General features: G+C 32.9%; 1 protein-coding gene across 1 annotated transcript; it reads left to right on the top strand.

Annotated features, from left to right (window-relative positions):
- The first annotated feature begins 31,309 nt into the window (after positions 1–31,309).
- Positions 31,310–132,447, top strand: LOC140450225 (luciferin 4-monooxygenase-like). The gene is made up of 6 exons (XM_072543730.1): positions 31,310–31,443; positions 77,086–77,308; positions 95,376–96,104; positions 123,317–123,610; positions 128,640–128,928; positions 131,866–132,447. Exons 2-6 carry the CDS (start codon positions 77,180–77,182, stop codon positions 132,132–132,134), a joined length of 1,710 nt encoding a protein of 569 aa, XP_072399831.1. The 5' UTR covers positions 31,310–31,443; positions 77,086–77,179; the 3' UTR covers positions 132,135–132,447.
- Positions 132,448–144,179: the final 11,732 nt, after the last annotated feature.

Below are 144,179 nucleotides of genomic sequence, written 5' to 3'. Positions count from 1 at the left end.
TGAGACGGTATGTCTACGAGGACTTTGTCAAAGCAACTCCAAAGAGCCAAGCAAAGAGTTGCTTTGACAAAGTCCTCGTAGACATACCGTCTCAGGACTCGCAACTAATGTAGAGTCATATGTCGCCATGTTACCAATCCAACGGTAACTTTAACATCTTAACTGTAAATTAGACATAATGTAAATCAAATCTTATTTAATAATTTTTAAAGGGTTTTTACCCACATATTTAGTGGCTACATCCATGTATTAACTAGACACTGATGATGGAATATTTATTCCGAAAACGTTTTGTTAATGCAACATAGCCCAACTGGGTTTTTTATATACCTTTTTATAAAGGATTTTATTCAAAATTTTTTAATATATGGTATACAGCCAAATACAGGAACTTTGTTTCCTTGTGGATTTTATTCGTTGTGTGCCCTTCATAAAGAAAAATTTAAAAAATACGAAATTAATGAAATTGCCAAAACTCGTGGAATGACAGTACTTAGATCCCCACCATATCATTGTGAATTAAACCCGATTGAACTGGTATGGGCACAGATAAAGAGTGAAGTTTCAAGAAAAAATACCACTTTTAAAATTCATCATGTTAAACAGTTGTTTTTGGAGGCCGTAAATAATGTAAAACCTGAAAACTGGGAAAAGGCAGTAAATCACACTATTAAAGAAGAGGAAAAAATGTGGAAGCTAGACAATATTACTGATAAAATGATCGAGCCAGTTATTATAAATCTTGGTTCTGAAAGTTCATCTTCTGAATCTGATTTGGATTTGTAACAAGTAGCTGTAAGTTTTATATTAATATTTTTATTCATCTATTTAACATACCTTAGACGGTTTTAAAAACTCTTTTTCTCTTTTGTAATTTTTAAAAATTAAAAAAAATGTGAATTTTTTAAAACCCTTTTTAATATAGGCCAGTCAGTTCTAATATAGTGTGTGATAAAAGAGGTCACTTTTGTTTACATACACATAACAGTTTATAACACTGAAATAATTAATTTATTTTTTACAATTATTCAAAGTAATTTTTCAATTAATCTTGAGCACGCCCATGGAGTGGTCGGAGCTACCAGTTAAAATTATGCTAATTACTCTCTCGTTCATGAAAATAAACTATAGTAAGATACTTGTTCATAATGTTTATTTATTTTCTTTTATTACAATCCAAATTAAAGTGGTTGGTAAATTTGATTTGACAATTACGTTGACACTTAATTTAATCAGGAGCCTTATTTAAAATATGTATTGTGATGTCTTGTAATAATCATTTTGGCTTCAAATTAACATTTGCTGTTAAAATAGTATAAAGCAACAACAAAATATCCAAGGATCTACCTTAATTGTGAGTAGTGTTACTTTTACACTATGTCTAAAATGTATTTTGTACTGTACTTTTCTAATATACAGTGATGAGTGCCTTAAGAACCGGCAAAATAACGCAAAAGATAGAAAACATAATACGTTGTGAAATAAAAAGAGATGAAAGTAGTAGAGGTGGGAAATTATCGATAGAAACCTCTAATTTACATTAAATTACATTAGGACTATCGATAGTTTCCCACCTTTAGACGTTAGCTTATGGGCTAGTTGACTTCAGTCATAATATTACAAGTATGACGTCGAACATTTACATTTTTTAAATTTCGCATAAATTAAAAACTGATTGAAGGCAATAAAGCAAATGTAAGTAAACAGTTAAATTAGTAGTAATTTGATAATTAATTCTGTGTTGACGAATATAGAATAACAAGCTATGATAATTCTGTATTAAGAAGAGTGTATGCGACGTCTCAAATCATAGTTTATTATTGATTAATATTTTAATTTTGGATAAAAAAATACTCCTACTTAAACTGTTTTACTTACATTACGTGATACGTATTACTATGACTGATCACTGAAGTCAACCAGTTCATAAGCTAACATCTAAAAGTGGGAAATTTTCTATAATTCTAATGTAATGTAAAGTAAATTATAGGTTAATATCGATTAATTTCTCACCTCTACTACTTTCATCTCTTTTTATTTCACAACGTATTATGTTTTCTATCTTTTGCGTTATTTTGCCGGTTCTTAAGGCACTCATCACTGTATAACAATTCTACAAGTCCTAACTAACAAGTATAAGTAACATATAACAAGTCCTAAATAACAAGAAAAATAATATATGTTTACCAAAAATATTTACAAAAAGCTTACCACTTTCTTGTTTTGTCACCTACTATAGCATTATCTTTAATTCATTTTATCCGTATCTGGGGACGGGGAGAGTGCCATCCTTCGCATTCCAGTTTCACAGTTTTTCTTGTTGTGGGTCGGATACGCTGTCAGATGTTAAAAACTAAAACTAGGCAAAAATCATATTTATTTTTTTTTACATAGGTTTCGTTTCTTATTTTTTGAGTATATCTTGCGTTTTAAGTGAAACAAAAATATATTTTTAAGGTTTTATTTTGATAAAACCGAATTTATTAGAAAGGAAATTGTTAAATTAGGATTTTTAGTCTAGAAATAACAATACAAATAGATGAACAACCAAGAAAATACAAACGGAGGAAAAAGACCGGAATACAACAGCTCGATTGAAGAGTGGAAAAGAAGAAGAACAAAAAAGTAAGAAAGGCCCATATAAGTGTATAAAAAAAGTAGGTACAATATTAACGAACATGGAAGAGATTAAAAAATTGCTGAGCCAGATTAGGATAAAAATTAAAAAAGATATCCTGGAAACCAAAACAGAAAATAAAGATGAAATCAAGGATATGAAAAACGAACTGAAAGATATAAATCAGAAACTTAAACAAAACAAAGTAGAAACAGAAAATTTAAAAATAGAAGTAGAAAAAAAAAGAAAAAAATGGAAGAAAGAACACGAAAAACTCAAAAAAACATTAACACGCATAGACTATATAATAGATATAATAGATTAGAAAAGAGCGATAAAGAAAAAATACGTAATAAAATAATGTTATCAGTAATTGAGGTAGACGTAGAAGATGCTTTTCATCTTCTACGAGATACAGATACGAGACTGAGAGAAGACATACAAAAAATTATAAAATCAGCTTAAACTAAAAATAGAAATTAAAAGTGCGTTTAAGATAGGATACAGAAAATATATAATAGAAACAAAGAGCTAGGAAGACAAACCGAAAATACTGCAAGAAAAAGGTAAACTCAGATACACAAGAGACGATAGAGAAATATATACATAAATAAATAAATATATATATATATATATATATATATATATATATATATATATATATATATATATATACATATATATATACATATATATATATACATACATATATATATATATATATATATATATATATATATATATATATGTATATATATATATACATATATATATATATATATATATATATATATGTATATATATATATATACATATATATATATATATATATATATATATATATATATATATATATATATATATATATATATATAAATGCATCGCTAACGTCCACGGAAGCAAAGATACAAAAAGAAACCAGAGACATAACAAAACAAAAAAGAAGAAAAGGAACAAAAGTAAAAATTTATTACCAGAAATTAGAAATAGATGACAAAATGGAATGCAAAAAAATGAACTCACAGAAATTTAAAATGCTCCAAAAACTAAAAAAGAACAATGAATGGATGAAAAAGAGACAATGCAAACAAAGAGAAAAATGAGTCAAGATATATTTGGAATAATAAGCAAAATACAAAAAAAGAGAAAGATAATTAAGAGAATGACAAAAACTATTAGATACATGGAACGTAAGGACCCTGCTGGAAACAGGAAAAATGGAAGAACTAGCGACACAGTTAAAACAATACAAGATAGACATTGCAGGAATTCAGGAAACCAGATAGAGGAGACATGCAAAAATCGAAAAGGAAAATTATACAGTATGGTATGCAGGCGAAGAAAAACAGGGGTATGGAGGAACGGCTTTTACGGTGATAAAAGAAAAAATAAGACATAAAGTTATGGAATTTAAACCCATAAGTAAAAAAATATCATACCTAAGAGTAAACAGGAAATTGAACAAGTTGTCCATAATAAATGTCTATGCGCCCACAGAAAACAGTGATGACTTAACAAAACAGCTGTGCAATGAAACACTAGAAAAAAAATGCCGAGAAAATCCTGGGAGAAGATATATTACTCCGTAAAGGAGATTTCAACGTCCAAATAGGCAAAAATAATTGCTTCAGAGAGGTTGCAGGTGAAAACTCAATACTTGACAACAAACAGGAATCAAAAAAGACTATGTAATTTAGCACCGGCATTAAACATTGATATTATAATTAGCACGAGATATATACAAAATAACCCGGCTGAGACTAGAAAGTCTGGAGCGAAATCAAATAGACTAGGTACCGACTAAAAAGACACGGTAAATGACGTTAGATCTCTCAGAGGGGCCAATATCGATTCGGACCAGATGTTAGTGATTACAAAATGTAAAATAAAAACAACAAAGAATGAACGAAGAGAAAGAAGTAAGAAGAAGATTTGTACAAGAAATAAATACAGAAATGCAGTTTAAAGAACAACAAATGGAGGAACAGTGGAAAAAAATAAAAAAACCAGGAATAAACAATGCAGCAGAGAGAGTGGTTGGCAAAATGCAAAATAAAAGAAGAAATAATTGGTATGACGATGAGTGTAAATACGCAGTAAAAGAAAAGAATAAAACAAGATTAAAATGGTTAAGCACAAGCAAAGAAGAAGAGCGGGAAAATACACAGATCAAAGTCAAAAGACTAACAAAATGTTTAAATCGAAAAAAAAATAGAAGAAATTATGAACGAGATAGAAACAGAAAATAAAAGACACAACTCAAAACCATTGTACTAATACTCAAAACTAGGTAACCGAAAACGGACAGCTAATGTATAGCTAGCTATAGCAGCAAAAAAATGGCAGAAATATTTCGAAGAAATATATCAAGAAACGAATAGAGAAGAAGAAAGAGAAGAATAGACCTATATAGAAGTTATAGAGAAAATATGCAAACTTAAAAACGGGAAAACAGAAGAAAACAGAAAAGGGAATATGTGCAGAACTTATAAAATACGATGGGGAGGCAGTATACAGAAAGATTTATGAACTAATACATAATACATAGAGCAAAGAAATATTGCCCGAAAAATTAAAGAAGGGAATTATAGTGACAATCCCAAAACAAGGAGACCATAGACTAAGCAAAAACTACCGAGCAATTAATTTACTAAATGTAACATATTATAATGTAATGACTGGTATAATTAGAAACAGACTAACAATGTATACAAAACAAAGCATAGGAGATTACCAGTACGGTTTTAGAAAAATAAGATCCACGATAGAAGCTATACATACGCTAAAAAGTATAGAAAAAACATACGAGTACGACGGAGAAACACATATACTTTTCCTATACTTTAAACAGACGTTTGACAAACTAAATAGAAGAAGAAATGATCCGGGAGAGTAATATACCAAATATAATTATGAGAATAATAGAAATGACAACGCAAGATTCCCAAGCAACAATAGGCACCGAAAGAGAAAGAACAGAATTAATAAAAATATGCGCTCTCAACGGTACTATTTATTTTATCACTAGACAAAATAATAAAAAAGCTGTCAAATGCACAAACGGAACTATAAACAAGAATTCAGTACAAATAATAGGATATGCAGACGATATAACCAAAAGAGCAAAAGAAAATCGGCATTAAAGAAAACCTTCCACGAAATATAAAACGAACCCAAACTTAAGGACTGGAAATAAATGAAAATAAAACAAAATACAGGAACGTAAGCAAGAAAAAAAAGACACAAATAACAGAACTGACAATAGATGCACACAGTTTCGAAGAAGTTAAAACGTTCAAATATTTGGAAGTACTAGTCAACAGTAGAAATAAAAGTGGACATATTAAAAGAAGAATTTAAGCGGGAAATACAGCGTTTTAACTTCAATGCACTAAAGGAATTTTCTTCTTCTAGTACCGACTCCACTAATAAAGGTTAGTTATAACCATTGCAAATTCGTCTCTATCTGCTGCTTTTCTGAAAAGCTTCTATGTGTTCAACCCGGTCAGGTCAGATTAGGACCCCTTTTACTTCGATTTTACCCTCCATAATCAGCTGCAACAACTCGTCCTTCTCATTTCTAAGTATGTGCCACAAAGTTTCTAAGTGCCACAAATATGCTGTCTTTCTCCTTTTTATGGTGGTCAAAAGTTATCTGTGTCTTCTCATTCTGTGCAAAACCATTTCGTTCGTAATATAATCGGTCCATGGTATTCTCAAAATTCTTCTAAAAATCCAAATATCAAAAGCTTTCAGCTTTATCATTAAGCAAACATTAATAGTCCAAGCTTCGGCACCATAAAGAAGAATAGATATGGTATAACATTTTAGCATTCGACACTGAATTTGCAGATTAAGTCTTTGGTTACTCAGAGATTTCCTCATCTTCAAAAAGGCTGCTCTTGATTGCTCTATTCTTGATAGAATTTCTGACTTTGGATTTAGTTTATAAGTGCTTGTGTAAATAACTCTTCGGAGTATATATTAAATAGTAATGGTGAAAGTACACACCCTTATCTCACACTTTTACTTATTTGTTGCGCATACGTGCTATTTTCATTTAATGTTACCACAGCATGTTAGTTCCAATAGAGATTTCTCACTATATTAATATCATTTTTGTTGGGTCCTTTTCGCTTAAGACATTCCATGAGAATGTTATGTTTAACTTTGTCAAAAGCGTTCTCTTAGTCTATAAATGTAAAGAAAAGATCTTTTTGTTGGTCTCGACATTCTTGAGCAAGAGTTATGAACCTCTACAGAGATTCTACTGTTCCGAAGCCATTACGAAAGCCAAACTGTCTATTACTTATATCTGTTTTGCACTTTCTGAATATTCTTACATGTATAACCTTCAAAAATATTTTCAATTATTGTGACATTAACCTGATCAATCTATAGTCATTATAGTGTTTAAGATTCTTGGTTTGTGGTAGTGGAGCAAATGTCGATAGTAGCCATTATGTAGGTATCTCACTAGATTTGTAGTTATTGTTAAAGAAGGTAGTTACTGAGCTAAAATTGTCTTCATCTATAAGCTTAATCAGCTTGATATGAACTTTGTCTGGCCCAGGAGCTATGCCAGGTTTTGAGATGTTTGTAACGTGTTAGACTTCAGATTTTAATATTATTGGAGCTTCCTCGCTACCAATTTGTGTTGGTTCCATTCTTGTATCCATAAAAGGATCTTCAGTATATTTAGTCCATACTTGTTTTATTTCAATTGGGTTATTAATAGGTTTATTGTTTTTGTCAATTAATCGGTTAGGTGTGTTTGTTCACGATTTTCCAGATAATTATCTGACTTTTTTATGTAGATTATAATTTTCATATTTTTTCTGCTATTCCTCTTCTCAAGGCATGTTGCCATCATTCACTTTTTCTTAGCCTCTTTTATTTTGTTTCTTACTAATTTATGTTTTTCTCTGTATTTATCTTAGTCTTTGTTTTTATTTCTTTTGTTCTATTATTTCTATTGTTTCCTGTGTTATCCAAGGTTTTCGGCTTTCTTCTTTCTTTTGTAGAGTTTTGTTTTGTGTCTTTATAAAAGAATCTTTGATTTTGCTTCACATAACGTCCTATAATGTATTCACATTCTCAGTGTTTTTCGTTTCTAATGTCAATCTTTTTATTACTTGATTTACAAAATTTGAAGCCTCAGCACGTATTTCGTTTATCTTGAGCAACTAAGTATTCACCCAAGAACTTTTGGATTTTATTATCTTTTTTAGCCTGTTACATTTTTGAGACAAGGAGGTTATACTTTGATAGGACATCTACTTCAGTAAGTCTAAACGCTTATAATTAAATTTATTTATTGAAATTGAAAGAGAATTGAAAATCGAAAATTGGGAAAAAAAGAGAATTGAAAATTGAGAATTAGAAATCTTAGATTGGTTAGTATACAGTCGATTTAATCTCTAATGCAATTTTGTTTATTATCCTGTGGTGACCTCCAGGTATACAGTCTACAGGGTGGAAATCGAAACCATGTATTCATAATAGCCAAATTTTCTTCTCGACAAAATCGAGCCAATCTATCCCCTCTAGCATTTCTTGTTCCTAAACCAGAATCACCTATTATATTGTCCACTCGGTCTTTTTCTATATTCGCATTTAAATTACCCATTATTATTGTAATTTCTTTCTTTCTGGTGTATTGTAAAAGTTGTTTGAGTTGGTTATGAAAATGTTCTATTTCAGTTTCTGATTTATCTGCAGTTGGAGCATTCACTTGCACTATATTATTGTTCATTGGCTTACCCTGTATTATATTAAAAGCATTCTATACGAAAAGGGAACAAAATTTACAACGGCTATTTGGATTCTCCTGAAGATAGTTATCCCAACTAAAGGAATAACAAAAAATAATTAAAATTCTCACATCTAAGTTTAACTTTTAACACTAAACTAAAGATGAGCTAATACACGAAGTTAAAGCCTTTATGTGTTCTCATATTCTAGATGCAAGGTTTATTTTCGAAACACACATGACTAATAAAAGCTATTTTTGTACTTTTGAAATATTTAAACTATGTAACCATTAGAAAAATAACAGAGAGGTACAGCAATTATTAAGAAAGTTACTAAGTTTCGTAATAACTTAAAAAACAGTAGGTATATGTATAAGTAATAATATTTATATTATAAGTATAAAAAAAATAGACTAAGTGACAGAAATCCGAACATATATTATAAATTATTTTATTTTGAAAATATTTTGTACATTTATAAAGGGTAGCAATGTCTAACGATAAGATTACCAAAGAGAATTGAAGTACTATTATAAAAGAATATCTCAATCAACCATTGGAGCTTACCGTCAATGCCTGTCCTAGCTCAGTATCTCCAGTGTGAGTTCGTCTTGTCTTAAACTAGGGATTGAACCTGAGCTCTTAGCTGATAGCAAATAAGACAAATTTTAACCAAACATATTTATTAAAAAAAATAAGAAACAATAATCAACCCTGCCAAAGCTTAACAATTAATTCGTGAGGATGATACTTATCCCATAGATAGGCTGCTTATGTTTCCTCCCAATTAGATGTTATGTTGTAGCATATGGATATGGCCTCCTGATTAAGTTCAGTTAAGTCCTTAAATGGTCAATACAATTTGATATGGATAATAAAATCTTCAAAATGGTCTTGAATGTGGTTAATAAATTTTCATACGGTCAATAAAATTTGAATCTTGTCAATAAATGATGAATAAAATTGTCCATCTGTTCCATGACGAATAAAATTTCAATATGATTGAAATAACTTACGGGGGTGAATCAATTAATAATGTGTTGATGTGCCTAATTAGGTGTCACAAGACAATTTTTGGATGCGCTTGGGCTTGCATCTGATTAAGTAGTTAATATCTGCCTAGAGTAACCATTCCATACTCTAATTAACTGCTCTCGAAGTTCTCCCAAAATTTGAGGGTAACGCTCTTAATTACAAAGTATCTGACTCAACATGTCCCACACATGTTCAATTGGCGATAAATCTTAGGATCTCACAAAAGATCGACTCCAGCCTATTTAACACTTTGACTGCCATGTGTATACCTGAATATACATAGTAGCTGAGTTCAAACCGCCACCTGTATATTTACATATACACAGTCAGTAAAGATCGTTTGGCCATGTGTATTCCACAGGAGCACACTTTACGTGTATTTCTAATAGGATTTAACTTAGCGTGGCCTGGGGCAAATTAAAAATGATCTTAGCCTGGGAAACACATTATAAAATAAAATAATAACACATATTTTAAATTATAATCAAATGACTATTTTGGCAAAATTTTGTGCTTATCAAAAAAATATTCCAAGCCGAGAAATTTTTGGTCACAGACTTGGCATTTAGTGGTAATTTGCTTAGTTTTATTTATTGCCGTCCATGGTCATCTTTATTTCGTTGGTAATAAATTACGCACCGACTTTTTTTACCTGCTTGAATAAATTTATGTTCTGACGGTGTGTTGTGGGGAGTATAACTTTGTTTACCTTTTGAAAGTAAGTTTTTTTTTTTGAAATCTGTTATACTTATTCTTTCTCGTACAGTTTTGTTCTTATTATATAAATAATGAGCATTTACTATGCTTGTTCCAGTACGTAGTTCAACTGCAACCTTCCTGTACCATTTAATGTTCCGTCTAATAGAGGTAGAATAAGATCGAATAATTAATCGGATATATCAGTGAAACTTTTTGCATTATTTTAAGCAACAATAGCTTCCGGCATCTTTTTGACCTCTATTCTACCTGGAACATCAATAAAATTCAGTTTATGTTTGGTGGTAAGCATCAGGACATCGCGCTTATCTTTCCATTTAAAAATGACAATGCCGTTTCCCTCTCTCTCTCTACAATTTCACCCTTCTACAGTTTGCTTACCAGTACTTCTTTCGGAATATCTTTCCCATTTTTTCGTAGTGTTCCTACTAGGTGCTTCTGTCTGCTTTGTAACTTTTCAGCTAGCTCTACGCTGGGGTACCAGTTGTCAGTGTCATTCCTTTATCGAGACATTCGTCCATAAGTTCAAATACTACTTTAGTTGCCACAGACATGCCATCAATTTTGTCTGCACCACAATAAATTTTGCAGTGATATGTATACTAGGGTGGAGCTCAAATTTATTTTTTCGAATTTCATTTTTGCGGGGTGCGGAATTGATGCGTCTTACATTTTCGAATGAAAAACTTAAATGACATTTTTTCGTATTTTCAGTCTGAAAAGTGCCCCAAGGTGATTGAAATTTTGGAATTTTGTAAAAAAATTTTTAATTTGACAGAGTCAACGATAAGTTTTTTTTTTTCATTTATTTGAGATATTAGGATTATAAATAATACGAAGAAAAAAATACAAAATAAAAAAAATATGCTTACAAATTCAAGAATAACATAAAAAATCATTATGAATGATAGTCTTTCTTACTGTCAAATTTAGGCATCAAAAGGCATGATTTCAGCTTATTCTTAATAAATCCATCTCTTCTCTGTGGTCCACAGACGGCAGCACTTGCTCCTGTAACTAATTTAACACACCTTTCAATGGAATGTGTGTGACACGGAATTTTTCTAATATTCTTCAGGATTTTATTTTCGACAAGCTGTGGCTCTATGATATCCTGAGATATTATTTCGGTACTGATACTCTTCGTTAGTGGAGGTTCTATCTTGGTTTTCCAATCTATCATATCGATATAATCATGAGCATCCATATTTAAAGTAGGTACTTGGAAAATACGCAAGGCTCCGATGTTTGATGTCTGTCTGATCTTCAATATTCTGCGGAGTGCAAGTTCTCTGACGTACTGTCTGTTGTCGGCTAACATTCCTAGTAGTAAATTCTCTGAAAGAGAGAATCTGAATCTGAATATGAATCTGAATGTCCAAAGAATGCATTTCTCTGTATGACTGGGTCAATAATATTCTTTAAATGGTTTGGCAAATAGCGCGACAGTTTTATCCTATCATATAAATGTTTGGCACCAAAAATACACATTGGCTCAGTCTTAATCCTGAACAACATAGGAGCATGGACCGTTAAAATAAATGTGCTTAGTATAATTAGGTTTTCTGACGGAGTTTCACTTGAGACATATAATCTCAATATCCGGTTCGCCATTGTCAACCATCTAGAGTGAACTAGTTTACCAGGATTTCTTTTCGCGAAGTTTTCATCACAATGTCCACTATTGATATACTGACATATTTGTAGTAGATACAGTTGATCGGTGCTTAACTCTTGTGTCGATTTGGTAATATCTGGTAACGCATATTTAATTGCATCAAACGGAACAACTGGTAACACTTCACAGTTAGTAACTGCCTTGCCAATGGGACCTGTGAAACCTTTTGGTCCACTTGTAGTGCCATCTAAATTTTGAAAAAGGTGACGCAATGGCAGTTCATTAGCGTGTAGTTGGCATGCGAGCCATTGGAGGGGACGTTGAAACTTGATTTCCAATAAACGAATAACGCCACCTTTGCTTCCTGTGTTCACGGCAGTCCCATCACAATTAATAGCCATTATTTGATTTGCGTCGATGGACTTGGAGGAAAGGAATGTCAGAATAGAGTTGCAAATCGTTTTAGCGTCACCAGTTTTCAAAGAAATATGGCCTAGGTATTCAGAGTCCGGTTCTTTCAATATGGTAATATGCTCCTCCTGAATCACTCTTCTACGACCATCTTCGTGTAGGTTCACCTGTCAATGTAGATCTAGCTTTAGAACGAGCTCGTCGAACTCTACTTCTGTCTATAACCCGTGATGAATCGTTTTCAGTAATGAGACCAATGTCTTGGAAAGCTGCAGAAATGATTGCAGCTCCAGCACGATCTGAAACTCCATAACGATCTAATGTTCTGGTAACAACTGGAAATGTGACATCAGTCATAGTGAGTGAAGAAGTGAAAATAATTGATTGCGATTGGAAGTCCTCAATGTCACCGTTTTTCTTTAATGTATCTGACTGTTGAACATTCAGTCGTATCTTTGAAGTTGTAGGAGATTTGGAAGTACTAGGAATGGATTCCACATCTATTTGTAATGCTCCTTGTTCTTCACGTTGCTTTTGTTGGTGTAATCTATGTAAATTCACCTCATTTTTTTTGTCGCTTCACGATCTAAACTACCAATAATCGTTTTACGGTCAGTTCGTTGGTCGATTAAGAAATTTCGTTCTGGTATTGGAATTTTTCAGTTTCTAGGACAGCTGCAATCTGTGAACTCTAAACATTTGCAAGTAGCAATATCAAACAATTTCTTGCTATCCTCACCAAACTTAAACAGCTTCTCTTTGTAACCAACTTCGTCCTTCCTGCCTTTATATGGTTTCAATAATGTTCTATACTTATCGTGGTAAGCTATAACTCTGGCTAATATTGTTTTGTGTTCTACGATGGGTATTGAAGATCTGCGCCACATCTCCTCTACTCTTTCCGTCACAATTTCACTGGTTTTCCGCACACAGTTGTTATACTGTTTTTTATAGATTTAAGATACGAATATAAACAGCTTCATCATATCTTTATACGTAGGTAACACATTTTTAGGGAGCTCACTACCAGAACCAAATATTGGACAAGTTACTTCACTCCGGAGTAATGCCATAGTTGTAATCTAATTATAGTAACTGAATTTACACAAAATTTGTCGCAACACTAAACTTTGACGATTGAGCTTGATGCTATAGAAAATGATACTAAACCAACCGATTATCGAAACAGTTCCGAATAGTGAATACAAAAGATGTACCTACTACCTACTTAGAATTAAAATAGAGTGGGAGAGTAAAGGTCGACTTCTGTGAGAGGTAATAACTGGTTGGTATCTCCGTTAGGTAGGGGCTGGCCCAAAATTCAAAATAGATCGATTTCAGTAGCACCGGGGCAGTTATTCTGATGGAGATAGCAAGAAGTGTTAATGAAGTTTTCGTTTCATATCCTAGGACCGGATTGATACCGCACCCCGCGCATGAAAAAATATTTTTTTTATAACTTTCAAAATTTTATATCACGTTGGGGCAGATGTCAGAGTGGAAATATATAAAAATGACAATGAACTTTTCGAATACTGTCCCACAGTAGCATCGATTCCGCACCCAGCGTTTGTGAAAATCGTTATTTTATTTTTCTCCATATAATAGCGCTTCACCATAATGTATACTCCCCATTGACGCATAGCTTAAAGAGTTTGATTCCAAATTTGTTTCTTTCCCTTCACATTTTGTCGAAATTTTAATCGCCAGCGAAAGGGTACCATCGTTTTATCTATGCAGATATTTTCGTCTGGTACTATAACCTTTTTAAATTTGGAATTTAGCAAAGTTACCAGGGACTGAACTTTGTACAGTCTGTCTTCTGCTTGACATAAATCATTATTTGCGAAGTGCGACATACGCAACAAAGTTTCAAATCTATTTCAAGACATATATCTTGCAGCTTTTGACCAGTATAAATCCAAATTTCTCCAATAATCAGCCAGTTTAGGTTTATGGTCCGGACCCATTTAAATCAGTACCTCCAAAAAGCAATACATTTCAGTCACGTCTGTGTCTCTCCATGTATGCAGTCTTAAAGATGGACCGATGGTTTCTTCAACGATGTTATTTACAATCACCTGATTTGCGTATATGTTGGTTTGTTTGACAATAATGCTGATAATTTCTTCGTCTACAAAAAGTCTGAAGTAGGCGAATTCTTCTTCACTTTTCATGTTTAGGTCTTCTTCTGTTAATTCTATATTTTCTTCAAAATTAAAATTTCTCATATCGCCAAATACTAATCCCCAATCAGCCCCTGTATTTTCTTCTTTCCCTGAAGAATTTTGATTATCTGACTCATCGCTATCTGAAACAAAAAAAAAACAAATGTAACAGCATGTCAATAGAATATATAAATTTGTATTCAAATGTAGTCGTACATATAACATCTTGTGTCATTCGCACATAAATATGACCTTATTGCCCTTGTAATTTTCTACCCTCGCTCGCAAGCTCATTGGGGTGTAATAAAATAATTACGATAATAAAATAACATGATATATTTACTTATAACATAAATAACTATTACTTCATTGGCAAATATGTATAAGTATATAATTTTATTTATTTACTTATTTATTTAAGTTTGTGACAAATTTTATTTCCATTAACGAACGTATGATGCTACTTCAGCTGAAAGCCTAACCTCTAAACATAAATCTAATCCAAGTGTATGCTCCAACATCTGATAGCAATGATGCTGAGGTCGAAAAATTCTACGCGGACTTAGAGCTGTTAACAAAAAACATAAAGAAGCACAAGGTAAAAATAATTATGGGCGACTTTAATGCTAAAGTCGGTTGAAGAAAAACTGGAAGTTTAGTACGAAATTTTGGGTTAGGTAAAAGAAACAAAAGAGGTGATAGACTATTTTAGTCCAGTATCGCCATGAGAAAGAATTAGTCATAACAAATACATACTACGACCTACCCTCACGAAGACTATACACGTGGACTTCTCCAAAAGATAACACCAACAATATAATCAGAAACCAAATAGATTTTATAACGATTAACAAAAGGTTTCGTAATAAAGTACAAAGTGCAAAAACCTATCCAAGCGCAGATACAGATACGGACCATAATCTATTACTAGCAAACGTCAAAGTTAAACTCAGAAAACCGAAGAAAAAAGTTAATACCACCAAAATAAACATCAAAAAGCTAAAAGACGACAACTGCCAACAGCAACCAAATTTAGAGATAAATAAATTAACTGAAGGAATCGTGGAAAAGAGGTCCTAGGCGAAGAAGAGAAAACCACTAAAAAAGACTGGAAACAACTGACACCAGAAATAGTTGAACTAATAACTAAAAAAGAAAATACAAAAATAAAGATGAAAATAAATATAAAACCATCAAGAATAAAATCAAATATGGAATCAGAAATGCTAAGAAGGAATGGATAAACAAGAAATGCCAGGAACTGAAAGAACTCAGCAACAAACATGACACCTTAAACTTACATAAAAAAATGAAAGAACTTACAGGCAACACCAGACAAAAACACTCATAACATGAGAAAATAATGAAGGAATACTTATTGAAAAGAGCAAAATAAAGGAAGTATGGAAACAATATATAATCCATCTGTTCCATGACGAGAAGGAAAATGAACAAAATATAGGTGAAGAAAAACAATACCTACAAGTAGTAGTAGTACCTCAGCAGTAAAGAATGCCCTACAGACTGCAAAACAAGGAAAAGCACCAGGTCCTGATTAAATTCCAGTTGAACTGTTAAAAGCCTTATAGACTAGGCGGGATCTGTGGAAATTAAGACCATAATGGATATTTTCCATAGGAAGCTATTTTTTTGCTGGAATCCCTTCAAGATGTTCCCAATATCGATAATCACAATATGCGCCAGTCACAAACCCTGTGCTAAATTTTTTTATTTAACAAAATCTGAAAAGAATTGAAAATTTCTCATTTTTTTGCTCCTATTTTCGTTTATAATTCGGAAAATATTGATCCTAGAGAAAAAATTATACGAAGTTAAAAGTTTCTTTATTCAATTTTACACAATATTTCGTTAGCTAGAAATTGAAAATTTATTGTTTATTGTTGAAAAATAGCAATAATTGGAAAAAAAAAAGTACAAAAAAATGAAGTTAATCCTTTAAATGTTTTCGACTTTTTAAACTTGACTTACAAGCTCCATATTCCGCCTAGAAAAACCTTTAAATATGTTTAAAACGTGTACTAAATTTTGTTAAGATCGGTCGGATAGGTTTTGCATAATAATTTTGCAATCCAGCCTACTGGAAAAAAATCGCAAATTTTCAAATTTATAGTAGGCCCTAAATAAGGCTCTCAGATAGTTGCAATTTTTTTTACACATAAAGGAAGGCTCAAACTATTAAACGCTTTTTGTAAAATTCAAATCGGTTCACTAGGAGAGCCTAGAATTTTTTTTAAAGTTTTAAATATTTTTTAGGCTTTTAAAGAAATTGAATAACTTTTCGACCTTTAAACATATCCTTCAAAAAAAGAAAAAGACTTTAAAAATAATTATTGAAGATTGAGTAAAAATAAAGTTTATTTATGAAAAAAAAAATTTTTTTCGTTCGCCTTTGTTTTAACAATTTAAATTATTTATTAACAATTTATAAATACATATTTGTTTACTAAAAGTAACAATTTACTTCAATGTATAAATTGCAAGCTCAAAAAAAATGCATGAAGAAAAAATGCAATTACTTGTTTAACATACAATTGTTTATTGCAAATTTACCAATTTGCAATTAAAAATGGTATTTGAAAATATGATATTTGAAATCCTTGTCGTCCGAGACAGCGATTCAAAAAAAAAGGAAAATTGGTTAACAAGAAGCAGAGATAATGCAATTTTTAGCGCACGCTATGATTTTAAACTCGCCGATTCACATTTCGAGTGAATGTCCCCCACCACCACCTCTCATGCATTCCGAGCGACATTTTACGCGAAAACGGTTTTTTATTTGTCATTTTTATGAATGTTGCCATGAAGCGCATTACGTAAAACTTTTGATATAAAAAGTACTTGACAAGACGAGGGTATTTGTTTAAAAACGAGCCCTATATCACTTATGGTTACAAGGCAAATATATGCCAACTTTGACCTTCAATATCTCGGCAACCAGTAAGCCAAATGTATCTTTTTTTTTTTAAAGAAGCGTCTATTAATGTTCTTTAAGTGTATATATTTTGAAATTGAAATGTTTAAAGCTCGTAAAGTTATTTAATTTGTTTATAGGCCTAATATATATAAAAAATGTTTAAAACTTTAAAAAAATTTCTAGGCTCTCCTAGTAAACCGATTTAAATTTTAGAAAAAGCGTTTGAAAGTTTGAGCCTTCCTTTAAGTGTAAAAAAATTTGCATCTATCTGAGGGCCTTATTTAGGGCCTACTATAAATTTGAAAATTTGCGATTTTTTTCCAGTAGGCTGGATTGCAAAATTATTATGCAAAACCTATCAGACCGATCTTAACAAAATTTAGCACACGCTTTAAACATATCAAAAGGTTTTTCTAGGCGGAATATGGGGCTTGTAAGTCAAGTTTAGAAAGTCGAAAACATTTAAAGGATTAACTTCATTTTTTTGTACTTTTTTTCCAATTATTGGTATTTTTTCAACAATAAACATTAAATTTTTAATTTCTAGCTAACGAAATATTATGTAAAATTGAATAACCAAACTTTTAACTTCTTATAATTTTTTCTCTAGGATCAACATTTTCCGAATTATAAACGAAAATAGGAGCAAAAAAATGAGAAATTTTCAATTGTTTTCAGATTTTGTTAAATAAAAAATTTAGCACAGGGTTTGCGACTGGCGCATATTGTGATTATCGATATTGGGCACATCCTGAAGGGATTCCAGCAAAAAAATAGCTTCCTATGGAAAATGTCCAATCCAAAACAGATCCCGCCTAGACTAAGATGACGGTAATATAAAGAGACTCACCCCAATTCTCAACCACATATTATATGTAGAGGGCAACATGCCGGAGAAATGGCTTAAATCGATATTTTTACCTCTACCAAAAAACAACAATCCCAAATCATGTAATGACTATAGATTGATAGGCCCAATATGTGCCACCCTTTAAAAATTCTCTTGAAAATTGTTCAAAACCGAATTTATAAGAAATGTGAGAAGCAGATAGATCAAACGCAGTTTGGATTCAGATGAGGCATGGGTACAAGAGAGGCATTATTTGCGTTGACGGTACTCTTGCAGAAATGTCGGGAATATAAAAAGAGAGCATATGTATGCTTCATAGACTTTAGGAAGGCCTTTGACCGAGTGCAGCATATGAAGTTAATATATGAATTAAAAAACATCAATTTAGACAAAAAAGACATTGAGTTTATTAAGGCTATATACTGGAACCAGAAAGCAGTAGTAAAGATGAACGATATAGAAGTAAATAATATACCGATTGCGAGAGGGGTCAGCCAAGGATGCGTCTTGTCTCTGACGCTTTTCAACGTGTACTCATAGGTCATATTCAGAAAAGCCTTATGGGAAAGAAAAGAGGGAATAAGAATTGGTGGATAAATCGTAAACACCATGAGATTTGCAGATGACACGGTAATTATGGCTGAGAGTATAGAAGAACTACAAACTTTACTAGAAGTAATAAATAGTAAATGCATTTAAATGGGACTTGACATCAACACAGATGAGACCAAATTTATGATAATATCAAGTAGTCCAATAAATGTTAGATGTTATGTCTCTACTCTTTTGTATGGTGTCGAAGGTTGGACTTTGACGGATACACTTCTCAAGAAACTGAAAACCTTTGAAATCTGGGTGTATCGGAGAATCCTACGAATAAGTTGGGTGGATAGAGTTCGTAACGAAGTTGTTTTGCATCGGATGGGAAAAGTTACGGAAGTCGTCAAAACAGTTAAAAATCGCAAACTTGAATATTTTGGCCATGTTATGCGCCACCCAGAGAGATATAATATACTCCATTTAATAATACAAGGCAAGGTAGATGGAAGAAGAGGGCCAGGTCGAAGAAGAACGTCATGGCTTAGAAACCTGAGAGATTGGTTTAACAGATCCTCTGCATCTCTTTTCCGAGCTGCCATCAACAAAATTACTATAGCCAATTTGATAGCCAACGCTCGATAATCGAGCTCGGCACATGAAGAAGAAAAGAGAATCCAATAAATAATGAACAACTAACCCTTGGTGGACAGCAAATAGAGAGAGTGACAAAATATAAACATCTGGGAGCTTACATCAACACAGAATCAGATCCAGACCAAGAGATCAGGGTACGAATAGAAATGGCAAAGGCAGCGTTCTTAAAATTCAAGCAATTGTTCTGTGACAAAAATCTGAATACTGCGCTGAGACTGAGGTTTTTTGAATGTTACGTCTGGTCTCAACTATTGTACAGTGTAGAAACATGGACGTTAAAAGCGCCAATAGTTAAGAAACTAGAAGCCTTTAAACTTAGGATATAGCGGAGCATGTTGAGAATTCCATGAACTGCTAGGGTCACCAATGAGAAAGTGCTGAGAAGGATGGGTCGAGACAAAAAATTGTTGAGACGCAAGACTGCACACCTTGGACACATACTGAGGAATGATAAATATAGTCTTCTGCAGGTCATCATGCAGGGTATAGTCGATGGTAAAAAGGGAATATGTAGAAAGAGTAAGTCATGGCTGCGAAATATTCGAGACTGGACAAACATGACTGTAGACCAATTATTCCACGTTGCAAAAGACAGAGATACTTTTAGAAATGTGGTCGCCAACCTCCGTTAATGGGGACGGCATAGGAAGAAGAAGATTCAAACTTACCTTTAGTCGTTATCCAAGGTCTTTTAGTTGGTATATCACTGCTGTTCCATGAACTCTCTGTTTCGTTGTCAGGATTTTCTTCAGACTCATTCTCAAATGGATCATCATTATCATTACTCATATCTGCTATTTCATCCCATAATGCATGAAGCCGGGCCTGTTCTCTCTCATATGATGACATTTTATACACTTATACAAGAAAAACTACCTTTAGGAATAAATGAACTGCACGATGCAACGTTTAGAGTTGAACTAACAAATACAAGCCAACGTCACGCTACCGTTTTAGATAAGATACAACCAGTCTAGACCATGTATCCGTACTTATACACGCGGCGTAGAATAAAAAATGCTTTTTCTGGCCACGTGTATATTTTTCGTACACTAGTCAAACTACAAAAAATATAATTAAATTATTTAAGCAATGTATCTAAGGTATGTTGATAAACAATTTTAAATATATTATCATAAAAAAAATTAGTGTGTCGCACAGGACCCTTATGGTGAATTTGGTGTGGCAGTCAAAGTGTTAAAAAAGTTGATGGTGTCTATAACAATGTGTGGCCTTGCATTATCCTGCTGAAAAATTAAATGTTGTCCCTCTGACAAGGTAAGATTTAAACCATAAGTTGATAAAGACGTCTTTATCAAAGACGTCTGTTATACCTTGCAATTTTTAGAAGGTTCAGATTAAAGCAGAAATCTGAATTTGTTTCGAAACTATTTTACGGATTTTTCTATCAGATGTCGCTATTGCGTCCATAACGGAGCCATTTTATTGTTGCTTCTTAAAAGACAGAAAAGATTTATTTTTCACGTTGAGAACGCCTATGAATAACTGTTCTGATGAGACTTATTAAGTCGAAATACGTATCAACAGATACATAGACGCTTTGTGCGTGAAATCAAATCTTTGCTGTCTTTTTCATTTTATTCGGATCTACTCTGTATGAGTACAAGAAACAAATTCGTTAAGGATTTCTGCTTAGTTGATAGACATGTCGTGAAATGCAAATTTTAGATTCCCCATGTCTCTATTAACATCTTTATCAACGTCTGTTATACCTTGCAATTTTTAGAAGGTTCAGATTAAAGCAGAAATCTGAATTTGTTTCGAAACTATTTTACGGATTAGAAGATTTTATTCGTTCTATAAGGGGAGTACTATTTTTAGTTGGTTTTGTAGAACCAATACTGGAATGGCAAATTTGGGAGAATACTGGATGTTGTTTCTTTGCTGATATTTTCCCTATATAGTTTAGGGATAGTTGTTGGCGTCTAATATATAGAGGTGGTTCTCTCGCTAAAACTTGTATGCTACTAATAGGACTTGTTCTGAAGGCACCCAGTGATAAGCTCAAAGCTGTAGATTGTATGCTATTTAGTTTTTTTAAAGCAGTTTTGCTTGCAGCACCGTAAGATATGCAACCGTAATCTAATTTACTTCTAATAAGTGATTTGTAAAGGTTAATTAATGTTTTACAGTCTGCACCCCAAAATTTATTAGATAATATTTTAAGTATGTTTAACCGATTTTAGCATGCTTGTTGTAATTTATTAATATGCACAGTCTAATTTAATTTTTTATCGAAAGTTAGGCCTACAAAACTTACTTCTGTTGACTGTTTTATAGGTAAATCATTGAATGTTAAATTAATTGTATGGTGAGTATTACTTTTACTAAAAATTACGTATTGAGTTTTTACTGCAGAAATAAAATATGTAAATATGTAATAACAACGTAATAACAACTTTAGAAACTATGCCGTCAATTTTTATCGGTACAGGTGAGTACACTGGTAAGGTAAACTTATCACTAAAGGAGGTGCATTTTAGTAAAAAAATTTTGTACGACATTTATAACATAGGTAGGTTATACAAAAATAATTACCTACGACCCAATGCCGTACAAAATATTGGTACCAGTAGCAGGGACAATCTTTGATTTTCGAAAAATTTCAACCCCATTTTCGGCAATTCAATACAGTACGGCATTCATACAGATAGTTTCGGATCGTTATTTAGATTATTTTTTTTGCAGTGTCGTACATATCGGCTGACACAGGGGTGAGAAATATACGGCGCATCCCCTAATTTTTAAGTAGTACAAATGAATTCATTTAACCAATACGAAATTGACGGATTTAAATTAAGTTGCATAAAATAATAAAATTTTTGGGCATGCTGGACTTTTTTCACGGTACATGTGCTTGTGAGAGGAAAATTATTTTCCTTTTGATAAGTGGGATTTTACGGTCAAAAATTTATGTACGGCATTTATATATTTTGTTAATATTGACAATTATAATTGACAGTTAACAAAACAAAATGGGTAGCGGGTAGGAACTCCTTTAGATGGTCCTATCAGGTAAAATGAATCAATTCCTGCACTCCGCAGATTCCAGGCGTTTCCTGAACCGGGAAGCTAGTACCTGCTGAGAGTCCCTTGTCCAGGGTAACGGATGAAGTCAACAACGGCAGCCACGGCGGAGAAGAATGCCTTCGGTACGGTGTGGATGGCGGAAGTGGTAATTCCTTGATTTTAGGGAATGTATAAAATCACTCACCAAACCGTCTAACCAGCGTGGTGTTTTAAGGCTAAAAACCTTCTAACAGGAATATGGCGATATCTAAAACAAAAGGAACGGGTCTTCAGTTGGGTAGACCATACAGTAATGGTAAATCCCAGTCCTTTAGAAAAAAAGGACAGCTTCATGGAATCTGGGAAAAGCAATAAATCGCTAAAAACTACACGATTGAACATCGCAACTTTAAATATAAGATCCTTAAACAAAGATGAAAAAATCTACAACGCGAAAAAGACATCAAGGACTTAAAATGGGACATAATTGGTCTAGCAGAGGTAAAAAAAAGGGGAAGAGTGCATAACACTTAGTATAGTATAGTACTTCGGTAACGTACTATACTATAAAGGGCGAGAAGAACAAAGCCTAGATGGTGTAGGATTTATAATTTCCAAGAAAAATGCACATAAAGTAGAGCAATTCATGAGAATATCTGAAATAATTGCAATGTTTAGGCTAAATGTAAACGAGAACATCTCCCTGAAAATTATTCAAGTATACGCTCCAACCGCAGCACATCCCGATGAAGAGATAGACGAATTTTATGAGAAAATTGCAGAAACTTGCACGAATTATCACAGTACGTATACAATGATAATAGGAGACTTCAACGCTAAGATCGGACAACGACTTGAAAAACCTGAAAACTATATAGGACAATTCGGCTCTGGAGTTAGAAATGAGAGAGGAGAAACCTTGGTTAACTTCCTACAAGTCCACAAATACTATGCAATGAACACATTCTATAATAAAAAATCTCAAAGAAAGTGGACGTGGCTATCCGCAGACGGAAGAATTTGGAAATAGATTACATACTGTGTAACAAAACAGATATCATACAGGACGTAACAGTAATAAATACGGCATCAGTAAGTACCGATCATCGAATGGTTATAGCCAAATTAGAAATAAAGCATATTGAAAATAGAAATAAATTTAAAAAAACTTGGAAAATAGACACAGATAAACTAAAATCTAATACAGAATAATATAAAAGCAAGTTAAAACTAGGAAACTAGGAAAGAAAAACATAATAGCCATTAAAAATGAACAATTAAATAAAAACAACTAGAAAAAAGTAAATTTGATATAGCAACTCAATTAAAAAGTTCTACGCCGATCTGTATCATTCCAGAAATGATCCCCCTAGCTCCTCAAGGCAGAACTTGAAAAGGCAGTTAACAAATCTCAACTCAGAAGTGATGCCCGAATTAAGCCACGAAGAAAAAGTAAGAGCAGTAAAAGAAATAAAAAGGAATAAAGCTCCTGGAAGCGATGGAATCCTAGCAGAAATGCTGAAGGAAGGAAGAGAAGAAGCCATCACATATCTAAAAATACTATATAATAAAAATGTCTATTTGAAGCCAACACTCTCGAAAAATGGAATACTGCTAAAACAATACTAATACACAAAAAGGGAGATACCACAGACCTGAAAAATTATCGACCAATTTCAATTCTTTCACAACTTTACAAAACCTTTACAAAGATTAAATTTGACAAATATCAACCAGTAGAACAAGTAGGATTTAGAAAAGGGTACAGCACCTGTGACCATACAGAATTTTATACATAATATTTACGAACAAGCTGAAATGATAGTGACATTGGGTAATGGAATCGAAACAAGACCAGTAAAAATCAACCGAGGCGTAAGACAAGGAGACACAATATCTCCAAAATTATTTACAGCTGATGTGTAATGCAGTGAATACGATGATACGATGATAAAACAAAGATCACAAACCTATGTTAAACGTTCAAGGGACAGACATAGAACACGTAGATTAATATACATATCTGGGTCAAAATGTCAAGGTAAGCAAAGAAAATCAGACTACTGAAATAAGCAGACGTGTAAAAATGGGATGGACAGTATTCGCAAGACTTTCATACGTACTTAAAAATAAAAATCTACCTCAAAGACTGTGAATCAAAGTGTTTAATTCCTGTATTCTACCTGTACTTACATATGGAGCTCAAACCTGGACATTCAAATGGAGCATATAAAATAAACATGGAGAAAATCATAAAAACTCAGAGAGCTATGAAATGACAGATGCTGGGTATCTCACTCAAAGACCATAAAACCAATGAAGACATTCATAATAGAACAAAAGTACAAGATGCTGTCGAACAGGCGGCTAAACTGAAATGAAAATGGGCTGGACATAACAAACATCTTAATGATGACCGATAGAATAGAGAAATCGGGAATTGGCGGCCATATGAAGCCAAAAGGCCACGAGGAAGACCGCAAATGCGCTGGAGCGACGATATTAAAAGAACTGGAGGACCAATGTAGAAACGTCTTACAAGCAACAGAGATAGATGTTAGAGACAACAACAAGAATTAACAAACAACAGAGAATTAGGAGAGGCCTATATTCGACATTCCGAATAGAGAGAAGGACTTAAAAAAACACACAAACAAATGCAGTTCTAAGTGGCTTTAAAAGTATTATAGTCCAGGTTGTTAGGCCTTCCCCGTAGGAACAATGTTTCTGATTCGGTTCATTTACGGATTCTTGTTCAAACTTGTCCTCTTTAAACAAGTCAGAAGGGTGCACGACAAAATTTTTGGGTAGAAATTGTTTAAATAATTTTTTCAAACAAATTCCAAAAATAAGTGGCTTTTTGCTTCGATATATATTTTTTTAGACTTCTTAAGTTATGTTAAATAAAAAAAGTATCTTGTCACTGTTCTCTTAAGTTGATAGTTTTCAACTTTTTATAGGGTTGCTAGTTTATAAGCTACAGTATTCGGTAAATCGGTCAATTTCGGAGAACTGTGACATCTTTTTCTTCATGTGCCATCTCCTCTAAGAAGGTTGGCAACCATCATGGCATGCACTTTCGATACCGCTGCTCTAAAGAGGTCAGCAGAAGTGCAGTTAAACCAAGCTCTCAAATTGTTTAACTAGGAGATGCATCTTCTTCCGCGACTCCTTCTACTCTGTATTCTTCCTTGCATTATTAATAGCAATAAGTTCACTCGACCCTCATGACATGTCCCAGATACTGCAGTTTTCTGAATTTAATTGATACTGTGACATATAGAGAAATTAATAAAATTAAACCAATTTTTAGTGAAAATTGTTATTTAAGAAACCCTCTATAATATTGCTTTAATCTCGTTTTTTTGTAACATTACCACAAAAAAAGTTAGAAGATCCAAAAAAAAATTTGTTGCAAAATTTTTAGTTATTTTTGTTTTATAACTTATTTATTTTTTATTTTATGATAAAAAGTAATGAAACTAAAGTTATAGACAATTTAATTTGCTATAAATAATATAATTTTCTTGGGTTACTAGTTTACGAGATACGGTTCGAAAACCCTTTGCACCCCTTTTTCCAATATGACAGCTGCAGGACAAGGGGCGATCCCACAAATTTCAATTTAGGCTTATACTTACTTCCCCAATACCTTAAAAGAATAAAATTGCGTCCTTAGAAATGCATGTCGAGCCTCAACATTTCAATAGACTCTATCAGGTGAGCAAAATCCATCAGTTAAACATATACTGTATTGTTTTTTGAAGTATTTGAAATATTGAATGTCAAGATTAAATTGTTTTAACCACGTTCGTTACAGCTATACGATAAAAAATTAAAATTATTTCAAATGTAAAAATAAAAATAACAATAAAAGAAACGTCAGAAGAATGATATTTCTTTGATGAAATATTAAGGTTAGTTGTTATTAAGATAAATCTTGGCTATTTTGAATATTTATAAATTTTGTTCAATATGTTACAATATATGTTACTTAACTGTCCAGTGTCCGTTTTATAATTTAAAGTGTTTTTATTTATAAAACGGACACTGGACAGTTAAGTAACATATAATTTTTGTTTACTATATTTAGTTTCCTTGTTTATTATACTGGATCAAGCAAGCAACTAAGAAATACTATGGTTTGTTTTTTAACCAGGAGGAGTGATTCAAATTTACCGCGCCGTAATAGCGCAATAACAATATGGATTCAATGCCAAGTACTAGTGGTAATTATCCTTCTCCACCTAAAAAAAGCCGGGTAGATTTGGGTCATTTATCATCAAATGAAAAACAATGCATTATAAACCTGTACAAACAAATAAAAATTGATAATCCTAGAATGAAAATAACAGCCATGGTAGCAAAAATAAAACAGGTTAGTTTTGCAGAATAGTTATTGTTAAAATCAAGACTTAGGTACTAAAGTAATGTGCTTATTTTAGGTGTTGCGAATAGTTGACTATTTACAGAACAACTAAGGAATATAAGCAGACTGGAACAGTAAGATGTCCTAAAAATATTGGCGGTCGACCTTCTTGCAACATATGATGAGAGTTAAAACATCTGTACGACAGATTGTACACAGCTTCTTTTTCAAAAATGAAATGCCCACTTTAAGTGAAATTAACAACCGCCCAGATTTTCCAAAATATGTGTCGTTCATTATAATATAAATTATTGAAATTAATTTGAAAGTAAGTAAATATGGGTTAGCCACAATATTATATAGTAAAATTATCTAAAACGTTTTAGAGGTTTCATTTTTATAATCGGGTATATTATTGTTACTACTAAATAGTTTTTGTAATTAAAATTTATGAGCTACATGAGAAATGATTGTAATTGCACCCTAAGTACAACAGTCTTTGTGTGACATGTATTTGTAACTAAATTTTAAGTTTTTTATTGTATACTCTACTGGAATGTTGTCAACTATTTTCTTTTAACAGATATAACAACATGGAAAAGGGAAGAAAAGGAATATTTTTTACTTTACATATAAGCAAATTCATTGCAGCAAATATTGCATAGCATAACTATAGATTGTTTATCTTACTGTTTATGGGATGATTGATTTATTGTCTATATTGTCTTATCATAGTTATTTTTAAGTCTTAAGTCTTTTAAATTTAATTTTTTAAGTCTTATGTCTTACCATAGTTATTTTTTAGGTTAAATTATTCAAAGAATGGTTTATACATTGGACTGCTAACCAAAAACAAAACTTTCTTGCTCAAATACCTGAAATATATTCAGTTTTTGCCGAAAAACTAAATGAAGAAATTCAAAATGGTGTAGTTGTTCTAGTTATTTATATCTAGTTATCATAAGAAAAACGGCAACTATCTTTTAAACTTAGTGTATACTTGTTGGGAAGCATTTTCATTTTGTTTTAATCACAATAAAAGAACTTTAGTAAATTAATGTTGTGTTTTAGTTACTCGCTTCATTGTCATAGCCTGTAAACTTTGCTTTTGGTATTCATACTTTTATGCTGTATTGATTCAGTTGGTTTTGTTCTTCCTGGTCCTTCTCCCCCAAAAACTATGACGCGTTTATCAAACTTGTAAAACGAATCTCATGTAAACACATACCCAGAGGATGTCAACAACATTACATATCTGGTCTGAACGATGAAGCAAAAGACATTATGACAAAGTACACCGAAGAATATAGTAAAGACCCATTTAGCGAAGTTACGGCAGAGATAGGGGAGAGACTACAGCAAACACTAAGTGCCTCCAGACAACAACGGTGGAGCGAGACTTTAAGTAAAATGGATATGACGCACAGTAGTAAGCAGGCTTGGAATATGATCAAAAAACTTAATGGTGATCCCACAGAGATGAAAGAGCTATGTACAATAACACCAAATCAGATAGCCCACCAACTGCTTCTGAATGGCAAAACAAACAATCGTTGCAAAATGCCAAAGATTATAAGAACTCAAGACCAGGAAACAACTCTCTTGCGAAACCCATTTACCATCGAAGAGCTCAAAAATGGTATTGACTGTATGAAAAATGGAAAATCACCTGGAGTGGACGAAATCCTAACAGAGCAGATAAAACACCTCGGGCAAAAAGCGAGACAATGGGTGCTCGATCTATTTAACATCTGTCGCTCTACCTACCAGATTCCAAAACTGTGGCGTAAATCAAAAGTAGTAGCCCTTCTGAAACCTGGGAAAGACCCTGAACTACCGAGTAGCTACCGTCCGATATCCCTGCTATGCCATTTGTATAAATTGTATGAACGTCTTATTTTAAACCGCATCCAGGAAAAATTAGATGCAAAATTAATCCCACAACAAGCAGGCTTCAGACCAGGTAAATCATGCACAGGCCAAGTGCTGAACTTAACAGAATACATAGAGGAGGGATTTGAGCAGAAAGACATAGTGGGAGTAGCCTTGATAGACCTCACAGCGGCCTATGATACGATAAACCACAGAACCCTGCTAACTAAGATCTATAACACTGTGCTTGACTACGACCTGGTAAATATCATTAGATCACTGTTGTGTAATAGACGTTTCTACGTTTTGCTAAATGGAAAGAAGAGCAGATGGAGAACCCAAAAAAATGGCCTACCTCAAGGAAGCGTTCTGGCGCCGTCCTTATTTAACATCTACACCAACTACCAACCAATGCACCCTCAGACTGAGAGTTTTGTCTACGCTGATGACCTTGGTATAGCCGTAAAGGGGAAAACACTCACACAAGTAGAGTCGACAATGGAAGAGGCTTTACACATGATGTCAACTTACTACAAACAAAACTCATTAAAGCCAAACCCAACTAAAACCCAAGTATGTGCATTCCATCCCAACAACCAACTGGCGTATGTAAAGCTGAATGTTTCTTGGGAGGGACAACGCTTGAAACATACTGATAAGCCCAAATATCTTGGAGTAGTACTAGACCGGTCACTAACGTATAAATTCCACTGTCAGAACACAAGACAAAAGGTTTCTACGAGAAACAACCTTCTCCGGAAACTTGTAGGGAGCAAGTGGGGTGCAAACCCCCAGGTCTTGAAGACAACAGCTGAGGCCTTATGTTTCTCAACAGGGGAATATGCTTGTCCCGTCTGGGGTAGATCTAGACACGCCCAACAAGTCACCACGGCGTTAAATGAAACATGCAGAATAATTACCGGTTGTATGAAGCCTACCCCCCTACCCCTACTGTACCGGGTAGCTGGATTCTCATCACCAGATGACCGTAGATGCGCCTCACAATATGTGGAGAAGTTCAGGCAAACTTTCGATGAAAGGCACCAATTATACGGGTTTGACGAACCACCAGGAATCAGCCGACTTAAATCAAGGAAAAGGTTTATGAGAAATGTCAGCGTCGAACCACCCGAACTGTTCCCCCTACATCCAGAACGACCTAATGGAATGAACCTGGACTGGAGAACCTGGCGGACACTGAATCGCATACGCACAGGTGTTGCCCCTGTAAAACAGAACCTGATTAAATGGGGCATCAAGACAGACAGCGACGCACTTTGTGAATATGGGGAAATACAGAACATGGCGCACCTGAGAGTATGCAGACTTTGCCCATCACAGTGCACCCTCGATGATTTATGGCTCGCAAATACAAAGGGTGTAGACGTAGCCCGATATTGGGCAGAAAAACTGTAGTCGGATCCAGACACGAAAAAGTAAAGTAAAGTAAGTTCTTCCTGGTTGTAGATCATCACAAGAAAACTGCAAAATTATGCTAGAATGTAACACAATAGACATAATAGATTGAATTTGTTGATTATCTCACAGAAATCCAGTATTTTTTAGTAAATTTTATTTAAGTATTGATAACAAATGGGACAAACACTGTCAAAATTAAACAAGAATTTAACATAAAAGAAATTGCAAGTACACACTTAGGTATTTATACAAAGTATCATTTTGTATATAAAGATATTGATAATCTTCTTTCATACATAAAGATATTGATACATAAGTTAAACAAATCTATCTAATGAGGTTACTGATTAGCATGCATGAGAAGTAGGGTAAGCAATTCAGGAGATTGGATTATTAAGCTTAAAAATAATGATTAAATCAAAGTTAACTCCTCTGGTTAGAAAAAAATCTAGATTCAAGAAATTGATCACACCAGAATAAGAATATGGTCTACGCAGTTTAAAACAACAGTATTTCAGAAATCCTCGAACTCTCTCTAACTTTTTGACACATGCTTGAGTAAGTGGAAAACAAAACAGAGTTGAATTTTCAACTTGAGAGCAGATAAAAATGTAAGTTTTTAGAGATGCAATCCTGCAAAAACCTCTTATGTCTTTAAATGACACCAAGACATTCCATAGCTTTGTTGCATATAAGATATATTTGCAAATTATAAGTCAATTTTTGTGAATAACCATACTTAGATCCGTAACATTATTGACTCTTCCGATTAAAATATTCTCTAAATTATAGTTAAATACCATAGACTCAAGAGATCTATAAAACTGGATCACCCGATATTTAAAATGATATAAAGACGATTTTCTTCTACAATGTGATAAACTCTAAGAATAACTCTAAGAATTCATCAACCAAAAAAGAAGATGTACTTGGTGACTTTTCTAGTAACTTTCTTGGGTGTGAATCTGTCTTTTTAGTTTCCTCCTCCTGGTTAAAAAAACAAACCATAGAAGCCACGAAATAAAGGTAATTAATATGATAAATGAGCCTTGAAAATTTTGAATTTTATTGGATAACTTTATTTATTTATTGATTCGCTTTATAATAAATAATTACAGTAATTAATTAATTAAATTATTTAATAAAAGTCAGCTTGATCATATCATAAGCAAGAAAAGCAGATCATAATATATATATATATATATATATATATATATATATATATATATATATATATATATATATATATATATTCCATATAAACGTAAAGAACTTTTTCGGTCACAAATATTCTCAAGCCATTACTGTACAGCAGTTTTCCAAATATCTAACATTCATTGATAATTCGTGTCATAAGTAGATAACTATTCATTGAACTTTCTGTGGTGTACGTATATTACGCAGTCGTGCCAAAGAATATATTTAATATAATTAGGATAGATCGAAATGGTATAAGTAAGTTTCTTTACAGTATAATATGTCCGTTTAATAATTTAAAGAATTTAAGACATCTTGTTGAAATAGATTTAATTAAAATATAATTATTTTTAAATTGTAAGTTATATAATTGAATAGTAATTACAATTGCTGCTTTGAATTCCTTGTGCACTATGTTAATCATTTTTAGGCCCTACCAATTAATTGGTGGGAATGTTCGTCCTATTAAGAATCAGTACTACTTATTATTATATTATATATGCTATTATATTTATATTTTATACCCTTTTATATATATGGTCATCTTTACAATTCTTTAATAATTAATACCTTCCCATTAAGCAATGTATTTTCTGATGCGGCGGTGTACCCTAATAGACATTCCTTGTTGAGCTGGATGTTCTTTTGTGTTTACCCTTTCGTTTAGTTTCTCTAATAACGGTTAGGTCTACATTTATGTTGTTCAGTTCTTCTATGACTTCTTGAGATTTATTTGAGATTTGTTTCGTTTTACCTTTTCGTAGCATTTTTGGTCATTGTGTATCAGTGCTACTCCAAGGCTGAATTTTGGATTTTTTTAACCTTCCAAGTTTTTGACGTGTATCGATTTTTCGACTTAGAGGGTTTAACTAATTTTGGAGTAGTCGGTCTCCTAGACATTTGCTTTCCCTGCAGTTTGTGGTTATCGTCTACCTGCCTGCTAACCAGTGGCGCACCCAAGTGGAGGGGGCTTTGGGGGTAGGTTATTCTAATTCAGGATATAGATTGTGGGATGGTAAAAATAACAAAACAAGTTAAATATAAAGATAGTGTAACTAATAATGTTAATGATAACAGTAAATATCAAACAGTTTGGATTAAAAAGGAAGAAAATTCTAAAGGTACTGAAAATGGAAGCAACAAAAATGAAAGTTTAGCTGAAAACGAAGAATTAATTAGAAATGAAATAGAAAGTAATGAAGAGGATCCCATATCTACTAGAAGAGGAAGAGAAGTAAAATTACCAAAACATTTTCACGAATACGAGTTATATTCAGCTTATTGCTTACTATCATTGAATGGTGAACCAGAGACGTTTGATGAAGAACAGAAAAAGGAGAGTGGAATAATGCAATTAATAAATAACTGGAGTCATTGGAAAAACTAAATACATGGACACCAGTTAATTTACCTGATAACAAAAAGATTATAGATACAAGATGGGTTTTTAAAATTAAAGATGATGGAACACATAAAGGAAGGTTGGTTGCAAAGGGTTTTTAAGTACAGGAGCTGAATCCACTAAAATCAACCTATGCACATGTGGCAAGAATGAGCACAGTGAGAAGGATGCTGGCTCATGCACTGCAAAGAGATTGGAAAGTTTATCAACTTGATGTTCCTACAGCTTTTTTAAACGAAAAACTTGATTCAGAAATATATATTTATCCTCCACAAGGACTGATAGTTGACAGAGGAAAGGTTTTAAAATTAAATAGAGCGCTATATGGTTTAAAAGAATCTCCAAAATGCTGGAATCATACTTTTAATAGAGAAATAACAGAGAATGGATTTATTGATATAAACATGATTTTTGTCTATATATAGGAGAAGACATATTTATGATTGTTTATGTGGACGATATAATATTACCGTAACATGAACAAAAAAAAAACAATTTTTGTGCCAAGGACCTGAGTGAAGTGAAGAACTTTTTAGGAACGACAATATTAAGAGAAAGTAGTAATCTCACATTCGGACAGCCCAAAATAGTATTAAAGGTACTGAGTTTATTTAATATGACTGATTGTAAAGGTGTCGCATCACCAATGGAAACAAATACAGATAGATAACACTCTAGAGGTAATTGATGTTCCTTATAGGAAACTTATAGGTAGTCTTATGTATATAGCAACTACATCTAGACCTGATATTATGTTCGCCGTTTCATGTCTCAGTAGAGTATTTGATAAACCAACACAACAAACTTGGAAAGCAGGAAAAAGAGTACTGCGATATTTGAACGAGACACAAAATTTTTCATTGACATATAAATAGAAACCGTGGGAACTAGTTTGTTATTCAGATTCAGATTGGGCATCAAATCAAATTGGTAGAAAAAGTATTACAGGTTTATTGTGTTTTATTGTGGCAATCCAGTTTCATGGTTGTCCCAGAAATAAAACTGTATTTCTCTTTCAACTATAGAAGCTAAATACATAGGTGCGGCTACCTCAGCTCAAGAACTGATTTACTTAAAAGGTGTTTCATCTGATTTTATTGTACATGGTCAATAAAAACTTTTAATTGATAATTTGAGTACAATATGTGTCAGTCTTTTAAAATTTCTAAACATGCCAAGCACATTGACATTAAAGAGCATTATATAAAAGATTTAGTTTCAAAACGATTGATACGTATTAATTATATTTGCCCTGAAAATAATCTTGCAGATATATTGAAAAAGTCTTTATCAAAAGAAAAATTTTGCCATCTAAAGTCTTCGTCAAGTGTTTCTTAACTGATGTAAAATTATTATGAGAATATTTTTGATTGTTTAGATTTAAGTGAGGAGTGTTAAATATATGTTGGTACAATAGTCTAGGTTGGCTACAGTGTACTTATGACTTACGTTAAAGTAAACGAATATAATAATTCTAAGCAAAACAGCGGTTGTAATATGTTATTCTAAATGATAAAGAAATAATCTCTTAATAATATACATACTTTTTCATTTATAAACTAAATATTAAAAACTACCAAGAGGACAAGGACAGTTGTGTACTCAAGATCCTTATAAAGCGCAATTTATTACTAAAACAAGATGGATAGTTGAAGTTCGGAATGGACATTTAAAAAAGTATTTTAAAATTGTTTTGTGGACTAATACCGGTTCAACACGTGCCTATTAGAATGTTTTTAAAAACTATTATTAGCGTGTTTTTAAAAAATTGGTATGGCGTTTATTTAATAAATATTTTCCACTCATTCCAATGCAAGGTGCAACTGCACAATTGTCAGAAACAATGCAGAAATTGGCCTCATATGAAAATGTCGTAAATGCTCGGGATAAAGTTGACCGTTTAAATTTATAACGTATTAAAGAAGATGTATGGGTGATTTGAGATGAACTAATTTTACCAGAATCTCCCATTTTGTCGCTACAACAGATTAAAGATTTGACTATTGGAATCTACCAAGAAAACAAGCAATTTAATTAAACCCAGCTTGTGAGACATGTTACCCCTTTAGAATTACGTTCGAGTGTAACAATTCATTGGAGCGAGGTGTATTAACTCTAATAAAACAGGAGTCACTTCAACTCGCTCCAATGCTCCAGATCATTCCTTTCCCCCTATAGTACTCTGATGCGCGATAGGTGAAGTCAAATGCTCTTTATCTGGGAGTCCTGGGTAATAGAACTCCAACATGGTTTTCTCGGGACATGCTTTCCTTCCATAGGGACATCCTCGAAACTCAAATTGTTTGCTTTGGGCCTCAATCTTGGAGTCTACCAAGTAAAACTTGCACCCAGTTATATTCAGGTAAATTACAGAGAAAAAACGTTAAACATTTTATATTTCAAGAATTTTTAATAGAACAGGGTTTTCGTAGAGCTCGTATTTACTCTAGATTTCGTCATTTCTATTTTATTGCATTTGAGTTATGCTTCTTTAATATTTAAGCTGCTCGTTGCTAACTCGAGAAAGTATGATTTCAATCCGTGAGTAAGAAATTGAAATTCTATAGAACTTAACCCTTACGCCCTATACAACGGGGAGTATCTTTTAAATCGTTCAATTTGATACACTACACTTTCTTTTTCAACAGAAGAGGATTCTCGACATTGTTAAGTGCAGTAAGCTCAATACAGCAATTATTTCTATTTAGAAATATATAGTTATAATAATATTATATCAGTCGCTAAGATAAATACAGATTTATTGTTAAGTCATATTATAAATCTCTAGAGATTTGTTACAAGTGTGGATTGAGTGTTTGAATTTTTTGAAGAGATAAACTACTAAAAACTGTAAGTTATATATAATTTTACACCTGTATGTTACCTGAATAAGCTGAGAGTTGCTTAACCTTTGCAAATTTGAGATCATATCTTTGGCCACCTGTTGAATTAATGTTAAGTTCCAGAGTAATCAAAGAAGATTACACGAACTTTATTTCACTTGACTATTTTTTAGAGTCATTGCATTTTGATAACCACAGTCCCAAAATTTAATTTTATAAACAGTTCCGAAATTTAATTTGATAAACAGAGTGACGCGGCAGTTTGATTTTTATGAGTTATTATTTAAATATCATTAATTGTTAACAAATCTTATTGTCAGAGTTAAATTAAATTATTACGTTTAGAGTTTCCCTTAACTCGAGGTAAGTCCCGATCTAGTAATGATTTAATTATTTATTTATTTTATTGGATTTTTAATTAACTGGTCTCTTTACTAATCAAATACGATGTTTTGCATATTTTATGTTTGAGAATTATTTTTATATTGCTCTGAAGCTATTTTCTTGTGGCATATTAAAGCAATTACTATTTTAATGGGAATAAGCCTCAATTGAAGTTTAAAATAAGTTTATTGACGTTTAAATTTCGGAAATCGTTCTGAAAATACAAACATTAATGTAAACACAAGAATCCTGCTAGATTTGAGTCCAAAATAGTTAATCTGGGATCAAAAATTAAAGGTACTGATATCAGCTATTTACTAAATAACTTTTTAAAAGAGTAGTATATCTCTAACTAAAAATCTAACTCAATAATCGGCGAAAAATGGCAAAAAATTGTTTCATTTTTCAATTTTTAACTGCCTTGTACGCCTTTAAAAATTCTAAAACAAAGTTTTAGTATCATACATCACATATATTTTTTTCGAGCTATTGACATGTTTTGATATTTTTTAATAGGAGTTTAAAATTTTCAAACATTCAAATTAATTTTATTTTCCTTTCCACTCTCATTTTCGTTCAAATAATTTTATAGAGCACAAAAAACCTTTGATTGAAAAAAACAAAATCTATTTTTGACGTTTTATGGAATTTTGAGGTTATGTGTCAATGTTTTGGGCTAAAATTTGGTTAATCTTCATTTCTTGTAATCCCGAATAATAGCCCATAATTTGGGATCCAGTTTCCTCTGGGGCCAATTTTGACATTATTATCCGGCTATGCTCTTTCTGCCTTTTTAGTTAATGTCAAAGATATTCTCCTTCTCTTTGTTTTATTTAGTTCGTTTTAGTTTAATACTTCTGGGAATTTTTCTGTGGCGTGCTCTTAATTTTTCTACTTAATAAGAATAATAGACTGATTACGTGTAGATCCTATTTTTTTATATACAGTGTGTCCGAAATGTATGGAATAAATTCGATAATTCCTAAATGAAAAGCCTTTTTAAATAAATTTAAAACATGTCGATTTTTAAATTTAATGTTCTACATTTTACAATAAAATTTCATTATACAAGGTGATACACATTAGATAAAAATAGGTGATTCCAAAAAAGTATAATACTGGGGTAACGGATATAATTTGAAAGATATGCTCTTAGAAAATTAATTTTTATTGATTTATAATATTAATAAATTGGAAATAAATTATAATAAATAACTTGAAAGTAATCCAGTAATTAATACATGACTTAATCTAAAATGTTTGAATTGTAGCCCTTGTTGTATTTGACAGTAACACAAACGTTGTACAAATTCTTGTAGAACCTTGTTTATGCTTTCTTGAGAAATATTGTTTATTTCTTTACGAATTCTTGTTTTTAAGCCTCCAATATTTGCAGGTTTCGTTTTATAAACAACATTCTTTAAATGACTCCACATAAAATAATCCAAAGGATTGAGGTCTGGCGACCTCGCTGGCCATCCAATATGTCCACGTCTTCCAATCCACCTGTTCGGAAAAATTTCGTTCAGGTACCTTCGAACATCTAAAGCATAATGCGATCCATAATCCTGAAACCATAAACTTTTATCAAAACCTCCAAGATTAATTGTACTGGGGAATAAATTAACTAAAGTAGGTACGAGATACCCACCCGGGTACACGTAAACTCATCACCAATTACCATAAATACCCTCGTACATAGTACAAACTCATCACCGCCATAAAAGTAGGGTTTTCAAAATAGACCCTAAGAGATTGGTAAACTGATCACTGGCCTACCTGCACCCCGGATCAGGTATATACCATAAAATCCCAGCAAACGGCTAGATTTTGGTAATTTCACAGAATAATCCAAATCCAGATGTCTTAAATGCAACTGCAATTTATTGGTTTTTATTTGGGAATTCCACAAAATTCTATTGATAGCTACCTAAAATCATGCGAAAAGAAAAATTTCTCTTCATTTGCCCTTGTTTCTTCAACATTGATAGTGAACTGCTAATTGATTACGTCCTGAGCCAACGCGGACAAAAAATAATGGTTATCAATAATTTCAAATTTCAATTGCGAAAGACTCTAAAAAAATCGAATTGCCATTTGTGGACTTGTGCGACGAAAGAGTGTAAGGCTAAATGTCATACAACTGGTGAGTAGAAATTTTATACCGTTTTTGTTTAGTTGTTTCGCACTAGTTTTCGTGAATCATCCTGATCAAACAGAAAAAAATCAGCGTAATTAAGTTTTTTAAGTTAACTGTATAAGATGTTTCTTGTATTCAAGGCATAATATTAGGCAATAAACCTTGTTGCTGTAGATTACCTGATATTAAATTTTGAGATTTCTAATTAAATTGTTAAAGTCACATTGTTATATATATATATATATATATATATATATATATATATATATATATATATATATATATATATATATATATATATATATATATATATATATATATATATATATATACATATATATATATATAAAGGGTATCCAATTAAGTCGGCACCATATGTGAAACCTTTTTATTTTTAGTTTTATGAATTTTATTATATAAAATAATTGTTACATAAAAAGTTTTGAATGATCTAAAACCTAGAATACAATGATTAGATATTAAATTTTTTTAGTTGTATACGCGGTTTGTCAAAAAAATGAATTATGGATATTCTCAAGTCTTAATAAAATTCATGTTGTTTAACGAACCGCGTAAATGACTGAAGAATACTAATATGTGATTCTGATGATTGAAGTTCTAGATCATTTAGAACTAGAGAATAAATTTGTTTTCATAAAACTAAAAATAAAAAAATTTTCCATATGGTACCGACTTAATTGGACTCCTTATATATATATATATATATATATATATATATATATATATATATATATATATATATATATATATATATATACTGAAAAAGCGATAAACGCTTTTTTGGGTTTGCAGCTGAAGATAGGACAAAGAAGTACTCTTTTTAGTCTATCAAGCTTTCGCAAATCTTTATTTGCATCATCAGGGTGCTACAATAAACAAAATTAGTACAAATTACAGAATAAAAATTATTTTGTATCTTACACTAATTGAGGTTAGTTGTCATGATGTTTATAAAATGAAATGAACAACTCATCTGACTCCTACAAATAATGGCGAAAACTAACCAAAAAATGTAAAAAAATGCTTTTAAAAGCACTCTAATTGTGGGATCTTTGTACAAGTCATTGAAAGATAAAGTACAGGAAACTGTACTTAAGCATTTTGATGCATTCTGTCACAAAAAATGCATTGCTGATTACTTCAAATTTAAAAATTTCCGCTAATGATGCCATAAAATGTAAAGCTTTGCACGTGTAAAAAATTAAGTCCTTCGACTTCAATGCACTAATAGCACATTCACGTTTTTAGCTTTTCCTATTTTTTTGACATTTTATATTTACTGCCTGTCCAAAATCGTCTATTATTTTTAAGATAGTCAAATAACACCAAAACAGTAAGACTTAGACCGAATGTATGCTTAAAAAATTATCTCGAGAATTCAATGAGAAATATAAAAAAAATGCAATGAAAATCAAATAAGTTGGGACTACTTCCGATATAAACAAAAATAGCACATGTTGAAAAATATTTTCATTTTAAAGTTCACTATCGAAATCCTATGTAACTAAATTTTTAGTTCTCAAAACCATTTAGATTGGCAGATACGTCTAATAGGCCACACCGTGAGACGTATTAATATCTTAGTTAAATTTTAAAGCAACTTGCTTAAAATAATTTCTGAATTTATTAAATTATCACATAAACGAGAAGTATAACAGGTAAGAGGCAATCTTTCGCATTAGAAACCAGGCAAAAATCCCGGTGATGAGTTTACCTATCTGCGGTGATGAGTTTACCAATCTCCAAAGGATGCCGGTGATCAGTTTACTATATCTCCGAGGGTCTAATAATTTTATGGGGGGCTATATAGTGATGAGTTCGTACACGTCCAGATACCCACTTAAAAACTGCAGGTATGTTGGTCCGTTTAAATTACCTTCGAAATAGTAGGGTCCAATGATTTTATTTCTTGCAATGCCAGCCCATACGTTTACCTTTTGCGGGTATTGTGTATGATGTTCCTGCATCCAGTTGGAGTTTTCTTTTGCCCAGTATCTACAATTCTGACGGTTGACCTTACTATTTAATTTGAATGTAGCCTCATCAGAAAAAATAATATTTTGAACCAAGAGAGGATTTCGGTGGCTGTTATCTATCATTATTTCGCAAAATTGAATTCTTTTATCTGGATCATCCTCCTTTATTTCCTGTACAACTGTGAATTTTACTTACTTTACTTACTTTTACGTACTTTGTGCACCGTTGTTTTGCAAACATCGAGATCACTACTAACCTTAGGAACAAAAGTGTTCGCATCTTCTTCAAAAACAAAAAGGGACGACCTGATTGGCGTGCATTTTTAACCGTACCAGTTTCTCAAAATTTCTTTTCATTCTTACTTACTATTGACTGCGTGATGGGTATTTCTGGATATTTATCATTAAATAAATTACACACTTCCATCTGAGTTCGCGATTTGTCACCATACCCAATCAAAATTAATTCTAAGCAATAATACAGAACATTCACGAATTAATACAATTATTGTACTACTTAATTGTAATTGAACGTTAATAAAAATAATTACAGTTTACCAAAAACTAGAAGTAGACCCGAGTATTATAATTTCTATTAAAATTAGCTCATTTTTATCAATCTAAAAGTGTCCTAAAATATAGGGTGTTACATTAAAAAAAAGAGCCGATGACGTCATCACTGTAATTTGTATCACCTTGTATAATGAAATTTTATTGTACAATGTAGACCATTAAATTTAAAAATCGACGTGTTTTATATTTCTTTAAAAAGTCTTTTCATTTAGGAAATATCGAATTTATCCATATTTTACGGACACACTGTATATATATATATATATATATATATATATATATATATATATATTATATATATATATATATATATATATATATATAAATATATAAAGCATTAATTTTCTGTTGTTATTAGTTCGATCGATTAAAAATTACTAATGTATCGTTACTCTGATTTCATCCTACTTATTTGATACAGTTTTATTACCAAAAAAGCTTATCTACACTTTTTTTTGTCAATTTTATAGAGAATAAACAGATTTTTATTATAATATTACCTAAAAAATAATTTACTGTGTCAATGTACGAGTAAAAACATGTGTCAAGATAATTAATAATACCGACATTATTTTAAGATTTTCATTTTGTGCGTCATGTTTTCCATATTTATTTTATAGACAATGGTCTGTCGCTTACATTTCTTACATAATTAATGAGGGACTGGGTGGTCCTGCAGTTAATAGGTAAACAGCTAGCAAATGTTTTTTTTTTATTTTGACTAACTTGGAATCGACAAAACTAATTAATGTTTGCCCCTAAATAGTTATAATTCTGAACTTGTTTTATCGTCTTATTATTTACGTGTAGATTGATGTATCTAATAGTTTTCTTTGATATAATCATGAATATTGTTTTCTTTATGTTTAGTGACAGACCAAATTCTTCACTAGCTGCAACAACCTTATCTAAAATTCTTTGTAGATCTGTAATATTTTCTACTATCAGTATATCTAATTTCACGTATGGGCAGGCCATTTATTTTTATGCCTGCTACTTCATCTTCTAATGCTTATTTGAATAGATATTTCCTCTGAGTATGTATTAAACAGTGATGGCGACAAGACAGAGTCCCACCCTGTCAAGACAAGACAGACCCTGTCTAACACCTCTTTTGATTTTTATTTTATTACTTTTTAAATTATTTATTCTTATGACAGCTTTTTGTTTTTAATACAGATTATTTATTATTCTTATATCCCGTGTGTCGATGTTCTTTGTTCTGAGAAGTTTTATTAACGGATTATGTTTCACTGTATCGAATGCTTTGTTATAATCTAGGAAGCAGACATTGATGTCCTGGTTCAGATCTAAACATCTCTGTATTAGCACATTTACTGCGTATAATACTTCTCTGGTTCCTTGAGCATTTTTAAATCTGAACTCAGTTTGTCCAATGTCTTGTTCTAACTTTTTTATATATTCTACGATGAATAATCTTCAGGAATACTAGTAGTATGTGACACATTAGACTGATGGTACGGTGATCGCAATATTGTCTGGCGGTTTTCTTTTTCGGCATAGTCACGAATGTTAATAGAAGCCATTTTTTAGGTAATATACCTGTTCTGTATATGATATTAAATAATTCGACAATAACATGTACATTGCAGTCGGCGATAAGTTGCAATATTTCTGTCGTTATTTCGTCTGGTCCTATTGCTTTCTCAGTTTTCATTTCTTTAATTGCGTGTTTTACTCACTGTTATTTCTGGTCCAGTCTCTTCAACGAAATATTCGTTATCTATTTTGTCTCGTTTATCATTAAATAGCTGTTCTATATAGTTTGTCCATTCCATCAATTTGTTTTCTGTATCCATTACTGTGTCTCCCTTTTCATCAACTAGTATATTTTGTTTGTATTCTGGTCTTCTAGTTAATTCTTTTATTTTCCTGTGTCACATTTTTCTTTTAACCAATTTTCTTTTGCTATTCGAATTTGTCGCCGTATTTCATTTTGTCTTTTCTGGTGCAATGATTTATTTTTGTCCTTATATACTCTTCTTTTGTTCATCAAGTTTAGTCTTGGTTTAATCTTTTCTTTGGTTTTGTGTAGATACTTTTTTGAAGGTTCTATTAAGTCAGCATTTATTTTTTCCCAGTTTTTGTTGATGTTTTCTTCAATACATTCCCCTTTAATCTGTATGGTTTTTAGACGTTCATTTATTTTTTTCTATATTTTCTCTGATCTCTGGATCCCTTAGTGCATTTATATTAGTTTTTTCTTCTTTTGCTGTCTTCTCTATTTTTTTCATTTTAATTTTCATATGTGCTCCTAAGAGATTATTGTTAGATGCTATATCTACTTCAGGTTGTGTTTTGACTGCAGTAATACTATTCCGACATCTTTCTTTGATGATTATGTAAACTATTTGATTTCTCATTATCTGATGTTCATTATGCCTTGGCGATTTCCAAGTGTACAGACGTCTATTAGGTAATTCAAAGAACGTATTTGTAACAATCATATTATTATCTTGGCAGAATTTCTTGGCATCTCTTTGATTTCTATTACCTAATCCAAAATTTCCCACTACGTTGCTTGTGCTACCCTTTCCAATGTTGGCGTTCAGGTCACCCAATATTATTGTGACATCACGTGCTTTCGTAGTTTTCAATGCCTCATGAATTTGTTCAGAGAATGATTCCACCTCTTGGTCATCTTGTTTGGCCGTTGGGGCATAGACTTGAATTATGTTGATTTTCTGTCTTTTGTTTTTAGTTGTAGTAGCATAACTCTTTCGGAAAAAGGTAGAAAATTCTGGACGTGTTGTGAGATTTCATTGTTCAGTATTATTGCCATGCCATGTCGATGTTTTGTGTCATTACTACCTGAATAGTATATCGTATGGTGTCTATCTTTAAATTTTCCATTTCCTATTCATCGGGTTTCACTTATTCCTAAAATATTGATGTTAATTCTTTATATTTTTTAAATTACATTAGGTGTTCTTCCGGATTCGAACATGCTGGTCACATTCCACGTTCCAATTTTAAATTGACGGTCTGCTTTTTTCCTTTTTTGGTAGGGATTTCGCTGGTTGACGACCTGAAAAACCCTGACTCCTTTCCTGTCAGATCTTGGTCTCCGATACCCATGATCACTATACGTCTGCTTCCTCTGTCTCCCCATTTCATGATGATACGACTAGGGATATCTTACGATCTTTAATACAGTGATTTCCCGTTGCCTTCTGTATTCTTATTACGTTGGCTAATGTCTTAGTTAACCCGCCTTTAGGGTCAGTTTCCCAACCCTAGGATAAAGGAATACCTTGTTACTTACCAGGTCGTCCGTCCGAAACCCTTGGCCAGTAAGTGGGGGGATTGCTTGTTATCTGGCAGGATGCACCGAATAGTCAGGTAGGTTCAAGATAATTACACGGGCAGGTGAGGTTGACATTGGGATCGGAGAGGCTATACGTTGCGCATTACCATCCCTTACATCTCACACATAATATAATCAATAGCCTATAAACGCTGCAAGTAAATTACACACATTATCAGTAAATCAATCTGGGAACGCTATTTAACGGACTACCTAAGTTCTGACGTCACAGTGGGCGAGGGTTTTAAAAACCTTTCCAAACATTTCTAATTTGTGTGTATTTGCCCCATAAGAGGTTGGAAATATTAGTTTTTTTTAATTGTTTAAAGAATAAATAATGACTTTTGGTTATAAACATTTATTCTGTGTGGTGGGTATTATTTGTTGTTCGGGAATTTGTGAGGTAAGAATATAAAAGTATAACGAAATTTACTATGAATGTTCATATTTTAAGGTTATATCATTGTTTGATTAAAATTTTAAATATTTTTTACTGTATTTCAAGGTATTTTGTTTTTGTTTTTATCAGGGTTATTTCAAAATTAATCAATAAATCATTAAATTTATTTACGATGTTAAACAATATTTAATATAATGTTAAATTCGTTTTTAAATGCTAGTGATTTTATCCCCTAAAAGACTAAATATATTCGTTTTCTCGTAGTTTAAATAGTTAATAATAATTTTATAATCATTACTGATAAATTTAGTAATACTGAATATCTTCAACACTGTTTACTAGCCATTATATGCCCCGATCTAAAAAATAAACTCAAAAACTATTAAAACATTCAAAAAATATTTTTACATTTCACATAACACTCATTATGGCAATTTGATACAAAGGTTTCTACAGAATGTTATATTACAACTTAAACTAAGAGAAAACGAATATCTTTAGTCTTTTACAGGATAAAATCACTGTCAACGAAAAAAGAATAAATTATTAATTTAAATCTCTGCCTTATACTGCCCACCTAAACATGCCATTAAAAAAGAACATTTCCTAGAATATTTCAACACTCTAGGGAACAAATTCATTGCAGATGGAGATTATAATTTAAAACATCCGATGTGGGACTCTAGACTAACAACACCAAGAGGCAGAGAATTAGCTAAAGCAATGTTAAAAAATAACCTGCAACAAATCTCTATTAGCGAACTAACTTATTGGCCGTCTGACTTAAACAAAATACCTGATGCCGTTGATTTCTGCATCACAAAAGGCATCGATAAAAAAAAATGGAAAGCTGAATCATGCTTCGATTTATCATCAGACGACTCACCGTTTAAAATAACAATCTTCGAAAAAATCTTAAACAAAGTACATCAACCAACTTTGCATAACACCAAGACTAACTGGTCCCAATTTAGAGAAAAACTAGATAGCTTGATCTCACTAAATCTGTCCTTGAAAAATGAACTCCAACTAGAATCAGCTGTAGATAACCTAACAAAAAGCATACAAATTGCTGCATGGTATGCGACTCCCAGCTACGAACCATCTCCAAACAGAAATAATGTGTCTCCCACAATTAAACAAAAAATTTCAGAAAAACGACAATTACGTAAAAATTAGCAACAGTCAAAAACGGCAGAAAATAAGAAAAAACTTAACAAAGCAACAAAGGTATTAAAGAAATAAATCCATGAAGAAGAAAATCATGGAATTCAAGAATATTTAGAAAATTTAACACCGACTGAAGCTACAGATTACTCACTCTGGAAAGCCACGAAAAAACACCTAGGCTAGGAACGACAACGAAAAAGCTGATCTTTTTGGCAAGCACCTTCGAAAAGTATTCACGCTATACCCTTCTACAGTATCTACAGAGGAAGAAACAGAACTAACAGCACCGTTTCAAATAGATCTGCCCCTCACGAAATTTACAGTCAACCAAGTAAAACAAACAATAAATGAAGTCAACATCAAAAAAGCCCCTGGATTTGACTTAATCTCGGCAAGATTCTAAAAGAAGTTTCGGATAAGTGCACAAAAATAATAACCTTTATATTTAATGCAATCCTGCGCCTAAACTACTTCCCTAGTTCATGGAAAGTGGCACAAATCATATTGATCTTTAAACCCCGAAAAAGACCGGAAAATGCATCTTCATACCGGCCTATAAGCCTTTTGCCTATGATTAGCAAAGTCTTTGAAAAAATATACGTAATAAGGTTAAAAACGATAATAGACGAACATAAAATAATTCCAGAACATCAATTCGGTTTCCGAGACAAACACGGAACCATAAAACAAGTGCATGGGCTAGTCAACCAAATAATCAAGGATTTTAATGCCAAAAGATACTGTTCTGCTGCTTTCCTTGACATAGCTCAGGCTGTTGACAAAGTATGGCACATAGGACTACAAATCAAATTAGCTCCTACCCTATCCTCACTTCCAGCTTTTAAAATCCTACATAGAAAATAGACACTTCCTGGTGAAGCACTGTACCGAGCACACTAAGATATATCCTATTCACTCAGGCATCCCACAAGGCAGCGTTCTCGGCCCAATTCTATATATTTTATACACAGCGGACATTCCAACATCTAGTACAACTACTGTTGCAACGTATGCAGATGAAACTGCTATCCTGGCATCCCACACAGATCCATCAATCAAACCTAAATATAATTCAGCAATGGATGAAAGTATGGCGCATCAAATCTAATGGAACTAAGTCAATACATGTTACATTCACGCTACGTAGAGAAACATGTCCCCCTGTATATATTGATAATTGTCTAATTCCTCAATCCGAGGCTAAATATCTTGGCATGCACTTGGATCGCCATCTAACTTGGAAAAAACATATTTTTAACAAACGAAAACAGCTTGGACTTAAATTGAGAAATATGTATTGGATCATTGGACGCAATTCAAAACTATCTTTGGATAACAAAATTTCACTCTAGAAGTCCATCCTCAAGCCCATATGGACTTATGGGATTCAGCTATGGGGCACTGCTAGCGTCTCCAATATAAACATCTTACAGAGATTCCAAAACAAGGTACTGCGTGCCATAGTCAATGCGCCATATTATGTATCCAACGAGGTGATTCAACACGACATCCCCCTAGAATCCGTGAAGGAAGCCATACAACGTTTTAGTGCTAAATACTGTGAACGAGAACTAGTGCATCCTAATGCGTTTGCTCGACAACTAAATGTGCGGAACGACTTTGAAGTGCGTAGACTAAAACGGCAATTGCCGTATACCTTGTTCAACTGAACATAATAAGTGTATTTAACTAATAAAATTTTAATTTTAGAATTGTAAAGAGGTTACTCACTGGAGTAACTCTCTACATGTCTGCATTTTTTACCATACCAAATTCTTGATGCCCAATGATCAGATTGTTGTACTCAATGGAGTTAATAAAAAAAAAATTTTAATATTTTTCAACCTCGTAAATAAATTCAATGATTTATTAATTTATTTTAAGATAACTCTGATAAAAACAACAACAAAATACCTTGAAATACAGTAAAAAATAATTCAAGTTTTAATCAAACAATGACAAAATTTTAACATATGAACATTCATAGTAAATATCTTAATACTTTGATATCCTTAACTCACAAATTCACGAACAACAAAAAATAATACCAATCGCACAGAATGAATGTTCATAACCAAAACTCCTTATTTATTCTTCACTCAATTAAAAAAACCAATATTTATAACTTATTATTGGACAAATACACACAAATTAGAAATGTTTGGAAATGTTTTTGAAATCCCCTCCCATTGTGACGTCAGACTTAGGTAGTTTATTCTAAAAGCCCTATCAGCTATTAGTCTAGGCGGGATCTGTTTTGGATTGAACATTTTCCATAGGAAGCTATTTTTTTTGCTGAAATCCCTTCAGGATGTGCCCAATATCGATAATCACGATACGCGCCAGTCGCAAACCCTGTGCTAAATTTTTTATTTAACAAAATCTAAAAACAATTGAAAATTTCTCATTTTTTGCTCCTATTTTCGTTTATAATTCGGAAAATATTGATCCTAGAAAAAAAATTATAAATAATCTAAGTTAAATGTTTCGTTATTCAATTTTACACAATATTTCGTTAGCTAGAAATTAAAAATTTAATGTTTATTGTTGAAAAAATAGCAATAATTGAAAAAAAAAGTACAAAAAAATGAAGTTAATCCTTTAAATGTTTTCATCTTTCTAAACTTGACTTACAAGCTCCATATTCCGCCTAGAAAAACTTTTTAATATGTTTAAAACGTGTGCTAAATTTTGTTAAGATCGGTCGGATAGGTTTTGCATAATAATTTTGCAATCCAGCATACTGAAAAAAAAAATCGCAAATTTTCAAATTTATAGTAGGCCCTAAATAAGCCTCTCTGATAGTTGCAATTTTTTTTACATATAAAGGAAGGCTCAAACTTTCAAACGCTTTTTGCAAAATTCAAATCGGTTCACTAGGAGAGGCTAGAAAATTTTTTAAAGTTTTAAACATTTATGTATATATATATATATATATATATATATATATATATATATATATATATACCTATATATATATATATATATATATATATATATATATTAGGCTTATAAACAAATTGAATAACTTTACGAGCTTTAAACATATCAATTTCAAAATTTATACACTTAAAGAACATTAGCTTCTTTAAAAGAAAAAAAGATACATTCGGCTTACTGGTTGTCGAGATATTGAAGGTCAAAGTTGGCATACATTTGCCGTGTAACCATAAGTGATAGAGGGCTCGTTTTTAAACAAATACCCTCGTCTTGTCAAGTACTTTTTATATGAAAAGTTTTACGTAATTCGCTTCATGGCAACATCCATAAAAAAGACAAATAAAAAACCGTTTTCGCGTAAAATATCGCTCGGAATGCATGAGAGGTGGTGGTGGGGGACATTCACTCGAAATATGAATCGGCGAGTTCAAAATCATAGCGCGCGCGAAAAATTGCATTATCTCGGCTTCTTGTTAACCAATTTTGCTCTTTTTTTTTGAATCGATGTCTCGGATGACAAGGATTTCAAATATCATATTTTCAAATACTTTTTTTATAAAATATTTTTTTTGAGCTTGCAATTTATACATTAAAGTAAATTGTTACTTTTAGTAAACAAATATGTATTTATAAATTGTTAATAAATTATTTAAATTGATAAAACAAAGGCGAACGAAAAAAAATTTTTTTTTTCATAAATATTGGACAAATACACACAAATTAGAAATGTTTGGAAATGTTTTTGAAATCCCCTCCCATTGTGACGTCAGACTTAGGTAGTTTATTCTAAAAGACCTATCAGCTATTAGTCTAGGCGGGATCTGTTTTGGATTGAACATTTTCCATAGGAAGCTATTTTTTTGCTGAAATCCCTTCAGGATGTGCCCAATATCGATAATCACGATACGCGCCAGTCGCAAACCCTGTGCTAAATTTTTTATTTAACAAAATCTAAAAACAATTGAAAATTTCTCATTTTTTGCTCCTATTTTCGTTTATAATTCGGAAAATATTGATCCTAGAGAAAAAATTATAAATAATCTAAGTTAAATGTTTCGTTATTCAATTTTGCACAATATTTCGTTAGCTAGAAATTAAAAATTTAATGTTTATTGTTGAAAAAATAGCAATAATTGAAAAAAAAAGTACAAAAAAATGAAGTTAATCCTTTAAATGTTTTCATCTTTCTAAACTTGACTTACAAGCTCCATATTCCGCCTAGAAAAACTTTTTAATATGTTTAAAACGTGTGCTAAATTTTGTTAAGATCGGTCGGATAGGTTTTGCATAATAATTTTGCAATCCAGCATACTGAAAAAAAAAATCGCAAATTTTCAAATTTATAGTAGGCCCTAAATAAGCCTCTCTGATAGTTGCAATTTTTTTTACATATAAAGGAAGGCTCAAACTTTCAAACGCTTTTTGCAAAATTCAAATCGGTTCACTGGGAGAGGCTAGAAATTTTTTTAAAGTTTTAAACATTTATATATATATATATATATATATATATATATATATATATATACCTATATATATATATATATATATATATATATATATATATATATATATATATATATATATATTAGGCTTATAAACAAATTGAATAACTTTACGAGCTTTAAACATATCAATTTCAAAATTTATACACTTAAAGAACATTAGCTTCTTTAAAAGAAAAAAAGATACATTCGGCTTACTGGTTGTCGAGATATTGAAGGTCAAAGTTGGCATACATTTGCCGTGTAACCATAAGTGATAGAGGGCTCGTTTTTAAACAAATACCCTCGTCTTGTCAAGTACTTTTTATATGAAAAGTTTTACGTAATTCGCTTCATGGCAACATCCATAAAAAAGACAAATAAAAAACCGTTTTCGCGTAAAATATCGCTCGGAATGCATGAGAGGTGGTGGTGGGGGACATTCACTCGAAATATGAATCGGCGAGTTCAAAATCATAGCGCGCGCTAAAAATTGCATTATCTCGGCTTCTTGTTAACCAATTTTGCTCTTTTTTTTTTGAATCGATGTCTCGGATGACAAGGATTTCAAATATCATATTTTCAAATACCATTTTTAATTGCAAATTGGGAAATTTGCAATAAACAATTGTATGTTAAACAAGTAATTGCATTTTTTCATCATGCATTTTTTTTGAGCTTGCAATTTATACATTAAAGTAAATTGTTACTTTTAGTAAACAAATATGTATTAATAAATTGTTAATAAATTATTTAAATTGATAAAACAAAGGCGAACGAAAAAAAATTTTTTTTTTCATAAATAAACTTTATTTTGACCCAATCTTCAATGATTTTTTTTTCTTTTTTTGTAAGGACAAGAATCTTCAGGTCTTATTTCTTCCTCAAAACCTTCATTTTCCATTTCAATATCTTCATCCTAGATCTGTAAATTTAATGTTTCTTGTCCTTCATCTGTAGCTTTATCTTGTGCCTCTAGAAAATTCGAGGAATCCATTTTTGTACAAAGTTTTTTACATTTGCAACTAATATTTCTGAATAATGAGTCAGGTAGTAATACCTGCTCAGTTTGTATTGGCTCAAGACCATTTTGAGTTAGTTCCCACCCTCACTCAGTAACATTCAGGTTATTTCCAAGCCACTGTTGTACTTGGAAATATACACGAAGCGAGTGTTGCTCACCTGCAGATTGTGTTGGTGGCAGCATGGACAATTGAAAAATTTTATTTTTGCAACCTTTATTAAAGCACAAGTAGCGAATTTTATTCAATGTAAAATAGCACTTTGAGTGGCCCATATACAATGCCGATATAATTTTACATCCGCTGCGTTTAATTTCTTCCTTAGTGGCACTTTTTTCATTAAAAATGGTTGCTTCTTGCGATATATCATTATTTGTTGAAAACAAATTAACAATTTTGCTTTTTTCTTGATAAAAAAATGCATAGGTTGTATCACAACCTTATAAATTTTGAAATTGATATGTTTAAAGCTCGTTAAGTTATTCAATTTGTTTAGAAGCCTAAAAAATGTTTAAAAGTTTAAAAAAATTTCTAGGCTCTCCTAGTAAACCGATTTGAATTTTACAAAAAGCGTTTGAAAGTTTATGCCTTCTATTATATGTAAAAAAATTTTCAACTATCTGAAAGGCCTATTTAGGGTCTACTATAAATTTGAAAATTTGCGATTTTTCTTCCAGTAGGCTGGATTGCAAAAGTGTTATGCAAAACCTAACCGACTGATCTTAACAAAATTTAGCACACGTTTTAAACATATTAAAAAGTTTTTCTAGGCGGAATATGGAGCTTGTAAGTCAAGTTTAGAAAGTCGAAAACATTTAAAGGATTAACTTCATTTTTTTGTACTTTTTTTCCAATTATTGCTATTTTTTCAACAATAAACATTAAATTTTCAATTTCTAGCTAACGAAATATTGTGTAAAATTGAATAACGAAACTTTTAATTTCCTATAGTGTTTTCTAAGAAATAAAAAATTTAGCACAGGGTTTGCGACTGGCGCATATCGTGATTATCGATATTGGGCACATCCTGAAGGGATTCCAGCAAAAAAATAGCTTCCTATGGAAAATGTCCATTATGGTCTGAATTTCTACAGATCCCGCCTAGTCTATATAGGTCAAGTATATCATCAGCATATCGTAGATGATTCAGGTGTTTTTTTTTTTAATTTTACTGGGGAAAAACTAGTATACTATATTTTTATTACGTTAGTTTTAGATATCATTCTTATTTAGATCCTATAGATAATTTAATAGCATTGATTGATAACTTGATTAATCAGAATACCGAAAACAATAATTTTACACGGAATTACGAGGAAATAACTTTTGATAACACATGGTTGAAATAGTTTTTGGGAAATTATTACAAATGTTTTTTAATCTAATCATTTGTGAAATAACTTTTTATATGTTACATTCAATTTATTTTTAGTCATATAAAGTTTTATCTGTTAGTATTATTATAATAATTTTTCTGATTTTGAATGTGGTATGAAAATAAATGAACAATACCTGAACCATTTGCGAAATGCTAATGATGTAATTCTGATATCAAAAGAGATTAAAATTGATGCTTGAATAATTATATAGCAAAGCTGAAAAAAGTTGGTTTGTTATTTTAATAACGACTATGAGTTAATGCGTTATGCAGTTAAAAATACGTTGATAATAATGATAATTAAAGAGTGGAAGTTTAAAATGAGCTAAGTGTCAAAACCAACATTTTGAGATATTTAGTAAAAACGTTAAGAAAAGGCAAGGATTAATTTTGTTTGTTTATTTATACAAAAAATCTGTATGTACCAAAATGGAAAACTTAATCTATAAGTATAATAATGTTATAAAAAAACAAAACTATGACAATTCTTTTTTTTTGTCTTTTTTAAATAAGGAGGTGCTAAGTGCCCATCTACTTTTCTTCAGTAACGGGACGGAATATATCATTATTTTGCATGTTACTGTTTTCAGCAGGGTCTTCTTGTGCAGTTTCAACTACTCCTAGTAAATTTTTGTAGAACTGTTGGTGCTGAGGATTGTTGAAGTATGGTATCATTGATTGGAGGCTCTTCTTCTTGTTCGCTGATACTTTGTTTTCGGGCTCTATTAGCACTACTTAATTGTTTGAAATCATTTGGCGTTTTCTTTTTTTTTTTTTTAATGTTAGTTTTATTCCATGATTCAAGTTCTGAATGGGTAGTTTGGATGTTTATAGGATTCTCTTTTTCAATACGTATAACTGATTTGCTTATTTTTTTTTTTTTTTTTTCGTTTTTCTATTAGGGCAAAATTCCTGTCACAAGGCATGAAACTGTGCCCACTTGTCAAAAATCTTCGTCATTAGAAACAAAAAACATCAACACAAACAAAATAAATTTATTTTTATTTTGGCCACAACAGTTGTCGCTCCAAATAATGATGTCCCTCTTGTTAGTAAACCCACTCTTTAAGAAATATAACAGGCATGAACCAATTAAGTTTGCGCTCATGTTCAGAGAATCCTTCGTGCCACAGGAACATGGAGGCATTATTTGTATCCCTTATATCTATTACAAAGTTGAAACAGAAAAGCTGTGACCACTAAAAAAGTCAAGAAATCGACACTACCAATTCCTCTAATAGGAAAACCTAATAGAAGTTGGGCCTAATTAAAGAAGAGTTTTATGACGAATTAGAGTCCGCATATCAGTTATGCCCAAAAAATGATATAAAAATAATCTATGGAGACCTAAACGCCAAAGTTGGAAAAGAACAGCAATTCCAACCTACAATAGGTAGGCACAGTCTCCATGAGCAATCAAATGACAATGGCAATAGGTTAATAAACCTAGCAAGATCACTTAACATGGTGAATCTGATCACTACCTGGTCGAAAGTAGAGTAAGGTCTAGAATTTCAAACATCAAAAAGTAAAGAGGCTCTAAACATGAACGATACAATGTGGAAGGACTCAAAGAAAGAAACAAAAATTAAGAGTATAAAGAAAAGATAAACAACAAACTAGAAAACAGAAAAAACAAACAAACACGTGAAAACCTAAATAAGGAGTGGGAAGAATGCAGAGACATCATAATATGTTTTGAACATTTATTTCGAATATTTATTGCAAATAAATGTTACCATGGCTTAATTGGGCAACTAAGATCAGATAACGTCGCAAGAAAAACAAAATGCCAAATATATAAAACCCTAATAAGGCCGGTACTCACATATGGCTCAGAAACCTGGACACTCACTAAAAGAGAGGAAACGTTGTTAGCCACCTTCGAAAGAAAAATCTTGTGACACATATATAAGGGCACAAAAGAAAACGGAATATGGCGAAGAAGATACAACTCTAAACTATACAAAATATACTAGGTTCCCGATATTATAACATTCATTAAAATAGGACTGCTGCGTTGGATAGGACATGTAAAAAGAATGGAAGAAGGCGAAATACCAAACAAAATATTCAAACAGATGCCAGTAGAGGACTTTAGTCTACAGGTACTCATCCAGCGCTGCAGAGATATGAACAAAGACGTGTACATATGCTTTATAGACTACGCAAAAGCATTCGATAACGTAAAGCACGAAAAGATAATTGAAGTTCTCCATAAGATCGGAGTCGACTACAGAGACATTCGAACAATAGCGAGTCTCTATTGGGGCCAAACAGCTAAAGTGAAAGTAGGATCTACAATGACCAATAAAATTGAGATCAAGAAAGGGGTACGACAGGGCTGTATCTTGTCTCCTATTGTCTTTAATATATACTCAGAAGAAGTATTTAAGACAGCGCTGGAGGAAAGCACAGAAGGTATAAAGATAAATGGAGAAATAATTAATAACATAAGGTATGCTGATGACACTGTGATTCTAGCAAGTAGCATGGAGGAACTGAGTTGCCTAATGAGTAAGATACAAAAAACAAGTGCACAATACGGACTCAGACTAAATATCACAAAAACCAAATGGATGTTAGTAAGCAAAACCCAACAACCACCACAGCAACTGATATTAGACAATGAAAGAATTGAACACGTGGATTCGTACATCTACTTGGGAACAACAGTTAACTCAAATTGGGATCAAGCGAAGGAAATACGTATAAGAGTAGAAAAGGCAAGAGCATCGTTCACTAGCATGAAGCAAATTTTCACCTCTAAAAGCCTCACCCTACCTCTCAAAATTCGACTTCTGAAATGTTATGTATTCCCGGTTTTGTTATATGGAATGGAGGCGTGGACAATGACCGCAACATTGATGAAAAAAGTAGAGGCCTTCGAAATGTGGGCTTACCGACGTATATTACGTATATCCTGGACTGAGCACGTGACCAACGAAGAGGTACTACGCCGGATAGGTAAAGAGAGAGAGGTAGGAATAAGTATAAAGAAAAGAAAGTTGGAATACTTGGGTCACGTTATGAGACATAATAAATATAGAGTACTACAACTGATCATTCAAGGGAAAATAGACAGCAGAAGGGGTCCAGGGAGGAGAAGACACTCGTGGCTCCAAAACTTGCGGCAATGGTTCGGATTGTCATCTGCTGAACTATTCAGATCTGCCGTAAACAAAGTCAGAATAGCCATGTTGATTGCCAACGTTCGGAACGGACAAGGCACATGAAGAAGAAGAATGCCAGTAGAAAAAGAACAAGAGGAAAACCGAAACTGAGATACTTAGAACAAATAGAAAATGATATAACAACCTTGAAAATAAAAAAAATCGAGAAAAAAGCACGAAACAGATCAGAATGGAGAAGAATCCTGGGACAGTCCAAGATCCAAAAAGGGTTGTCGAGCCAGTGATGATGATGATGGATAGAAGTTGGGCGCAGACTGACAATGAAAAAGCTATAGCAGAATATTTAGAAAATATATTTACTCCAAATTTAGGTCAAAACATAAATGAGGATGTAGTTAACAAATATCTAGAACCAGCCTGCCAACTAACACCTCCAATAAAAGCATTCTCCCCATTCGAGGTTCGCAGAATAATAATGAGTACCAAGTCTTACAAAGCCCCAGGATACGATTTAATCGATGTGTGAATTCTAAAACATCTACCCAGGAAAGCAGTTCTTATGTTTACTATTATCTACAATAGAATTCTGCAGTTACGTCATTTTCTAATCCAGCGGAAATATACTCATACTATAATAATTGAAAGCAAGGTAAATTGCCTACAGAACCTTCTTTCTATCGTCCGATAAGTTTGTAACCATTGATGTCCAAGATATTTGAAAGACTCCTGCTAAATAGATTAAGCGAAACTGTACCCCTCGAGAACATAATACCCGAATATCAGTTTAGTTTTCGTCAAAAATATTCAACAATCCAACAGTCTCATAAAATAGTAAATAACATCAAGAAAAGTTTGGAAGAAAAGACTATCTGTGCCTTAGTATTTCTCGATATTCAGCAGGCTTTTGATAAAGTCTGGCACAACGGTTTGTTATATAAATTAAAATCTTTACTGTCTAGCGATATGTACCTTATACTGAAGTCCTATTTTAACAAATGTTCGTTCCAACTAAAAATCAATAATAATTTCTCAACCTATCACTCAATCGAATCCGGATTTCATCAGGACAGTGTCCTCGGTCCCTTCCTGTACCTAACCTTTACTGCTGACATACCTACTACAGATGATATCAAAGTAGGGGCGTTTGCCGATGATACAAGTTAGCCTAAACAATGCCCAAATTCCTGCTAAAGACGTTGTGAAATATCTTGGGTTGCATTTTAACCAAAAGCTCACCTGGAAACTCACACATTAACGCCAAAAAAAGCTCAATAAAAAATTAAAACAAATAAATTGGTTACTTGGCAGAAAGTCACAACTGTCATTCCACAACAAAATACTACTTTATAAAGTCATGTAAAACCAATATGAACTTAGAGTGTAGAACTCTGGGGCTGTATCAAGCCTTCAAACACAAAAATTTTGCAGACCTTCCAATCAAAAACACTGCGTATGATAGCTAATGCCCCTTGGTATGTGAGTATGTGAGCAATGCAACCATCCACAATGATCTAGAAGTACCAACCGTAAAAGATGACACATCACTTCAAGCCAACCAGGCCAAAATTATATCAGCCACCAATGAAGGAACGAAGACTGAAGAGGACTTGGCCAGAAGACCTGGTTATATATGAAGAACTGTCGTTAGATAGTACCCAAATCAAGTAATTATTGTCATCACATTTACTAATGTATTGCTTATGAGTAGTTTGTAAATATGCATTTAAAAATAAAAAATAAAACTTAATACACGTTACTTATTTAGCACATGGAATGAACAGAGTTGCGGAAGGAATTTAAAAAAGGTCCTTTTGTAAACTACCTGATATCAAGCATTAAAAAGTATTCCTCAAACCTCCTATAACAATTTAACTTTATAAAGAAATGCTTCCAAATATTCCACTTCCACCAGAACCCGTTCTAACAAAATGGGGGAACATGGTTGGAAACCGCTTTTTTCTGTTCAGACTATTTTGTAGATTTAAAAAATATAATTGGCGCTTTAACTGATAAAAGTTTCCAATCTCTGCTAGATGCTAAACAATTTTTTTAAAACAACGTCCTTCAGCAACTTACATTCATTAAATCAAATTTTAGTTTCCTTCATAAAACTATTATTCAGTTAGTCTTTCATAAAACTATTATTAAGTTATCCTTGGTAGAAAGCATAGCCTTCATCATCATCCAGCCTCAAGAGTTCACTGCTGAACATAGGCCTCTTCCTCATGTTTCCAACCCCGTCTATCTTGCGCCGCTCTTATCCAGTTTTTATTGAGTCTTCTTAAATCGTCAGTCCATCTTGTAGGTGGTCGACCGACGCTTCTCTTGTCTTCCCTTGGCCTCCATTCCAATAACCTCTTTTTTCATCGCCCATCTGTCATTCTGACTATGTGTCCTGCCCATCTCCATTTTAGTCTGGCTATCTTGGTAGCTGCTGCTTTTGTTAGGGTAAGTGTTTCTGCTCCGTACGTCAAGACTGGGAGGACGCACTGATCAAATACCTTTCTCTTTAGGCATGTGGGCAGCTCACTAAAGCATAGCCTTAATTAAAGTAATTAGATTAGTTTGTCAAAATGTTAAAGATGATACTAGAAAAAATATTTTTAAAAAAATTTAAACAATTAAAAAAAAAACAATGGTTTTCAAAAACTTAGTGAGGTAGCTGACGTTCTTGTTGGTAATTTTTACGAAGAAATAGATTTTAACCAAATATTTTGTGAATTTAAAATATTTTCAATTTACAAATATATGTAGGGGAGAGTTGGACAAAACGGGATAGCTAACGTTATTTGACTCATAACTATTTGACTATGCTATTGATATCTACTTCTTCTTAACTGTAACTTCTTCATTGATCACTTTCTATGTTTAAGTATAGTTACGCCTAAATAGTTTGACGATTAAAAAAGTTTTTTTTTTAATGGCAAACTATCCAGTTTTGTCCACCTGGTCCGGTAAAAAACTGGATGGTTTTTGAATGTGAATAAAAACAATATTGAAGTTAAATATATTGACTTGAAAAATAAAACATTATTCATATAACATTAATATTAAATAAATTTATAGTTTAAAACCGACAAAAATCGCATGAGTATGGCTCACCATCATTCTCTACCCCGGCGCAAGCTTCGTGAGCCCAAAATCGACATTGCTTACACATTACTCAACCATCATCTGATTTTGATTTGGACTACAGTTCCGAGCAATAAATGCAAACTTTGTCTTCGTCTTCATCATCTGAACTGCTATCCCTTTTAATTTTTTTTTTTTTTTTTTTCTTTTTTTGGTTTTGGAACATATTTCTTATTTTTTCCTTCGCCTTTCCAATTTTGTTTTTCTTCCAAATGTAATTTTGGTTTTTTCATGGGCTTTTTACCTATGGACCTCTCCAGTTCTTCTTTATAAGGTATTGAGGTTAACACAGATAGAACTTGTTGTAAGAAAGAGAAGGAGGGGTAATATGTAGTGTTGCCCAAATGCAAGAACAAGACGAGACTTAGACAGTCTTGGCCTTGGTCTTGCGCCAATACACCTGGTCTTGGTCTTGGTCTTGGTATTGCACTCCCGGTCTTGGTCTTGGTCTTGGTCTTGCAGCAAGAGTCTTGCAAGTCTTGCAGTTACCCATTAGCCTATTGCTATTTATTAAACGTTACTAGGGGAGTTTGAAGCCACGATCTAAGCGATCCGTGCCTATGCTCTAACTAACCCAGCTATCTACGATGCCCCACGAAAGTTAATCAAACATGGTTAAAACACAAAAAAAACCAAATTAATGACATAAACTTGACTGTATTTTAAAGAACATTTTCTGTCTAGAAAGGTATTGATAGACCTCCACCATATATGAAATGGAAATCTTAAAAAATATTGGTACGTGGCAAAAATCCACATACAAGTATCAAGGGCACATATTCTTTAGGTGATAAGATAACAAACTATAATCTCCACTTATTAAAGCAACATAAATGTTATTAACAATCTTAGCTCCACTTTTATATAAAAAACTAACTTGAAAAAATAAAGAATGGGTAAGAAAGCAATGATAATCAAAAGAAGTTATTTTAAAGAGATATCTACTTAATTAATACATTTATTTACCAAAATAAAGTAGTAAAAACATTTTTTTAGGAACCAGAATTTTGGTTTTTCAGGAAGAAATATTTGTAATTCTTTTTTGTGAAAAGATATTAGATGCTTCCTTAAACGTGAAGTGTTTCTGTTTTTCATTTTCATTTTAACCTTTCCATGTAGGCACAATTTAAACAAAGCAATTTGGGATGCATGAATTATTTCGAAAACTCATCAAATTTGCTTTTAGGTCTTTTAGATCTATAATTCCAACGCTCACTACTCCGACTAAAACTATTTGAATCTTTGTCCCCCATGTCAAATTGTAAACTTGTCAAATGAAGTTTAGTGATGTCAAAACTATTAAAATGTCCGTTACTTTCAATACCCTAAGTATCTAATAAAAAACCGAGAATTATATATATTGTTACTTCGTTATTCTAAATATTTCGGTATTTTGTTTACACGGCAAGCGACATTATCTGTTATTAATAAACGTTTGAATATTAATCGCGCTCTTTCAGCAAATTTGGTTTAACCGAATGATCTTATCGCACACTCAGCAGAAATAATGCTTAGTCTTAGGCCGATAAGATTTGTTTATTTAGATTCCTCCTAACTAAATTATTATGGGAAAAAAATTGAATTATTAAGTGGGTGTCCGTAATAATAAGTGTTATATTCTTTATTAGCTAAGGTGACATATTTTTAAAAAATTTCGATACGATATTACGTGATATTACTGTCGGCGTAGCAATGCAAGATTATTTTATAATTAGAGGGCGGCTATTCTCAAAATCTGGACAATTAATTTCAGAGTGAAGAAGTCGTATGCTGGAAAGGAATGTACAAAATATTTTATTTTTACATTGTAATTACGACCTCTGAGCACGTGTCAAATATGTTGTTTTTAATGAATATTTTGATTGATGATTTTGATGTATGTTTATGGTATTGTTCGTAATGCGCATAAGTCCAGTTTTTCAAATTTTTATTACATATTTTTTAGCGTCTCATAGAGTCTTTAAGCATATACCCGAACTACAATACTCGCTAAAACGACACTCCGTCCTAACTGCAAGACGCAAGAGTCTCGCAGGCTTAGTCTTGTTCTTGCGTAAATCTTGCAGGGTCAGTCTTGGTCTTGGTCTTGCTAAAATTAGGCGGTCTTGGTCTTGGTCTTGGTCTTGCGAAAACGCAAGAACAAGACCAAGACTGCAAGACCAAGACCGATTTTGGGCAACACTAGTAATATGACAATTTTCCTTATTTTCAAGCTCCTTAGGAGATTTTTGTGATATAAAAGTATCTGATTATAACCAAAGAATAGATGGAGTGAGAAATGAGAAGGAGAGGCAGACCCAGAGCACGATTTAAGGATCAGGTGGAGAAAGACTTGAGAATGTTGGGAGTACGAAACTGGAAAGCCAAGACGAAGAATAGGAGAGACTGAAGACTTATCCTTGATCAGGCCAAGACCCACCATGCGTTGTGGAGCCAATGGTGATGATGATGAAAAGTATCTGAAGGCAATGTATTTGGAGAATTCTCATTTTCTGCATTGCCATCAACTTGGTTTTGTAATAATGGTGGTGTACGAGGTGAAGAGCACCGATTATTTTCTAAAACGGGACCAATCATCGGTTCTTTAGTCTTCAGGCTTTCTAAACCCATTCACAGCGGTTTGGACGCTAGCAGCTTTCATATTATGCGCTTCCGAAAACAGTAACAAGAACACCACGTTCAGCTGAAGATATACACCCAACTTGCCTTTACCCACGCAATGATAAACATTTCGATCTTTTCTTTAGCACAGTCATTATACCCGTTTAGTTAACGTTGTAAATCCGTTAGGGTAGTATTTTATATTTTTCAAGCCCCCAGTAAGCAAGGAACATTATTTTTTTACGGCAGGCCTATTAAAACCCATGGCTCTAGCTAGAGATGTTGGCTCAGGGGCAAAAAGTTTAACGGTTGGATGTCTTTTTAGAAAGCTGTATAACCAGGCTTTACCGGCCATTTTTTTGTCTCTATTAAATGGATTATCTAATCCATTGCGTTAAGCTAACTGAAAAGCCAAACTTCGAAAGTCATGCAAAGTAAAACCAAATAGTCGTGATTCCATTAACAAAATGAGTTCCACCAACTCCTCTCCTTGTTCCGCTGTGAAAACCGGTCTGTGACGCCCTAGTCCTTTCTTTTCTGAATTTTCTCGTTCGAGAGTTTCATTTTTAATTTTTTTTACTCTGACTTCAATAGTTGTTCGAGGTACCCCAAATACTTTAAAAGCATTAAGATAACCCATTCTTCCCCCAAGAACCTCTTCCACTGCTTGGCGCATACTTTCCTCATTCCAAGACTGCCGATCACTTTTTCTTTTATATTTTCCCATATTATATTAACCCTAAAAAAATTAAATTTAATATGCTTGTTAAAAAGTATTTACGTTTTGATTGTATAAAACAGAATAGTATCCTGTTTTACCCAACCACTCGATATCCCATTTTACCTAACTAAACACTGAATAATGTTTTGAAATTTTTCAACAAAAAAACAGTTATCATAGTCACAAATATCGCAAACACACTAATATTACATATAAAAATATAAAAAAAACTCACCGGTATTTATTTTGTTAATTTAAACTTAATAATTCTTAACTAACTACGGATGAAACTAATTAACATAACCTTACTTTTTCAATCTAGCATTTGTCACGAGTCATAGATCAACAATTAATCAGAGCAACCTCCTGCTACATTCAAATAGAAGGTATCTGTAGTGATTAACATCCCCGGTCATTAGATGACGTCTCTTATTTTTAAATTATCGTCGGTATCCCGTTTTACCAGACTATCCTGTTTTAGCCAACTCTCCTCTACACAGATAGAATCCATAAGTTTTTATTGGAAAATTTTATAAAAACATTTGGTCATTTATTCTTTCCATATTTCTAAGGAATATTATTTTACTTGTTTACTACTTTCATTACAATTAATTAATACATTACAATTACCTACTTCACATTAAAATTTATTTATATTATTTTCTAGTTATTAAAATAAACAATAATTAATATACCAGTAATAAATATATATTTCCATTGAAAATATGCACACATATTTAATGCATATTTTCTAAAAGAAATGCATATTTTTGCATAAATTGGTGCATATTTATACCCATATTTTTTACTTTTTTGCATATTTTCTATGTCTATGTACAAGTCTAGTTAATATAACTAAATTATTTGGCGGTTATTGTTTTCCAAATTGACGGTTGATAATTATGAGGGTGATGTTTGTACCTTCAGAGTGATACTCAATTCCGTGAAGCGTTTTGTGAGTTTATATATTATGTGTGTATATTATATATTTATATATTGTGTGTTGTAACTAGAACTTGCTACATTTTGCTGATACCTTTGCTACACATTTGTCATTATTAAGTAAGATGACAGCCGCTTCTTTGATTTTTCTCTTTTTTATGTCTGGTTCTATCATGACTATTGTACTTTTTGTTCAAATTCCCAGGTAGGTAGGTTCAATGTCCCTGTTTTTGATGTATGTTTCATGCTCGTTTAAACCGACGCTCTTGAGGTTTCTCCCATATAAAAATTATTTCATTCACAGGATGTTATATGGATATATATATATATATATATATATATATATATATATATATATATATATATATATATATATATATATATATATATATATATATATGCAGTTTTTTTTTTATTTATTTTGCTTCAACCACTTAGGGTTATTAGCATAAGAAAAATACAAAAGTGATAAAGACATAAATAGGCATATACAAAATATCAATTACATAATAATGTATACAATATATATTTTAATTATTAATGTATTGTATTAAATTTTATTGAAAAGGTTTATAGTTTTCAAGAATTCTATCAAGTCAGCTACGTATTTAGATTCTCCTAAAAGTTCTTTTAATGTTTTTGGAAAGTGATGATATAGTCTTTCCACTGAGTATATTGGACACTCAATCAAAATGTGCTTCACTGTCACTTTACATTCACAAACAAAACACACTGGTTCCTCTTCTTTCTTCAACAAGTATTCATGTGTTGTAGAAGTGTGTCCTAATCTAAGACGTGTTATTAGGACTTGATGTTGTCGCTTTGAAGGCCAGAAGTTCCATGGAAGGATGGAAGATTTTATTTCTATCAATTTAGTGGTGCTTCTATTCCATTGGTTTTGCCAAACATCGTGCAATTTTGATTTTAAGTAAGGTTTTAAATCCAAATGCACCGTTAGATTTTCCACTAATGCTGCTGAATTGGTTACTGCGGACCTAGCTAGACTATCTGCCTTTTCGTTACCATCTATTCCAACGTGTGACGGTACCCAGAGGAACTCTACTGTCAAATTGTTTTGGTATATACGGTATAAAATTAACTTAATCCGCTGCAATGTTGGATGAGAGGGATAGATCTGAGAAATTGATGTCAGACAACTAAGTGAATCAGATATTATAAGAGATTTGGGAAGTTTTTTTTCTAGAATATAGGTTAGGGCCTTATTGATGGCAAATAGTTCTGCTGTGAAAATACTTGTCTTAGGAGACAATTTATAGATGGAATGTTCATGGGATGTCACAAAGCATGCTCCTACTCCATTTATGGTCTTAGATGCGTCCGTGTATATAAAATGGAAATTTTTGTACTGTGTGAGAACATGGAGAAAGTGAGTTTTAAAAAATTTGGTATCACGTTATTTTTGTTATATGCTGTAAGTTTAAGGTTACAAAGCGGAGAGGGAACAACCCAAGGAAAACATAAATTTATTTCACAGATAGGATAAATGGGTGGTAGTTCAATATTAAAATCGAATAAGTATCTATTAGCTCGTTCATAGAAAGGTACAGGACCCCTATTTCTTTTTCGATAGACCTCCTGGAACCTGTTAGCAACAGCATGATAAAGAGCTGGATTTTTTGGGTTAGATTTTATACTCGAGACATACGATAGAGTTAAGTATTTTCTTCTTAGGTTTAAGGGTGGCTCTCCAGCTTCACAGAGTAGACTGTCCACAGGACTGGTGCAATATGCTCCTAGAGCAAGTCTAACGGCTGAACTCTGAAGAGTATCCAAAGTTTTAAGCAATGCTTGGTTTGCGGTGTTATACACAACACATCCGTAGTCCAGTTTTGATCTAATTAAAGCTCTATAAAAATTTATTAGAGTTGGAAAATCTGCTCCCCAATTTTTATGTGATACAGATTTCATAATGTTTAGTCCAGCTTGGCACGATACTCTTAGCGAGTGTATATGACTTGTCCAACTTAATTTTGAGTCCAGTTGCATCCCTAGGAATTTAATTTCTTTTGTATATTCTATAGGAGAATTGTTTAAAAATAGATTTGGGAGCTTTTGTGTATTTGATTTTCGTGAAAAATGTATAGCTTTTGTTTTAGTGTTGGAAAACTGGAGCCCAATATTGTTAGACCACTATTCTATGGACTTAAGAGCTGCAGAAATACGATTATGAGCCGATAATATGTTTTTATTTCTTGCTAGAATTACCAGATCATCAGCATACAAAAAAGTTTTAATTGTGCGATTGCAGTCCGACACAACATTGTTAATAGCAATTAAAAATAGTGCTACGCTTAGATTCGAGCCCTGTGGAATTCCATTTTTCTGTAATTTAGATTCAGACAAATGGTTATTGATTCGAACTTGGAAATATCGTTGCCGTAGAAAGTTTGAAATAAAAGCAAACATGTTACCGTGAATCTTCCAATTGTGGAGTGTGGTTAAAATATCGTAGCGCCATACTGTATCAAAAGCCTTTTTTACATCAAAGAATATGGCTAAACATTCTTGATTACATATAAATGCTTCATGAATTTCTGATTCTAATGATATTAAGTTATCTAATGTTGATCTATTTTTCCTAAATCCACTTTGTTCGGGTATAATAAGATGTTTATGTTCAATATACCACATGAGTCGATTGGCAATGATCTTTTCTAGCAACTTACACATTGCATTCGTGAGAGAGATTGGTCTATAGGATTCTGCTTCAAATTTAGGTTTACCTGGTTTGTGTATTGGAACTATGATTGACGAGTGCCATATGTGTGGGAATACCTTATTCATCTATATAAAATTGAATAGTTGCAATAATAGTTCCTGGCCTACTAGTGGTAGGTTCTGTAGAAAAAGCACAGGTATATTATCTGGTCCTGGACTAGTATTTCTAACGGAGTTAAGAGTTTCAATAAGTTCAGTCAAGCTTATAGGATTGTTTATTGGTGAAGTGTCATTGATTATTGGTATTCCTTTATTTTCTTCAAATCGTTTCTTATTTAAGAATTCTACTGAATAATTTTCATCACTAGAAGCGGTACAATATTGATTTGCCATTATTTCAGATATATTGCATTCGGACGTAAATGTCTTATTGTCTTTTATTAAGTACTTTATAGAGTGTTGTGAATTTTTTCCAGATATACTTCTAATCATGTTCCAGATTTGACCAATTGGAGTAGATCTATTGATTTCTGAAACAAACTTTTGCCATGACTCTTGCTTGCTTTTTTTAATAATAAATCTACATTTAGCTCTTATTCTTTTAAATTCTAAATGATTTTCAGTAGTTTTATATCGTTTATATCTATTAAAAGCCGATTTAGATTCCCTTATTGCCTGTTTGCACGCATCGTTCCACCACGGTACAGGTGAATGTTTTGGATGAAAAGCTGTTTTTCCAATGGATTTATTCGCTGCATCAATGATGACTTTATTGAAAAATAATGTTTTCTCGTTAATATCTTGTTCTGAGTCTAACATTTCTCTAAGATTCATAGCTGATGAAGAAATCAATGTTGAGAACAGTGTCCAGTTGGCTTTATTTAAGGACCATTTGGTGATGTGTGTATTGTGCTTATGGTACAACAGATTGTTAACTAAGATGGGAAAGTGATCACTTCCATATAGATCAGGTAAAGTGTCCCATGATAAACTAGGTTGCAAGTTTGGTTCACAAATTGACAAATCAATTGCTGAAAACTCTCCTGTTGCAGCATTATATCGAGTATTCCTGCCGTCATTAAGTAGATTTAAATTGAGATTATTTAGGATATTTTCTATTTTTCTTCCCATTTTTGTCAATTTTTTTGAGCCCCATAATGAATTATGTGCATTAAAATCTCCCAGTATAATTGGAGGTGTAGGAATCTGACATAAAAGATTAGAAATATCTGCTATACTTGGATCAGAATTAGGTGCGATGTAAAGACTGCAGATGTTAACTTTTAGTGGACCTACTAAGCTTACCGCTACAGCCTCTAGATTTGTTATTAGAGGAATACTGCAATATTCATAGGAATTCTCGATAAAAATTGAAACTCCACCACTGGCATGTTCTTGATTTTGCCTAATTTTAGATACGCTTGTATAATTTCTCAAATTATGAATTTTGTTATTTTTAAAATGAGTTTCTTGTAGACAAATTATAGAAGGTGAATTTTGAGCAATTATTAATTGTAACATTTCTAAACGGGTATAATAACCGTTCAAATTCCACTGTAAAATAGACTTGAACGTGAGCTTATGTAGAAGGTTCTATGGAGGAGTCGCTATCGAGCTGAGGTTTTAGTTGTCGAGTAATTGAATTAATTATTTTAGTACATCGCGATTTCATTTTTTTTTTATATAATGTGAGGATAGATCTCTTTTAACAGATTAAGTAAGCCTAATGTGTCTTCTGTATAAGTTTTAGATAGACTCAATTTATCTGGAGATCCTAAAGCATTTTCAAAAAAATCAGTTAGTTGTTCAAAATTTAATATCGGTGTTATAAGTTTATTAGTAATAAAATCTTTTACGGGTTCCATACTGTTAGCAATAGTCTCAGAATTATCAATAGTTTTGGATTTTTTAAGTTTTTGTATTGGTTTTGTGAAATTTTCTTTAGGTTCTTGTAAAGGTGGGGATAAAATTTCATCAAGGCTGCGCTTAGCTGTGTTTACTTCTTTACTAGGTGTATTAGTTATTTCAAGTGTATCAGTGGTATCTATTGATATGCTATTGATAGGGCATGCTAGTGTTGAGGAAGAGTTTGGGATTGATGTATGAGGTTGTGAAACATTAGGTGTTGTTGATAACTGGGTAGTTGTTATATTTGTATCTGTGCATGTAGTTTGAGAACTTGGGAATGATGTTGAGGGTGATGTTTGGGATGCAGTTAATATTGGTGTAGTTAATGAAGAAGGTATAGTCGAGGATTGTAAGGAAAAGGAATTCGCTGAAGATGCTGATGTGGTCGGGACGTCATGTGGAAGAGTATTAACTACTGTATTTATAGTAGTAGTTGGCACTGTTGTTGTTAAGTTTTGATTTGTACAGGATGGACAATTTGCAACAAAATGGTCAGATTGTTTACAATAGTAACACATCTGTTTTTCTAAAGATAAGAAAATACGATAAGATGTTTGTTCGTGGTTTATGACAATTGAGGGAGGAATTAATGTAGCTTCTAAAGGAGAGATAAATGTATATCTTCGAAAGCTCAGTATATGTCTATATTCTGTGTTTGTTGTACCTATTCGTAAAAAATTAATTGGAGTTAATAAATTGAGGCCTAACTTTTTAAGTTCAGATTCTATGAAAGTGTGAGGAATACTAGGGCAAACATTAGAGATCAGTAATCTTTCATTTGGTGTAATTAAGCGTCGAGCATAAATTATTTGTTGATTGATGGTTATTCTTCCGTTGTCAGCATTCATGACAGTTTCTACTAATTCTTCACTAGCTAGGTAAATACAAATACGGTGATTTGAAATTCGTGATGAAAAAATAATATATTTTGGTTCTATAATTTTTCCCAGTGCAAGTAGATATTCCTCAAGTTTGACGTTTTCCAGAGCATTATATAAAATAGCTTGTTTCTTGGATGGGAATTTTGGAGTTGAATTGATTAACGCTGCAGAATATGAAGAAGTTTTATGTGATGTCAATAACATTTGGGGCCTCGACGCCCCTGGACTATTAACATCATCCATTTTCGTTTTTTAATGACATCAGGTAATATAAACAATATGAACTTGTTGTGAAGTAAGTATCTAATTAGATTAAAATTACTTACAGATTTTCTCCAATAAGTTCACTAATTTTTATTTATAATAACACAACACTTTAATTATTAAGTGGATATAAATAAAAGCACAAAAACTAGGTGCGATTAGACTGGTAATTAAATACGTCCAACCTCGCCAAAGGTTCAAATCGTTCTCCCATATATGCAGTTCTTTGATTTGTTTTGTGTGTTATTAGGTTTATTTGTTGGCAGAATAGGTCTCAGTGTATTGGTTGTTTTGAATGTTACAAGCAGTACATGAAATCGGCAAAGTACCCCCTGAACAATATTGTTGGGCCTTATTTTAACAAAATAATGCGGCTTAGGTTGTTTTCCGATATAGAGTTCCATATTTAGCAAGTACATTTTAGAATTACCAATCGCAAAAATTTAAACTCCATATTTATTGGGTTTATTTTGAATGCATTGTATAAAAGCACAATTTCCTTTAAATCCTAGTAAATGTTTATCGATTGTAGCTTACTGACTAATTGTCTCAGAAAAATAATACTGTTCTTTAAACATTATCAACCAAATCATTTCAATACCCGTACCATTTCGATTCCAAACGTCTTTATAATTAAGACGACTACGTAGTAATGTACCTACCAGTTAAATATAGTAGACCTAAATAATGCCTTTATTTCAATAATTTCAGTGCACTTTGCATTGCTATATCTTGAAAATTGTTCATCTCTAGACTGAATCATATTATTTGTTTTCTTTACAACTATTTCTAATACATAGGATGCTAAAAATAAGTTCCATCATTCCAGTACCGTATTTGCCTTCTTAGCATACGGTCTAACACCAGGAGGTCTAGTAATAATATTCCAACGTTTTGTTCTGGCATTTTTCAGTCACATGTTTGTTCTGTATAGTCTTTTCATCTTTTCTAACAAATGATCGAACACTAAATATTCTTCCTGGATATTGAAAATCTTCATTTTCAAATGTTTCCCCATCTTTCTCAATATCGTTATTTTCAAATCTCTGCTTAACATTATTTTCTTTTATTTGAGGGTTATCTGCAACAACTTTTTTAAAAAGTTGGAAAAAAATCCTGCTTCTTTTCATAATTTACGTGAAATGGTGATTTAATTTTCCATTGAAGATATGTTTTACCGGAACTATCAGATTCTGTAATAGATTAAATAAAGAAAAATATCACCACTTGCTACAAAATTTCTCAAGGTCACAGAACAACTTACAGTCGAAAGGTACAAATCACGATAACCACATGTGTCACCCTGCCACAAAATTAAAAAAAAATAAAAACAGATCGGATCTGACAGACCGGAAGTAAATACTGTAAGGTTAAGAAACTAGACTCCTCGGACAGTAGAATGAGCTCACACTTTGCTGTGAGCTTCTAAATAGGCTTAGAGTACCTTGGTACTCTAAGCCTATTTCATACGTGCCCAATACTGGATTATCGCAAGCTCAGGCTTAGGACTTAAGGGTTTTACAAATAGTGTATTTAACGGTCAGTAAGCTTAACACCAAAATATGAAACGGTTCATCATTCAATCTTAGATTGTTCACTGTTGAATATAGTTTCCCTCATAATTTTCCATATGCTTCCATCTTGTGCCTTTTGCATCCAATTCCTATAACAACGTTTTAGATCATAAGTCCAACGTGTTCGTGGACGACCTCTGCCTTAGTAGGCATCATCTCTTGGTCTTCATTTCAGTATCTGCTTTGTCCATCAGTTATCTATCATTCGAGCCGCGTAGACCTGCCCAGTTTCATTTCAGTGTTGCTATTCTCTCTACAGCATCAGCGACTCCTGGTCTTCTTCATAGCTGGCAGTTTGGGATCTTGTCTTGCAGTGAAACGCACAACTTATCACATTCCTTCGCTTCTTGAGTCACACGGATCTTTTCCACTGTTCTCGTTGTCATAGTCAACGTTTCTGCTTCGTAAGTCAACACTGACATAACACACTGATTGATATGTCAGACGATTTGAAAATGTGGTTCAACTTGCCGAAGGCTGTCCAAGTCAGTCTTATACGACGGAGAAGCTCAATGGTTTGGTTATCTTTTTCTATGCAAATTTCGTGACCTGGGTATTTATAGGCCATTACTTAGTCTATGGATCTTGTTCCTACGCATATATATTTCCAGACTACAAGATTGTCATTATCTGGATGTAACATATATTTATTTTTAATCTCCCTTTTAGCGAGGAAAGGTAGAGCTAATTTAAAAGTTCTTTTGCCTCATCTATCCTATGAGCTATTAGCACAATATCATCTGCAAACCTCAGGTGGATAAGTTTTTCTCCATTTATGTTTATGCCCTTGTCAATTAGTTTTGTCCTTTTAAGCATATATTCCCAAAGCGTAGTCAACTGTTTCGATGAAATGGTGTCACCCTGAGGTACTCTATGTTGTATCGAGACAGTTACTTAAATCAATCTTATTTTTTGTTCTTTGATTTGGACTCTTTCATGTCCACTTATGTTGGGGATTCGTTCTAAAGAATGAGTACATCACAAAGAAATTCTCCTGATATAAGAAGTCAAGAATCCTGTTACGTCTATAATTTTTCTTATCAAATCCAAAGTTTCTCATAGTAGATTCTGCCTCATTTTGTTTGAATTAAAATTTGGCGTTGAAATTTCCAACTATTATTGTATAATGGATTTTTGAAGTTTGTGTAACTGTTCTAATATCTTCATAAAATTGGTCAGCTTCCTCATCTAAGTAGGTTGTAATTGACCGACTTAAATAAACAATCCCTACAGCACAGAAATAACAAACGAAGAAGTAACTATGGCCATTAAGCGGATTAAAGATGGAAAATCACCAGGACCTGATAAGGTGAAAGGTAAAATTTTAAAGCTAATATAGAGGCACGCCAAATTACAGCTCTTACGAAGCTATTCAACAACATCTACGAGATTAGTTACTTACCAAAAGACTGGCTGCTATCAATATTCATTCCACTTCCTAAAAAAGCCAACGCTAGAAAATGTAAAGAACATAGATTAATTAGTTTGATGAGCCATGTACTTAAAGTACTCGTTACTATCATTCACTGGCGCATATACACCAAATTAGAAGAACACCTGAGTGAAGTTCGATTTGGATTCGGTGCAGGACTCGGAACGAGAGAAGCACTTTTTAGTTTGCAAGTTTCAATACAGAGAGCCAGGGATGTCAACTGCGATATGTATGCATGTTTCATTTATTTCTAGTAGGCATTTGATAAACTCCCACATGGGAAACTAATCGATATCCTAAAAACATCAGGACTCCATGGTAAGGATATAAGACTGATCTCAAACTTATATCTCCAACATAAAGCAACAGTACGATTAGAAAATGAGCTGTCCGAGATCTTCACAGTCGAAAAAGGAGTTCGACAGGGTTGCCTATTGTCACCGGCATTATTTAACATATACTCTGAAAACATCTTCAGAGATGCCTTGGACGAATCAGAAGATGGTATTGCTGTAAATGGCTAACTTATAAACAATATTAGATATGCAGACGATACAGTGTTCCTGCAGATAGTGCGCAGGGGCTTCAAAGAATGATGGATAACGTTGTAGAAGCATGTAACAAATACGGCCTAAAACTAAATTGCAAGAAGACAAAAATATTGATCATTAGTTAGAACACCAACATAAATGCCCAAATTACAATAGACGATACACCGTTAGAAAGAGTGGAAAAAATATGCTATTTGGGCTGCAATATTAAGAATACTTGAAATCACAGCTACGAAATAAAAACTCGATTAAAAAAGCCAGAAGCTCTTTCAACAGCTTTAGGAAGATTCCCTGCAACTTATCTTTAAGTATCAATATACGCATAAAATTCTTAGATGTTACGTCTTTAGTGTTCACTATGAAGTAGAAAGCTGGAGCCTTACAGAAGATGCCATAAAACGATTACAGGCATTTGAAATATGGTGCTACCGACGTATGTTGAGGGTCTCATTATATATACCACACAAGTAACATAACTATTCTCCAGAAGCTAAGAAAAGACAAAGAAATTATTAACACCATCCTCCTCCTCCTAAGCGCCTTCTCTGTTGAGTTTGGCGATCAATATGGCAAATTTCTCTCTGATCTGAGCTTGATGAATTAATTCATTTTCTCTTGTGTGGGTCCAATCTCTAATGCTTAGTAGCCAAGATTTTTTTTCGTCCTATGCCCCTTTTACCTTAAATATTACCTGGAGCTGCTCAAATTCCCTATGGCGCATTATGTGTCCTAGATATGACGTCTTTCCAATTTTGATAATATTGACTAGATGAGAGCGTATGTTCATTACTCTCAGTACTTCTTCATTCGTAGTTCTGCTGGTCCAGCTTATTCTTAGCATTCGGCGGTACATCCACATTTCAAATGAATTTAATTTGTTGACGTCATACTGTTTTAATGTCAGGTCTCACAGCCATATAGTAATAGAGACCACACATAACACTTTAGTATTCTCAATCTTATTGAGACTAATAGCTTGGGGTTACAGAGCATTTTATGCATATTCATGAAACCAGATCTTGCTATTTCAATGCACCTTCTAATTTCTTTTGAGTGGTCTAGTTGACTATTTAGTTCTCTGCCCAGGTATATGTGTCCTCCGGAGGCGTGACAGCCGTGCCGGAGGCATCAAGGAATTTGGATATCGGTCAAAATACTTGGGAATTCCAAGGTTGGCCAAATCCAAATTTCTAATTGATTCGATGCAGGGAAATTCCACTTTCGCTACGTAAAACAAAGGATTTGTTTTACATAAAAGCAGGTAGATTTTCTCTTATCAGTCAGTCGAGCTTGCCTCTTCTACTGTAGACCTAGTCGGTGCTATTATTGTTCCTACTAAGTTATTGTTTTATTTCTGATTTTTTTATATACCATTTTATTTTAGCATTATTGTATATTCAGACCTTTTCAGGTTAGAATAATACAGTGATCTATATTTGTTCATGTACTGATTGTTTGATATTTTATTTGAATATTTTGATTGTTTATTTTTCTTGTATTTTGTGTCTAAGTTGTTCTTCCGTAAGTTAAGAACACTTAGAAATATTTATCTTGCTTTTTCTATTTTATATTTTGATTTGTACTTTGTCTAAGTAGTTCTTTCTATAATATCTAGAATAGTAGTTCTTCTAGAATATTTGACTTGTTATTTTAATTGTGCGTCTAAGCCGTTCTTTTCCGGTAAGTCAAAAGAACACTTAAAAATATTTTCATAATCATTGTTGCATTATTATTTCCGATATTTTATCTAAGATATTTTCTTCCTTAAGTTCAGAAAATACTTAATATATTTGTCTCTTTCATTTTCTATTTTATGCTAAGTTGTCTCTTCCGTAAGTCAAAAAACACTTAGCAATATTTCCACATCTTCTCTGTATTTGATTTTTCGTATTTGTAAGTCGTTTCTTCCGTAAGACAAGAAACACTTATTAATATTTCTGCACTTTTCTATTCTTTTATCTTGTGTATTTTACTTTACATTCTAAGTTGTTTCTTCCGTAAGTTAAGAAACACTTAGAAACATTTTCTTTGCATTGTACTTTTATACCATTTTATTGTTCTGGTTTACTAAGTTATTCCTTCCGTAAGTCAAGGAATACTTAGACTATTTTACCTGTTCTGTTTTCTATTTTTGATCTGTTATTTTGTAACTGCTCCTTGGAACTGTTACCTATAACAGATACTTGTCACGGTAACCGTTATTTTATACCAGTAGCAGTATTAAACCATTTTATTAGTGACAAGCAAAGATGGTCAACACCCGGTCTAATTCCGAGGACAGGAAGAAGTCCGCAGAGCCGGCGATGGGTCCTACAGGCCCAAATGCCCCCTCTCGGCAACATATGAAGCTTTGGGAACTCTGAAGGGTGATAGCATTTATTTGTATGTTGGGTGTAACTTGTTCATGGGGGTTTTTGTGGAATACCAGAATTTTGGTTTTGGAAAGTTAATGTCCAAGCCCAGCCTGTAACTTTCTTCTGATAATATGTTCATCAATATTTTTAGTTGGTCTTCTGTTTCTGCTAGTACTACGGTGTCATCGGCATATCTTATATTGTTAATGATAATTCCATTGGCTCTGGCACCTTCAGGGCGATCTTCAAGAGAAGCTTATTGTATATGTTCGGCATATACAATAAATAATATGGAGGATAAAATGCACCCTTGACGCACTCCTCGTTTTATGTAGATGTACTTGGTGTTTCCGTTCTCTGTTCGAACGCATATTGTGTGGTTCCAGTATGTATTACTTATGATAGCTATGTCGTGTCCGTCTAACCCTACTTATTTTAGCACCTCTATTAATTTTCCGTGTTTGATGCGGTCGAAGGCCTTTCTATACTCGACAAAGCACACATACTGCCGTTTTTAAACCTTAAGATACCTTTCTGCCATCAGTGTCAATCCCATAATTGCTTCTCTAGTGCCTGTACCCTTCCTAAAATCATATTGAGAACGACTCAGGTATTCTTCACACTTTTTATGAATTCGGTTATAAATTATTCGCATAAAAATCTTAGCGGCACGACTCACTAGGGAAACAGTTCGATGGTCTTCACATTTCCTTGCTTTTTGTTTTTTAGGAAGAGCTATATATGTGGATTTTAGCCAGTCATGCGGTATTATGCCATGTTCATATATAATGTTGCAGAGGTATGTTAATTTCATGACAGCATTATCACTTAGGTGTTTAAAATGTTCGGCTGTTATTAGGTCTTCACCGGGTGCCTTGTTGGTCTTTGCGTATTTTATTGCCTGCAAAACTTCTTCGGTGAGAATGTTTAATTTTTCATCTGTATCTATTTGTGGGGGCTCTTCTGTTCTCTGATCACCAAATAAATCTTTAAGATATTGCTCCCTTATTTCTTTCTGTTTTTCAGAGTCTAATTCTATTTAGTTTTTCTTGTTTGTTACACTCGATAAGTGTTTGGGATTCCATATTCAGCTACTTCTTTAACCTTTCTGTGTAGTTCTTATCTTCATGCTTCAATTGCAAATCTTCTACCTCTTTACATTTTTCTTTCATCTACTCTTCCTTAGCTACATCAATTTTTCCCTGTTCGACTACTACAGTTAATGCTACAATGCAAGATTGAGGGTAAGAGAGTCCCTGGATGTGGACATAAATCCTGGTTAGCCAATCTTAGGGAGTGGACTGGTCTAACATCAACTGATCTATTTCGAGTTGCTGTAAATAGAATAAGATGGGTCAATGTGGTCACCAACATCTCTAGAAGATAGGCACATTTAGAAGAAGATTTTGGATTAAATTAGTTAATAAGATAGATGGACTCTGGAACATACACTTTTTGTTGTAATTATGTTTGGTGTCCATTTTTTATGGATTACTCTTCCGACAGATGACTATTCATTTCCTCTGAAATGCAACATATTTAGTCACTTAGGTATTATTTGGTTTTCTCTTCGACTGCTATCTTCACTTATACCGACTATATCCCATTTTATCTCTTTTAGTTTTTTCTCCATTTCTAACATCATTGCTTCTGTTAATAGAGTTTGTACATTATAGACACATATATGCATTTGTCGTTTATGATGGCCTGATCTCTTCCGGTGATTCTTAGCATTAGTACCCTCTGCTCCAACTCTGTTCTGACGGCCACATTGGTCAGGGAAATTGAAACAGTCAGGACTGATATCCGTACACTTGATGTATCCATTATAAGGGGAAAATTGGCCTTCAAACTCCGCACTGGCCAAGTGGGTTGGCGAGTTTTAGAATGTGTAGTAGAAGGAAATATAGTGACCCGTCTGCCCTTGGAAACTTAATAACCATTCGGGATCAGAAAAAACAAGAGTTAGCCAAGAGAGGTTGATTAGAAAGAATAAATATAAAGGCATTTGCTTATCGTGAAAACTAACAAACTTTTAAGTGGCATGAAGGAGAAAATCACGGATATTGGCCTGATAATATTACATATTTAGGCTATAATTAACACCCTTAGGACACCAGTAGCTCTTGTGCCAAATTTTTTAAAAATAGAATCAATACTCCTCTATCAATTCGTAAAATGGCATAAGGGAAAATTTTTTTCAAAACTAGATTTTCTTTACAAGAAAATTAAATTTTCACGTAAATTTCCACACAGTTTTCACATATTTTACTCTAATTGATTTCCTCTTTAAGTGCTCTCATTAGTAATAAAATTCTGGTTAATCTTCGTCGGAAATACGACGGTCTAAAAGGTAAAACCCTGTAGCCAGATGAAAACCTTAGAAAAGTGTGGATAGTGTATAGAAAAACAAGAGCAGGTTTTTGATAGCGTAAAATAAATTATTTTTAATATGAGGAAATAATGTGGATATGTTAAAAAAATAATTCGTTTGATATAGTTTCTGTTACAAATTGTGGCAGTACCACCCGTATTTGAACTATTACGCGTTAACGCGAAGTTCAACAAGTTTTTAAACATGCATCTTATCTCTCATTATCTTCTTAATTTTATCACACATTTTTCTGACACTCTATTCATTAGCGGCAAATAATAATTAAATATTCAAGGTTAAATGAACATCCAAGTTTACGAGCTAAGGAATTGAAGTCGCTGCACAAATACATCGAAGTTGTTGCGGCGTGCGGTACGACCACAAGCGAAATGGCCCATTATTGGATTGAAGAAAATATAATCAAAACCGAAGATGTCAACTATAATTTCGACGGACTGGGTGGTATTGGACATGTGTTTTTTGAAAAGATGAAATTGCATGGAGCCAAAATTGCACAGGTAAATATATATTCTTACTATACACATGTATCTACCCAGGTATAAAAAACAAAAGATGTAATTATCGCGACATTGTATAAACTATTAACCGGCAAATGTAAATGCGCGTAATTATATGAGCATTTTTAGTAAACATACTGTAAAATCGGGTGACTTTGTCCAACTTTTAAAATTTTTACGTAAAACTCACATTGTTTTTTTTTGAGTTTAGTTTCATTTTTGAATGGACCATACACACTCTTAATGATTTTAGAGGCAGCATTTCCATTGACAATTTCTAAATCCTCAAACTAATACTTTTCTTACAGTCAAATTAATTCTTTTGCATTGTGTTTTTGGTTAAATAGAAATTAAAAGTGAAACTGGAACAAACCATGAAGTGGAAATATCCAGGAGTGGCTAGTATACCTGTTGAATACAAAGCACGTGGTGTTCGTGTGTATTAAGGTATAAAAAAATTGCTTATTACAAGCTTAAATTTTTATTTTAAGAAGATCTTTTCGGAATTAAATCATTCCATCATCAGTTAACTAAAAGAGAGAGTAAAAATACCAATATTAAAAAACACAAGTTAAAATTTAAATATATAGAAATAACACGTTGGTTTTTTACTACTTACATAAAAAGTTGTTAAAAAACATTGTATGGCCACTTAAAAAAACTTTCGAAGGACATCCGTATTAAAATATAATCCTCATGGTTTTATCAAGGTAAATGCAATAGACTTAACTTATTGATTATTAAAAACTGAAGATGGGGGCATCTTACCTGTAGCTAACGCTGGTTCCGTTACGTTGATGATTGCTTAGTTTTCATTAGAGGTAACTCAAATACAGCTTTTTCCTTATTAAACACTATCAATAATATTCACCCCAATATCAAATTCACTATGGAATTAGAATCTAACTTCTCCATCAATTTTTTAGACCTTTCCATTAATAGAATTAATAATGTCTTTGATTATAGCATCTACAGAAAACCCACACAAACAGATCATGTCATAAATTTCAATTCTAACCATCCCATTTCACACAAATTATCTGCATTCAACAGTTTCATTCATCGTTTAGAAACCATTCCATTATCCAACACTAACTACATCCAAGAACTAAACATAATCAAACAGATTGCTTTCAATAATGGCTACAACCCAGATATCATCCATAAACTCATTTATAAAAAGAAACGTAAATTGCTTCAACAATCAGCTTACCATAACATTACTTCAGATTCCCCATCTTACTTCTCATTACCATTTCACTGTCCAACACTTTCCGAATCAATCAAAAACACTATCCTGAATTCTGTTGAAAATATTAAGATTTCCTTTAAAGTTAACAATAAATTGAGTAGATCATTATGCAATAGTAAGGACTCTATTGACTTCAGCAAACGCAGTGGGGTTTATAAACTTCAATGTTCTGACTGTGATGCCACTTATATTGGTAGAACTTGTAGATCTCTAGTAACCAGGGCCATAGAACATTCTAAGTTAGATAACACTTCTTCTTTCTCCCATCATCTCAAATATCACAATCACACAATCAAGGTACCAGATGATATTTCTCTTCTTCATAACATCCCAGGTAGAGATTATCTCAAACTTGACCTTTTTGAGGATTTGGAAATAGTCAAGGAAAAGAAAAACAGTCCCAATTGTGTTAATCGTCACACCAGCATCAATAGAGACTTTGTTCCACTTCATCGACAATTATTTTCCTGATCTAACTTTCTTTCTGTTAACTACACATCCAGTTTTACTTACTTATACATTTCTTTCTATTTTCCCATAGCTTAATATCACCTTATATAATCCGCCATACTTAACTCTATTCTTGCCACCATTAATACACTAACATCCTTTTTCCAATATCCCATTTCCCATCCTTTCCAATAACTGCCATCTGACTAATCACACAGGTTTTCTTATAAATACTCACACTACATCTATCAATCTCTTATCATAATCAGTTTCAGTATCCCCAGCTTACATCTTTACATTCATCTCCTACTTACTTTTCTTTCTCTTTCTTTTATTTCTTTTTCCTCGATTCATCTTCCACACATTTCAAACCAACTTTTATCTATATCTACTCCATACAAGGAAACAATTAGGTAATAACATTCTCTTTACCGCTTCCAAATGATTTATTAATTTCAACTACCTAACTTAAATTTTGCCTTACCCTGGTATACCAAATTTATTTTACATCACAGTCACTCATTGTTTTACATTCTACCACCTCTTTAAAATACCAAAAATTGCTATTGATTTTACTACACATAAAACACAATACTTCACTAAAAACTGCCTATTCACAAACTTAAGCACAATGACTTTTGCTCCTACTACATCATTCCACTTGACATTGATGGGTACTAACTGATTTTTCATACCATCTTTATATCAGTTGGCCCAAGACTCCGGAACAGATCAGAGGTAATGTGGGTCGAGAAAACTTCACCAGCTACAGGGGGTCATGTAAGATGCCCCCATCTTCAGTTTTTAATAATCAATAAGTTAAGTCTATTGCATTTACCTTGATAAAACCATGAGGATTATATTTTAATACGGATGTCCTTCGAAAGTTTTTTTAAGTGGCCATACAATGTTTTTTAACAACTTTTTATGTAAGTAGTAAAAAACCAACGTGTTATTTCTATATATTTAAATTTTAACTTGTGTTTTTTAATATTGGTATTTTTACTCTCTCTTTTAGTTAACTGATGATGGAATGATTTAATTCCGAAAAGATCTTCTTAAAATAAAAATTTAAGCTTGTAATAAGCAATTTTTTTATACCTTAATACACACGAACACCACGTGCTTTGTAAATAGAAATTATTTGGTAATAATCGCTAATCATTCCTGTTATTTTGAATTGGAGATTGGTTTTGTAATTGAGAATTCGTTGTAAAACTTTTTCGTTGTTATCTGTGACAATCCTGCATTTCCAAAATCTACTTTATAGATTCTTGTCAACAATGAAGCAAAGCGGTATTCAAATAGTTAAGCATTAAACCAATCGTATTTTGACTTGTTATAGCATGAACCAATTATAAATTTACCCAGGTTGGCCATAATTTGTCAGGTCTTATAATAGTATATGATATATAACAAAAGTGGCACAAGAGACTTGCTGGTATTTAACACCATTTCGGTTTAATTTGTAATTCACTTTGTCAAAATATTTTTCTTCTTCGATGGTCACTTAAATTTACTTTATCGTAATTTCAAATATAACTCTGAGGAGTGTTCCTTTGTTTATCTTGGCGTTTGATCTCTTTAATTGCTTTAGTTGCTTGAAAATCGGCGTATTTATGATGTTTCACGGTATAAATAACTATTGACTAAATATTCTAAGATTAGTAAGAGCAATTTGGATTTAGTAAAGAGCAGGGCAAATGCTGTTTAGTCTTTATTATATTATTTATTGTACCGACTGGAATATTAAAGGGTTCTTCTTCTTCTGGTTCCTATCCGTTTCGGATGTTGGAAATCATATTGGCAATCATGACCTGGCTCGCTGCGGCTTAAAACAGCTCCGTTGAGGTTTTCTTAAACCATGTTCTTAAATTCCGCAGCCATGATATTCTCCTTCTACCGGGTCCTCGCTTACCTTTGACTTTACGTTACAATATAGACTGCAGCAGGGAGTAACTTCCTTGTTCGTGATCCTTGCTGTCCATGATATTCTCAGCATTCTTCTATAAAGCCACATCTCAAATGCTTCAAGTTTTTTAATAGTGGTGTCTGTAAGCGTCCATGCCTCCGCCCCGTACAACAACACAGAGAAAACATAGCATCTCAAATGTCTCATTTTTGTATCTAGGGATATGTTGTGACTTTTGAAGATGGCGCTCATTTTGTTAAAGACCGTTCTTGCCTTTCCTATGCGGCACTTTATTTCCTATACATTGCTCCACTGTTCGTTTATAATAGTTCCCAGGTAGCAATACTGTTTTACTCGCTCTATCTGTGTCCCATTAATGTATAGATGAGCCCCATTTACATTCTCCTTGCTGATAATTATTTGTTTCGTTTTGTAGGTATTAATGTTTAGTCCGTACTGTTGACTTTACTCGTTTATTCTGTCCATTAGCCTCTTAAAGGGTATTGCAGCTTTTCTTTGCTATAACCTGCCATTTCCAAACTGCTTCTACGCGTTTGTGTCTTTAAGGCATATTTTATCTAAAAAGAATTGCAGTTATCGAAACCATAAATCCAAAACATAAAATCAGTTCTTAAGTTTCTATCCAGAGGAATTTATCATTTATACAGGGTGTCCCCGAAAATAGTGCGTTCTTTTAAGGTATAGATATAATACACAATTTAGAACAAAAAAGTTCTATAGCAATTTTTCCAAAGTTAACCGTTTCCAAAAAAAAATTACAATGTTTTTCATATACGTGAATTTTTATTACCAGAAAATTAAATAATCTGGCAACGTTGTACACAGTGAAAGTGCTTTTGAATAAAAACTCGTTTGTGACTTAGGGAATTTAACATAATATAACCCTTGTTTATTTACTACTTACTTATTATTTACTTACTGTAAAATAATTATGTCTTGCTTTAATAATATGGCATTTGATATTATCTGAATTAAGATTTTGGATTAAAGCTCGAAGTTTTAAATGAATTATTATTTTTAGTTAAGTAAGTAAGTTCTGTGGTTTAAGTCCTAAATGTAATTATTGCAACCTAATTATATGTAATGTTTTCTAAAATGTATTAAAATATTGGATAATTTTAAACGAATTGTTAAAATGTCAATTATCTAGAATAAAAAACACTTTATCTTTTAACCGAACTAGTTTTATGTATTTATTAAGCTTTAAAGGTGTTTAATTCTGGGGCTTTAACTGAATGACATAGTTTATATATATATATATATATATATATATATATATATATATATATATATATATATATATATATATATATATATATATATATATATATATATATATATATATATATATATATATATATATAGTTCAGCTCAACAGGCCTCAAAGGCCTAAGGCTTCAACGGTTTTCTTTCTATCTTGTGCTAAGTTTTTCCAATCTTGTACCCGCAGCGACTTCAGATCTTCTTTTGCCGACTCCAGCCATTTTCTTCGGGGGCGGCCTTTTTTTGTACCAGCCTCCGTGTTTATTAATTTATTGGGAACTCTTCCTTCCTTCATTCTTGCTATATGTCCGAGCCATCTTAATCTTTGAATTTTAGCGAGTCTTGTTATTTTTGGTTGCCCATATATTTGCATTATTTCTTCATTCGTTCATCTTCGCCAGATGTTCCCCTCTTTTACACCTCCGTATATCCTTCTAAGAATTTTTCGTTCCCATCTATCTAATTTTACTTCCATATCTTTATTTTGTGTCCAGGTCTCGCTAGCATAGAGTACTGTAGGTCGGATAACTGTTGTATATATTCGTTTTTTTGCTGTTCTGGATATTATCTTCGACCTCAGTATCTTAGTCAGGCTCCCAGCACTCTTACTACCTTTGGCCATTCTTTTTATGATTTCTTGGTTCTCTTCGTTCCTATTTGTTAGTGTCACTCCCAAGTAATCTACTTGGCTAACAACTTCAAAGTTATATTCTTTACTTGGGCTTTGTATCTTAAAGGACTGTCCTAGATGATTTTCGTTTCCCCTCATCACCATATATTTTGTTTTTTCTTCGTTTATTTCTAAACCATATTCCCTGGCTATTCTCTCTATTCTAGTAAAGATTTCTCTTAATTCTGCAGGTCTCCTTGTTATTAAGGTAACATCATCTGCATATGCTACGCATTGATGCCTGTGATGATATATTGTGCCTCTAGTGTAGATGTTACATTCTCGTAAAATCTTCTCTAAGATCAAATTGAAAAAATCTGTTGATAACGGGTCACCTTGTCGCAGACCTCTGTTGGTGATAAAGCTATCCGAAACCCGTCCTTCTAACATGACTTTACTTTTAGTATTATTGAGTATGCATTTAGTCAGTCTTACTACTTTTGGTGGAAATTTAAAATATTCTAGTGCTTCATATACTTTATTTCTTTTTATAGTATCATATGCCTGTCTAAAATCAATAAACAGCATGTATAATGTTAGGTTGAATTCTATAAGAGCTATGACCTATGACATATGAGCTAGCTAAAATTTGTGTCATTGTAAAAATTTGGTCTATTACCGATCTGTTTGCTCTGAAACCTGCTTGATATTCACCTAGACAATTTTCAACTTTTGTTTTAATTTTATTTCTTATTGATATGGCCAGAATCTTATACACTGTATCTTGTAGAGCTTTTCCCCTGTAATTTTTACATTCTGTAACGTCTCCTTTTTATGCACTGGACATAAGATTGCTTCTTTCCACTGATTGAATATTTTTTTTTTTTGATCCACACTTCGCGTATTAACTCATCGATTTCTTCTTGCACCATTTCGCCACCTTCTTTTAGAAACTTAGCAATGATACCATTTTCACCAGGTGCTTTGTTGTTATTTAAGTTTTTTATGATCTCTATAATTTCTTCCTTGGTAGGTACTTCTTCATTTACATCTGGGTCCCTTACTTCTTCATGCTGTAGTTGCGTTTGTTCTCTTTCATCTTGGTCGTCCGTACATAATATGTTCTCGAAATAATTGGCCCACCTTCTTAATTTTTCATCTGTTCCACCTAACAGATTCCCCTCTTCATCTGACATAGTTTACAGTGGAAATTAAATACAACAGACAACGTTTAATAATTTTTATTTATTTTTTTACACCATGCTCGGAATATCAGTAATTTGTTTACTTGTGAACTAAAATTAAATTAGATACTTGTACTTACTTGACAATGATTGTTATAATAAATGTTTAAAGTGAACTCCACTTGGGCGAATACATGCATTGATAAGACGATTCCAATTAAAGAGGTCAGTGCAAAAAGTGGCTAAGTCACATTTTTATATTTCTGAATTATAGGTGTTTGAAAGTTTTAAATGGTTCCCCCATCTAGATTTTTAAAAACTAACATGTGTGATTTTTTTTGTAAACAAAGTATACCTTTAATCTATATACTAAACGCGACAACATAATTATAAATGTATTTATTTATGAGAAAAAAATATGTTAAATATGGACTTAACTACTTTTTGTGAAAAAAAAAATCTAAAAATTAAAAACTGGAATTATGACAAAAACATATTTCTGAAAATCTTAAGTGTATTTTAAATTTTAGTCATATATATATATATATATATATATATATATATATATATATATATATATATATATCAACATCACTTTCGATATGTTCCTCTTTATTCCCAGTGACATGACGACTAGCGGTAGTCGCATTTTCGACAACAAAAAGAGTTCTCTTATAGAATTCAATATTCCCTAAAGTAATTGGTTTGACAAGTTTTTTAACAGCTTCAAACTTTTTGGGTTTTATTTTTAAGTATGTTACCATATGAAGGACTGCTGGAAATTTTTCTATTCATACCTACTTTATAAAGGGTCATGTTGCTACATATTCCTACCATAGACTCTCTGGTTTGAATGGGTTTAACGCTTTCAAATTTGACGAATCTAGTTTTGGAAATATCCGTTACGGAAGTCTTGACATATGGCATCACCCATTGTTTATAATCTCTTACTTTAAGTATTCTGTCACCTGGAGCTTGATCTCCGCTTGATCTCAGACTGTGTTGAATGAATTATTTTTTCTACATGTCTTAATCAGCTCAACGCATGTCTCGGGATTGTCAATCACTTCCAGTTTCAGTCTTTTCTTCTCAATGGCGCCAAAGTCTCTATCCACTGGCATCATAGAGTGTCCTGGAATCGGATACCATATTTCAATATTTTTAAAAATATTTCTTTTGCATAACTGGTCTAGGTAAGTAAAAAGAATTCGATTTTTGTTTTGGCTAAATGCGTTGTCACAGAAAATTGTTAACTTTGTGTGCAGCGAATCTTTGTGTTTCTTAATATAATCATTCAAGCAGGTTATAACCTCATTCAGCCTTTTCTGGGCAGCATTTTCCGTGAAAGTGTACATTGATGTTTTACATGTTTTTAGATTGTAAATTCCAAAAATGTACAACCTTAACTGACTAATATAATATTCATCTTGTACGTTAGTTACAGCCAAAGGCAGATTCTTTTCATAATCAAAACATATAATCATTTCAGAAGAATCAGTTGCTTTTTGAACTTTAGCTAGTTGTGTTTTAGACAAATCTGCTTTTCTAAGATGAATCTCCTTATTCCTTTTAAGTGTTTTTAAGGTTTCCTCATTACATTCCAATTCAGCTTGCCTTATACTAACTAGAATTTTTATACAGGTGTTTCATATATCCTTTTGTAGATATCCAAAAGAAATGTTAAATTCTTCATTAAATACCTTCGCAAAAATCCCATATGAGACCTTATTATCAGAATGTGTGGTAAAATTTTCATGTAGTTTAGTGATTGATAGATTAGAGTCCAGGTATTTTCTATCACGGCTATCACATCTTATATATTGCGATCCTCGAGCTGGTAATTCAGCAATAAATTTTCTGATCTTTTCAAAGTGGCAGCCGTAGCTCAGTGGCTATGTTACTGACTTAACAAGCTGGAGGGCCCGGGTTCGAATCCCGGAACCGAAAACATTTTCAATTTCTAATTTAACTGAGCTGCAACCGTGCTTCGGAGGGCACGTAAATCCGTCGGTCTCGGTCACCAAAAAAAGTCATTAGTCTTGTTAGGGGCGCTTGAGCTGCATTTATAACCTTTTTATCTAACCTAGATTTAAAAATTCTGTGTATAGCTAAAAATGCTTTTTGACATAACGACACTTTTTCATTTTCGGAATTATTATTAACCTCGTATGAGAAGACTGTACGATTTCCTGATTGCTCTTTATTACGTACACGTGATCGGTTTTTCATAACTTTCTTAACACAACCTTGTACATAAATTGTTTGTCATGAATGGATAGATAGACTACAGTACTTTTTCAAAAATATTTGCTTGCTGTAAATCACTTAGATTAGTTGCACACTTACACCTACAAACGCCAATTTCACGACGTTTATTCTTTTCTGTAAAACAATTTTTCTGTTTTAAAGTTCTTTTCCATTCTTCTGGGTTTCTAAGCCGTTTCTTTCCTTTTGAAACAAAATGCAAATTCTCAGAATCTCCTTTAATAGGAAAAAAAAATTATAGGTTACATTTTCTGGTTCTACAATGTCTCCTTCATTCTTGCTGCTACGTGAATCATTAACCATCGCAGGTATACTTTTGCGAGAAGTGCCTTCGTGAGGATCATACTCACTTCCCGAGGTTACATCTTCACTGTAACTACTTGATTCCAAAATAAACAATGCACTTTACTAAACAAATAATCTTAAAATCATTATTTTTACTAAGCTATGCTATGCTATTGTTTAATATTGTACTTCTCATGTATTTAAACTTCTTATTTATTTTGAATATAATATCATAAATAATATGGAAAATATTCTTACCAAAATCAGACATTTATCTCTACGATTCTTTCGTATAATTGCAAAAAATTCACAGATCAAAGTTGTATTTTGTCACTTGTAGGTTAGGAATCCCCGTGTTAGTAGCAACAAGTTGTTAAGTCTATAGACTTGGACAATTTTTGACTTTTAGCAACTTAAAATTTTAAGATACGAAATTTTACCCAATAAGACACTTTTTATTAGAAATCTGACTTAGCCAGCTTTATAGTACACATAATGTTATATAGATGTCTCTACTTAACTCAATTCTAGAAAAATATGAACTTAGCTACTTTTTGCACTGACCTCTTCAATTGTTAGTAATACCATAGTTAACTAAATTATATCGGATAGTTTTTGCAGCATCAAAAATTCGTTCCCGTAATTCAGCTTCGATATCAATGTTTCGATTGCATCTCGGTTATCATAAAATAACGATTTCAATGTCCCCCAAGATAAAAATCGAGTACAATGCATTCGGCACTTCATGTTGGCCACAGAATGGATCCACTTCTACCAATCCAACGACGTGCAAAAGTGGTATCAAAGATTTTTAACAGCCCTGCTAAAATGTACTGGAACTCCGTCGTGAAAAAACCATATTTCAAGGTGTGTTTGCAAATTCACTTCTTCAAGAAGTACCGGCAAAACAGTTTGCAAGAAATTAAATTAGGCCCCTCCATTTAGTATTCTGCGTAATTCATATGGTCCTATCAAACGATAGTTAATTATTCAGCCCATAAATTTATGCTAAATTTTTGTTGAAAATTTGACCTACGTATTAAATAAGGGTTCTCGTCACCCCATATGTGGCAATTATGAAAATTATACACACTATTTCTCGTGAGTGAAACATGCCTCATCCGCACATAATACTTTAGATGGGAATTTACGTTCTCAGAGGAGTTTATCTTAAAACAACCTACAAAATTTTAGTCTTCGAAGAAGATCACCTTGGTGTAAATCTTGCACTCCCTGATAGTGGTATAGATGTAGAAGTTGTTCCCGAAATGTTCTATAAACAACGTTTTTCGACATTCCTACCATTATTTCCAGATTTCCTTGTGGATATTTTTGTTTGCCTTTATATTTTCTCCTTTTATCCATTATTTTATTTTTATTATTTATTTATTTTGTTATTTATTGTGTTGTTTTCTGTATTGTTGGCTTTTACTTAGATGTGCTTGATATAGTTCTAATAATTCTGTTTTAAATTTTTCCACCTGTCGTTGACATTATCTTCTGTATGTACTATAATCCTACCAGAGATCTAAGAGAGTCATTAATATTTATTATCGATGTGTCTACCTCAAGGCAGCGGGGGATCGGCTCTGGACAGGATCGTACTTTTATTTTCGATTTGCATTACTTATTCGATTGTTAGGTGTGTTTAAAAGCCGGTGTTTATCATTGTACAAAAATACATGGACAAGTCAGTTTCACTATCACTTTTGTTATCTAGATCTGTAATAATTGTTTCTTTGAGCAGCCTATCTGTATTTATATAAGATCTTTCCATCTTTAGAACATGGGCAACACTATTTTCTATTTTTCCAGCTGTCATTGGCTATTTTCTCCATTTCTAATTCAATTAGACGAACCTCAGATGAATTTAGAGTGGGCGAAACATTACTTCTCCTTACCGATGCTTTTAGCTCATGCTAAATGTGTTTAATCGGATTGAACATGCAATATTAAGGAGGAAGTCTTAATACTGTATGACCCATTTCTTCCGAAAAACTGTCGCAATAATATTGTTTTTTGATGAAAAATGATTTTAAATTTTCCAATAATTGTTTTTTAGAATAATTATCTTCATAATATATAATCATTTTCCAGTACATATTTCGGGATTGTAAGTTTGGTGTTAAGTGTAAGAAATGAAAACTACTGTTCTTATGGGTCCGTTTACTGTATAGATCCAAATATATCAATAATATTATAAGTGATAATCTTTTATCTTGAAAAATATCAGTTTTTTAAAAAGGTTACATTGGTCTTGCATTTAAAAAGAGTGAAAAAATTATTAATTCATAATATAATATTATTCATATGAAAACCTAGTACCTCAAGAATATTCACACCAAATGTGAACTAAATTCGCGCAATATTGTCAGATTGCGCAGAGGGCGCGGTCTGTTTAAATACTAAATGCGTTTTGTCTCGAAACTTTGTCGTTAAAAGCGGTAGATACTATTTCTCGAAAACGAAATGACCGTTTTTTTTAAACCTTGCACAGGTTATCTGAAGTCTATTTTTTCGTGTTTGGACGAAGTGATTTTCAATCAATCGACTCGTTCTTGATAGTTTTGTCACGAAAAAAAAACGATTTAAAAACGATTCGGAAAAATGCTAAAAAATATTAGACGAAATTTAATTCAAACTTATTTCAAAAACTTAAAACTTTATTTTTTTCTCAATTTCATCGTTCAAACACGAGCCAAGGGCATAAACTATAAGAAAATTTTCGAATTTTTGAATATAGATGAACCATGTTTTCTGACGTATATTTTTCTGATGTATTTGAGAGAAATGTTTGTTTAATTTATTTAATCTATTTTTTATGTCTGGTTAAACCTTATTGGCGCCCATTTTGTTTTTCAGTTTAGCTGTATTCCGTGTTTCTTGTTTTTCTTTGACAAACTGTTAGATTTTGTTATTTAATTATTATCTATCGTTTATCTATCTGTCTACGATCTGCACTTTTCTGTCATCTTTATCCTTATCCGCCCCCAATGAAGCTTGTGACTTGAGCAACGCATTAAGTATTGGTGAACGAGAACCTTTTTGTTATCTACTTATGTCAGCTTTTTCGTTACAATGTTCATATCTAAAAACGGAGCTGAGAAAATTTGTTTTGAAAATATGCATTTTTTAGCTTTTTAATCTGTACTAGTAGCTTAAATGCAAATTTTCTCTATTGTTTTAAAGGTAAGCCAAGAGATTATATATTTAAATTTTTCAAATATATATTATCTAGAATAACAGCTGAACGATCCACATGATGATGCATATAACAAATTTATTGACACTTACTCAAGATAATCAGATAAGATATAGAAACATCCGGCCACTTTGCATTTATTCAAGTCAACAACAAATGTGATTTTTATTACAAGGCAGTTCTATAAAACTGAAAATAAAGAAATATAAACGTTTTTATGGGTATTAATAACCTCACAGATGTAGAGATATTAATAAAAGTATAAGTGATATTCTTTTGTCTTGAGAAATCAGTTTTGTTATTAAATGGTTCTTTAAATTAAATATTTTGATAATTTCGTACAAGAATAAGCAGTGGTCATTTAAATACGTACCTAATATGTTAATTATGTACTTATATCATTGAATCATTAAACGAATTTATCTTTTTATATATAAAAGATATTTCATCTTTACAATCCTCTAGTGGCAAAAATGCCTAGACGTCAATCAAGATATATACGCATCAGGATCATATCAAAGGCTATAGCGGGATAAGATGGTCTCATAGAACTTCTTAAATCTGAAAAAGAAGCTTTTTTCGACTTTATATTTTTTTGGACGCAATTTTGCTTTAAAAAATCTGAAAAAAATCTTGAAGATGTATCTTTCGAATACAAAATAGCCTGATTTTTTTCAAATTTTTATATTGAAAATTGAGCTCAGGAAAAAATCATTGAAATTTTCAATAATTTTTAGGTTATGTTTATAATTTTTGGGTAACTTTTAAATAGTAATTTTTTATGAATTTTTTTTGTTTTTTTAAATGACCAAGGCATAATTTTTAATTTCTGTGCAGAAAGCAAAAAAAAATCGTTTTTTTACTGATTTATTTGCACATAATCTGAAAACTTAATTGGTAATTCAACATTTTTCTTCCACATTATCAAAATCCATAGTAAAAGTCCCGATTTAACTCTTGTATACAGATAAAATTCGAAAATACCACGTTTTTTTATCCTTTTCGCACTTTTTTTTACCTTACCTCAAAATTAGATAGTTAGATGTATGCTTTTCCATCTATTTTCTTACGGGCTATGAATTATCATTGTAAAAATAATCATTTTTAACTTACAAATTCTCAAATTGCGAAAAAACATCATTTTTTAATATTTTTCCACTTTATTAGCTCATAACCTTAAAATCTAGTGGCTAAATGATCGAAATTCCGCGTATTTTTGATCGCACCCTTCAATTTTGTTATACCACTTGTCTTCTTTTTCTTAAATAGTCAAAACTCGAAACAACCTTATAGCTTTATGACTGACCCTTCCTTAACAATTGTTTTTAATCGCACATCACTTTTTGTGCGCAGGTCTTAGCTGATAATGCATCTCTTCTTGTGGTGCCTATCCGTTACGGATGTTGGCTGTTAGCATGGCAATTCTAACTATTGACCGCAGCTCGAAATAGTCCTGAAGTGGTTAAGGAAAACCATTTTCGTAAGTTCTGGAGCCAAGATATTCTTCTTCTTCCTGGTCCCCTCTTTCCGTAGACCTGTCCCTGTAATATAAGTTGCAGCAGGTTATATCTATGATCGTTTCGCATTATATGTCCAAGGTATTCTAACTTGCGCTGTTTCACTGTGGATATAATTTCACATGTTTTATCCATCCGACGTAGAACCTCAATGTTTGTTATTCGGTCCACCCAGGAGATCCTCAGTATCCGTCTATAATGCATATGATGTCTGATAATGCATATTGCCTACATATAATGCCAATCCGTTGCGAGTTAATATCGAAAATCGAGTTGAATATTATAATTGCCATATATCCTAAAGGCGCGCGTATCGTACTCTATGGGCTAACACAGTCAAAGCGATACGACGGCGATACGAAAGTGATACGAAGGCGACCTAAGACGAAAGCAGTGGCGACAACAGCAATGTCTGCTACTTGCATGATCTGTAAACAAGCCAAAAAAAAATGTGTTTTTTTAATATTTACCCACTTTATTGGCTCATAACCTTAAAATATAGTAGCTAAATGATCGAATTTCCTCGTATTTTTGATCGCACGCTTCAATTTTGTTATGCCACTTGCCATTTTTTCCTTAAATATTAAAACTTGAAAAAACTGTTTCTAAGCATTGACTGAAAAGACTGATTCAACATCAGATGTAAAAATTTCTGATAGAACTTTTGCTGGTCTTATGATTCTCAATTTATATCTTGAATTACTGAGATAATATATCACTGCGGCTATATGAGAACACGAACCCACAGTGCGTAACCAATTTGCATAGTCACATGCGTGGCGCAAATTACCACCATATCCAATTGAATCAGGTTTATACTCAATGTAGCATTTATAGGTCTTACTGCTTATATATTTGGATGTTATCAGTACTTTAATAATATTTGGTTTCGTTGTAATATACTTCAAATTGATGTTATCTTACTCTCATCCATCAAGTCAAATAGCAAATCGCTTGACCTAACTGATAGGTTCCCGAAAAAAAATTTGAGGTCCCTTTCAGTCATCTCTGGAAAGTTAATGATTTCGTGCGATGTCAGCTTGGTCGTTGTAGTAAGACGTCTTGACCACCTGGCTGTCTTAGCTTCTAATGCTAAAGTATTCTCACCTTGATTAAATTTTAACATTTTTTCGATTATTGTATCCTGTAACCCATCATCATTTTGATCACTATTCAAACGCTAAAACTCAAATTTTTGATTTTGTGATAAAAAAAAACAATATATAATTGTATGCTCTAACATAGGCTAGGAGAGCGCCTTATACTTACTGCAATTGATATTAGTAAGTAAGATCAATTTAACTTTCACAAATCAACCTCTGACAATATCTCAAAATTCACATCTACTATGATGCACAATAGTAAATGCGACACTCTTTTGCGGCAGTTCTAGGATATCGTAACTGATAGCGGATGCATACGCCCGCCTACGTGATAACTTTAATATACTCGATTCTTTCGATACTTCTCCATGTTATGGATAGTTTTCAAGATCCTCGATAATATTGCAACGGAAAGCGATACGAAGGCGACGGTGGTACGAAGGCGATACGAAGGCGACACCAACACCAAGGCGAAAGCAGTGACGACAGAAACAATGTCTGCAACGTGCATACTCCCATTGGCGTTGTCATGGTTACGGATCATGAGCGTAGCAGACATTGCTGTTGTCGCCACTGCTTTGCTGTGTTAGCCCATAGAGTACGATACGCGCGCCTATAGGATATTATGGCAATTATTATAATATTCAACTCTAAGCTTCGATTTGACCAACTACTTCGAGAATTTTAATGCGACTCGAGATTTTCGATATTAACTCGCAACGGATTTTAGGACAAAGGGATGATATATATCATAGGCATGCTCTATCATTTTTTTTTTGCGTTTTGACTATTTAAGAAAAAAAAAAGACAAGTGGTATAATAAAATTGAAGGGTGAGATCAAAAATACGCGTAAATTAGATCATTTAGCTACTAGATTTTAAGGTTATGAGCCAATAAAGTGAGAAAATATTAGAAAATCACCATTTTTTCGCAATTTGAGAATTTGTAAATTAAAATAATTATTTTTACAATGATGATTCATAGCAAGAAAATAGATGGAAAAGCATACCTATAAGTATCTGATTTTGAGGTAAGGTAAAAAAGAAGTGCAAAAAGGATAAAAAAACGGTTTCTTTGATTTTTTGATGCTTTCCGCTCAGAAATTGAAACATCCGCCTTTAAAAGAAATACATAAAAAAATACTATTTAAAAGTTAGCCAAAAATTATTAACATAACCTAAAAAATTATTGAAAATTTCAATAATTTTTCCTAAGCTCAATTTTCAATATAAAAATTTGAAAAATATCAGGCTATTTTGTATTTAAAAGATACATCCTTATGAATTTTTTTAAAGCAAAATTGCGTCCAGAAAAAAATAAAGTCGAAAAAAAGCTTCTTTTTTAGATTAAAGAGGTTCTATGGGCCCTGGGAAGCTAAATATTTATATGAAGTTATGTTTTTATATGCTTTATTGAAAGCACAAGTCGCAGTGCTGATTGGTGCAGGGGCACTTTTGACCATCTTATCCCGCTATAGCCTTTATACTATAAACAGCGAGCAAAAGTAAGTGTTAACGAACAGCTTTCAGAAGAAATTGAAATTAGATGTGGAGTGAGACAGGGATGCATATTGTCGCCAATTGTTCGCATTAACAACATCAGATATGCGGACGACACTATGATCTTAGCCGAAATGGTGTAACAATAAGTTTATGAGAATATCGAAAACTCAAAGAAATAACGAAATCTTCTATAAACGGAACCAACATCGAACAAGTGGACAAATATGCATATCTGGGAATAATGATTAGCTCCACAAATGATTACATTCAGGATACAATTGGAACTAAAAGTTAGGTTGGCGAGCTGCTATGTTTTTTCGACTTTATTTTATGGAATGGAATCTTGGACTTTGAATGAGACATCAATGGAAAAACTGGAATCATTCGAGCTGTGGGTGTATAGAAGAATTCTGAAAATTTCGTGGACAGAACACGTCACAAACAAAGAGGTTCTGAGAAGGATAAATAAAGAAATAGACATTTTAAATACGATTAAAAGAAGAAAATTGGAATATCTCTTACATATAGGCCTTGCGTGAGAGAGAAATACGCCTTGCTCTAACTGAATATGCAGGGAAAGATCCAAGAAAAGAGAAGCATACGGAGGCGTAGAATATCTTGGCTGCGCAACCTGAGAGAGTGTACATCAAATGAACTTTTCAAAGCAGCCGTCTTTAAAATTCCGAATAGCTATGATAATTGCCGACCTCTGCCACGGAGATGGCACTTGAAGAAGAAGAAGAAGTAGCAAAAATATGACTATAAAAATTTAAGATAAAAAATTCCAAAAAATTATTTGATCAAACAAAGTATGAATTAAGAACTGATGATAAATGAAAAAGACAAGAAACTAAAAACAACACAAATTGCAGTAAGTATAGTCCTACCAGAGATCTAAGAGAATCATTAATATAACAGAGACAAAAATATTTTACAAAATTATTTTCAAAATTGAGGTGTGTCTAAAAGCTGGTTTTATACCGTTATCAACTGAATTTTGTGGTAAAGTTCCTATGTATACTACGTATATATAGGAAGTTTACCATTTATAAATATAATTAAAAAAGTACTTACATTTAAAAAAAAATTACATGAACAAATCAGTTTCACTATCACTGTCGTTATCTAGATCTATAATAATTGTTTCTTTGAGGTACTAGATTTTCATATGGAATAATTATTATTATTAATTAATAATTTTTTCATTCTTTTAGAATGCAAGACTAATGTTACCCCTTAAAAATATATATATTTTTCCATATTTTCCAAGATAAAAGATTATCACTTATAATATTATTGATATCTTTAGGTCTATAAAGTAAACATAGTCATAAGAACAGTAGTTCTTGTTTCTTTATTTTCAATTTCATAATAACTACCTTCTAATGAAAATTTCATTTGTTATTGACTTGTATAAATGCAAAGTGACCAAATAGTTTGATTGATTTACGTTTTTATTTTATTTATATGCGTTTATTTAGGACATCTATTTGATTTTAGATTCTGGCTACAACTGGAGAAAGAGATACATTCGAGTCCCTTTTAAAAAGATGCATTAGAACTGCTATAGTACTACAAAAGAAAGGAATACAAAAGGGCGATATTGTAACTGGCTGTTCTGACAATCACCTAGACGCATGCGTGCCAATCATTGCTTCATTCTTTATTGGTGCCATTCCGTGCTCTTTAGATCCAACGCTTTCCAACATAGAATTAGAAAAACTAATATCTGCGGTTCGACCAAAAATTATCTTCACTGTAACAGATTCGCTAAAAGAAATCAATTACTTTGCTAAAAAATTGGAACTAAAGAGCGAAATTGTGGTTTTTGGAGAAACAAGCGAATTCACGCCCTTTTCTGATTTTGTCGAACCACAAGAATCAGAAAATGATTTTAAACCAATATTCATTAAAGATCACATGGAAACAGCAATTATTTATTTCAGCAGTGGTACTTCTGGTTTTCCGAAAGGCATATGCCTAAATCATTATTATTATCTACATTATTCTCCACTTGTGCCGCGACCTAAAAACAATGATTTGGATACAACCAGAAGACTGTTTGAGATGAAAATGAGGGAGGGTCCTATAAGCTTTTTAACATTTGGCTCTCTCTACTGGAACTCTTCAGGCGTGGGACTATTTATGTCAGCAATTACTGGAGTTACTAGGTTATTGTGTAGCAGCTTTGATCCTCAAGAATTTTGGTACTTGGTTGATAAGTATAAGGTAAGTTACTATATATACACGATTTTTAAATTCAAAGTAGAATTAGTGATAAATAAGGAGGATTAAGTAATTAAAAACCTAATCCACTAAAAAACCAAATTTTGGGACGTTTAATATAACATTATTTAGCAAATTTTTATAATTTTTTGTTTGCACCGTTTAAAATTCGTTCTGTGCAGCTGACGGGAGGATATATTCGTCACGTTTAAAGCTTATCCTCTGTAGACTCTCTAGAATGGTGTCTTTTATAGTAAGAAGTAGGGAGAGAGTTTCTAGCGTCAGCGTCTCAAGCGACCGGGTTTTCAACAAGAAGACCCACTAAATGCTGTTGTGCTCCTTTCCTATGAATGAACTGTCTAATCAGTAGATCTATCAGAAGTAACAGAACATTTATTAGAGTGCACATCTAATGAATGTTATGTTGTTTCAAGAATAAATAAGGACTTTTGGTTATGAACGTTTATTCTGTGCGATTGATTTTATTTGTTATTCGTGAATTTGTGAAGTAATAATATCAAAGTATTAAGATATTTACTATGAATGTTCATATTTTAAGGTAGGTTATGTTAGTGTTTGATTAAAACTTTAATTATTTTTTACTGTATTTTAAGGTATTTTGTTGTTGTTTTTATCAGGGTTATTTCAAAATTAATCAATAAATCATTGAATATATTAACGAAGTTAATAATTATTTTCCGTCGACCGTCCATTTATGATCAATTTTAACACCCTCAAAATCATTGATTAATGACCCCTATTAATGAATGATTTTCTATTAATGAACGATTTCATTATAGGCAACAGAACATATCAGGAGCTTGGAGGAGTAAGGGCGAATTCGAAAAATGGTCATTTTAAAAACAGTCTCATTTTGCTCACATACTATTAAAGAATACGTCTGTATCATTATAACACCATGTTTCGCCCTTCATACTCCCAAAATTCTGTAGGAAATAAGATAGCAACTAATTCATGTCAGAAACTGAACGGCATAATCGTCTAGAAGAGGAAAGGCGAACCCACAAGCTATCGTTGCGTTTCCGTTCAAGGTTCGCCCCTACTCCTCTATAACCCTGTTACTTAACGCACCGGTGTTTCTGTAGCTTTAGTTGGTGAGACATTCTTGCGTTGTATGCAGATGTATGCGTTTTTCTTAAGTTTTTCTGTACAATCGTATGCTTGTAGTTTTTAATATTACATTAGCGGTTACATTAGCGTTAAAGTTGTAGTGTTTTTTCCGATTTATTTTCAAAATGAACACCGAGAATACAACAAGGCGGAAGCAAAAGAACACGGAACAATGGGTTGTTAACGTATGTAAAACCAAACGAAACTGTGGTGAAGCGTACATTTCGAGAAATACAAACAGACCTGTATCTGCGCGCACAATCGGACCACCATGTAAGTGTCGTAAATCGTGTTTTGAAAAGTTGGGCATGAACAATATTAATATGATTTTCAATAATTTTTGGCAACTGGGCAACTATGATAATCAAAACCAATACCTTTTAAAAGTGTTAAGTTTCAGTGATTGTAAAAATTCTTTAATTACTGACAGAGCTAGTAGAAAGCTTCGGACCATAGAGTACAGTGTTTCAATAAATGGAGAAAGAAAATGTGTTTGTCGTCAGGATTTTATTAGCATCCATGGCATAAGTGAAAAAAGAGTTCGCGTTGTTTTAGACAAGCAGACCACCACAGGAACTGTGCTGAGTGACAACCGAGGGAAGCTATGCCCAGGAAATAAAATGTTTGGATATAGAAAGCAGTTGGTCAGAGATCACATTGATTCTCTTGTTACTGTTTCCAGTCACTATAACAGAGCCAAAAGTCCTTTTCGAAAATATATGCCACCGGGTTCATCAATTACTGGGGCATATGGAGCTTATATGGAATGGCTAAGAAACACATATCCTGAAGAACAGCCTGTGATAGAGTCCTACTACCGAAATATTTTTGTCAATGAATTCAATATAGGTGTTCAGCCTCCTTCTGTTGATGAATGTAATACTTGCTCTAAGACTAAAATTGAAATTAATGGGTTAAAGACTAGTAACCCGAATTCTCCCCGAATAACTGAATTGGATACGAAACTGAAGGTTCATTTAGCAAAGCAGAAAGCTGCTCAATTTATGATGAAAAGCTACGAAAGCAACCAGGATACAAATATTGAAGGTATATGTGTTGATTTACAACAAGCATTACCCACGCCTAAACTTACCTGCAACGTACAATATTACAAAAGAAAAATGTGGACTTATAATTTAGGAATCCATAACGTTAAAACTGGAACAGCCGTAATGTATGTATGGGATGAAACCATCGCTAAACGCGGATCGTGTGAAATAGCCAGTTTTCTCAGTCACTACTTGGAGAACTTTGTTAATAAGCAAGTGCGACAAGTTATAATTTTTAGTGATAACTGTGCCGGGCAAAATAAGAACATAAACGTTGTTTTGTTTAACCTCCGCCACATTCATGCAAACCGCTTTGATCTTATTAAGCACGTTTTTTTAATGTCTGGGCATTCGATGATGGGTTGTGATCGAGATTTCGGTTCAATTAAATTAAAGATCAAGGACTGTGAAGTATTTTCAAAACAACACTATATCCATTTCATTGAACACACGAAAAAAAGAACAAATTCCAAGTTGTTAATGTCACGAGGGAAATGGTTAAGGATTTCAGCGTTCTTCAAAAAGCAGCAACTAAATCTCAAATATTGGGAGCTAACTTCAAGGATGGTAGAATATTCGAATTTTCAATAAATTTTAAGATGGGCTTTAAAATTCAAATAGCATACAACACGGATATTTCTACAAATGTCATACTCCAAAAGGGACGAAAGAGACTTCACGATATAACAAATTTTAACTTAGATAGTATAGAACTTCCTCTCAAATACCAGGGTGCCATCAAGCTTACAGAAGAAAAGAAAAAAGACTTACAAGATCTTCTTGATTATGTACCCATGCCTCACAAGCATACTTTACAAGAAGCTATTAGTGGAGGAATTGATATAACTGAAGTCGAAGAAACTGTAGACGATGAAAATCAAATTGAGTTTAATTGAAGCTGTATTTGTGAATTTTGCAATGTATTCCACTATCACTAGCTCTCACAGAAACCTGTTAAAAAAACTAGGTATGTTTATTTTTTAGAAAAATATTAAACCTCTTTTCATTTTATTTCATAAAATCCTTGCAAATCTTGCAAAATCCTCTTTTATTTTCTATTAATAAAATAAAACTTGTTCGGTGCTACTATTAGAGTATGCATTCCACCTCATTGGTTTAATCTACCTGAAGGATTTGGATTTCGAAAACCCTGGGAAGGGATTACGGTGTAATTTGCATAATCATAAAGTTTATAAAATGTTTATTAGTACTTAGCAATAAATATTTTGCTTACAAAGGATGCCTTTCATTATTGTGTTCAAACCCTTCTTAGAAAAGATTATGGTGATAGGCCGACGTATCAATAGGTAGAACGTGTTTACACTCACAAATACCATCTTTACAGAGTGAATAAAATCATAGGTAAAACGAATTATTATTTCAATTTTACAGGTTAATACTTTGTCATATCAATTTACTATTTTGGTTGAGAATAAGCCTTAAAATAAAAATGATAATTCTTAATTTTTACGTGTTACGCGTTTTATTCACTGTAAAGATACACCGCATAATATAGTAGAAACGCGACAGTAGACCGTATAATAATATATCTACTATCGTAGCACCACTTATTCGCCCTTACTATTTTAATATGTTCGTAAACTTTAACTCAGTTTTCCCGAAACCTAGTTTTTGCGGTTCGCCCTTACTCTTCCAGGCTCCTGATATATTGCTTGCATAAATTAATTAAACGCTCTGTGATTGGCAGTGACCTGTGGTGTAGGCAACCAAACATATACCTATTTATATTCCCACTAAAAAATTTAAAATGAAGTAGCCGCTGTTAGTAGGTACTATCTGTCATTGTATGTCATTATTTACTTTATTGTTTAAAATTCTGTGTATTTGAAAAATCAAAAGATGGATATTGACGAAGAGTTTAATTTAACTCCACCGGAAGTGGCAGAAACTGCAAATAAAATATCTTTAAGTTTACTGCCTGAAAAAAGCATAGTGTTGTACGAAAAAACATACGCTGAATTTATTGCAGGGTGTGACAAGAGGAAAATAATACGATATTCAGAATCTGTATTGTTGACATATTTTTCAAACATTAACGAAAAAGGATTAATAGCAAGTTTGTAGCCTAAATAATCGATGCTAAAATCAACCTTAAGTTTAAAATCAAACATTTATATATCTAAATATAATAAGTTAATTATGTTTATCAAGAAAAAAAAGAACAGGTTATGTACCAAAGAAATCAAAACACTTGAAAAAGAACAAGTCCTGAAATTCATCTCTGATGCTCCTAACGACGTGTTTCTAATGATAAAGGTAAACCAGTAAATTAAGTTTATATATTTAATACTCGTATTTCTTAACATTTCATTTTGTAGGTTGCATTGATTTTCGGAGTGGCTGGTGCGTTAAGAAAGGACGAACTATTGAAATTAGAAACAAATAACGTTCAAGACTTGGAGCCTTATCACAATAAAAGTATCAAAAACACGCACAAATAGAATATTTACCATAGTAGATAACGAAGTAAATACCATTCTCGATGCGATCAAAAACTATATTTCTTTAAGACCGGCACACACACCACCTAAACGATTTTTTATTTTTTATAAAAATAACAAATGTTTCACACAGCCAGTTGGCATAAATACGGTTTCCAAAATTTCTCGTTCAGATCATTTTTCTGTTTATTCTGATCTGTAGTGATAAATTGCTAGCTTTCTCTTCATCTGTGACAACGTTTCTCGTCATTGGGACTTTTTTTGTAAATTTTTTATGCGTGTATATTAATATGAAACTCTATCTCTTTCAGGTATCTCTAATAAATTAAATATTTTTAAAAGTATGAGATTGACTTATGATAATTGATAACTTAATATAAAGGCCAAAAATCAGTTAGAAAGTTAAGTAAAATATAGGTCCTCTATAAAATATTTTTTTGAGAATAAATATTTTCTTCTACTTTAAGTAGAGTTTTAAGTTTTTTCGTCTAATATCGCGTTTTTGTTTAATAATTATATACTTAACATAAAATATATAAAAACAATTCTTTTTCCATATTTATTTGTTGGAGAGAACTTTTGTTTCAATATTCTTGCTGTCCAATGTATTTTCAAGCTTAAACGTTAAATCCATATTTTAGAGACTTCTAGTTTATATAAACCTTGAACATACTCTTTAATCTCTTTGTTCGATAAAGTACATTGGCCGTATAACAAGTTTTAGTCTGAGCTGCAGATTGAGATGTGAATAGTAAAGAACTCCTTAAGTTTATTTACCCTTAAGTACTGTCATATAAATATTTGAACACAATTACTGACATGTCGTCTAAGAGACTACCCTAAATAAAAACATTTGTTTTATGTGTGTTTATTCTAAAATTCAAGTTAAATAAATTTTAAACGTCTTAAAAACATTCATTTGCAATAACGTATTTTCAATAAATATCAAAAACCAACACAAAGTAATTAAAAACAATATTACTTTGTATTACTATTTTTAGTAAACACACACTTGAAAAAGTAAATTAAACATATGATAACAAATGTCAAAGTACATAATTTTCTGTACTCTTTACTCGGGGGATTAGTTAACAGACGACATAAAGATAAAAAGAGGTGTGCGACAGGGATGTATATTGTCCCCATTATTGTTCAATACATATTCAGTGCACATTATGAACCTAGCGCTAACGGACATAGACGAGGGAATACTTATAAACGGAGAACGATTGAAGAACATAAAATTCGCTGATGACATTTTTGCAGACAGTCTTAAAGGTCTGCAGACACTTGTCTCCAGGATGGCAGAAGTGAGTAGCGGGCTTGGTCTTAATTTTAACATCAAAAATCCAAATACATGGTTATAAGCAAAAATATGATACCACCTGGTCAATTACTAGTTAACCAACAACCTATAACACAAATCACCAACTTTTGTTATCTGGGTGCAAACTTAAATGGACAGTGGGACCAATCGACGGAAATTAAGACAAGGATCGAGAAGGCAAGATCAGCTTTCATCAAAATAAAAATCTTAACATCCACAATATAAAATTGGAAATAAAAGTTCGTTTACTAAAATTCTACGTATTCTCCGTTTTTTTATATGGCGTGGAGTCATGGACCTTAACTAAAGCATCACTGAAAAGACTCGAAGCATTTGAGATGTGGTGCTATAGACGCATGTTGAGGTTTTCCTGGATAGACAGAGTTACCAACGAAGAAGTACTACATAGAACGGTTAAAGAGCGCGAACTAGTCATAACCATAAAACGTCGCAAACTAGAATACCTCGGCCATATAATGCGCAATGAATAACGATACAACCTACTTCGGACCATACTTCAAGGTAAAGTGCATGGGAAAAAAGGTCCAGGATGAAGAAGAATATCCTGGCTGCATAACCTGCGAAAATGGTTTAACTTAACCACTACCGGACTTTTCAGGGCAGCAGTCAAAAAAGTCAGAATAGCACTATAAGAAGATTACAAACGAATTAAAACGTTTAAAACTGCTCTTTTTTCGATTGCACAGTTACAAATTTCACCCAATGCTTTCTCCGAGAAAACATTTGCTGTGACGTGAGATTGTTTGTAACATGAAAGTTTAAATTCAGCGTTTTTTAGGCATATTTCAAATGCCTCATATGTGTTGCCAAAACTCAAAATCTTTTGAGGACTAGGTTTTATCAATGAAAATTCAATGTCAAAATATTTTTTATTTATGACAGCCTTGGTTTTGAAACAAAACACTGTTTGTTTGTGTAGTATAAATTAGTAATAAGTAAGATATCATTGTTCTTATTATAATTATTCTTATCAAAACGTGCCATACTTAGATATACCCATGTGTTTATTGTTGGTAAACGATATTGATGCTACCATGGGAAATCTAAAGCCATAAAGAAAGGAGCCATTATAAAGGAAATAGTGAATTTGAAACAAATACTATTTTTTTAGTTTTTTATTATATTTAATAGTTATGTAACCATTTAGTTTCTGTTATATCTCTGAGGATTTCTTTTCGGTGCTTTTCTTACGATGAGAGTTTGGCAAAATTTTTTGCGTGGGTGTGTGTGTGTGTGTGTGTGTGTGTGTGTGTGTGTGTGTATGTGTGTGTATGTGTGTGTATATTTGGAGAATTGGCTTGGAAACTAGTCCTTTAGCGACATAAATTGTAATATAGAATAGTGTTTTTCAAATAATATAACCAACAGTTACATAAGGGAAAGTGAGGAAATGGTTAGCGGCGTACCATTGTATGTGAAATTCCGTAGAAAATTTTACAAACTCAATTAGTCCTACACCTTTCGGCCGATCTCATGAACGGTTTACGTCATTATCTTCAGTCGACCGTTATACGTGGAATTAGTGAGATCCGATTATTGAAAATTGCAAGAATTTTTCTAGTTATTCTGTTTAAAAAATTAAGCTGGTAATTCCGTAGGCTTTAATCAGTTTCAATCTTGTTGTTTTTCATACATTTTGGTGCATGTTGTGTTGGTGTTGGTTTATATAGTTCAGTAGTTTTATGTTTGTGATGGTGTTTGCCATTTAAGGCGTAAAGGGGTAATAGTGCGCAGTAGTGCGCATGATTGCCCCACAAACAATGAAATGGTAAATATTAAAATTTTATTTCCAGATGCCACGAAATTACACTAGAAAATCTACGATTCTTACATATACTAAAAATATTTAAAAAACGCTCTGTATTCAATCATAAATGACGGAAAAGATAATGAAAACGGGAAGAGCTTTCAATATTCCCAAATTGACTTTAATAAAAAGATTAACAGGATTGCACATACCACCCCGTAATACGCACAGCAGATGAAGTACAAAAAAAATTAGCGAGTATGTGTTAAGGCTTGCTAAATTATACTATGTCTTCACACTCAAAGAACTTAGACAATTGGTATTCAAGTATGCTGAAGAAAATATACATATACAATAGCACTAATGGCCTTAGAGGCCCATGGCTTGAAAAGTTTGTTCTTTCTTCATCTTCGCTTTCCTTTATGTACTGAGATCTTCTCTGGCTCGATATGTGATTTTTCTCCATTCCTTCTTGCTATTCATTTTTCTTTTCTGGCCTTCTAGTCCAATTTCTTCCAAATCTTTTTCTACCTCTTGATTCCATCTATTTTTTGTTCTTCCTTTTCTCTTTTTTAAAGCTATAGTGTAGTTTAGTACCCTTTTTGGAGTCCTCGTGTTCGGCATCCTGTCAAGGTGACCTCGCCATCTTAGTATCTGTGTCTTTATGACTCCTATTATGTTAGGTTGATTATATATATTATATATTTCTTTAACTCATCATTTGATCTTCTTATCCATAAACCGTCCCTTATTATTCCTCCATATATCTTCCTCAGGATTTTCCTTTCCCATATCTCCAGTAAATTTTGTTCATTTTTTGTCATTGTCCATGTCTCACTGCAGTAAGTTACTATTGGTTGTATAGTTGTTTAGTATAACTGTATTTTTGCCTTTCTTGATAAAAACTTGCTTTTTAATATTCCACTAAGAGCATGTACACTTCTATTGCCTGTCATTATTCTAGCTTGTATTTCTTCTTTAATGTTAGGTTTACGTGATATTATTGCACCTAGGTATGTAAATCTTTCTACCATTTTAAATTCGTATGATGATCTTTCTTCTACTTCTACTTTAAACTTGTGTCCACCCCTGAACTGATCATCTGTCCACTGCATACATTTTGTTTAAGTTTCATTTATGTAAAGTCCCATTTTCTTTTCTGCTTTTACTATTCTCTGTACTAGCTCCTGTAGCTCTTTTTTCTTCTTGCCAGCAACACTACATCATCCGCAAATGCCAAAACATGGTGTCTTTTATGATATAGGAGTCCTTCTCTATTGATTTTCGCTTCTAGCATTATTTTTTCTATGCATAAATTAAAGAGTAATGATGACAAAGGATCGCCCTGCCTTAATCCTTCGTTTACTATAAATTTGTCCGATGCATGATTGTTTACTTTGACTCTGTTTTCTGTATTCTCTAAAGTAAGATGTATCATGTTACGCAACTTTCTACCAACTCCCAGTTCCTCAAGGGTCTCTTTTAATTCCTTCCTCTTTATTCTATCGTATGCTTGCTGGAAGTCGATGAATAGCGCTATCGTTGGTAAGTTGTGTTCATAGCTTTCTGCTTGTAATTCTCTGATTATGAATACTTGGTCCGTTGTGCTTCTCCCTCGTCTAAATCCGCACTGATATTCGCCTATTATATTTTCAACTTCTTTTTCTAGCTTATCTTTTATGGATTTTGATAGGATTTTATATACGGTATTTAGTAACGCTACTCCTCTGTAATTACTGCATTCTGTTTTGTCTCCTTTTTTGTGTAATGGGCAAATAATGGCTTTCTTCCAATCTTCTGGTATTCGTTCTTTTATCCATATCCATATGATCTTGTATATCCAATTATTTAGCAGTTTTCCACCATATTTTATCATCTCTGCTGTTATGTGATCGCTTCCAGGGGAATCACTGAAGAAAATAATATCCCAAATAATTTTAATAAACAAAAGAGGTTAGCCGGCAAAGATTGGCTTTTTGGGTTCATAAAAAGGAATCCTGATCTAACGTTAAGACAACCAGAAGGAACAAGTTTGAACAGAATTGCCGTATTCAATAAAGACTCAACAACACCGTTTAATTCTACTATCAAAATATTCATGGGCAATTTTATGTTTGAGCCTGACAGAATTTTTAATAAAGACGAAACTGACATTACAGTCCAAAAAAATATCCAAAGGCTTATGGACCTAAAGGAGCTAAAAAGGTAGGATCTGCTATATCTGCCGAACGTGGAAGAACTATCATATCTGTTTTCTGCATGAGTGCTGCAAGAAATTACATTCCCCCCATATTAATATATCCTCGGAAAAGAATGTCTCTTACACTTAAGAAAAATGAACTTCTACAAATGTTCCAAAAACGGATAGATCAATACAGAATTTAAGTTCTGTATTAGAACCTTTATGAGCAACTGTAATGTTATGTTTAGACAGGAGATTTGCAAATTGTTCTGGTAACTCTTGTATATAGGGAAGGTACGTGTAGTTTTTCTTTACCTTGTTATTTTTGTTGTTATTCTTGTTATTGTAAAATGTATACATTCGCGAAAGTGTTTTTGTTGAGGTGATATGGGTATGAATTAAGTGTAAGTATTGTTTTTGCTTTTTGTCTGAGGTCTACTAATAGGATCAGATAATCTGATAGCTCTCGGCAAGATCGATAACCACTTATTTTCTTTTGGGACAGGGGATAATTAGAGTTAAAATCTTAGATAAACGAAACCGTTAAAATTCAGATCTAGACGACCAGGTTTTTTTGTTATCATGAAGTAGTAATAGTACTATTTTCTTTATGTAAAAACAGGTCCAGAAAATTGATTTGACAATTTTTTTCAACTTCTTTTCAACATTCAACTAATTTGAACTTTAGTTTTGAAAGAAATTAAAATGGTAGAAGTTATTGAATTCATTTAACAAAATATCTATTTTATCTCTGGTGTTGCATTCAAACAGTCACCTATATCTATATTATGAGAGTAAAAGATTGCATTTCATTTCAATTCTAATTCCACCATTGTTCTACACATGTTGCGAGTTATTAAACTGCAATCAGGAACACTTTTGGAAGTTCAAACTGAAATGAAATACAGTCTAGTATTTGGCCGTTGTAGTAACAATAACTGCCTGAGTACGCTAGCAGCAGCATCTATACGAAGTAACAGGACGTCGGAAGACGGAAACTTCTCTTCGATAGCGAATTAGGTGAACCGCAAATTCAAAGCCTTTTACTGGAGGCTGTTGAACGACGCTAGAAATAACCTTTTACTTCGACATGGCTCTACAGTTCATCATTGAAAAACACTATCTTTTTTACTCTTTGCGTGGAGAAAAGACGTTAAAGTGAAAGTGAAAGATTGCATGCAATTTTCAATATAATTTTAAAAGAATTATATATTTCCTTTGTTTGTTTTATTTTGAGGTAACACTTGTAATTAAAACATTAGGTAATATAAAATAATCTTTATTGTGTTTAACCAAAATATAAAAATATGTGCATATAAAGATAGAAAACCACATATAACCATAAACAAACTATAAAAGAATATAAATAATATAATAAAACCTTTTAGGAATTCAGTTACACTGACAATATATTTTGAAACGAAATTTGTATTGTGTAATTTACAAAAATACTCAGTTTTATCAAAATTTAGCGATACTATAAAATATATAGCTTTATTAATCTAATTAGTCCATATTAAACACTTAGGTATACACTGCACATCACGATTACAAATATGTAAAAATTGTGTTCGCAATTCTACAATTAACACCAGTTTATAATAAGCTCCACAGATTTGACAACACTTGAAATAACTCAATCCGAACATATCAACTATGTCAATTCTACTAGGCAGGGTATGGGTTGGCCCACCAAAATATTAATTTCACCTTATAGTATTAAATAGGTCTGGTGGTAGGTTGAGGTGCCTTTTAGGTACTTAGTCAATTAAACCCATAATAGACTTATATAGAATAGTAGAATTTGAATTACTATATTGTTTTAATTATAATTTTTATACTTTCGACTATTCACCGGACAGATATAGTAAACAATAACAACTATTGCTCGCGTGAGTTTATATTCTCACTAGTTTATGATTAACCCAATAACGATTGATTTTTATTCTAATAAATATTGGTCTTGGTATTTAAATTTTTATTTATTTATTTATTTATTTATAAAAACAAATATCAGTTTTCAATGTTACCAGTTCATGTAGGTTCATTGTCATTTCAATTATAAATAATATAAATAAATAATACTACAACCTTTAAGAGGGAGAAAAAAAATGCCAATACAACTCGTGTACAGATGACAGTATGCGTTTATCACAGTTGTGCAGTAACACTACTACCATTGTGGGTTTTAAAAATAATACTGTACAAGACACTGAAAATAGACGTATGGAAAGACATACATGTACGGAAATATGTGCGCATACTGATACGATTCGATCAGATACTTATTTAAATCAATTTAAATATCAGACAATTTGGATATTAAGTTATATCCTCCTGAGACCTGACCAAATCGTATTTGTTATTTTTTTTATTAATTAATAGAATTCGTATGATTTTTAATATAAAACACATGTAAATTTTTCTAAATTTTTATTTTTTTGCTAAATATGAAAAAAAAAACATGTCCATTCAAAAGAACATCAGGATCGCATCAATACAAAATTATTGTAAATGAAATTATTTAAAGCAATTGTTATTTCCCATTAACATAAAAATATGTCACATAATTCACAATAAACTTTTGTTTTGCCCTTACAACCCGGAAGCTTACATCTAACAGAATTTTTTAATTCGGATGCCATTGCAGGAGTGTGTTGTATATTTCTCTTAGTATTATATAAATACACAATAATTAATACACAATAATTAATAATATTTTTCATTATATTTAGATATTGATACCTAATATTAGGTTTCTGAAAAAGTAGACAGAACGAGTCTGTTGCGAGTAGCATGCGCCTACAGGACTGTATCTGCGGCGGCCTTGTGCACTATCACGGGTTGTGTTCCTCTGCATGATAGGGAAAGTTCAATGGAAAGATGGCAAGAAGAGTGGAACAACAAGGAAGATGTTGCCCAGTGGACCAAGATGCTAATCCTGAGCCTAAGGGACTGGGTAAATTGTCTGTTTTAGGGCGTATGTTCATAGGTTCAGAAAGACAGATAGAGATAAATGCCTATACTGCGAATACTCCCACATTGTTACTCACACAATGCTGGAGTGTAATAGATGTACAGTGGAAAGAAACAGAACGTATAAAGAAATAGGTATTAACCCTATAACTGTAAGAGAGATGATGTGAAGATGATGGAAAGTACGGAGGGATGGTATAGTGTTCACAATTACATCCGAGCAGTCATTAAAAAGAAAGAAGAGAAGAAAACTACCAACCGGGCTAACGACAGAGATAAGATCTAATTACTATTTTAACGGGAATAAGTTGCAATTGAAGGATAAAATAAATTTATTGACGTTTGAATTTTTGATCTTTGATCTTGCACTGATAACTTGTTTATATTTACCTAAAAATCGGAAATAGACTATCAGAGCCAATAAAAGTAACTATAGCCAATAAAAGGACTAAAACAAGGATGCAATATGTTACAGTTACTGTTTAATTTATATATTGAGGCAGCTCAATGGATACCTATTGAGAATGCCTGACGGACGTTGGCCCAAAAAACTCCCCTGGAAGAAGGAAAAATAAAGTAGACCTGAACGTTTCCACTTTAAAAACTTGATTTTTCATTTTTTCCGTGCTCTAAGAACTTAGAAATAATGTTCAGCTTAGAAAGGTCCTTACAATTTTCTTGTGTAATATGTAATTAAATTTTGTATTTATATGGCATTGAGCCACAATTTATTGTAATAAAAATAACATTTTTAAATAAAAAAATTTGACGTTTTGATTTTCACTCTGGAAATCTTTGTTAAAAAAGATTATTTAAGATTTTTTTAAAATGTGTATAAACGCCAAAGTTGTTGTGAGGTTATGTCTCTTTAAAAATTGAAGTTAAGTTACTTGGTCCGTGTGTTAGACCCCTATCTTCCATTGCACCTTTTACTTCTTGTCTCCACGATCTTCTTGGTCTTCCCTTTTTCCTGCGGTTGGTGGGGATCCACTGTAACATTATCTTTGGCCATCGTTGATCCCTTTCTACATGGCCATACCATTTCAGCCTTTTGCATTCTATAGTTTCCAGGACGTCAATGTCTATGCCCATACGCTCTCTGATTTCAGTATTCCTTACTCTATGTCTTCTAGTGAGTTGGCAACATCTTCTCCAATAATTCATTTCCATTGCTTTTATTTTGGATGCATCATTTTTATTTATTACCCAAAGCTCTGAACCATATGTAGCAATGCTTTCTATGATACTTTTGTATATCCTAATTTTTGTGTTTCAGGTGATGTGGTTATTCCAAAGTATACTATTCAGTTGACGTATTGCTGAATTTCCTTGACCAATTCTAGTAGCTATTTGTTTTGTATTCCGACCATTGTTTGTAATGTTTACACCGAGATATTTATAGCTATCAGTATTTTGAATTTGTTTGCTTCCTAGTTCTAAGTGCTTTCCTTTACCTCCCAATACTACGTACTCTGTTTTTGATGGATTAATTGATAAGCCCCACTTTTCCAAGGTACTACCGTAAATTATTACTTCAAGGGGGGAGGACCTAGCTATTGCTCTTCTTTCATGTTGTCGAAGTCATTGCTTCTCTCCTTCTAACCGTCTCTATTTTCAGCTCGTCTCCTTTTAATACAATCAAGATTCTGGGAGGACTTCCATCGCGAATGTGCTGATTGCATGCCAAGTTCCCTTCCATTAAAACATTTCTTCTATTTTGGTCTCTGGTCGAAGTTTCTATTTGATAACTACTTCTAGATTATAACGGGGTAAGTAAGTTGAAACTAGGACATACGAAGAACACGTGTGTCAAGAACACTGATCCCGAGACAGAATGGGCACTCTGAAGAATCCTTATGTTGAATCGTCAGCCATGTCCTGAGAGCATCTGCGTCAAATAGTAGTTAACCTCGACATGTTTGCGGTTTAGCCAAACATTCACCTGTGGTATAAGATAGTGCGTAATTGACATCGATCAATGCTGTTTGCCGTTCTCTTCTTCAAGTTCATCTCGGCATATTGTAGATGTAGTTGACTTTCTTTGCCGATAAAGGGTCTTTCTTTCTTCAGCTAACACTCCAATGGGAATGGGTAGCATCCCGACTATGACGTATATTGTATCCTCAATTACTGTGCGGAATACGCTGGCAAATCTTAAATCTTTCAGACGACATACTGATGCGACCTTCCTCCCTGATTCTTGGGTTCCGAGGATATCAGCTCAAATTAATACTCCGTATTTCGTTCACCTGCTTTGTTTTGAGCCACCTACATTCGGCATTAGCCGTGACAAGGCTGCTCTTACTAGTGACACTTTAGTAATGACATGCTCTACTTGCTGCTTGAAGCTAAGTCTGGTAGCAATCAGTACTCCCAAGTACCGAAGGAATGGTTGTGATGTGATTTCATATTTTCCAATGCTCAGTGTTTCGGTTTCTACCCGTTTTCGACTAGTAATAAGCACTGCCTCCTTTTTGTGCTTTGCTAGTTTTAAATTAACTGTGTTTATCCACTGACAGATTCTCTCGAAGATGATGTCAAACGTCAGAGTAATCTCAAGGTGCTTTGCGACGATCACCACAGCCATATCATCGGCGTATGCCACGAGCCTAGCATCTCTTAATAATTCTAGGTTTAGCAAACCATCATACAAAATATTTCACAAAAGAGAGCCTAGCACAGAGCTCTTTAATATTCCTTCAGTAATTTTATATTCCTTTGGATCGAACTTCAAAAGTAGATCAGTGAAGTAGCTAGCTCCCTCTTAGATATGCCGGTACTCTCATTTCAGTTAATGTGCAATAATGCAATTCTAGTTGGCGGAGTTAAAAGTATTTTTGATGTCTAATGTGGCCAACAGCCCATACTTCTTCGTACTTCTCTTCCAGCTGATCCCTACGATCGCCTCCTTAGCTGTCTTAATGACAAGATCGATCGCATCTAGTGTTTAGTGTTCTTTTCGAAATCTATGCTGATTGGTGTTGAGCAGTGGTTCATTGGATTATTCGTTATAATATCTTGCCAGCTGTATACAGCATAGAGAGCGGACGATAAGATGATGGTTTCTCCGGTAGTTTCTTCTCTTCTGGGAGAAGCACTAATCTTTGTTGTTTCCATATATGCGGGAGAGTACCCTCCTTAAGGCATGTATTGTAAACCTACAGAACAGGAAGACAATGTGACCTGTGTAACCTGCTGTCGGACTAAAATGACTGGTATAATTTATTTTCTGTTTCTGAGATACTGTGATTACGGATTACTTTATAGTAGATGACAAACTATAATTGAAATAGTATATGTTCTCACATATTTTGTTTCTTTAATGCAAAATAAACTAATGCTGTAACACTGTATGTTAACGTAGTGTAAGAAATTTTATGATTGTACTCTTTAAATTTAATAATTTACCAGGATCGATCAAACAGCGTGTATGTTTATTCGATATCGGTGCCGAACTACATTGACGAAATGATTCGCTGATGTTTGAAACTTAAAATTCTTAACAAGGGGTACATTTAAAAATGTTTCGATAGTATACTTTAGCATTTTATGTTTTAGGTGTGAAACCAGCTAAGCTTAAACGTATTTTTATTGCATCCTATTGTCTTGTATTTGTTAAATATTATTAATTATAGGTAAACTGTCTTTATTATTGACATATTTTCTTCTTATTATATTCTCTTTGATTTGTATGGTAATCGTTTCCCGCATAAATGAGCCTTTCTTTGAGTTTCAATTTTTACATCAAATTGTGTACCTCCTTTTTGTTAAGAAGGCTGCTAGAAGAATACTATATTGTTTTTAAAGCGAGTTTAGATGTGAGCACTGAAGTTTTTTTGTAAGTTTATGTAGAGAAAAAACTTTATTGAACTATATTTATTAAAAAAATGTTTTTTTTTTATTTTCACACTCGTGCAATAAATTTTTTATTATCTGCAACTCGTGCAAAAAGTGTTTGATCTACTCGGCGTGTAGTCGAACTTGGTCTGAGATCCTCGTTGGAGAGTTTTTTCATGTATCTTGCAAGGATTTTTTTTTTTTTTTTTTTCATAAATAACTAATATCAAAAAATACAAGAGCAAAAAAAATAGTTGGAGATACTTTTTTTGTTATCAGTCATTTCAACAACTATTTATTCTTTTAACCCAATCAGAATCTCTAATCTTTAATCTAATATTAAAAAAAAAACAAAGTTTTAATCGATCAATGCCACGACTAACGGATTATCAACTTTGTATACAAAAATCGCAACTCATCATATACATTTACTTAGGTAATTTTCACTGTATTCTGTATTAGTATATAATTTATTGCATCAATAAATATATGTAAACAGTAGCTATAAATAATGATAAAGGGAACTGTCTTATATATAGTGAAGTCAGGTCCTGACTGGCTAAAAAAGCGACAACTTTAAACGAAAGGCGCCAGATCTCATCTCCTAAACCTTTTAAATCAATTTTTTTTTTATATTCTAATACATGTGAAGTACCAATATCACTATTATTTAGGATTTTTTTTTAATTTTAATTTAAATCCATAAATTTTAATATCAACCAAGACGAAGAGTTCCTCACTGTCTCTTATACTCCGTTTTACTCTTTTGTAATTTATCAACTACTTCTACAAAAGAATCTACTCGCTCAAAACATTTGAAACAAAATCTGAATTTTTTTAAGATTTTTCAGTCAAATACAAAAAAACCGTGAGCTCGCTTAAAAATCTGGAATGATTATCTTCCTTAGTATCTCTATTGATAGCTTTCTCATTATTGTCGGTCTCTTGTAAATCTGTATTATCTTTGATCTCTTTTAAGCTCGTCCCAAAGTTGCTTTTCAGTAAAATTAGCTGATGTATAAAATTTTGTTAACATGTACTAGTCATTCTTCTATAATATTCTTTATTATATATATATATATATATATATATATATATATATATATATATATATAAACGTTCAAATTATCGGGTAAAGTGGTCTGTAATAAAAATCTTTCTTTTTTCTAAATTACTCAATATTTCGCCATTTATTTAAAAGCTTCCTCAGGAGTAAACTAAAAACAATTTGAACATTACAAAAAATGGCGTACAAATACATTTTAAAACACTCACAGAATTTAAAAGATTTCGCAAATAAAAACTGACATTGAAGTATTTGAAATATTGAATGTCAAGATTAAATTGTCTTAAGCACGTTCGTTACAGCTATACGATAAAAAATTAAAATTATTTCAAATGTAAAAATAAAAATAACAATAAAAGAAAAGTTAGAAGAATAATATTTATTTGATGAATTATTAAGGTTAGTTGATATTAAGATGAATGTTGGCTATTTTTAATATTTATAAATTTTGTTCAATATGTTACAATATATGTTACTTAACTGTCCAGTATCCGTTTTATAATTTAAAGTGTTTTTATTTTTGTTAATGTAATACATTTCAAGAAATAATCTACTTTTGTAGTTATCAGTCTGTGCCAAAATGTGAGCTTTGTTATAGTCTAGCATATAACCAGTGTTTTCATAGTGCTCAACCACTGCGCAAGTATTTTTTCTCAAGCGGCAATCACTTTTATGTTGTGTGATGCGTTGTTTTAGCCATTGTGATGTTTGACCAATATAGCTATTTTAACATCCTAAACACGGTATTTCATAAACGACATTACTTTTATACAAGGTTGGTACTGGATCTTTGATTTTTGAAAATAGTTGTTTGCTGTTCATGGTATTATATTTAGCTATACTAATATTAGGAACATTTTTGAATACGGATATGACAGAATGAGTTAGACCATTAATAAAGGGAAGTTTTTTATATTTGATTGATTTGTTATTAAAATCATGGACGGGACCGTCATAGAAATTAGTGCTGTAAATCAGTTTTTTTTTAATTTGTTTAGGATAAATAAAAAAATAAAAATAAAAATAAATAAAGAAATAAAAGACAAAGGAGGTGGCTACTTCATCTATTTATTGAAGACGTTTCGCTTCTTAATCAAGAAGCATCATCAGTGCATCTAAAAAGAACAATATGAAAAACCAAACATCCATGGAAAAGTTATTATAAGTGGGTTACCTTAAAAAGATATGTAGCAGTCAAAGATATAAAATGTGTAAAGAAGCTTATGATAACGGACATTAAATATTATGTTGTATAGACAATTAATTGAACTGAATACAGCTTACAAATTAACTCAACTTAGCACAGCAAAAGGCATGTGGTAATTGTACATGTATATAAAAAAATATGTGAAAAAACTTAAGTAAAAAACATTAATTTATAGAGAACCAAAAAGATCATATGATGCACTTCCAACAGTATATAATTATTTAAATTTGATCTTAACTTTAGGTTACATTATTAAAATTGAATTATAGATATTTAAAAAATATATATAACGAAGTTACCATTCTTAAGTTTCTCAGTCGCTGTCGGTGAAATGCGACAGGAATTTAGGTACCACGCCGAACGAGAAAAGACAGTAACCTTGAGGTCAAAAATTTGACAGAACAGCAAGGCATTTTTTAAAAAGTTAATGTTGTGGCAGAATAGCCAGCAACAGGTGAAGATTGATTTAACCTCCATCAGTCCAAGGTTCATACATTTGGAACTGAAAATAATATAGATTCTATGAATCTATTTTATTATAAAATTTTATTAAATTATTTGAGCAGAAACAATTATTTAAATATGTAAAAGTAACATTGACAAAATAATCAATAAAATGTAAGTTGAATAAATCTAAGTAAGTAAAGTAAGAAATTATTTTATTTTATTTGAAATTATTTAATATGAAAATATGATAGAAACTACACCTTACGGGACAATTTTTAAAGTAAACAACATATTAAGCCTAATTCTGCTATATTAATGTATGATAAATTTGGCTCAAGTTACTAATGTCCGTTCTCTTATTGAGAGCGTTAGGGTGTTTAAGTATTGAACACATTTTCAAAAACTGTCTTTTAACGATATTGCGTTCATTGCCAAGAATCTTAACTTCATTAAAGTCCACTTTTTTAGTGTTAATAGCATGCTGGGCAAGAGCACAAGTATGCTTAGATAAGTTGATCTCCCTGTCTACCCGATGTAGCATGAGTCACACTCAGCACAAGGTATGTGATAGATGACATTTACTTGTTCCAGAAGGGACAAGGGTGTTTTAGTTTTAGAAAACAAATTCCTGACAGTCTTAGCATTTTTAACTGCAATTTTAACCGGTACATTTTTCTGTTTGTACAGTTTAATAAGTTTTTCAGTAACTTGAGCTTATATATATATATATATATATATATATATATATATATATATATATATATATATATATATATATATATATATATATAGTAAAAAATACGACCGTTGATTAAATTTGGAATATATTCAATGGTTGAATAGCAGAGGTTTTATCGGTCAATAATTGGCAAATAAAAGACGTCAACTACTTTATTGCTTTATTAGAATACGTTTCGCTTTTATTTTTAAAAGCATCATCAGTTCACTACAAATAAAAAAGATTTTAAAATATAAGTAAACAAACCAACAGGGTTCATACTTACGAAAACAATTTGTAGGGTTTTTTTAAAGATGTTATAAAAACTTTACGATAACTTAACATTAAAGATTAAAAACTAAACGGGAGAAACGAAACAAAAAATACAAGTAAAACTGTAAGAACATTAGTTCATTTAATTTTAACCGATGGCTTCATTTGAACGTTGGTTTAAGCTCTTTCGAGGGTCAAACCACACTAATCTTTTCGATTGTTTTGGATCGGCTCGTCATAATTTTCACATGTGGCTTGTTATCGTCCATGTGTTTCTTTGGAATGCATGGTGCAGATTACGATTCTTAAGGGAAGTATCAAGCGGAACGGGGACGGACCTTTTTTTAAAAAGGATTCATTAATTCCTTTTTCTTTAAAAAACAAACAAACAAAAAAGAAAAAAAAAGAAGAAAGTACTTACTGTCTTGTAAGGGTTTTTTTTGTTTTTTTTTTTTCTTTTTTTTATTTATTTATTTTGTATGATGAGGGAATGATATATCTGACTCAAGTTGTCGATGTCGGTTCTCTTATTTAGGGAGGATGGATGTTTAAGAATTTGACACATTTCAAGGAGGGATCGCTTATGATGATTTTGTTGTTTGCACAGTATTTTGGTATTCGTGAAGTCGATACTGTGTTTGGTTGAAATGGCATGCTGTGCAAGGGCACAAGATGGTTTAGAAATCCTAATGTCGCTTTTGTGGGACGTTAGTCGACCTTGAAGGGAGCGGCTGGTCTGGCCAATGTAGCAGGAGTTGCACTCTGCACAGGGTACTTGATAGACGACATTAGTTTGTTCTAGAGGGGCCAATGGAGTTTTTGTCTTAGAAAATAACTTACCTAAGGTTCTGGTATTTTTTAAGGCTATTTTAACAGGTAAGTTTTTGAAAAGTTTGTTAAGCTTGGTAGTGATTTGTGGGAAGTACGGGAGCGAAGCATATTTAGTGGTTTGTTCAGGAGTGAGGGGGGACTTATTAATCTGTATTTTGTTAGATATGGACGCTAATGTTAGCCCATTGGGTGTTTCGGTAATGGACTGCCCATAGCTTTTGGAATATAGAAATTTATTGATGAAGGATGCCGGATAGGAGTTATCTATGAGAATGGACTTCAGTAGATTAAGAGATTCTTCTTTGTATAGCGGGTGTGTCAACATGTGTACTCTAAGGCTGAGGGCTTGTACCAGGTTAAGTTTGTATCTGATTGGGTGTGTCGAATGGTAATTTAAGAAACGGTTGCTAGCCATTTCTTTTCTGTACCAGGTAGTGACTAATCTGTTATCAGGTGTGCGAATGATTCGCATATCTAAAAACGGGATACTGTTATCAACCTCAAATTCACATGTAAATTGTAGGTGAGGATCAAAGCAGTTAAAAACTGATAAGGTGTCAACCGCCTTATCAGACGGGGTTGCTAAAATAAGATCGTCGACATACCGTTTTACAAAGGGAACCTGGAAATCTAACTTCTTGATACTCTCATTAATAAGATCATCTAGTACAAAGTTGACTAGAATCGGAGAAATCGTGGATCCCATAGGAGTTCCAAAAATTTGCCGATAATATTTGTCGTTGAAAATTAAATAATTGGTGTCAAAAATTAATTTTAATAATTCGGAAAAAGTTTCCCAAGATATCGGACTGTGGGGTTGGATTTGATTCCAATGGTTATGGAGAGAGGTTAGTACACTGGAAAGTGGAAGGTTTGTGAACAAGGATACTACGTCAAAACTTACTAAGACAAAGCCTCTGGGTAGTTGATAATTATTAATAAATTCACTGAACTGGAAAGAATCTGTTATGTTGAAGTCATTGTCATAATTGTATGCTTGTGACAGAATGTTCGTGAGGAATTGGGCTATATTTGTGTTCGGAGCATTTATTGACGATAATATGGGTCGCATACTTAGTTGTGGCTTATGAATTTTGGGGAGACAGTAAAATCTAGGAGCATAGCCATTGTAATTATGGAGGGATTTGGCTAGTTTCTCGTCAATAATTTTTTTGTTTTTTAGTTCAGTGATATATCGGTTGATTTTGTTGGTGTAGGTTGAAGTACGATTGCGAAGAAGTGGTTGATAGTATTTGCTATCATCTAGGAGTTGCTGGCTCAGGTTTATATATTGCTCTCTCATCATAAGGACTGTGGCATTACCTTTATCACTAGTTAATACCATTAGGTCAGGGTGTTTTTTTTAAAAAGTGGACGCTTGTTCATAAATAAGATCAAAATCGGTTTTGGCGTTGGAAGGTTTATGCGAAAAGTTAGTGAGAATGTTATTGGCAGATGATCTTAATTCAAGAAGGTCATTGGTTTCAGACTGAGATAGTATGTTTTCTATGTCAGCTACGAAATTACATACGGAGTAGTCCTTGATTGAGGGTTGTAATCCGAACTTTGGTCCGAGAGAAAGAAGTTTAAGGACGTTGTTGGGCATTTGGATGTCTGTGAGATTTTTTATCCATTTCTCGTGAAATGGTAAGAGATTGAACGGAGTGGTCCCAAGCTTGTTTAATTTGTTTTGGAGATGAGATAGAGATTTCTGTAGAAAGAAGTTATATTTTCTGATTAGGGAAGATTCATATTGATCCAAAATGGCGGAGGGAAGAAGATGTTCAAGTTGGATGAATATGTTTGACATTTGTCGATGAATGAATGCTATATCGGAATGTACGGACGAAATATGGAAGTTCAATAATCGTGCTCTCACCTGCATGTTGATGAAATCAGCTCTTCGTAGACTGCATAAGGTGGTCGGTGCGATCACTAATAAAGCGTGGGTATTTCTTTGTCTTCCTGCATTGGATTAAAAAAGTCTTTTTTGCTTCGGTTCTCGCTAACTTCTCGTTCAGTTTGCTTCATCTCTTCAGTAGTATCGTACAGTTTAGGCCATAGTTTCGTCTGATGGTCACGAAGAATCCCTCTGTATATGTAGACATAGTAAAAAATACGACCGTTGATTAAATTTGGAATATATTCAATGGTTGAATAGCAGAGGTTTTATCGGTCAATAATTGGCAAATAAAAGACGTCAACTACTTTATTGCTTTATTAGAATACGTTTCGCTTTTATTTTTAAAAGCATCATCAGTTCACTACAAATAAAAAAGATTTTAAAATATAAGTAAACAAACCAACAGGGTTCATACTTACGAAAACAATTTGTAGGGTTTTTTTAAAGATGCTATATATATATATATATATATATATATATATATATATATATATATATATATATATATATATATATATATATATATATAAGCTACACGCTCCCGAAGAAGCTAAAGCTGTTTTCACTTGAAGATCCTTTTTGTGTTAGGAATCATCCCATTCTGGGTTTGGTTTTACAGTTTCTGGTGTAACTTCGCTGTTTTCACTACTTTTCTCCATTCTTCTCTCTCTTTGATTAACGTTTCTATATTTCTAATTTCCATACTCCTTAGGTCTTCTTCCATTTGTTATCTCCACTTCATTTTACGTCTACCTCTGGTTCTTTTACCTGGTGGTATCCATGTCGTTATATCTCTTAACGGATTGCTTTGTTCTCTTCTCATTATGTGTCCATAATATCAAATTCTTTGTGCTTTTATTGCTCGAACTATGTTCTCTTAACCCATTAATTCTTGTATTTCGTGATTCATCCATTGCCTTGCATCCTCTTCGTTTTCCCTCTTTGGTCACAGTATTCTTCTGATCTATTCATCTTTCTCTCAAAAACTTTCAATTGCTTTTCTTCTCTTGCTGTTAATGTAAATGTTTCTGCAGCATATTCTACTATTGGTCTTATGGTCGTTTTGTAGATTTTTATTTTTATATTTAGGCTTTTCTTCTTATCTCTTAACATTTTTTTATTTATATAAAACGCTGTATTTTCCGATTGAATTCGTCTTTTAATAACTATCCTTTCATTTCTTCTGTTGACTACTACTCCCAAATATAATGTTTCAACCTCTTCGAAACCGTGTGCATCTATTGTCAGTTCTGCCATTTGTGTCTTCTTTTTCTTACTTACGTTAATGTATTTTGTTTTATTTTCATTTATTTCCAATCCTCTTAGTTTGGCTTCGTTTTATATTTCTTGAAAGGTTTTCTTTAATGCCTCTTTATCTGTTGCTACTATGGTTATATCGTCCGCATATCCTATTATTTGTACTTATGATCGCATCTTCTTGTCTTACTCCATTTTTTATTTTTATTACTTCTGTTCTTTCTCTTCCGGTGCCTATTATTACATGGGAAACTCACATTGTCATTTCTATTACTCTTATAAGTGTATAATTTTATTCGGTATAATCCTCTCTTGTAAGTCTTGAATCATTTTTCTTTCGTTTAGTTTGTCAAACGCCTGTTTAAAGTCTAGGAAAAGTATGTGTGTTTCTCCGTTGTACGCGTATGTTTTCTCTATCACTTGTTTTAGCACATGTATAGCGTCTATCGTGGATCTTCCTTTTCTAAAACCGTACTGGTAATCCCCTATGCTTTCTGTATATTATATTGTTAGTCTGTCTCTAATTATACCAGTCATTACTTTATATGTTTCATTCAGTAAATTAATTGCTCGGTAGTTTTTGCATATTCTATGGTCTCCTTGTTGTGGGATTGTTACTCTAATTCCCTTCTTCTATTCTTCAGGCATTATTTCTTTGTTCCATATATTCTGTACTGGTTCATAAATCTGTCTGTATAGTGCCTCACCACCGTATTTTCATAAGCTCTGCACATTTTTCGTCTCCTTCCGCTGTACAGGTCAATTATTCTTCATCTTATTCCGTGTTTATTATTGTTTCTCTTTCTTCTTCTCTATCCGTTTCTTGATATATTTCTTTGAAATACTTCTGCCACTTTTCTGCTTCTATAGCTATATTAGCTGTCCGTTTTCGGTTACTTTAAGTATTGGTACAATGGTTTTGAGCTGTGTCTTTTATTTTCTGCTTCTATCTCATTCACAATTTGTTCTACTTTCTTATTTTTTTTTTTCGATTTAAATAATTTCTTGGTCTTTTGCATTTGATCTCTGTGTTTTTCTCGTGTCTCTTCTTTGTTTGTGCTTAACCATTTCAATATTGTTTTATTCTTTTCTTCCACTGCTATTAGGAAAAATAAAAAAAAATATCTAGATTTATCGCGAAAAAGTATAAAGTAACTAACATCGGTTCATAATAATGTCTCATTAGTACCGCCGATTTCAAAAATCCGGAAAAGACAATTATGCGCACAGCAGAATTTAGTTCGAAGTTATGTTTGGGCCCAGTCGAGTGTCTCCCAATCGTACTTTGGAAAAATAAAACATGCGGACCATGGGCGACCCACGTATACATACAAGATAAATATCTAGGTATAATAATTGATAAACATTTACGATGGGCAAATAATATAGTAGTTAAATTTAGAGGGCTACTATCAAGATTCAAATTTTTAAAACAATTTTTATGAATTTAAGAATTTAACTCATTTAAGATTATTAGATTATAGATATTAGGGAGTTTTTGTAACTACCTAACGTAACGTATCTCCCTATACGTAAAGAACTAACGTATCGAAGAAGATGAACGTTAAATTGATAGTTTTTGTTCTGCACGTAACGTAACGATGGTGTTGCCCTCACCGAATTAGTGATTAACTAATAAATTGTCAGTGCCAGTCTTGTCCTTGTCATTTAACCCTATTTTTGATATTCAAAATAAATAACAAATATTTTTTATAATTTTTGACATGGACGCGATATTAAATGTAGGTGCCTTTATTGATGATGAAGAAGACGAATACATAGAAGATGCCCTTCTTCTCCACATCTTGCACGACTATACGGCCGCTTTAATTTTGATACAATTAAAAATATTTTTCGCTTTGGAATTAAATTCCACCTTTCTGGATGGTCGTAAGGGTTCTTGCCTACAACTTCCTTCAACAAGAACAAATCATCTTCATTGCTGAAGTGAAGTCGTTTTCTACTGCTTTCCATTATTTATAAAAATCAAAACAAATATACGTAACCACAAATGTAAACATACAAGTACCACGTGTGCTTATGAAATGTGGATGTTGAAATTTTGGTAATCGGGTAAGATTCCCTTGCGCATTCGGTTACCTTCGGCTCGATAGGGATGCGTATGAACGTAACGTACCAGCCCGTTACGTTAGGTAATACGTATCTAGATACGTTAGTTCAACCATTAATGCGCATGCTTATATGTCAAAAAGATACGTTACGTATACGTATTTGCTTGCACAAAAACTCTCTATTATGTACTTCTACAATCTCAACTTACCTATGGCCTTTAAGGATGGGGTGGAATACAGAATAATTACTTGCATCATATAAACATTATTCAAAAGTGGCTAATTAGAATTATTTATGGGAAAAATTTAAGATATTGTAGTGAGCTGTTATATAATGAAAGTGAATTTTTAACTGTACGTAAATTATTCTGTTACAAAGCCCTTATACATATACATGAAAAAAAGATAATAATAAACGGATCATGCCCATCAATCTAGATATTTTACCGAAATGTAATAAATTCATACTCCAAAGATATGTTGGTTACATAGGGCCCAAATTTTACAATTGTCTACCAGAGAATTTAAAACAAATGTTATTATGTTATTACATATTATGATCTAATAAAGATTACTTAAAGATTATACAGATAATAGCAGGTACAAGAGTGATATTCTTTTTGTGTATAACATATTTATCCTAAAATATGTGAATTTTCTCTTGAACTCTTTCCTAGGAAAGGTTATCCTAATTCTATTTATGTTTTAGGTTTTTGGTGTATTTCTAAGTCCATTCCAAGTAACAGAACTAGTTAAAAATGGTAAACCAGCAGATACAACCTGTGATACCTTAGTAAGAATAACTACCGGCGGTGCTGTATTGTCTAAGGAGAAGATATTTGCTCTTCAAGAGTTGTTACCTGAGACTGATATTATCCCTACTTACGGACAAACTGAGGCTGGAATTTTGACAAGTTTTCAAGTTCATCATAAAACGCAAAGAGAATTATATAAGAGTAATCCAGACATCGTTGGTTTACCACTTAGAGGCATATGGTATAAGGTAAATTATATAATATATTTTTTAAATTATTAATTTTCTTGACATTTATATGGAGTAAAATTATTGCTGTCCTTGTTAAAAATATTATAAAAACGCTGGGATCCGTCGACTTTTATATATTATGAAAATATGTATGGGCTTTTTAAACATAAATTTAAATGTGCAGAATGACTCACGCAAGCCTAGAATAGTCCAAAAGCTTTTTTTTATAAAACACCCTGTATATTTTAATATTTTTAAAAGCTCCTTAATAAAATTCAAAGTGTGGAAAATTACAGTACAGTGGTACCTCGACATACGAGTGTAATTCGTTCCCGAATCTTGCTCGTATGTCAAAACAATTTTTCCCATTGAAATTAACTGACATGTCATTAATCCGTTCCAGTCTCCAAAAAAACACGTTAGTTCTTTTTGTTAATTGTTTTTAAATAGGAAAAATGTATTTAAAAAAAGAAACATTTATTTATAAGTAACAAAAAATATATACATATTCTGTAAAAACATAAGAAAAAGTGAAGTGCTTACGGAAGATTTTCATGTGCAGATCGTTTAAAAAAACTGTCCAAAGAGGTTTGTTTCTTCCTCCCTTTCAGAATATTGCGCTGCTGCGAATGTAGTTTGTCTAACTCCTGGGTTGTGAGCTCCTGAGACTGTTTCTCGACAAGTTCGTTCACATCTCTTTCATCCACCTCCAGACCCATAGATTTTCCAAGAGAAACAATGTCATCTACCACTGACACTTCGGGTTCCAGTCCTTCGTAGGCCCTTTCATCTATAGCTTCAGGCCACAGCTTCTTCCATGCAGAGGTTAAGGTCCTTGTAATACCTAGCCAGGCCTGCTCAATAATTCTTAGACATATTACTATGTTAAAGTAGTACTTCCAGAACTCTCGAAGGGTAATTTTCGTGTTACCTTAAAGCAACGCCGAAAAATATGCTTGGTATACAACTTCTTAAAATTAGAAATAACTTGCTGATCCATGGGCTGTAAGATAGGAGTGATATTAGCTGGTAGGTAGAGAATCTTTATAAACTTGAACTCTTGGAGTAAATCATCTTCGAGATTTGGTTGGTGAGAAAGGGCATTATCGAGGACAAGATGGATTTGCATGAGTAGGTACATTTGCTGTAGATATTTTTTAACAGAAGCGGCAAAAACCAGATTTATCCATTCCACAAACAATTTCCTGGTAACCCACGCCTTTGGATTTGCCCTCCACATAACTGGCAGTTTTTTTTTTAATCTTATGTGACTTTAAGGCACTGGGATTTTCTGAATGGTACACTAGAAGAGGTTTGATTTTACACTCGACACTCGCATTGGCGCAAACTAGTAGAGTTAATCTATGTTTCATAGGTTTGTGATCTGGCATCGTCTTCTCCTCTGCCGTTATGTAAGTCCTATTCGGTATCTTTTTCCAGAAAAGCCCTGTCTCGTCACAGTTGAACACTTGTGGGGGGATGTATCCTTTGGCTTCTATCAGTTCGGACCTCCGCTGCTTTCACATCCGAACTTGCTGCCTCACCATGACTGATGACGGAGTGAATGCCGGTCCTTTTTCTAAAGTTGTCAAACCAGCCCCGCCTATCTTTAAACGAGTCTTCCGATTCATCATTTGTGGAAGTGTGTGGGATCTGCTTCAGCAAATCTTCGTAAATTGCTCGGGCCTTCTCACATATGATGCTTTGTATTAAGGTTCCTCCTTGAAGCTACTTCTCTGTCAACCACACCATTAGTAGTTTCTAGATCTTTTCATGGAGAGAAGTCTGTAGCTTAAAAATTATCGTAACGCCCTTAGCTGGCATTATACCATTTATCACCTCCTTTCGTTTAAGTACAGTGCATATCATTGATGTGGTACGCCCGTACATTCTCGCTACGTCAGTTACTTGTACACCTTGCTCATGTTTTTCAATGAGTTTACGTTTTAGTTCAATAGACATCATCTTCTTCTTCAACCCATGGTTGTAAAAAAAAAGTATAATATTGTAATATACAAAAAGCATAAAACGTGAACCCAACTTATCAACAATACTTCGAAAATGAGGGAAACAAGCAAAGCAGACAGACTGAGGTCAACAGTAAAAATTTACAGTGTAAATTACACCTACATCGAGAGTGTAATATGGTTAGTATTAGAATCCGAATTTTTGTCGAATTTAACTTACAATGACCATTTAATTGTCGGTCCAAGTAATAGTCATGTACAGACCCGTAAAATGATTTTTATGGCGAGGCCGTAAAGATCTATTACCTAAAACTACCTTTTATTCACAAAGCAAATTAGAAGTACTCAAATAAGAGGTATGAATTTGAATATAAACCGATTCCTCGTATCTCAAATCTTGCTCTTATCTCAAAGCAAAATATCGTTCGCTCCGTGGCTCGTATCTCAAAACACTCGCATATTAGGGCGTTCTTATATCGAGGTATCACTGTATATTGAAATTATACAGTGTGGAAACCACTTATGTAATAAAATTATTTGTGTCCTTACTTTAAATTCAATTGCGCGCTTTTTAAGCATAAATTTAAATGTACTGTGCGAATCATGCAAGCATAGTCACATCATCCTTATTTTTAATAGAGTACTCTATAATTTTTTATATTTTTAGAAGCCACTTAACATCCTCACCTCAAAAAAGTATCTTATTTAAAGTCTAGTATGAATAATACAAGGTTGAATTTTAAAAATATGTATAATTTTCGTCAAGAAGTTAAATACAAAACCTAATACCCATATAGTGGTACTTAGTTTAGAAAATTGATGTTTGTATTTAGGTAATTTAAAAAAAATACTATCATTTAAAATGTGATCAAAATTTTATGTGCCTATTTAATATTTTGACGAAAATTATACATATTTTTAAAATTTTACCTTAATATTCTTTATAGCACCAGTATACCACCTTGTCAAACGCCTCAAAAAATATGGGCCTGCAAGTAAATGAGAAGAAAACTAAGATAATGGCATCAACACCCAATAATAGAGCCAGAAACATCGGCCACCAATTCACGGTTGATAACTCTACCTTTGAAGTGGTGAACAAATTCACATAGTTAGGCTCCCTGATCACCAAGGAGAACATCATGACGGAAGAAATGAAGCGAAGAATAATCCTTGCAAACAAATGCTATTTTGGACTGAGTAGACATATAAGAAGCAGAAACGTAGGCCAAAAAAACAAAAATAACCATATACAAAACCTTTATACAACCAGTGTTGTATAAAAATTAGAAATACAGACGGAACTCATAGAAGCTACAAAAGCTCTGTATAAAGAAAATAAAGTGTCCATTAAAATGGGAACAAGAATCATAGGAGACTTCACCACAACAAAAAGGCTCCTGCAGGGTTGTTCCACATCTCCAACCCTATTTAAAATATACTTAGAGAAAGCCTTGACTACATGGAAAAGAAAATGCGAAGGCATGGGAGTACCGGTACGGAACGAATACCTATATACGTTAAGTTTTGCAGACGATCAAGTAGTGATTGCATAAGATCAAGACGACCTCAGCTACATGATGAAGAAACTACAAGAAGAATATACCAAGGTTGGCCTAGATATTAACCCCGCGAAATCAGAGTACCTATCTACAAGTGAAGAAGACATAGAAGATCTACAGATTGATGACAACGTAACAATCAAAGGAAAGGATAAATTCAAATACCTGGGGTTTATAATCACGAAAAAGGCAACAACAGAGGAAGAAATTACACAAAGATTAGGACAAACAAGAACAGCAATCCGACAACTTAACTCAGTATGGTGGGGTAGACACCTAAATATGAAGACAAAAACGCAGATTTATAAAACATTAGTGCGAAGTATTATGACATATGGGGCTGAAAATTGGATCATAAACAAGAAAAACGGTAGTAAGATAGTAGCAACAGAGATGGAATGCCTGCGAAGATGATGCAGAGTAACAAGAATGGATAGGAGAAGTAATGACGAAATAAAGCAAAGAACATCAATAGAAACAGACATACTAACATATATAGAACAAAAAAGACTAAAGTGGTATGGACATGTAAGGAGAACTAGCGACAGCAGATGGATAAAGAGAATAACCGAATGGAGCCCCATAGGAAGGAGGAAAAGAGGACGACCCTGAAAATCCTGGAGGAACGAAGTAGACGACGCCATGAGTAAGAGAGGACTAAACGATGGAGAATGGAACAACAGGGAGAGATGGAAACGGTTGAGCGAGGGAAGGCAGTGAATACTGTAGAATCCCTAAATATTTATTATGAAAATCTTCTGCTTATATTTGAACGAAGGATCCTGAGAAGAATATTCGGTGGCATCTGTGAAAATGATGTTTGGAGAAGGAGGTACAACTACGAGGTATATCACAGATATAAACATATTTTAGTGGTAAAGACGTAGTATCCTTTATAAAAATAGGAAGACTAAGATGGGCAGGACATCTGGCAAGATCACAGCAGAACAACACTCCTAGAAGAATCCTTATGTCACAACCTGTGGGAAGTAGAAGTAGGGGTAGGCCAAAACTCAGATGGAGGGATGGTATAGATGAGGATGGTAGATAAATAGGTGCAGCAAACTAGCAACAGTTGGCAATGGATAGAACTGACTGGCGTAATAGACTTGGGAAGGTCGAGGCTCTTTTATGGGGCTGTAGCACCAATGATGATGATTATTTATAGCAGACCCTATGCCTTATACAAACAAAGTATTTGCATGGATAAACTGCTGATGTATTGTCCTTTGATATAAAGATAACCTAATAAATATATACTCCATATTGATTTTATTATTGTTTCACTTTCGAATTAAGCAAAAAATATTAATAATACAACGAACAACACAATTTTGATTTTAATATTACTTAGCTGCTTCAACTGAGCGGTATTTTCGTCTTTTGTATCCCTTTCATATTTTTCACAATTTAGCTTTACAATGAATGAATAAGCTTTCATTAGAAACTACAAAAAAGTATTAAATGGAAATATGTTTTGAAAATAACAATTAGGTATAAACACTATGTCTTTTTCAGGTTGTGGACCCAGAAACCGATGAGATCCTTGGAGCAAATCAACCCGGAGAACTTCTTATCAAAGCGAAAACGGTAATGAATTGCTATTATCAAAGAGACTGTAGCAATAGGTACGACAAAGATGGATGGTTCAGAACTGGCGATGTCGTTAAATATGATGAAAATTGCAACTTCTACGTAGTAGATAGGGTGAAAGAAATGCTTAAGTATAGAGGTTGGCATATTCCGCCTGCAATTTTGGAACTAGAATTGTCACATCATCCTGCTGTGCGACAATCTGTGGTGATAGGTATGTAAAAATAAACACCACTTTAAAAGTAAATATTAACGATTAAAGTTATATTAACAAATATACTTTGGAAAAAACTTTACGAGAATGTGCCACTTATTGGCCGAGTTCCGGCCTAGTTCCCGCCTAGAAGACGTCTATCTTCTTAAATATTGTCGAAAACTTCTGTGGTTATATAACGATAACGAATTTGCAATATAATTTAATTTTTTAGATATTTTAAATTTTGTGGTCGATTGATGTGAGCTTTTGATTTTAAGTAACCCCATTGAAAAAAATCAAGCGGTGAAAGGTCTGTAGATTTTGGAAACTACTCTATTGTTTCTTATCTACCAATTCATCTTCTAGAAAAATATCTAATTAAAAAAACACGAATAGGAATCGCAAAGTGCGGAAATGCACTGTCTTGCTGAAACCATATGTTTTTATTTGGTAAATTACGACCATTTCCATTTGGGAAAATGTCTGTAGGGCAGGTAAAAGTGCGTTTGGTTCGTATGCTTCAGTCAATAAATGAGAATTCTCTTCAATATCTGCAGATTTGCCAATTCACTGTACTATGTAGAGAAAATGTTGCTTCATCAAAAACGGATTTGACCAATAAAACGTAGATTTTGATTACATAAATCTTGCATTACTTCGGAAAACTACATTCGGCAATTTGGATCTTCCTTATTGAATGAGTATTGGGATATTTTTTAATTCTTAAATCCAGATGAAGCCAAACGGCTCACACTCTATCTAAGGGGAAAATTCACTTATCACAGATATCTACAGTATCAAAAGATTGGGCTCTGGTGGGAGACTCTTTCCGTGTTATCGAATCATAGGTCACATGGTTCGCTGAAGTATCTCCTTAAAAGTTTCTTACGTATCTGGACGTCGAAAATTAGCTTTCTGCATAGTTTTATTAGAATGTTCACTAAGATCCATCTGTTTTATGTTTTTTACGAAGTTCTTCGGAATGACTCCCGTAGTAGAGTGAATAATAGGTAGGTATAGTCTGGGTACTTTCCATTCTCCATTGTCTCCTTATTTCTATAGCGACTTAAAGTGCTAATGAGGATGAGCACTTTTAAGGCCACCTTTTTGTTGGCCATCGGTTTATTTCTTGACCGTTGGATGCAAATTATTACAGTACTCTAAAATTAATACCTGTAATATTTGATATAGCAAAAAATGTCATTGGCCAACGGTTGGTTATTCTGGACACCGAATATGACGCACATTTTGCATCTAAGGCATCAACTCCTGATTTTGATTTATTATAGAAATGAATTGTCTCTGATAATTTTCCGACACCCTGTTAGGGTAAAAGGAAGGGGAGAAAGAAAGAAGAATTATCTCTGATTTTTTGCTTGTTGCAATAGAATTATTATGATGCACATTGAAAAGTAATATAAGGGCTTTACTTTTTTGGCACATGGCTTACTATAGTGGTTGAAGGAATAAAACTAAACACTGATGAAAGAACTTCACGTTTTCGGTTCGGCAATATTCAGGTAGTATCTATGCATTTTTTATGTTTTCTTAAAGTCCCACGTAAGTCAAGCCGTTACTAAAAATTTTGAAATAAAAATTTTTTTGTGATACATGGTATACAGCCAGCTACAGGAACTTAGTTTCCAAGTGGATCTTTTCATATTTATTTTCAGATGTTATGATCGCTCCCAGGTACTTGAATTCTTTGACGACTTCAACGTTGTATTCATTGATTGTTACGTTTTGTCTTACCCTTGGTCTTGGGTTCTTCGTAACCACCATGTACTTGGTCTTGTCCTCGTTGACCTTCAGACCAACTTCTTTGGCTCCGTTTTCGAATAGGGTAAAAACTTCTTTTGCATCTCTGGTGGATTGTGCAATTGTGTCCACGTCATCCGCAAACGCCAATAGTATTTTTGATCCTTGTGCGGCAAACCAGTTTGTCAGTTGTGGTTGAGCTTTCCTTGCCGCATGTTCCAGTGCAAAATTAAATAGCAGGGGGGCGGGAGAATCTCCTTGTCTAAGCCCGGTGTCAATGAGGAATTCCGACGTGGTGCTGACAATTCTGATCCGTGAGGAAGCGTTCTCTGTGCTCACCTGTGCTAATCGTACCAGCTTTCCAGGTACTCCCATTTCTACCATGATCTCCCAAAATGCTTCTCTGCTAACAGAATCGTAAGCTTGTTTAAAGTCCACGAAGATTTGGTGTACATCGCGGTTGAATTCCCAGTTTTTTTCCAACACCTGGCGTAGAACGAATATCTGGTCTACGGTCGACCTTCCCGGTCTGAATCCGCTTTGGTAGTCGCCTATTATTTCCTCTGCATATGGAGTTAGCCTTCTAGACAGTATTATGGATATAATTCTTAAAGCACTAGCAAGTCATAACTGGGGCGCAGACACAACACAGCTACTAAATATTTACAAATTCTTAATCCGCAGTAAATTAGATTAAAGATCAATTGTATATGGATTATATCCATATACATACACAAGTTAGTATCCAATTTTCCCCTCAAGAACTATCCCTTTAGTCGTTAAATAGTTGCAGTAAAACCGAAGATTAAACGTCAATCTTTAATTAGCTTTAATACCGTATGAACACAATATTTAACTTATTCCTAAATTTTGACAGTTCAAAATTTTAAACACCTCTTTCAGTAGGTTAGCGATGATGTCTACGTGGATAGCGAACAGTTGTCTAATAATGTTTTTTGATTTCAATCTGTTTCCCTTTTACATATCTTTAATGGTTGGAAGACGTCATTAAAGAATATATGACTGATAACATTTACGCCATAAAGCTCCCATCCTTATTCTTATTTACCACCAAAGTAACAAATATTTCGGTTGCATGTTTTATTGATTTTTGCATAGTTGATATTTTGTACATACTATTATTTTATTTATAAGTATAAATTATAATAATTGGTAACAAGTAGAACCATATTTTAGGGAGAAAACATGAAGAAGACGGCGATCATCCTATGGCTATAGTAGTTCTGGAAAATGAATACAAAGGAAAAGTAACCGAAGAAGATATTGCGAAGTATATTGAAGAAAGAGTGCAAGATAAGCAAAGGCTACGAGGGGGAGTAATGTTTATAGATAGTATACCTCTAACACCCTCTGGAAAGGTGAAAAGAAACGAACTAAAAGAGCTAGCCGAACAACAGTATTGCTGGAGGTATTCCAAACGGCCCTCTATAGGCAATAAAAAATAAAAAAAATATTTATTTTTAACAAATTATGGTTCATAATTTTTATTAAAAACAACAATTTTTAATTTTTATTCATGTAGGAAATATTTTATACAAAAATATTTTTGATACAAAAATTATAATATTTATTACATAAGTAATATAGTTTTCCACTTTTTTCTTAATAGAAAAATAATTGGAGAATAAAAAATGTATTTAATTCTAAGAGTCTAATGTCTACGATGTGTGACATATTGTTTATATACTCATTAATAATTAAAATATAAAATATTGTTTCACTTTTATTTAAATATATATTTGTTGATTTATTTTTTTATTCGAAGTTGTTTATTTTCAATCAATTGTATATATATATATATATATATATATATATATATATATATATATATATATATATATATATATATATATATATATATATATATATATATATATATTAATGTGGGCCAAAAAAACCTTTTTTTATTTCGTGTTTCTATACCGCGGAAAAGTTGCTTTTTACTACTTTACTTCTAAAAGAATTTTTCAAATTCGTTAATTTCTTCCGGTCGCGCATTGGTCGGAAAGTTTAAAAATTGGTTGTTTTTGAAATTTTTTAAAAACAGAAAAATATTTTATCCCGTTTTGCTATACCGCGTATATCTTTCCTTAAGCGGTCATGAAATATTAAAAAATATCGTTTTTTTTTGCTATTTTCTTCTTTGAAAACACCACGCTTTTAATAACAAAACCAATTTAACGTCCCTACTTTTCATGTACTAAGCACAAGACTTAAATAAAAACTACTAAATTGCATTATTTCAAATCGGTGGTCCTTGCTGAGTTGTTTAGTTTCACAGCAGCCAAAGACATGGCGCTTTGTGGATGACCTTCCCTCGCCTCCCACTCTGCCTTATCCACAATCCCTTGCTACTCTCTCACATACATCACACCATCGATCCAGACCGCCAGTCTGCCACGCCGTTTCGAGCAAGCGTGTCGTGTAAAGTGCATTTGTCTAAGTTTTATGTAAAAAATTTGTGTAATGGAATCTTCCAGAAAGATAATACGTCAGAGATTTGAGTATTTGATATTTGGCCATCCAAAAGACTTGCCTCCAAATAAGCTTCCGACCCACGTACATCTTTTAAAATTCTGTTTTAAAGAACGTTTTAACTTAGGATTGGAATCTAACAATAAATGTGTTAGTTTACATTAACTTGTGTTATTAAAAATGATAAAAAAGGTATATCTTTTGTAGTTGTAGATACAAAAAATCAGGTTCCTTTGCTGGGGTTTAAGGAATGTCTAGAATTAAATTTAGTCAAAGGGGTAGATTCATTAGTAAGTTCTAAATTTAACAACTTAAATGATCTAGTAACAAAATATTCACATGTGTTTGAAGGTCTAGGAAAATTTCCAACAAAACACCATATAACCTTGAGAGAAGATACCAAACCTCGAATAAGCACCATAAGACGGGTTCTACATGCCTTACGAAAACGTTTAAAAAATAAATTGCGTGATCTTGAAGCGCAAGGAGTAATAACAAAGATAGATTAACCAACAGAGTGGGTTCAACCACTTCTCATTGTGAAAAGCCAAATGGTGACTTAAGGCTATGTCTTAATCCAAAAGAACTTAATGGGGCCATCAAGAGAGAACACTTTCAAATTCCTTCTGTTGATGAAATTGTAACTCTACTTGGTAGAGGACAGTTCTTCACCGTTTTAGACATGAAGGATGGTTATTGGCAAGTGGAGCTGGATGATGAAAGTGCAGATTTAATGACTTTCGGCACACCATTTGGTAGGTATCAATTTAATAGACTGGCTTTCGGTATCTGCTCAGCCCCAGAAGTATTCCAGAAAAAGACATTTGAAATATTTGGAGATCTTGAAGGCGTAAGCCTTTACTTTGATGATTTAATTGTCACTGGTGCCTCAGAAGCAGAACATGACAGGAACTTAAAAAGGGTTCTTGACTGTGCTACCAAATACAACATAAAGTTCAATAAGACCAAGGTACAGTTCAAACAAAGTAGTGTTAAACATATGGGTCAGATATTATCAAAGGATGGTGTGAAAACAAGTGATAAATATATCAAAGCAATCTTAGACATGCCCACACCAGAGTGCAAACAAGATGTTGCAATATTTTTAGGAATGGTAAAATATGTAGCCAAGTTCGTACCAAGCCTATCAAAAATATCTGCCCCGTTAAGAAACTTGACAAGATTGGATGTAGATTGGCAGTGGTCAAGTGAGCATCAAGATTCACTGGATCAACTAAAGCATTTGTTGACTAACTCGCCAATCTTGGCAGTATTTGACCCAAAGAAACCAACAGAAATTGAAACAGATGCATCAAAAGATGGATTGGGGGCATGTTTGTTGCAAGAAGGCAGACCTGTGGCCTTTGCATCAAGGAGCCTTACAAAAACTGAGCAGCAGTATGCTCAAATAGAAAAAGAAACTCTAGCTATTTTATTTGCTGTAAAGAGGTTTCACTACTTTGTCTATGGAGCTTGTGTAAAAGTCCACAGTAATCACAAACCACTGGAATCAATTTTCAAAAAAAATTTACAGTCGATTTCACCAAGAATCATGAGAATGAGATTAAAATTATTAGATTATGATTTAGTTGTGTCGTACAAACCAGGAAAAATCATGTACATATCTGATACACTATCAAGGGCATTTCCAAAAAACAACAAAAAATCTGTTGATACGGAGATAGAGTTTGCTGTTCATTCAATTGTCAATGATTTACCGCTATCTGAGGAACGAAAAAATCAGTTTCGACAAGAGATAACAGCAGACCCCCAACTACAAGTTGGTTTTGATTTTATCATCAGTGGCTGGCCAGAGGAAAAATATGAAATTCCAGAAAATGTCAGACACTTTGCCAAACTAAAGGAGAATCTATTTATAACTAATGACCTTCTTTTTCTAGACAATAAATTAGTTGTTCCTTTTTCATTAAGAAAAGAAGTTCTAGGCTTACTTCATGAGGGACATTTAGGCATAGAAAAAACAAAAGCACTAGCACGTCAAATTTATTATTGGCCTGGTATGGCGATGGATATTGAATCATATAAAGACATGTAAGAGTTGTGAAAAATTTGCTAGAAAAAACCCAAAACAAACTCTTTTATCATATCCACTACCTAAAAGGCCATGGGAGAGGGCTTGGTCCGACATTTTCACATATGCTGGAAAAAGTTACGTAGTTTTATTTGACTTATATTCTAACTGGTTAGAGGTATTACCCAATAAAGACAAAAGTGCTGATTCAGTAATTGCTGAAATTAAGACAGTTTTTTCATGATTTGGATCATCTGATTTTCTTGTAACTGACAACATACCATATAATAGTGAAAATTTTTAAATGGATTAGCAGAAAAAGCAGTGTCAATTGCAAAAAGCATGTTAAGGAAAACCATAGATGAAATAAAGCATGCAGACCTTCAGTCAGCATTAATAAATTATAGAAATTATTAATTAAAAGGTATGGGATACTTCCCATCACAACTTCTTAATAGCAGAAGTTGTAAAACAAAAGTTCCAATTTCAGTTGATTTGTTGCATCCATGTTTGTGTGAAAATGTTGAAATGAAAATGAAAGCTAAAAAAGAATTAAATGAGACAACTTTTAATAAAAATGCAACAATATTGAAGCCATTGAACAGGGACATGGATGTAACAGTCCTTGATCACTGTAATAACACCTGGAAGTCTGCAAAAATCTTGAATAAACATGAATCGCCTAGATCATACATTCTGCAAGATGACAGTGGAAACATTATCAGAAGAAACAGATCTCACATAAGATCATCAGTAAATAAACATGTTGTAGACTGTGGTGATGATTATCATGTGGGTGGCAATGGTAGTGTATTTCATGAATTGCCAGACAGTGAGGGTATTGAAACACATCAGGAACATCAAGCAAAAGAAGTTTTAATCCCTGATAATAATCATATACTTGAAACATCAAATCATAATAATACTTACTGACAAGGTCAGGGAGACAAACTAAAAAAACTTGTAAGCTGAACTTGTAAGAAAAAAGAAAAGAGGATGTATGATACCCAGTTAAGTGACAATCATATTATTCATGTTGGTAACAAGATGACATGAGAGGAGGTGACAGGACAGATTATTAGGTTAGACAGAGTTGTTAAGTTAGGTTACTGGCATGTGAAGTTAATATACTTGTTGCTTATACAACTACTCAATCTAGTATTTGTTTTATTTATTACACCTCCCATCAGGCTTATACAGGGATCAACAATATTTAATATTTGTGGGACCAGTCCAACCGTGCGAGTAACGCGTGCGACTCACGTGGGCGCCAACCCAATAGGGCGCCAAACCGATGGTTTAGCAAATAAGAAATATTTGCTTTAACGAGATATTCTTTTTTCATACAATTTTATTTTTAAACTTTTCATGAACACCTCCTAGAGAAATCTCAAAAATCAAATATTGTTTTATTGCTGAAAAATAATTAAAATCCCATTTTATATTTGATAATGATAATTACTACTATTATTGTATTTTCTAAATAATATTATATTAAAATACCTATTTTACAGTATCCGTAAATCTTTCAAATTTGTTTAGAAGTCAAAGCTTGTTGAGTTGTAATTTTTTTCTGTCCAGATTTAAAACTTTACATAACATGTAAGTGTTGTTTTACTTTGGTCGTATTTTAGGATATTTTCGGCCTACTTATTATAGGTGAGTGTTATTTTATATATTTATTCTTAGTGTAATGGTTGCAAAGCGGATTTACAACCTAAATAATCCGAATGATGTAGAATACCTTTGAAAATTATTATGTTACAAGAGGACGAAAATGAAGATGCCTCTAACGAAGTGGAAGATTTCGAGGATGAACCGGACACAGATGCGAAAGATCTGCCAACGGATAACAGAGTTGGTGACTCAGATACTGAAGAGAGTGGAACAGAGGAAGAACCAGATTTACACGACAATTTATTTTATTTTGGACAACATAAAACCACTAGATGGATGAAAACACCGCGGCGAAGAAGCGACGCACTGAGCCACATAACCTGGTTACACGTCTCCCAGGAGTAATACATGAAGCACGACTAGCTAAGTTACATATAGAATATTGGAGTCAGATATTTTCTGATAAAATGCTACAAACAATAATCAAGTTCACAAACCAGGTAATTCATCTTGAAGTGAGGAATCGCTTTGACCAACAACGTGATGCAACTGACACGGACATCAGAACTGAAGACCTTCATAGGCCTTTTATATCTATAACAAAATGATGTAAGAGGATCTCTGGGGTATAGATGGACACGGTCTGGAAATATTTACACTGGTTATGAGTCTCAGAAAGTTCAAGTTTCTTATTTCTGCGTTTCGATGACCGCATCACAAGACCTGAAAGGAAAGCTGTTGACAACATTGGCCAGATTCGTAAACTCTTCGACGATTTTCTTCATAATTGTAAACATAGCTATTCACTAGGACAGTGTGTGACTATTGACGAAAAACTGGAGGCTTTTAGGGAACGTTGCAGGTTCAAACAATATATTCCTTCAAAGCCATCCAAATACGGAGTAAAAATTTATGCTATGTGTAATGCAGTTACTTTTTATAGTGATAGCCTGAAAATATATGCTGGAAAGTAATCCCAGGGACCCTATAAACAAAATAATAAACCATCTAATGTAGTTAGAAGATTGGCACAACCTATTTATGGAACGGGGCGAAATATAACGGCAGATAATTGGTTTACAGATGTGCAACTTGTTACCGAATTAAAAAGTAAAAGACTGTCGTATGTTAACACAATAAAAAAAATCAAAGGGAACTGCCAGTAGATCTGCTAAATGTAAAAGGGCGACTACCATAGTCAACTATGTTCGGTTTTGGAGAACACTCCACTATTGTTTCCTACGTACCAAACAAGAATCGAAATGTTTCATCGATTACGATGATTCCATAGATCAGACGTCAGGACAAGCTAAGAAACCAGACATGATCACATATTATAATAAAACCAAGTCAGGTGTCGACGTTGTCGATAAGCTTTGCGCTTCCTACAACGTTGCTAGAAACACACGTCGTTGGCCCATGGTCGTCTTTTTTTTTCCATACTGAATGTTGCAGGCATTAAGCCCAAGTGATTTTAATCGGAAATGGGCAGGAGAATATACGGAAACCTTTTATATATATATATATATATATATATATATATATATATATATATATATATATATATATATATATATTGAGATGATTGGTGTTTCAAGAAAATAATTTATAAATTATATACTAGATAATATTAGATATTAAAAGTATTTGGTTATTTTAATAAGTTATATACTAGAAAATTTTATAAAAATTATTTATGTGAGGGCATTTTTAAGAAATTAGCATGTAATAAGTGTAAAAAAAGTTTTATTTTAGTAATTATGATGTTGTAGATATATTTAAGTGAGCCATGTGACTAGGCAACCAAAAATACTCTGGGAGTGACGTTTAAATAATAATTACGAATATAAAGTGGGGTTATAATAATATGTTGTTTAAAATGTGTAGTTTATTAAATTAGAGTGTTAGTTACTGATTTAAGTGTATATTCTGATCTGAAAAGCCTAAATGTCAACAAAATTATCAATAGAAAATTAAAGAATTCTCTAGAATACAGAATTTAACCTTTGTTTACGGAAGAACTTTCTCGAATATGATTATGTCTATGGATCCAAGATATACTTTTTCCAGAACATTCATATAGGTAGGGAATAGAACAAATCGAACAGGATTTCTTGCTAGATGGTTCTGGAAGATTGAAAAGGTATAACTACTCGGTGATTTGAATTCAAGATGGCCAGTTTAGTATGAAAGTTAGTTAGAGTTCATTCAGTTAGTAAGAAGAAGTCAGATCAGTTACAGTTTAGTCAGAATTAGGAAGAACGTATAAAGTATGTAATAATCGGTGATTTAGTATTAAAATTTGATAATATTGGAAAGTATATTAGAAGAATATTGGTTGGATATTGGAAGAAATTAAAAATTGTATTATGATTGGAGATTAGTATAAATCAACTTATGATAATTATATGGTGATTGGATATTGGTATATTGAAAAGAAGAATAAATATAAATATATAATATATTTGGTGATTGGATATTGGTATATTGAAAAGAAGAATAAATATAAATGCTGTTTGCTGGTTTGCTTGGTGGTTTATAAATGTTGGTAAAGAAAAATATTTTAAATTGGTGGAAGCTGATAATTGGAAAAAGTAATTTCACAAAAACAAGGATAACCGAAGCTGAGAACGAAGATATTGAGTGGTGATTAAAATCTATATAGTGGAAAACAGTTCATTTAGGCATTCAGTGAAAGAAAGGTACAAAATTTTGTTAATATAATTTAGTTAGTGTCATAACAATTTCAATTTTGAAGATAGTTTGTTTAAATTTTACATTGTCTATAGAATTTAATTAGTTTAATAAGAATTTTAATTTAAAGATAGTTTATTTTAAATTTTACATTGGTTATGTTAGATATATATGTGTGTTTCATAATAGATATAATAAAGATAATTTAAAATGTGCTTACAAACTAATTCTTTGAGAACCGCGATAAAAACCCTATATTATTAAAAACACTCATTGCTCATCATTCACAAATAATACATCATAACAATATATATACGGGCCTTTTTTTTCGGAAACTAGGCCATGAGTTAGCCTTACCAAAAAAAAAGAAGTCTTATGACACAAGGTATACCACGTTCTCTTTCTGAAGCGCTCAGAAGATTCAGATTAACGGAAGAGCCCGATGAAAAAGCTGGACTAGTGGCTGCAGAAGATGTAGCTCAAACAAAGCGTCGTCACTGTGCTTTATGTTACACATCACAAAGGACCAGGTTGACCAAAAACATTTGAAAGAATTGTAAACGATATATTTGTGGCGAGCATACAACCCCAGTGTGTACATAATGTCACTCAAGGTTACAAGAACAAGAAGACTTAAGTGACACATGAGTGACAGATCGCCACCGCAATGAAGTGACATAAAGATTTATTTTTGGTTTAAAATGTTTATAAGAAGATAATATATTTTATGTTTGCGTCATATAGGAAGGCAACATTTTATTTTTACCAATTTATAATGTAAGAAATCAAATCATTTTATACGAGTAGGTACTTAGGTTATATTTAGATGTAAGTTAGAGTTTTTCGATAATGTATAAATGTTTTAAATCCTACTAAGAGAATAAATTATAAAAATAATAAAAAATACAACTAAAACACCACATATATCTGACTTCGTGTTAGTAAATTTTATAATTACGTTTTAAACAGATACATAGCGACCGTTGCTGTCAATGGCTTTTTACCCGTAAGTCACGTGTTCGGATTTACATACGCAAATAGTTTTTTTGTTATCACAATGTATTTACACAATCAAAAAAGGAGGAACATAATGAATTATTGGATGTAATCTACAACTATATAGATGTATCATTTTGATACATTGCGACAGCTTTAAGAGTTTTAAGAGCTTTAAGTTGCGACTGACGGAAGGTTAAAACCGCAGAAGGCGTTTGCGCCTTTGCCTTTGATATTTGATATTTAGACAAGAAAACAGAAAGATAATGGACAGCCGGAGTGTGATGTCACGGCGGCAATATTGTTATTATTACTTTCCAAACAAAAGTTCAAATGCCCAATCTCAAGACTTGTTAATTTCTATAAAGTTAACATTTTGCTTCCAATTGCTTTTTCTTTTAAGTATAGTGTTTTTTACGATAATACCATCATAATCCAGTGTTTTATTTCTATGAAATACAGTTTAAAAGTTTAAATTAAAGAAATTCTAACCTTACTTTATTGACACTTGCATTGTATTGCTATTTTTATAAAACAACATGCTTTATTATTTACATAACCTTGTAAAATTGTTGTAGTAACTATTAGAATACTTAGATATTGCAAAAAGCGGAAAGATTCTGTAAAAAAATGAAAATATAACGAAAAATAAAAATTATCCATACTAAACAAGGTATGTTTGGAAAATGAAACTGACAGATGTCAATAAAATCTATGCCATCACTCCGGCAGTCCATTACGTAGCAGAAATATTAAAGCCATCTTGTGAGAAATGTAGAAAATATTCGACGATGTTTTTTATTTATTGTATTAAACTAGCAGACCCGACATACTTCGTTCTGTCAAATAGATTTGGAATATTTGATACTTCACACGTTTTGTGTATATTGGCGACACAAAATAACAAAAGAGAAAGTCAAATTCCCTGAACTTAAACCAGAATAAATGAGCTAGCCAGTGTAACAATGCGATTTTACTGCATAACCGGAAACAGTATATTTTAAAGCAAAGTTGTTAGAATACGCCATTGAATTAGATCACATTATAGTACAGTAAAAAATGATATTAAACGTAAAAATGTGAAAATAAATACTATATAGTTTCCCAAACATTCTCCCGCTTCAAAAACGAATGTTTTTAAGAACAGCTGAAAGTACAAGTATGAAGAATAGACATGAAAAGATCGATATATTAATAAAGAATTAAGTAAGAATAAAATATGGATTGACAAATAAGCGACGGTCATATTTTGACCACAGAACATTGTTGGATGCCATCTGAAGCTGTTCTCAGATTAACAACGCGTACAATGTCATCAATTAGAAAAGAGTAGCGTCGAATTAGTACAATTTTTAGACCTACTAAACTAGAACAATACCGTTGGCCCTTTTTCTTATAAGAATTCCGTGGGATGCGAAAAAAAAGGAAGAAGAACAGCGTTGAAATCTCGGCGTGTTGTCGCATTTCAGAAGAAAGTCTTCAATGACAGCCGGAGAGTATTGATATTTCGGCGAGCTCCACGGTAGGAAAATGCCAGTTTGGTGAAAATTGTAACAATTGAGCCAGTAATAAAGCACGACTAACACAATCAGAGAGGTTTTGATTAGAAGGCATATAATGCCGAGTAGAGTATGGTATCAGTTCTTGTATGTGTTTAATACGATTTGACAATTTATGGGTAGAAAAATTAGCTCAAGGGAGCGCAATCCCTTGAGCGAGTCAGATCAAATATCGGAGATCGGAAGGACAAAGGTGACTAGATTAGCCAGCAGTATGGTTGCCAAGAGTTCCAATCTTGTCGAGTCAGAGCGAGTATGAAAATTGGACGAGTCTCGTTGACAAAGGTGACTAGATCAGTCAGCAGTATAGCTGCCAAGAGCTTCGATCTTAAGATAGATGTTCCTGTGTAGAAATAACACCAGAAATGTAACACAGACGAGTACAGAGGTCAGATGTACCTATTCAGATGTTTCATCATCCCAGGATACATTGAAGTACTACAAAGATTGTAGAAGACGTTTGACTTACAAAAAGACATGGAAAAAGAATAAAAATAAAAGGATAGCGATAAAAATATGACTGATTTACGAACGAATAGCCCGCTTTGTACAAGGTTTGTCAAAGGAGTGACAAGAATAAGAAAAGGCACAGTACCATAAAAATGGAAGGTTCCTCTTTGTCAGCGAACATGTCAAAATGTCTGGGCCAAAGCCTTGAAAATAAACGAAGATGGTTGCTGACGTTGTTGATTTCTCTAGCGAAAAACCTTCGAGCTTTAAAAGCTAAGCAAGTTCTCACTGCAAAAGGTGAGTAGATCAAAGAGAATCACTTGTAGCGTGATTCTGACGGAAGGCCGTCGAGATGGTTGCTGGCCCATTGCCTAGGGATAACCATCGAGCTTTAAAAGCTAAGCGAGTTCTCACTGCAAAAGGTGAGTAGATCAAAGAGAATCACTTGTAGCGTGATTCTGACGGAAGGCCGTCGAGATGGTTGCTGGCCTATTGCCTAGCGGAAAATCATCGAGCTTTAAAAGCTAAGCGAGTTCTCACTGCATAAGGTGAGTGGATCAAAGAGAATCACTTGTAGCGTGATTCTGACGGAAGGCCGTCGAGATGGTTGCTGGACCATTGCCTAGGGATAACCATCTATCTTTAAAAGCTAAGCGAGTTCTCACTGCAAAAGGTGAGTAGATCAAAGAGAATCACTTGTAGTGTGATTCTGACGGAATGCCGTCGAGATGGTTGCTGGCACATTGCCTGGCGGAAAATCATCGAGCTTTAAAAGCTAAGCGAGTTCTCACTGCATAAGGTGAGTGGATCAAAGAGAATCACTTGTAGCGTGATTCTGACGGAAGGCCGTCGAGATGGTTGCTGGCACATTGCCTGGCGGAAAATCATCTAGCTTTAAAAGCTAAGCGAGTTCTCACTGCAAAAGGTGAGTAGATCAAAGAGAATCACTTGTAGCGTGATTCTGACGGAATGCCGTCGAGATGGTTGCTGGCACATTGCCTGGCGGAAAATCATCGAGCTTTAAAAGCTAAGCGAGTTCTCACTGCATAAGGTGAGTGGATCAAAGAGAATCACTTGTAGCGTGATTCTGACGGAAGGCCGTCGAGATGGTTGCTGGACCATTGCCTAGGGATAACCATCTAGCTTTAAAAGCTAAGCGAGTTCTCACTGCAAAAGGTGAGTGGATCAAAGAGAATCACTTGTAGCGTGATTCTGACGGAAGGCCGTCGAGATGGTTGCTGGACCATTGCCTAGGGATAACCATCTAGCTTTAAAAGCTAAGCGAGTTCTCACTGCAAAAGGTGAGTAGATCAAAGAGAATCACTTGTAGCGTGATTCTGACGGAAGGCCGTCGAGATGGTTGCTGGCCCATTGCCTAGGGATAACCATCGAGCTTTAAAAGCTAAGCGAGTTCTCACTGCATAAGGTGAGTGGATCAAAGAGAATCACTTGTAGCGTGATTCTGACGGAAGGCCGTCGAGATGGTTGCTGGCCTATTGCCTAGCGGAAACCATCGAGTTTTAAAAGCTAAGCGAGTTCTCACTGCAGAAGGTGAGTAGATAAAAAAGTTACTCTTGTAGAGTTTTTAAAGCGAAATAAAACGAAGAAGTGCTGTAAGTAACGGTACGTAGTAAAAACTCTTAGAGAGGTTTAAAAAAAGTCCGATC

This window comes from Diabrotica undecimpunctata, chromosome 9 (assembly GCF_040954645.1).
Source record: "Diabrotica undecimpunctata isolate CICGRU chromosome 9, icDiaUnde3, whole genome shotgun sequence".
Taxonomy (NCBI): Eukaryota; Metazoa; Arthropoda; class Insecta; order Coleoptera; family Chrysomelidae; genus Diabrotica; species Diabrotica undecimpunctata.
This window is presented reverse-complemented; position numbering and strand designations above follow the sequence as displayed.

What these genes read in the sequence shown, in the direction of transcription:
- LOC140450225 (XM_072543730.1), top strand. Translation starts at nt 77,180, where the DNA reads ATGGCCCATTATTGGATTGAAGAAAATATAATCAAAACCGAAGATGTC. An exon ending in ATGGAGCCAAAATTGCACAG is followed by an intron (nt 77,309 to 95,375) that starts GTAAATATATAT and finishes ATTTGATTTTAG; the next exon opens with ATTCTGGCTACAACTGGAGA. An exon ending in ACTTGGTTGATAAGTATAAG is followed by an intron (nt 96,105 to 123,316) that starts GTAAGTTACTAT and finishes TTTATGTTTTAG; the next exon opens with GTTTTTGGTGTATTTCTAAG.